The sequence below is a fragment of the Dermacentor variabilis genome, chromosome 7 (assembly GCF_050947875.1).
Source record: "Dermacentor variabilis isolate Ectoservices chromosome 7, ASM5094787v1, whole genome shotgun sequence".
In the NCBI taxonomy this organism is placed as follows: domain Eukaryota; kingdom Metazoa; phylum Arthropoda; class Arachnida; order Ixodida; family Ixodidae; genus Dermacentor; species Dermacentor variabilis.
Window position 1 is genome coordinate 134,309,467 of NC_134574.1, and position 125,363 is coordinate 134,434,829.

The window sequence follows — 125,363 nt, forward strand, 5'->3', positions numbered from 1 at the left end:
ACGTAGACGGCACCCCCGGACTGACCCACCCGGGGGAAATCGGCAGTCGCCTTTTCCTGTCTCTCTCTACCCTCATTTTCTTCTTTCTCTTCTACTTTTTATCTTTCCTGTCCTCTCATCTTTTCCATTCACTCCGACTTTTCCTGGCGGCAAGGATTAACCTGGTGTGGCTGTCCTACCTTGGGTATACCATATTGAGTTATAGTAACGGCATACTGCTGGCGCTGGGCAGACTTGTTTACGTGTTCTGCCACGTCCCCTTGTTGGGCTCCGTGGTAGGTGGCAGACGCCGTTGCCGAACAAATCACTTTTTCTATGGGATCCTCGAACCCGTTTTCACCTGATCATGTGTCGAAAAGGGTATGCACCGATGCAACCTCCCTATTCATTCCAAAAACCAAAGAAACTTTCCCGAAATTCCCCGTCCTTCACTGCGAACAATTATCTACAAAAGCTAGAACAATTTCACCATTTCTTGTGGCCAAGTGCCTAAGAGACACCATTGGAGCTGGCTATAAGGTAACCAAGATGGCAAGTGGGGATTGGCTCCTCGAGCTAAAAGACAATTAACAATACAACCAACTCGCACACCTCGTAGCCTTTGGTAACATCCCTGTTTTTGTGAGCGCACATCGAACCATGAATACAGTAAAAGGCGTAGTATCAGATGAAGACCTAATGACATTGATTGAAGAACTCCTGCATGGATGGAAGGACCAAGGCGTAATCCATGTGCAGCGCATCAAAATCAGACGAAATGACAATGACATCCTAACAAAGCATTTAATACTCACTTTCAGCTCAACTACTCTACCCGAGACTCTTGAAACCGGCTATGTAAAACTTCATGTTCGACCCTACATATCGAACTCGCGACGTTGCTTCAAATGTCAGAGATTTGGTCACGCATCCCAGAACTACCGAGGACAACTTATGTGTGCAAAGTGCGCCACAACCGGTCACTCTGCTGACGACTGCAGTAATGAGGTGCATTTTGCGAACTGCGACGGCAGTCACCCTGCATACTCCAGAGCTTGTCCAGCCTGGAACAATGAAAAGGAAATAATTACTGTAAAATTTAAAGAGAACAGAACTTTCCGTGAAGCACGACAAAGGGTTTCCTCGTTATTTTCACTGAAAACAACTTTCGCTGAAGTGGTGCAACGGGGGGGGGGGGGGGAAGCACCACAACAGTCTCTGGCGGCAGCCCGGACCACGCCTAGCGTGCCGAGGCTAGCGCCACCCGCCCCTACGGTGGGAGCAGCCAGCGCTGCCCTGCCATCTCTCAAACTGTCCGCACCAGTGGCCTCTTCAAGCTCCGGCAGCAGCCAAGGCAACGCAGAGGCCACAGGGGTCTTGTCGATCTCCGCCCCGGTGGGGACGAAAACTTCATCGCTTGAGATGAAGTCTACGCGGCGTACACATCGCTCTCTGGAGCGGGTGTCCAGTGCCTCGCAAGAGGCTATGGGCACCGGTCCAAGCCAAACGGCGCAGGTAGAGTCGAAGAAGCGGCGAGGTTCTCTCGACCGCTCCAAAAAAGACAAAACACCAATTACAGAGCCTAACAAAGGTTCTGTAAGGTAAGGTCACTTTTGAGACACACAGCACAATTCCTTTTTAGACATGGAGCACATCATACAGTGGAATGTTAGAGGACTATTAAAAAAAACCTAGATGACGTCCAAGAAATCATCTGTAAGTTTAAACCTAAAGTGCTGTGTGTTCAAGAAACCCACCTAACTTCTAAGCACACTAACTTCCTCCGGCAATACATGACTTTCAGGAAAGACCGCGAGGATGCTGTCGCATCATCTGGCGGTGTAGCCATCATTGCTGATAGAAGTGTAGCGTGTCAGCATTTAAAGCTCCAAACAACCCTTGAGGCCGTTGCCGTTCGAGCCGTACTTTTATATAAACTCATTACCATCTGCGCTTTGTACATACCACCACATTCTCAGCTTCACAGACGCGAATTAGAATCATTAATAGATGAGCTCCCAGATCCCTATCTGATCCTCCGTGATTTTAATGCACACACTAGTTTGTGGGGCGATTCACGCTGTGATGCGTGAGGTCGCGTCATTGAATAGGTGCTTTTTTCCGCTGGAACATGTCTCTTGAACAAGAAGGAGCCCACATATTTTAACCTGGCCAACAAGTCATACTCTGCCATAGATCTTAGAATTTTATCGCCGACGCTTTTTCTCTATTTTAAATGGAATGTGCTTAAGAACCCGTGTGGGAGTGACCACTTCCCAATAATCCTAACTACGCCGAAACAAGATCAACTTCCCCCGCAGGTCCATCGGTGGAAGGTTGACTCAGCCGATTGGGAACAATACCGAACTCTTACACACATGACTTGGACTGAGATGTCCGGTATAACCATAGATGACACTGTTGCATATTTTACAGCTTTTATACTTGATGCCGCATGTAAATGTATTACTCAAGCGAGCGGCATGGGTTCCAAACGGCGTGTTCCCTGGTGGAACGATGCATGCAGGCAAGCACGGAGGAACCAGAACAAAGCGTGGGCGATATTTCGCGATTCTCCAACAGCTGAAAACCTGGAAAACTTTAAACATGTCAAATCCCAGGCAAGGAGAACGCGCTGACAAGCAAGACGAAGGAGTTGGGCGAAGTTTATATCAAGCATCAACTCGTACACAGATGAGAGAAAAGTATGGAATAGAGTGGAAAAGTTAATAGCCAACAAACGTATTCCCTGCCTTTAGTAAATAGCCACTGAGAAAGCCTGGAAGATCAAGCCAACTTTCTTGGCGCACATTTTGAACACATATCCAGCTCCTCACACTGCACCCAAACATTACTAAAGTACAAAACACGAATAGAGAAGCAAAAGCTAGAAAAGAAATGTGCAAAAAGTGCGCCGTACAATGAACCATTCTGCATAGCAGAACTGTAGGCAGCACTGAACTGCTGTAATACATCCGCCCCAGGTTCAGACAGCGTGATATATGAGATGTTAAAACAACTACTATCCGAAACACAGAACACCCTCTTTCCCCTTTACAACGTTATATGGTCTTCCGGCGAGGTCACTTCTGCTTGGAAGGAGGGTGTTATAATTCCAATACTAAAGCACGGAAATGATCCTCCCTCTGTATCAAGTTACAGACCTATAGCATTAACAAGTTGCCCCTGCAAAGTATTCGAAAAAATGATTAACTGTCGCCTGCTACATTTCCTAGAATCAAACAAATTGCTGGACCCATACAAGTGCGGGTTTCGGGAGGGTCGATCCACCACTAACCTCGTATCGTATCCTATACGTATCGAGGCACGTATCCGTGAGGCTTTTGTACATAAGCAGTTTTTCTTATCAGTATTCTTAGATATGGAGAAAGCCTATGATACAACGTGGTGGTTTGGGATATTGAGAGACCTCTCACAGTTAGGTATACACGGAAATATTTTCAATGTTATCGAAAGTTATCTGTCGAATCGGACATTCCTTGTTTGAGTGGGCAATTTTCTGTCACGCAAATTCGTACAAGAAACTGGAGTGCCGCAGGGCGAGGTGCTCAGCTGCACGCTTTTTATAGTAAAAATGAATTCTCTTCGTCTACACATACCACATAACATCTTGTATTCAACGTATGTTGTCAATGTGCAGATAGGTTTTCAATCAAGTTCTCTTGCAACCTGTGAGCGACAGAACCCGCTTGGTCTTAACAGGGTCTCCAAATGGGCTGATGAGAACGGGTTCAGACTGAACCCACAAAAAAGCACCTGTGTCATTTTCTCTAGAAGTAGAGGCCTGCACCCTGATCCTGAAATTGTGTTGCATGGTGAGCGTCTGCCCGTAAGCAGGGAACACACATTCTTAGGTATAATTTTAGAAGCCAAACTAACCTTTGTACAGCACACAAAATATCTAAAAAACAAGCGCATGAAAACAATGAATATCTTAAAGGTGCTCTGACGCACAACCTGGGGCAGAGATAGAAAATGTCTCATGAACTTGTATAAAAGCCTCATACGCACACGGCTAGACTATGGAGCCATAGTTTACCAGTCGGCTACTCCAACTGCTCTGAAGATGTTAGACCCTGTCCACCACTTAAGAATAAGCCCAGTAAAAAGCATTTACGTTGAATCGGATGAGTGGTCACTTCATCTGCAGAGAACATATTCGTCTTTCATGTATTTTCTGAGAGTGAACGCAAACAGTGAGCAGCCCGCGTTTTCCACCATAAACGATTTGTCCAGTTGTCAACTTTTTCGCAAACGACCCACAGTGGCAAAGCCTTTCTCACTGTGTGTCAGAGACATGGCTGAAGCAACAAGGTTTCCACTGCTTGAATACCACCTTGTGTCCCCTGCTATACAGCCCCCGCCGTGGCAGTGGTAACCAATAGACTGTGATATATCTTTCGTAGCTGTTACAAAGCGCGTGCCTGTCGCGCATTACAGCACAAGTACTCCTCTCCTGAATTCTTTAAAGATGCATCGAAGTGTAATTCTGGCATATCTTACGCAGCGGTCGGTCCATCCTTTTCGGATGCTGGTGTTCTGCACCCTAACACAAGTATTTTCACAGCAGAGGCCTACGCGATATTGGCCGCTGTTAAACACATTAAAGGATTTAATATTCCAAAGACAGTTATATACACAGACTCCCGGACGTCGTAAATGCTTTGAAAACTATAAAGAAATATCAAAACCCTGTAATTATTTCTCTTTACTCAGCATTGCTAAACACCTATGCGTCTAAGCAGCGTATCGTCTTATGCTGGGTGCCGGGGCACCGAGAGATAGAGGGAAACGTGTTAGCTGACCAGCTAGCCACATCAGTCCACGCGAACGCTGCACATGCTTCCACGACTGTCCCTGTAATGGACCTCAAGCCCTCAATAAGAAAAAAGCTAAGAGATTTCTGGTAGCGCTTGTGGGAGAAATAGACAGCAAATAAATTACATGTTATCAAGCCTTATCTTGGCAACTGGCCGCCGGTATCAAAGAACCGCCAAACAGAAGTAACACTTTGCAGACTCAGGATAGGACACACATACAGCACACACGCATGCCTCTTGTCCGGTGCCGATCCGCCCATGTGTGATAAATGTGGTGAGCCACTTACCGTGCTTCACGTCCTGCTTCAATGTACTGAATGAGACGCTAATAGGAAAAAGCATTTTCCATTACCACACCGGCAACAATTTCCACTTCACCCTCTAATGATCATAGGTACAGAACCACTCTTTAAATATCAATCGTTGTTCAAATTTTTAAAAGATGTACGCAGTTTTCATGTCACATCACCAGGAAATCCGTAGCACGGCCTCTTAACTGAGGTTTCTGCTGCGGTAACTGCATTAAAGGAAAGCATCTGCCTCGCAGCCTTTGGGCTCAAAGGCCTCCCGGAGGCATTGGTGCTTATTCCATATTCTTGCATTTTAGCTCCATGATCACTTATCACGCGTACGATATCCACAGAGTATATGTATCACTATCATAATTTTATACTATATATCATTTTAAGCTTCTATGAAACGGATTTATTTTAGGCCACTTTACAGCCATGTAACATCCCACCATCGCAACTCACAAATCAGCGCTTAACACAACATTATCAGTCATGGCGCTCTTTTGCCATACCTGGCCCTTGCGCCACTAAATAATACACATTCATTCATTCCTTCGTTTTGTCTCCCTCCGTGGTCAAGTGCTGTATGTTCTTCTGTTTGCTTGTAATTAAGGAATTTTCGTAATTGAGTAATGATTCTGAATAATGCACAGAACTAGACAACCGTTTGAAGTATTCCCCAAGCACATCAGCTTGGTATTCTACGCTGTTCCCTTCATCATTTACTAGGGGTAACGGATGGCCTTGCTTTGCGTAACCCGTGCCATATTTTGCCACTTGGGTAAACGACTGAATGCCTGAAAGGACTCTCGCCCAGCTTGCCCTTCTAGCTGGCCGTCGCGTTCGCCTTCCTTGTTATTTGATGTGTTTGAACTCCATCAGGTTTTCATATGTGGGAGACCGACGGAGTATGCCCCATGCTTTATTTAGTTTTTGTGTGCCTGCTTATATTCTTCATTCCACCGAGGCACTCGTCTTTTGGACGACCTGCGGCTTATTTGCAGAATGCATTTCTCTGCTGTGTTAATAATACAGGCGTTAAAATAGGATACTGCGTCGTCTATACTAAATTCGGTAATAATATCTCCTGATAAAAAAGCCGATTCTTTTAAAAGTTTCCAATCGGGGGAGGCAAGATTCTACCTAGGGACATGCGCATGGGAGTCATGTTCGGTTACTAAGTGTAGAGTGATGGAAAGTGGTAACTTTCCAATCACTCTTGCAGACACCCATTGACGCCCTTTCCACGCAACAAAGGGTGTTAAATTACATTCCATTCTAAGTTGGAAAAAACAAACCAGACACAATAAGGAAGGGTAATGATGAATATGAATTATGATGGAGATTGTAAAATTGTGATTCTCTTTATTAAAGAGGCACGCATCGAAGTTTACAAGAAAGTTTCCGATGCGTGGACCTCTCCACCTAGTTTGATGGTTCGTGGATATATAAATACAACGTACAGTGACCAATTCATTAAAATGAATGGCCCACACTGGCACTACCTCAAGGAGCGTCAGAAGGGCGACGTGTTCACAAGCTGCAGACTTGTCGGCAACTATTGCTACACCGCCGGAGGCGTTAGCCTCGTCACAATTTTTTTTCGGAAGATGGTGAAATACAACATACAGAACAGCATGTCGAATACTGTCGTGATCAATCGCTCCTAACCTGCTGAGCAATGACTCATACCCCCGTAAGCAAGCAAGAATGCGAAGTTAGTGTTTGTAGGTTTCAGGTGTCTCTTGAAAACTGAGCAAATTTGGATTATGTTTCTGTAGGAGCTCTCAAATATCGTCGAGGTTATGAAGAAGTCCTTTAGCATTCCATTGTAGTAGCCGCGTCTCCATTATGATAAATATGCTTTATGTTGTGGGTTTAAGAGATGAAGATTAGCTCACGAGCATTTTCCAGGGGCCGTGACGTGAGGTTTGTCTTTTTTTGGCGCGATCGCGATAGTCTGCGCCGCTCCTTAGGCGCTGGCGGCGCCCTCTGGATGGTTGTGTTCATCGCCTCTTGCGAGGCGCTCGACACGCACTCTTGCGAGCGCTGTATTTGAAGTGAAGAGCTCGTCTCGGGAGACAAGACTTTTCAGGCAACCAGCCCGGGAGTCGATGGCCCATTCTGCCAGGGTGGCGCAGCATCGGTAGCTGCAGCCGCCAAGGAGGCGGACGGTGTCACCGGTGGCTCACTGCGTGTAGGCGCTCCAGTCGCAGGAAGCCATTGTGTCGCTGTCCCCTGGCACCCCACATCGCGAAAGCTGTTCTTGGGCCGGTATAACACCCGCCTTAATGCCTCTATAAATAAAATATTCTCGTTGACTTTGATAGTTACAAATTTATTTTCTTTCTTCCAGGACTGGCAGGAGCGCGTATAGCTGGTGTGCTCGCTATCGCAATTCGCGCAGTGTGGAGCATTTTCACAGGCTTCTGATGCATGCTCATAAGCACTGCATAAGTCTCAGCTCTGTGAACGGTGACCAAATCACTGGCCTTTAAAGGTCGCAGAGCATTTGAGACGTAAATCTGTCGTGGATTTTCACATACCCTGCCTCGATAGTGTCGCACAGGATCCTTGTGCCAACTGTAAGTATTAGGTGCTTGGCATTGATTTCTTTGCCGCCTCGTCTCATTTTAATTCACTTGACATTGATCAAATCCTGATCATTCCATCATCCTAGAAGTTCAGCTTCAGTCAACTCAATAAAATCATCATCCGGAAGGACACCTCGAATTGTGTTCTTGGTACGGTGTGGGGCCGCTGGCATCGGGTTGCCTTCGAATGGTACTAGCTTAGCGAGATTTGAATGTTGCTTCCTTTCGCGGAGCTCCACAAGGACACCACCGCTCGCCGTGTTTGTTGCTTTGTAGTCTGCACCAAGAACTTCTGCATGTGCTTTGGCAACTACGAAAGGTGAGATCATTCTCACTGTCTTTTCTGGTTTTTCTGAATGTGTTAAGTGGCATGCCGGGAAGTTTTCTTTTTGCCGTTAAAGAAACTGGAACACTTCATCGGTGTGCCCTCTTTGCTGGAGGTGATCAGGTAGTGGGGGGAAGGAACAAGCCATAGGTAAAACGTGAACTTTTCGGCAGCAACGCCAGCCACCCACCGTGGGGAACTTGAAGGGAACGCTGCAGGGCCTGTAAAAATAGGTACTGCAAACGCCATCTGCACGTTACCATTATAACCAAATATGTCATAACCTAGGCTGGCTACTCACACAAAGTTAGCCCTTGCTGCCCGCAAGATCGAAAGTGATAAAGTGAGTAGGAGAAAGGAAAGATGGAAAGTAAGAGATAAAAACGAATATTGTAGAAAAGAACAGGAAAAGGCCACTGGTACCAACGGTGGGAAATTTTATTTTATTGTATTTATGTTTCTTGAGCTTTTTAGTTTATAATTATTTTTATTTATTTAGTTCATGTATAGCTCTAAATCGGTGTTATATGTTAATCGCTAAATGACTCGTTCTGAATGCTCCCCTTTAATCTCTTTGATATTTTGTTGTGTGTACATTTCAATCTATCCAGTGTGGCCAATCCCATTGGGAGCACGAGCGATCTTTTGAAGCAACAACAACAACCACAACAACTGGAGCCAACTAGCGATTTCTCCCGTGTAGGTCAGTCCGGGGGTGCGACACCAATGGCAAAGAGGCGTGTTGCCTCTGCCCAAGGGCCTCAAAACGTTCAGCATCGGCTATAGCACTAGAATCAGCTTTTGCGCGAACACTGCTAAGCCACGCACGGTTAAACACGGCAGGGGCCAGCCATCGTGTGCTCGTATACGTTATGACGAAACACACCAAACACGATGTGATGCAGACGCCCCGCAGGCATTATACCCTAGCAGTTGCGACCTCTGACAAGACCTGACCAAATTGTTGCTGTTTTAACAGACCGTTGACACCACCCTTTCTTCCTTAAGGAAGGACTATAACTGTAGCTGGAGTGTTCATTCAAACAGGAAGTGATAAAAATTATGAAGTGGCAAAGCCACTGCCAAGAATATTTAGTAATATCAATTCGTCTCTTGCAACTTGAAAAATATCACACACTTATTATTATAAACCAAACAAACTCGGAAAAAAAGAGTAGCAGTCCTGCCCGAAAGGCGAAGCATCGATTGCGATAGGTAATGAATATAAGGAGGAGGAGGAGACAAAGGAGAGGAAAGACAGGGAGGCTAGCCAGTGTAAGTACCGGCTGGCTACCCTGTGCTGGGAAAAGGGGTAAAGGGAATAAAAGGAGAAAGAAGAAGAGGGAAAAAAATGGAAAAAAAAGAGAAAATTCACACAGTAACGCGAAACTACGCGCTACAACGTTCAAAGGCGGTCGCACAATTCGCAGTTCCTTAAAAACTTCAACAAAGCCCTTAAGGCCTAGTGCCGAAGCCCGTCTGGACCAATGTCCTAGAGCTTTTTCCTCTGTAAAGGGGCGATTGTCCAGTTTTGCGAGAGCGGTCACGAGCACTTTTCTTCGCACTGCGTAACGGGGACAGTCACATAGGAGGTGTTGAATCGTCTCCTCGCAGCCGCAGGTGTCACAAGTAGGGCTGTCGGCCATGCCAATGCGGAATGAATATGAGTTCGTGAATGCCACGCCGAGCCACAGGCGGCACAGAAGTGTTGCTTCCGCTCGTGGCAACCCTGGTGGTAGGCGGAGTTGCAGACGTGGATACAATTTGTGGAAAGTGCGTTCGTGAAATCACTGGTGTTCCACAGATACTGCGTAAGCTCGCGGGCGAGGGAGCGAAGACTTGTGGCTGCATCTGTTCTTGACAGCGGTACGGGTATAATCAGGGCACCATCATGAGCCGACCGGGCAGCGTCATCCGCACAGTCATTTCCTGAAATTCCACAGTGTCTCGGTATCCACTGGTAGATGATGTTGTGTCCCTTGTTGATTGCGTGATGGTGGAGCAGTCGGATGTCTGCGACTAGTTGCTCATTTGGTCCATGGTTGAAAGGAGACATCAGACACTGAAGAGCTGCCTTTGAGTCACATAAGATGGACCATGAATGTGATTATTTGTGAACTATAAACTCCAGAGCAGCACGGATAGCTGCGAGTTCTGCAGCCGTCGATGACGTAATGTGAGATGTCTTGAACTTGAGGGTGACGCACTCTGCGGGAATCACCACTACTCCAGCTGAACTATTAGAGGATACAGAACCGTCTGTGTAAGCATGGATGCGTCCTCTGTGCTGTTCATGTAGCACAGACAGCACGGTTTGTTTTAGGGCGAAAGTGGACATCTCCGTTTTCCTTTTGATACCGGGAATAGCAAGAAGAGCCTGGAGTGGATGGAGGCACCCTAGCGGTTGAGGTGGTCGTGCTGCAGGCGTGAAGTTTGACGGTAAAGTTCCATGGTTGGCGGCAATAATCTTGCTAAACGCTGAACGAGGTCGAGCGGCAGGAAGGGAGGCGAGATGATGCGATGGAAGGCGGGCGAAGTGCCTGATATGCATCCTTAAAGTGTCGACTTGAAGATACGTGTTGATGGGGTGGCCATGCGCGATGGCTATTGTTGCTGCCGTGGACGCACATCTGCGAAGACCAAGGCAAATTCGCAGAGCTTGTGCTTGTACAGATTGGAGGGCACGGAGGTTGGTCTTGCCGCTCCCACCCAATACAGGTAAGCTATAGCGCAGGAGACCGAGGAACAGTGCGTTATAGAGTTGGAGCATCGCACTCACAGACGCACCCCATGACTTTCCCGCAAGAAATCTGAGCACGTGGGTTATCATGACTAATTTCCTTTTTAGGTAGGATATTTGAGGACTCCAGGAAAGGTCTCGATCTATTATCACCCCTAGAAACCGGTGCGTCTTCTCGTAGGTAATTGGCTGTCCATTAATTCTGATAACGTACGGTTTCATTGCTTTACGCGTGAAAGCGACTATAGAGCGCTTCTCGCAGGACAGCTTCAGACCTCGTGCTCGAAGATAACCTGATGTTAGTGTGGCCGCTTTTTGAAGTCTGGCGCGCACCTGAGGACGCGTCGCTCCTGATGACCAAAGGCATATATATATATATATATATATATATATATATATATATATATATATATATATATATATATAGAAAGTGATACATAGTAAGGTAAGTAGTTCTATCGGCTGGCTAAGCTTAGAAACATTCGCGTACCAACTGAACAAGTAAGGTGTATGCGAACACAGGCCAACATGAAGACATCACACTCGACGACCGCGGATACTCCCTGTTAAAAGGCTGGTAGCAGCAGCGAGTGATGCGACCTTCGTGCTGTCATTCGCTTCAAGGCAAACAGCAGCGAGAAAACAGCATTCACAAAGGTATGAGCCGTCTGAAGATCGCTTTCAACATACGGCACGCGAGACCGCTCGCCACCGAGCAAGGTATTCAGGTGCTGGCAAAGTAGAAGCCCCCCCTCCCCTCCCGTTCCTCCATCTCGCGCTGCCTCTACACTTTCATCCGTTTGGCGCGCAAAACAGAGTCGCGATCGTCAGTTGCACTTGCGCCGGTCGCAATATACGCAGTTGCTGCCGTAGCCGGACGAATCACTCTCCCTCCCTTCCATCTGCCTCGGCCTTTCGTTCGACGGAGGACGGCGTGTTTTCTCTGCCCCTTCCTTTCCCGCGCGCGCCATTTGGAACCGCCATCGTCGGCTACCCTCGCGTCCTTTCACTCGCACATATAGCATAAGGCGCGCCCTGGTACTTTGTACGGAAGGTCATGACGACGGCTGCGGCGACAGCAGATGCGCAAAGGGGGCACCTGGAACCTCCTAAAGCATCTCCTCGACGAGACGAACACTAAAACCAACCAACGCAACATACTGGCGCGCACTCTACACAAAGCGCACTCTACAAAAATATTCGAGCAATGAAATTTTATCCGAACTCGTGAAGAAGTACCTATCAGTCGCGTCGGGTTCTACACCCCCTTCCTCTGACTACGAAGGTTCCGAGAACCCTGAGCTCGACGCAGAACTCGGGATTGAGGAGACCAGGCAGGCTTTCCACGCCCTCAACCGCAGATTGGCTCCGGGTCCGGACAAGATCACAAACAAAGCTCTAGGGAACCTGCACGAGAAGTCCATCGAATACCTAACCGACATCATTAACCAAGCATGGAGCAGTGGTAAAGTCCCGGAAATGTGGAAATCGGCCTACACCATTCTCATCCCCAAGCCAGGCAAGCCGCCCAGCCTCGTTAACCGCCGCCAAATTTCGCTCACATCGTGCGTGGGGAAGGTTGCTGAACACGCAATCCTAAACAGGCTTTCACACTACCTGGAGGACTACGGCATTTACCCCCACAACATGATCGGCTTCAGGGTCGGACTCTCGACGCAGGACGCGATGAAGCTCATCAAGCATCACATTGTTGACTGTAATACGCTGGACACGAGAGCCATACTAGGTCTAGATCTGGAGAAAGCATGTGACAACAATCTTCACTCGGGCGTTTTAAACACAATCTCGAGCCGTAACCTGTGGAAGCTCTTTCATTCCTACACGATATCTTTCCTGTCAGACAGAGAAGCCACCCTTAAGATCGGGGACCTAACTTCAGACATGATCAAGCTGGGGTCTAAGGTGACGCCACAAGGGGCAATCATATCCACAACCCTCATTAACCTCGTCACAATTGGTCTATCCAGGACACTCTCTGCTATCGACGGCATCACTCATACCATATACGCAGACGACGTTACCATCTGGTGTACGGGAGGTAGTGACGGACAGGTAGAGACGGCCCTGCAAGAGGCGACTGATGCTCCCGAGCGATACCTTCAGTCCACGGGCCTTCGGTGCTCACCGCAAAAGTGGGAACTGCTAGTTTATCGACCCAAGCGCAGAGGCCCGAAACCAAACGGATGGAAGCCACTCGCCGAATGCGACATAAAACTGCGCACAAATGACGGAGGCTATATTCCGAGGGTGGACGCGATCCGGATTCTCGGCATGATGGTAGAGTCGAGTGGTTCAAACAACCAAACAGTCGCTGCGACTCACTAAGAAGACGGACAATGCCATCAGACTAATGAGAAGAGTGGCCAACCGGCAGCAAGGCCTTGGAGAAGATAACCTCGTGAAACTTGTACATGCGTTCGTAATGTGTCATTTCACTTACGTCACGGCCATGCACAACTGGCAAAGATCGGAGCGGGATAAGCTCAACGCATTAATCAGGAAGGCAATAAAGAGAGCTCTCGGCCTCCCCATATACCCTCACACGGAACGCTTTCTTCAACTTGGCGTGCATAACAGGCTAGAGAAAATAGCCGAAGCACAGGAGAGGGCACAGTTCGTCAGGCTACCTACCGCACAAGCTGGAAGACGCGCCTTACAGGAGCTGGGCGTTCCCCCCACAGTAATCAATACAAAGTTCTGCAGCATCAATCGAGAGTAGCGGGACCACTTCACTGTCGCCCCGATCCCATGAAACGTCCACCCAGAACACAACGTGGGAAGACGTCGGGCGCGCGCGAAGGCTCTCCTGGAAAAGGCTCGGCAGTTTTGTAGACGCAGCGCCCCACGCCGACGGACAGGCCTTCGCTGCTGTTAGCGTAGATCTTGAAAGGAAAATAACGAACGCAATCTATATTCGGACGACGTCCTCTGAAATCGCAGAGGAGGCTGTAATAGCGATGGCCTTATTGGACGACAAGAGGACATCAATCTACAGTGACTCGATATCAGCTGTTAGGGCATTTGCCAAAGAAACCATATCCGAGCTGGCCCTAGGGATACTAGGAAGCACGGAGATCAAGCCACACACATTGATCTGGTTCGAAGGTGCCCCACCCAACCTCAGTCAGTCGGCACACGGAGCTGCGCGAGGGATCATCAACTGTGCAGCAACCGGGAAACGTGACGCTGGGGATACCGACAATCGGGGCTCTCCTTCCTCCTACACCGAAATTACTAAGCACTTTTACTTGGCTCGGAGGATCTACCCCCTCCCACACTGCAAAGTCAATAGACTTCAGCCTTTGACACTGAGGTTTCTACAAAAGGGGGGATACCCAAACCCCCTACTTCTTCAAAAGATGTACCCCGAAATTCAGACAACAAATGCATGTGCACTATGCAATGACTTAGCGAGTTTACCTCACGTGCTCTGGCGATGTCCCGCATTACGCGGCCATGAAAGCAACACTTATTCATGCTGGGATGCGGTCTTACACAGCCCCAGCCTTCAAGGCCAGTTATGGGCTGTCCAACGGGCCCGCGACGCGGCGGAGCGGCTCGGCGTCTCTGTCCCGACGTGAGAGCGGCCCGCTGCGCGCTAGTGCGCGCCCCAAAGGACCTTAATAAAGTTTTTCATCCATCTTCGGTGACGTACATCATAGCGGCATGGAGAGCAGCAAGTTCTGCCAATGTACATGTCATGTGCGACAACTTGAATTTAACTGTAAACTTCTTGGCTAGTACGACGAATGCGGCAGTTGAGCTGGTACGTGAGGTCGAACCGTCGATATATATATGTATGCGGTCATAATACGTCTGGTGCAGTAATAGGAGCTAAGCTGCTTCAGAGCCAATGACGGATGATTGGAGTTTTTTTGTAATTCCAGGAATAGCAAAATTCACTTGAGGCTGCCGTAGGCACCACAGCGGAGATGAAGGCTTCGCCGCCGGTGTAAAATATGACGGTATGCACCCTTTATAAGCGTTAATTACGCTTGAGAAGGTCGCTTGAGGTCTCTCGGTTGGTAGGGAGGCGAAATGATGGTCGGGGATCCTTGACAGATGGCGAATGTGCGCTCTGAGAGAGTCGACAGCTACGTGTGTTTGGATCATATGGTCCCCAGCGATGGCAATTATTGCTGCTGTTGATGTGCACCGAGGCAGCCCTTAACACCTGCGTAGGCCTTGACCTTGTATACTCTTCAAAGCGCGAAAGCTCGTCTTGCATGCATTTGACAACACTGGTAGACTGTAACGTTGCAGTTCGAGAAACAGTACCCTGTAGATCTGCATCATAGAACAGGCTGGTGTACCCCAGTTTTTCCAACAGAGATATTTTAAGACCTGAGCAATGGTAACTAATGTCTTCTTTAGATAGAAGCAGTGAGGGCTCCACGAGAGGTTGCGGTCAGTGATTACACCCAGAAAGCGATGTGTCTTAGCATAGGATACAGTTTGATCATTGATTGAAACAGGATACGATGACATTTGTTTGCGCGTAAAGCCAACCAATGCGTACTTTTCAGTAGAAACGCTGAGGCCTTGTTTTCGTCGATAAGACGCCGTCATGGTTGCCGCCCGCTGAAGCCTGGCTCGTGTCTGAGGGCGAGTCACCGCAGAATCCCGGATGCAAATGTCGTCGGCGTATATTGAGACGTGAACTGACCGTGGTAGGTGGATGGATGTGTGTTGTTTAGTGGCGCAAGGGCCAGGTATGGCCAAAGAGCGCCATGACTGATAATGTTGTGTTAAGCGCTGATTTGTGAGTGGCGATGGTGGGATGTAACATGGCTGTAAAGTGGCCTAAAATCAATCAGTGTCATGGAAACGTAAAATAGTATATAGCATAAAATTATGACAGTGATACATGTAGTGGTCTGTGGATATAGTACACGTGATAAGTGATCATGGAGCTAAAATGCGAGAATATGTAAATAGCACTAATGCCTCCGGGGGGCCTTTGAGCCCAAAGGCTGGGAGGCAGGTGCTTTCTTTTATTGCACCTACCGAAGCAGAAACCTCTGTTAGAGGCTGTGCTACGGATTTCCTGGGGCTATAATATGAAAACTATCTACATCTTTTAAAAATCGAAACAGGGATTCATGTTTGAAGACAGGTTCTATACCTATAATCATTTGAGGATGGAGTGGAATTAGCTGCCGATGTGGTAATGGAAAATGCTTTTTCCTATTAGCGTCTAATTGAGTGCATTGCCGCAGGATGTGAAGCACGGTAAGTGGCTCACCACATTTATCACACATGGGCGGATCGCCACCGGACAAGAGGTATGCGTGTGTGCTGTATGTGTGTCCTATCCTGAGTCTGCAAAGTGTTACTTCTGTGTGGCGGTTCTTCGATACCGGCGGCCAGTTGCCAAGATAAGGCTTGATAACATGTAATTTATTTGCTGTTTCTTTATCCCACAAGCGCTGCCAGAAATCTCTTAGGTTTTTTCTTATTTAGGGCTTGAGGTCCATTACAGGGATAGTCGTGGAAGTGTCTGCAGCGTTCGCGTTCACGGATGTGGCTAGCTGGTCCGCTAACACGTTTCCCTCTATCTCTCGGTGCCCCGGCACCCAGCACAGGACGATATGCTGCTTAGACGCATAGGTTTTTAGCAATGCTGAGTAGAGAGAAATAATTACAGGGTTTTTATATTTCTTGACGGTTTTCAAAGCATTTACGACGCTCAAGGAGTCTGTGTATATAACTGCCTTTGGGATATTAAATTCTTTAATGTGTTTAACAGCGGCCAATATCGCGTAGGCCTCTGCTGTGAAAATACTTGTGTTAGGGTGCAGAACACCAGCAACCGAAAAGGATGGACCGACCGCTGCGTAAGATACGCCAGAATTACACTTCGATGCGTCTGTAAAGAATTCAGGAGAGGAGTATTTGTGCTGTAATTCGAGGAAATACGTTCGTATATGCGCGACGGGCGCGTGCTTTGTAACAGTTACGAAAGATATATCACAGTCTATTGGTTGCCACTGCCACGGCGGGGGCCGTATAGCAGGGGACATAAGGTGGTATTCAAGCAGTGGAACCCTTGTTTCTTCAGCCATGTCTCTGACACGCAGTGAGAAAGGCTTTGCCACTGTGGGCCGGTTGCGAAAAAGTTGACAACTGGACAAATCGTTTATGGTGGAGAACGCGGGCTGCTCACTGTTTGCGTTCACTCTCAGAAAATACATGAAAGAGGAGTATGTTCTCTGCAGATTAAGTGACCACTCATCCGATTCAACGTAAAGGCTTTCCACTGGGCTTGTTCTAAAGGCGCCTGTGGACAAGCGAATGCCTAAGTGGTGGACAGGGTCTAGCATCTTCAGAGCAGTTGGAGTAGCCGACTGGTAAACTATGGCTCCATAGTCTAGTCGTGTGCCTATGAGGCTTCTATACAAGTTCATGAGACATTTTCTATCACTGCCCCAGGTTGTGCATGAGAGCACCTTTAAGATATTCATTGTTTTCATGCACTTGTCTTTAAGATATTTTATGTGGTGTACAAAGGTTTGTTTCGCGTCTAAAATTATGCCTAAGAATTTATGTTCGCTGCTTACGGGCAGACGCTCACCATGCAACACAATTTCAGGATCAGGGTGCAGGCCTCTTTTTCTGGAGAAAATGACACAGGTGCTTTTTTGTGGGTTCAGTCTGAACCCGTTCTCATCAGCCCATTTGGAGACCCTGTTAAGACCAAGCTGGACCTGTCGCTCACAGATTGCAAGAGAACTTGACTGAAATCCTATCTGCACGTCGTCAACATACGTTGAATAGAAGATGTTATGTGGTATGTGTAGACGAAGAGAATTCATTTTTACTATAAAGAGTGTGCAGCTGAGCACCCCGCCCTGCGGCACTCCAGTTTCCTGTACAAACTTCTGTGACAGAACACTGCCCACTCGAACACGGAATGTCCGATTCGACAGATAACTTTCTATAACATTGAACATATTTCCGTGTATACCTAACTGTGAGAGGTCTTTCAATATCCCGAACCGCCACGTCGTATCATAGGCTTTCTCCATATCTAAGAATACTGATAAGAAAAACTGCTTATGGACAAAAGCTTCACGGATGCGTGCCTCGATACGTATGAGATGGTCAGTGGTGGATCGACCCTCCCGAAACCCGCACTGGTATGGGTCCAGCAATTTGTTTGATTCTAGGAAGTGTAGTAGGCGACAGTTAATCATTTTTTCGAATACTTTGCCGAGGCAGCTTGTTAATGCTATAGGTCTATAACTTGATACAGAGGAAGGATCCTTTCCGTGCTTCAGTATTGGAATTATAATAGCCTCTTTCCAAGCAGAGGGGATCTCGCCGGAAGACCATATAACGTTGTAAAGGGAAAGGAGGGTTTTCTGTGTTTCGGATGGTAGTTGTTTTAACATCTCATATATTATGCGGTCTGAACCTGGGGCGGATGTATTACAGCAGTTCAGTGCTGCCTGCAGTTCTGCTATGCAGAATGGTTCATTGTACGGCGCACTTTTTGCACATTTCCTTTCTAGCTTTTGGTTCTCTATTCGTGTTTTGCACTTTAGGAATGTTTCGGTGTAGTGTGAGGAGCTGGATATGTGCTCAAAGTGTGTGCCAAGAAAGTTGGCTTGATCTTCCAGGCTTTCTCCGTGACTATTTACTAAAGGCAGGGAATACGTTTGGTGTCCATTAACCTTTTTCACTCTATTCCATACTTTGCTCTCATCTGTGTACGAGTTGATGCTTGATATATACTTCGCCCAACTCTCTCGTCTTGCTTGTCGGCGCGTTCTCCTCGCCTGGGATTTGATATGTTTAAAGTTTTCCAGGGTTTCAGCTGTAGGAGAATCGCGAAATATCGCCCACGCTTTGTTCTGGTTCCTCCGTGCTTGCCTGCATGCATCGTTCCACCAGGGAGCACGCCGCTTGGAACCCATGCCGCTCGTTTGTGTAATACATTTACAGGCGGCATCCAGTATAAAAGCTGTAAAATATGCAACAGCATCATCTATGATTATACCAGACATCTCAGTCGACGTCATGTAAGTAAGAGATCGGTACCGTTCCCAATCGGCTGAGTCAATCTTCCACCGAGGGACCAGCGGGGGAAGTTGATCTTGTTTCGGCGTAGTTAGGATTATTGGAAAGTGGTCACTCCCATACGGGTTGTTAAGCACATTCCATTTAAAATAGGGTAAAAGCGTCGGCGATAAAATGCTAAGATCTATGGCAGAGTATGACTTGTTGGACAGGTTAAAATATGTGGGCTCCTTCGTGTTCAAGAGACATGTTCCAGAGGAAAAAAGCACCTCTTCAATGACGCGACCTCGCGCATCACAGCGTGAATCGCCCCACAAAGTACTGTGTGCATTAAAATCACCAAGAATAAAATAGGGGTCCGGGAGCTCATCTATTAATGACTCTAAGTCGCGTCTGTGAAGGTGATGATGTGGTGGTATATACAGAGAGCAGATTGTAATGAGTTTATTTAAAAGTACGGCTCGAACGGCCACGGCCTCAAGGGCCGTTTGGAGCTTTAAATACTGACATGCTATACTTTTGTCAGCAATAATGGCTACACCGCCAGATGCTGCGACAGCATCCTCGCGGTCTTTGCGAAACGTAACATACTTTCGGAGAAAGCTTGTGTGTATAGATTTTAAGTGTGTTTCCTGTAAACACAGCACTTTTGGATTATGTTTGTGGATGAGTTCTTGCACATCATCAAGGTTTCTAAGAAGACCTCTGACGTTCCACTGAATTATTTGTGTATCCATTTTTATAGTAAATTGGTGCTGTGCTTACGGAAAAGGCAGTGATGCCTTAGATTACAGAGCTCTTTCGAGGCCCTGTAACCGGGGTTTTGTTCTTTTTAAAGCGTTCGAGGGAACCTCGCCGCTCCTTAGGCGTTTGGTGCGCCTTGAGGATAGGTGTAGTGTCCATTGCCTCTGGTGAGGCTCCGGACATGTGCTCTTGCGAGCGAGAAGTTTTCAGAGAGAGTCCCGCCTTGGAAGGCAAGACCCCTGCGCCCACCAGCCCGGAGGTCGATGGAGCTCCCTGAGGAATTTGGCTGCGCCGGCTGTTGCCAGCGCCGGAAGGGGCGGGGGAGGGTGGGGCTGCCTCAGTGGCGCCCACCTTCGGGGTCGGTGGCCCCGTCTGCTGGGTAGACGGAGCAGCGCTAGCTGCAACCGCCACGGGGGCTGATGGCGTAACTGCCGACTCACGGATTGTGGGTCGGACAGCCGCCGGAGGCCGTTGTGGCGCTGCCCCCTGACGCGCCACTTCGGCAAAGCTGGCCTTAGGAAGGTATGCAACCCGCCTGCGTGCCTCTTTGAAGGATACGTTTTCTTTGACTTTGATTGTCACAATCTCATTTTCTTTTTTCCATGACGGGCAGGACCGCGAGTATGCGGCATGCTCGCCATCACAGTTGACACAATGTGGAGTGTTCTGGCATGTTTCGGAGGAATGTTCAGTGTCACTACACTTGGCACATGTCAGCCGGCCTCGACAGTTCTGTGAACTGTGGCCAAACCTTTGGCATTTAAAGCATCTGAGAGGATTGGGCACGTATGGCCTAACTCGAAGTTTGATATAACCGGCCTCGATGGACTCGGGGAGGACACTTGAGCCGAAAGTGAGTATCAGGTGTTTTGTTTGGATTTATTTTCCATCTCGCCTTATTTTAATTCTTTTGACATTTATAACATTCTGTTCGCTGAAGCCCTCCAAGAGCTCAGCCTCAGTGAGCTCCAGCAAATCATCGTCGGAGACAACGCCGCGGGAGGTATTCATCGTGCGGTGCGGGGTTACTACTACTTGGGTCTCTCCAAATGATACTAGCTTAGGCAGTTTCTCAAATTGCTTCTGATCGCGGAGCTCCAAGAGGAGGTCACCGCTTGCCATCCTCGAAGCCTTATATCCTGGACCAAACACTTCGGTAAGAGTCTTCGATACAAGGAACGGTGAGATTGTTCGCACTTGTTTAGCTGGTTTTTCTGAGTGGATTATGTGAAAACGAGGAAAATTGTGGACTTGCCGTCCGAAAAACTGAAAGACTTCTTCGGTGCGCCCTCGTTTCTGAGGGCGATCAGGGAGTTTAGGAAACGCGTTTTCCATAGATACAGTTGGGTTTTCGGCCGCGATGCCGACCACCCACCATGGAGCCCAACAGGGGGACGTGACAGAAGTTCCTGTTAGAGAAACCCTGCCAACGCCAGCCGTACATCGCTGCTATAACCAAATACAGCATAACCAAGGCTGGCTAGCTACACAAGGTTAACCCTTGCCGCCGGGAAACTAGGAAGTGAGGAGAAGTGATGAGAAGACAGGAAAGATGAAAAAGGCGAGAGAGAAAGACGAAGATTGGAGAGGAGGACAGGAAAAGGCGACTGCCGATTTCCCCCGGGTGGGTCAGTCCGGGGGTGCCGTCTATGTGAAGCCGAGGCCGAAGAGGTGTGTTGCCTCCGCCGGGGGGCCTTAAAGGTCCAAACACCCAGCTTCGGCTCAACCCCCAGGATCCCCTTTTCCCCAGACACGGCTAAGCCGCGCACGGCTACACGCGGGAGGGTCCAACCCTCGTGTGCTCGGGTACGTGGTGTCGCAACACACCAAACGCCTGCTGACGCAGACGCCCCTGCGGGGACCGTGGTAGGTACTCCGCTAGTCCTTCCAAGACGAGGTTGAACAGTATGGGGCTAAACATTCCACCCTGCGGCACACCACGGCAGATGTAATGTTACGAAGTTGGGCCGTCTTCAGTCTGTAAGAAAACGCACCTCTCAGTGAAATAGTCCCGAATCCATTGATACATCCGGCCACCTACTCCAACAGCCTCAAGTGAGTTCTGTATGGCCTCATGGGCGACGTTGTCGTATGCTCCTTTTATATGTAGAAAAAGTGCCACTTATAGGCCCTTGAGGCTTTTTTGATTTTGGACCCAGGTTACCATGTCAATGCCGCTGTCAATGGACGAGCGACCCCGACGAAAGCCCGTCATGGCGTCCGGATAGATGTTGAATCGCTCTAGGTACCATTCCAAGCGAGCAGAATCATTCTTTCCATCACTTTACCGACGCAGCTTGAAAACGCAGTCGGACGATATGATGAGAACTCAAGCAGAGATTTTCAGGGTTTCAGAATGGGGATCAAGCGTCTCGATTTCCATTGTCTAGGAGTGGCACCGTTCTGCAAAGACTCATTGTAGTAGCTGAGCAGCTGATCACGTGCGTCATGTCCAAGGTGGCATAGGGCAGCATACATGATGCCATTAGGTCCTGGTGACGAAGAATGCCTGCAAGTCGCCAACGCAGCATCGAGCTCTTCGAGTGAAAAGAGCACGTTCCTTTCTGGTACACGTGCCCCAGGGATGTCATTCAATGCTGCATCAGTAATGATGGCCACTCAACCAGCAACCCGTGCACAGAACTCTTCAACCACTTGAAGTTCCGAGTGGAGTTGGTAGAAGGCCAGAGCAGCAAAGGGCTTCCTTTGATGTGGAGATCAGCGAAGGCTCCTAACCGCTCTCCATAAATGCAAGAGCAGTTTTTGGGGATCAAGCGACTGACAGAAAGTTTTCCATCGCTTGTCTTCCAATTTATCCATACGACGCTGGACTTTCTTCTGTATCCGTCGTGAAGCCCTCAGATTCAAGACGCACTTCGTGCGCCGATACCTCCTCTCCGCCTGTCGGCGCGCCGCACGCGGCCTCTCCAGTCCCATATCCAAGTCTGTTCGCCTTCCTGATCTTATGAGCCAGCACATGAATGTTTTCATTGTCTCTGCGATTGCATCTTCGATAGTGTGTGAAAGGACTTCCCGACATGCGTCATCAATAACCTTCTTAAACTTTGTCGAATCAACTGTGCGCAAGACTGTAGAGGAGCGTTGCTCAACTCCTCTAATCTTTATGTATGTTGGAATATGGTCGCTTCTATGTGTTTCAATGTCCGTAAACCAGTGGATGCTCCAGGCAAAGCGCCGTGACATCAAAGTTAAGTCCAAGCAGCTACTATAGGTCGTGCCTCGCAAAAACGTAGAGCTGCCGTCATTCACACAGCACAAATCATGGTCGGCAGCAACGGAGGCGAGACTTCTGCCTTTTGAATCAATTTTAGTGCTTCCCCATAGCTGGTGATGCGCGTTGAAGTCACCTGTGATAACTCAGGCGCCATTGTTCATCAGTAATATTTTCTTGAGTCGTTCGCCGCCAAAATGACCGGCTGGGGATTTGTAGGCTCCAATTAGTGTAAATGACACATCCTTTGTTTGGATAGTCAGGCAGACATATTGGTTGTCGTCATGAAGCTCTACCGCGTTAGCGGCATATGTAAAGTCCGTGTGGATGTAGATGACTACTTCGTGCTCGCACAGCATGTGGACGAGTCCAAAGATTCGGAATCGGACAGTCTGAGTGGAGTTGACGTATTTGGTTCGCAAATTACCAGTATGGGACAGCAATTTGTAAAAATGAATTGGCGAAAGTCTGCTATACGGGTCCTTACGCCTCTAGCATTTCTCTGAAAGATCGACGCACTTTTAAGTTCAGTGCGGAAGGGGACTATTGGTCGAGCCATGATGCTTAAACGATGCTAGCAAGCACTGGATTTAGTGCATCCAGTTTTTGCAGCACTTCCAGCTGCTGGGGTATGCAGCTCGTTCAGTATGATGTGCATTGTATTAATTAGCGATTGCAGCATATCAGCCGCCTGCCTGTCTTGGTCGCACAAATCACTGACAGTAAACGTAGGAGGTTGTCGAGGAAAATTTTGCTGTGATTCTGTTGGTGGATGCTGTCGTTTCAGTAGAGCCGGCCAAGATTCTGCAGATGTGGTCTTCTCAGTGGCCTTGTTCTTCGGGGTCCTTGCGAAAGTGTCTGGCCTGGGCGGCAGAGGAGGTGGTGTTGTTGTAGGAAGTGGCATGCGCATCGCAGAGACAGCACCCTTCCTTCAGGAGCGCCGGCGAGGGGAACGTCGCTTCCTGACTTTATTACCGGCTTCGCGATGAGATGAATCATCTCTCGCCATCTCTTTCAAGATAGCCATTTCCTTCTTAATATGCGAGCATTTCTTCGAGGAAGCTTCGTGTGACCCTCCGCAGTTTGAACACTTCATTACATTCGCACCACATTTATTTGCAGCGTGGGGCTCGGCGCAGCGGGGGCCTGCTGCCTGATTTTCGCAGGGGCTGCTCACGTGTCCCAGTTTCATGCATTTGCGGCACTGAAGAGGTTTCGCAATGAAAGGACGCACTGTATGTCTGAAGTGTTGCACCTAACATGCGAGGGTATATATTTAGCCTTGAATGCAATCTTCACGCAGCGTGAACCGCCTAGTCGCTTAACATCATCAATGACCTCTTCATTGGCTGGCTTGATAAGAATCGGCAAGTCGTTATTAAAGACGGCGACCTGTACGTCGTAGATAACGCCGATGACTACGTCAGATCCCTGAGGGATCTAAGGGCGCACCTGAATGCCATCGCTGTCCGTTACGCTGCGTTGAGGGGTCAGAGCAGCCGCATGCTGGACACCAACGGCTAGTAGATTTTTTCCGGTGTTGACTCGATTGTCTGATATTTCATTTGTCACCAGGGCTTCCAGTACATCGGCACAGATTGCCTGTTGAGTAGCTTGATGTTGACGGTGGGAAGCAAGCGCACAAATATGATGGTATTGGCGTCCGGCCTCTGCGTGTGCCTTACTGTTTGGGTGTTTGACGATGAGGACGTCCTGGTGTTTCTTCTCTTCCCTCTGCGGCTCTGCACCAGCAGGAAGTCGTGATCGGAAGTGTCCTCGCAGCTGAGAGAATAGATATGGATGTCCTCACTGTCGCTGTCCCTCTGCTGACCGATCCGCTTCCTGGAGGCGCCCGCCGCTGACGCCGCCTCGCCGGCAGACGTGCGGGCGACCGAGCAGGGAGCGAGCACCAGCAGATGAACTTAGATTTTCACAGAAATAAAGTGGAGATAGAAAGAACAGCGCTGCATCAAAAAACACTTCGTCGTCGTCTCCGTTGTATTTGAAGTGCTTACAAAGTTAAGGGTGTGCAGGTGAGATAAGGATTTTGCTAAACATTCCTTAAGCAAGCATAAGAGCGAGATTGAACCTACATCGTCTTGTCAAAGTAGATTATAACGTGTGATAAGTAATGACGATCATTGCAGTAAATTCCTCATTCATGTTTGTCAAAGTTTCTTTTAAATGCACCTTAGGAACGATGTAGACATTTGCTTGCTTCAATTGAAGACCTGTAAAAGCCAACATGATCGAACTATGTAAAAATGGAGATGGGGAGGAGAGATGAAATGGTATGTTTAACGTGCACGCAAAGCTAAGGGTGTGTAGGTGAGATGCGGCTTTTGCTAAGCATTTCTTTAGCAAGCACTTAAAAGCAGTATATATTGGTGTCGTTGTAAAACGTTGCCTCTATTTAACTTATATTTATGCTTTCCATTAAACAGAGTCAACTGAAGTTACTGATGTAACTGCTCCAGTGAAACATTTTTTTAATGTAACTGATTTTGCAAAGTCACACAAATATATTTTCTTATTATTTTCTTAAATCTATTTGTAGTCTCGTTTTAAGATTATGCGGCTCGTGCATCACTAACAGCTCTTCTGTTCCGAGTACTTCCTTGACGTAGTTGCTGCGCTAAGATCGATAGGCAGCTATTCAATGCAAGGCGCTATTTTTCACACGTGAGGCAGGCAACATAGCCGAACAAGTTGGCGCAATATTTTTTGTGTCTAAAAAAACAGCCATGTTTGCCTTGCGACGTATCTTTATGGAAGAGTAAAGTCATCGGTTTCTTTAAGTTAATCCGGCCTCTTTAAGGCAATCCGGCCAATACGATCTCTTTGTGAACAACGAGCGATGCAACTAGTGGAATTCAAAACACCTAAGGAGCTGTGCCTAAATTCCGCATTCTGCCGTTTCGTAATTGTTCGTGATTTTAGTTCTGCTTTACTTCAGTTGTGTTTTTATCACCGCGCTATGCCCGTGCGCAATGCTCTAACAAACAGCGTGGCGAGGTTGGCTCCATGGGGGAGCACACAACAGGCACGCCGTCGGCTTCTCCATATTTCACGGTTACCAAATTTACCAGCGTGTAATGCTGATTCCATGCAACCTCTTTTGAAAGCGCTGGTCTCATACGCGCGACCTGTGGGATCACCTGATCCTCTTCGCCTTATGTACCACAAACCGGAAACGGGGAGAAACACCTGGGCTGAAGTAGCGGACAGGAAACCACTGAATATGACGTATTCGAATATCACGGGAAATTTGACATTCCAGCTTGCGCAACACGAAAGTAATCATAAGTTCACGGAAATAATTACCGTCCTGCTTGCTCAGTGGCTAAGTTTGGGCTGATAAGCACGAGGTCGCAGGATCGAATCCCAACCACGGCGACCGCGTTTCGGCGGAGGCGAAATGCAGAAAGACGCGCGTATTTAGATGCACGTTAAAGAGCCCCAGGGAGTCCAAATTATTCCGGAGTCCCCGCTATGACATGCACATAATCAGATCGTGGTTTTCCACGTAAAATCCCCATACCCTAATTAATATTCAGCAAAGTATTTTTATTAATTTAGCCAATCAGTTATACCAGAAAAGTTCACCAGTGTTCGGGAGGCTACTATCAAGAAAACACCGTTGGTCCCATTGTCGTATCCCACCTCCTTGTTTTTTTACCTGCATCACGCGCATTAGCTCCGACACATGGTATGTTCAGAAGTTAAGGGACGCGGGTTTGATTACGCCTGGCACCGGATAATATTTCAACGATTTCGTTTGACCCAAGTTGGCTTGAACGGTCCTTGAAGATTGGCGCACAATCGAGTGGCACACACCCAGGCGCCCAAGCTGGCGTAAACGAGGTTAGATAGAGCCATGATACTGGAATATGCTTTGGGCACCCAAAGAGTGTTGATCGCAATGAAAGATGGCGAAAATCGCACAATGGCGAAAATCTGCAAAAAAAAAGAAAATAGTGCGGCACAATACGCTGTGTTCGACGGCAGAAAATGTTGCGCGTTCCACTAAAACCTCTTTACTGGTTGCGGAAAATTGATGCAAGTATGGTTCAACCTGAAATGAGATTATTTAATATATTAGACGGTACTAGCTCCATTGGTTACTCTGTGAAAAATTTGCTGAAATTTATAAATTTCTATGCGTTTATGCACAACTCCCTTGACGACTATAGATCAGGTCACTCGTCCCACAAATTTTGCAGCCATAGTTTTTTTAGGAATCTTCTCAGTTATTTGCAAAGTCAGTGCCATTTTTCGGGAATACATATTGCCGAGCCCATAGTCTACGAGGAAAGGTTACATGTACGGATATTTTCAAATTTATGCAACATTCACAGCTTTTTCAACAACAAACGCTACTGCGAAGCAGTTCTGCCTCTAGTTCTGTGGTCACTGGTATAACAATGCAGAAGCTTGTATATTGCAGAATAGGTGAAATATATATAACTCTATTTTTGTTCCCAAACGCATGAACACCTATACATTTTATATTGTTTCAATGTTGGATGGCAAAAAGCATGAACACAGCTGCTTCTGAAAGCTACACCAGGTCACCCGGCATTATTTCGTGCTGACAAACACTTTTTTATAAGCAGAAAGGTTCAAACAGTGATGACTCAATGCCAAAATATATATAAAATCTAGCTCAAAGCGTTATATATATACACGAATGTAGGAAGCGTTGATCACCTTGTAAGGGGTTGTTGTAACAAGAAAGACCTGCAATGAAGCTTTCACTGAAATCTTTCCTACTGTGCTTCCTGTTATGCCAGACAATCGCCCATGGTAAGCTTGTTGTGTGCGTATTCGGGCTTCTGAAATTTCTGGATTGAATATTGCGCTGAGCGGAAAAGTTAAAAAAGAAGAGAGGCACGGTAAGCAGAAGAGACGTTCACCAGTCCAACAGTATACACTGTGAGGCAAAGTTACACCCTTTGGCTTGCCCCTTCTGCCACACAACAATAATCGTTATCTGCCATCATGCGTTTCCTTTCTTTAACGCTGCGAGCCCGGAACTTTCCAGTAACGAACGGCACGCGCGTTATCAGAAGGGGCACTCCAAAGGGTGTAAACTGTTCTATGCTGATAACGCGCGTGCCGTTCGTTACTGGAAAGTACCGGGCTCGCAGCGTTAAAGAAAGGAAACGCATCAAGGCAGATAACGATTATTGTTGTGCGGCAGAAGGGGCAAGCCAAAGGGTGTAACTTTGCCTAAGAGTGTAGTGTTGTTAGCTATATGAAAAAGTGTTTAAATGTCACTGCATTACGCATGCATCAAAGAAACTTGACACGTTTATATAGGAGGGAATTGTGAGAGAAGAGCGCTCAGGCGCTAGTGTGGGCTGGTGAGCGAGAAGACTGGGATGGAGAATGCTGTTTAGAGGCGTGAAAGTTATGAGGAATGCTTCTCCTGAAAGGTGACGTCTGAAAATATGACTACTGAGCTCAGTAGTCATATTAGTAGTCATATATGAGTAGTCGTATAAGTAGCTCAAAAGAGCATAGAAAGCCACCACAACAAAATGCACCTTTCAGCGCAATTCCATGCCGTTCCCTGTGAATATAACTGTCGTGTATTTAAACGACCTGCTGCTGCCATATGCAAGATGCATGCTTCAGCAGATTGCTGGGGAGCCACCGGCATTCTACAGGAGTTTCTTAAAAACGCTGCTGCATGGTTCTACAAGTGGCAATGCAATTTTCTTGATGTGTTTATCATATCTAAGACTGCCCTAACATTTAACACAAACGGGACTCCAGCAGCCATGTGGCGCCGATGGCAAGCATTGATAGGTGGATCTCTAATCAGGAAAGACTATTGTCGGCCATGGGTTATCAAGCCTAGTGCATGTCGCTCACTCGGCTGCACTGCCTGTACTAAATGCCACGTGGTCTGTTCGCGTTTGTTTCGGTTCGTGTTGTCATAGCCTCCTGCGGCATGCATATAAAGTTTAGTAGTCTGCCACTTTGAATCTAGGCGTATACTTCTCAGGAAAAATACAAATGAATCTGCCCTAGTGAAACCGTTGTTGTGCTTTATACTAAAAAGCTCTTAGTTCAGTAACTTGCACTTATAAAAATAACTGAATTGGTCGAGAGCTTCGCCCAGCGTTGCAGCTTTGCTGAAATTATTTCAAGCTGTCGGCATTTTTTTTCAGTGCATCGTCAGTGAAAATGCCAAGGTAACTATTGCTGTGTTACACCATGAAATGTAAACAATGCCGAATTTAAATGGAATCCTGAAAGCTCCGACTGCTCGTTATTGTTGCCGCTCGATCAAGGTCATGTGATCATGAACATGAGATTGCTGTTTGTGTTGCATAACCTTGGCAGAAACGGCTATAGTGCCGCGGTAGTGTTTAAATCCTCACGTATGCGGGCTCCAATCATTAACAGAAACAATTCGAAGCAATCCCTAGTCTTTACGCCCTCCGATAACTTTGCCCTAAGGTAAGCTACAAATCCTACATCACTAGAATGTTTGCACAGAAGCCGCTATCATGGATAGTCAACAAGCTGTAAGGTATATATGGCGACAATATTTTTTTTTTTTCAGTTTTACTTTCCAAAGCTATACTATATTTTAATTAGACAAGTGTGTAACACAGCTTTAATATGTAAAAGTGTATGGGACGTCTTAGTATAGATGGGAACAATGTGTTACCCTACTTTCTTTTTGTGCATATACTTTTGCGGAATACTATATGTACAGGCAGTGTAGTCCTGGCAATCCTGGAAATTAGATTGAGTAAACAGTTAGAAGCTGCCGTACTGAATCCATACCGTCCATCAAGTTCTGTATCATTCTGGCCATCGCCGGGATGGCGCTCCAGTCCCGGGGGTTAGGTTATGAAGCATTTGTTAGGTTATCTTTGTTAAGTTATGCGCGCAAGAGGGAGACGAAGAAGACGTGGTAGACTCTCTATTAGAGCTCGGATTTTGTACTAGACTGCACATTTATCACTAACTTTTTCTTTTGCAAGTAGTCGTATATACTTTGAGCTTCGGGCTTCCTTTTCGTAACATTGTATCTCATTCCCATCAATCGGAGAAAGAAAGATTCAGTTCGCGTTCTATGGCTGACTGCTTTCCCACAAAATATTATTTTGTATTTACAGTGGCTTGTCACTACATGGTACTTTATAAGGGTATGCCAGCAAGCGGAAAGCCTAGCTAGAAAAAGACAAAAAAGGCGTGATGCAAGACTCGGAAATGAACCGGAAGGGCGTTGGACTAACAAGTAAAATTTTTTCTTAGAAACAGCGTCCACAAAGGCCAAATTGAGCATGCGAAACAGCACTAGTTGCAAGTCACTTGAAGGCAAACTATCTAACTACACGCGACAATAATTATCGAGAAGCCGAGCTATCTGCTTGACAGGAAGGCAGATATGGCGCGCTCACACAACTGTCCCGGACCAAGTTGCCTCTCTTCGCTTTTACGTCCTAGCTTTCCCAATTGCTGAAACGTTACTGACAAGGTGGACGCAACAACATTGTTTACAATGTGTAGGTAGATTTCAGACCGGGCTTATGGGCAGTGAACTGGCATGCTCACCTGCCTATCCTTGACACACCTACTTGACTGCCCGATGTGCTCCCTGCCACAGGTAATGTGAATACTAAAAAAATACGCACGAGTACATCGGGCAGTCAGGTAAATATTCGTCGAATCTTCGGTTACTACAAAAAGCCGTCCCTGTATTGATGAAAGAGACCCTTGAGCGGCTCTTGCTTATGGCTGGGAAGACATGGATACCAAAAGGGTTTCAGCTACACGCGCCGTCGTTATAGCTTCGGCGGAATCCAAGAGGAGAAGTGCATCGCTGACTGGTGTAACTTCGCGCCCTCGATGAATGTTTATGTTCCTGGCTAAAGTTCGTCGCCATAACTTGTGTTTTTCTTCGGCGCATCTGGACGATTCCTCCTTGCAACGCCGAGCAGCAGCTGTTGGTCGTTCTCGACGATGGCTACGTTGTCTCCCTCTGCCTCGGAGGTGAGGGAAACGATGATGCTGGAGCGAGGCGGGATACTGACATGATGTTCAAGGACACGCGGGGCACGATGACCAAGAGACATCTCTGGCGGTATCGCTTTATCGGTGGACAGAGCTATCGAGTGGCACTTTGAGTCGATCATGGTGCCATGTTGGCTCAGGAAGCCCACGCCGAGATTTACATCCCGTGACCATCGTTGCAGGATAACGAATGTGGCAGGGTGATTTCTCTCATGAACTGCAACTCTTCCTTTGCAGATTCAGGTCAGTCTTATGAGGTGTCCTAAAGCTGTTCACATTTGAGGGCCTTCGCAAGAAGTCTTAATTTCTCTCAACTTGACGGCCATGGTTCTAATGAAGACATACTAGGCTCCTGTGGCGACTAGAATAGTGACATTCTGGACATAAATCGTAACATCGAGGTCTGTGGTTCTTGACCTTGCGCTAAATCTTGGCATCGGATCACGGCTGCGTCGCGTTGATCCGTGTGTCACGTCATCAGGCCTTCTTTTGTCAGCGTATTCTTGGCTCCGAGTCCTCATCGGGATGGTGGCGTGTCCTTGATACATCGTCGAGAATGATCTTTAAGCTCCGTCGTCTTCAGTGGAGGTTCTTCGGCATTTTCACGTACAGAAACTGCACCTAAATCGGTTGCTGCTTTTAGTTTTCACGCCAGGGCCTAAGGAACGGTGCACAAAATGGGGCAGACTATCGTCGGCGCTGCGGCCACAGATAGCGGTCTGGTGGCGGTGAACGGGACAAACGTGGAAGGCTCCACTGAGCGCTGGCGAAATCACGAGGCCGTTCACCTTGCTGTGGGCGTGGCGCGTTCACGGCAAATTCTCGCTGTCCCAAGTAGCAGTATGGGAATCGGCTGCATACATACCCTTCTTCTACGCAGCGATAGCAGAGCGAGGAGTCGCGAGCAGTCGTTACTCGGAGTAGTACAATGCCGTTGGTGCGTAAGAGTACTGGTGACATGACGGCTTTTGGAGAGTGGCAATGGCAACAGGAAGTTAAGGTATGTGCTCCTCTGTATTTCAAACAACAGAATTTTCTGGTGTCACGGAGGCCACGGTGGCTGTTGGAGTGTTAACTTTGAAGACACTGTCAGCCAATGCAGCAAGACGATTGTGAGGCAAATCGTTCGCCGCAGCCCGGACGATGGGGACAGCCTTCAGCATTCACTAGACTAACAAGTCTTCGAACAGGGTGTCTTGGCTGCTGGCGTCTCTGTCGCCCAAATGCCAGCGCATTGTGCTGAGTGGCCGCCGGTCACCGAGCTGCTCCCTGATGAGGAACTAGTGGAACGGCAAGTGCTGCGTTGGCACCGTTCAATACGTAGTCTTTGGCTTGTGGCGATGGCAAGGTAAATCTCGTATTGGCTTCGCAACAATGTTGACCTCTTAAGCCACATCATATGGTAGAAATTAGAAAAGATCTTACGACCATGTCGTCATCGAGTTAATGCGGTGAAATTCTCATTCAGATGAGGGCACCAAACTTGCTTGATGTTTCGGCAAAAAGAAGGCCCACGGAGTTGGATCATCACCTTGTCAGGCAGCTTTCTCTTAAGGTCGATCGTCGGCTGCGGAAAGAGCGGGTCAGCTCGTGTCTGTGTCCGGCGAGACCACTGTGTGAACTGCACACTAGGAAAAAATGTGTCACACGCTTGTTCTCTGGAAGCTATCCGATGTCAGTTCCTGCTCGCGCGTACGCTGCGAAGCATGCATCGTTAATTCTGTTCGTCCTCTTATGCTAGCTTAGTCTGGACGCTTCCTTAACATGGCAGAAGAGGACCCTGCGATGTTATGCTTCACTAACTTCATGCTTACTAAAAGGTCATCCTTCTGTGGGCGATAAGTATTTGGTAGAGCATCTCAAATTCTAAAATGTGGCAGTACTCATTTTTTGAAGAAAGCACTCGTATTTATTGAAATATTTTTGGGCGTTATACTTGCTCACACTCCTGTACTCACTCCCTGCGGAGCAAATCACGTTTCCACTAATGCACAAATATGTCCTCACCCAGAATCGCTTGCGTTCATACTGGATTTCAAGAACAGAGGCCGGCACCAACTACAACTCATACTCGCTTCCAGGCTCACTCACTAGGACTTGCTCGCCTTCTTCGTTTAGGTCCGCTCACACACACCGACAATCGCTCACGCTCCATGTCACCTCTGCTCAAGCTTACGGTCCCACATTTACATTGACACAGAGGGTTTATTTTAACTTATGGGGTTTAACGCGCCAAAACCACTTTCTGATTATGAGGCACGCCGTAGTGGAGGACTCCGGAAATTTGGACCACCGGGGGTTTTTTAACATGCACCTAAATCTAAGTACACGGGTGTTTTCGCATTTCGCCCCCATCGCAATGCGGCCGCCGTTGCCGGGATTCGATCCTGCGACCTCGTGCTCAGCAGCGCAATACCATAGATTGACACAGAGGGTTAACCAGCAGTCACTCACTCACATTACGCGCATTACATTTCCACACCCGTGTCAATGTGGATAGAGCACAATACAGTGTGCTCATGAGTATGTCCACATAATCCTGGCACAATATAGTCTACAACACAGTCTGACCAGTCACTAAGCTGTCCTCTTGAACAGTATTCTTTTGTATACTGCTTGTGTATACAACAGCTTTCTATTTAAGTATGCACATTATTGTTGCGGTGCTGGCCGGCACACAAAAATGTGGTTCCATGGATATTTTCCTGTTAGGATGGTGAAAATGTGTTTTTTGGGGCCCTTCACTTGCGTAGTATGTGCTTCAATAAATTGGAAAGCAAGAACTTGTTATTAGATGGTAGATGAGACAGCACACAATTAAGTTCGTAGCGGCCACCGGGGCTTGTTCTCGGGAGACTCTGATTTCATAACTTTCTGTGAATAATATGAAGCTCTAAGTACTGCCGTACAATGATCCCTTATTACGTACATATTGTTACATGGTAGGGATCGTCAAGAACACAGTAGCTAAACTGTGAATAACTAAACTCGCTTTCAATGGGCAAACTTGTGACCACAAAAGCAAGTGACACTCAACGCACAACGGTAGCGGCGAACACAGTCGGCGATCATCGGAATGCAATCGTCGGAAAGTTATGTAAGCGTGTTGGCATTTATACATGAGTAGTCGAAGTTCTCAGAGTAGTCGATGGTGCCTACACAAAAAAAAAAGTCCTACACAATTCGCGTCAAGCATAGAATAAGATTACAGAAGCTTCGGCGACAACAGACAAGGCAGAGAACCATCGATAACGTTCCAGTAAGTTCCAATCGGGCAGGTGCGTCTTGCGCTGAGTGATAACTGTAAGTTCTGAACGCACAGAATGACATTTAACAAGAGCGTACATTCTCATAGGGCCCAGCGGTCGAACTTACTAAAGGGGGGTAAAATTAGACATCCATGTGGAAATGTTTCTGTTACTCTATGTAAATGCTCGTTCCGGAGATTTTGTGCAATCATCCAGCGTTGTGTTACCAGATAAGCAACAGTAGTTCCCGTAGACAGCTCCACCGGACGGGATCAGCTGAGGAATGTAAATTGCAAGCATCTAAATTTCGGCATGTAGACTTTAAAGGAAGATTGCGTGTAGCGGAGAAACGTGCGAAAGTGGCGAATTGGCGGTACAACAAACAAAATCAATATATACATGCCGTATAAAACGCCCGACTAATCTCAAAGGTTATCATTAAAAAAATGAACGAAACATCAGGTTTGCAAGCATTCCCCTGTTCTCGGGCATTAATTCCTGAACTTTAGAAGCACACACACACGTGTGCCTACGCGTTTCTAAAAAAAAAAAACTTGGCCTCAGCCGACGCGACGCAACGCTACGTAAACACAGCTGGCCACAGCACAGGCTCACAGGCACACCATGCTACACGCTCGCCGAATGCCTTTTACTCGCAATCGAGACAAATACGTGGATTCAAAGCCTGTTTTCAATCGTCCGAAAAATCGAATTTTTTAGTTACACGTTCCTGGATTTTGAACTTCTCGGCGCTATCATTTCTACGGTCTGCTGGCACAAGCAACACACTCAAGCGTTATCACTCCTGGCAATCGCTCGCCACGTTTTCGACAAGCGTGATTGCCGAAAAAGGTATGTGTTTCGAAGCCATAGGAAGCGCCGCAAACTTGTCTAGGATTCGCTACATGTGAAACTAGCTGCGTCACACGGCCGAGCTGCTTTTCCCTAACTGCGTCACAATGCCAGGAGCGGCGAGCTTGCCTCACATATACCCCAAAAAGTAAGGAAATTAATAACAATAATGTTGGGATTCAGAGAAAGCGCCACGGACTTGTCCCAGTAAGATTGAGTACACGTGAACCTAGGGGCGTTACACGGCCGAGCTGTTCTTCACTTACTGCATCAAAACGCCAGACGTGGTGAGCGTGCCTCAAATATATCTTAGAAAGGAATGGAATAATTGCAATAATGTGGCGGGGCAGAGAAAGCGTCACAAATTTGTTCCAGTGACATTTAGTACATGTGAATCGAAATGCGCCACATGGCCGAGCCGCTTTTTGCTAACTGCGTCACTAAGCCGGATGCGGCGAGCATGTGGAAAAACTAACGAAATAGGTTACAATAATGTCGAGGTCTAGAATAAGTGGCGCAAACATCCCACACTACGAGTCATTAACTCAAGTTATCTGCGCCTGGACAGCCGAGCTGTTTTCCGCTAACTGTGTCACAAGTCTCGGTGTCCTACCGTAAGCCTAAGTTTGCTTGAGGTGCATAGCAGACTGTCAAAAAAAAAATTCTCGCCTTGCGCAGTCCAATAGTGCAGCCGTGCCATGCCGAAGTGTAGAAGAAACGCAAGAATACGCCGAGAACCCACCCAACGGGGCTACATCTAAAAGACAACAACAATTGAAGAGATGGGTAGCCTAACTGGTGAACTTGACATACGCAGCCGACTGCGCTCGCTTCAGAGGCTTGTCTCGAGCATGACGCTTCCACCTTGCGCGGGCGGTGAGCCGTTTGCTTGTAGCTAAATTAAGTTATTGGGTTGTACGTACCAAAACCACTTTCTGATGTTGAGGCACGCCGTAGAGGAGGACTCCAGAAATTTTGATCACCTGGTGTTCTTTAACGTGCACCTAATATAAGTACACGGGTGTTTCTGCCTCCATCGAAATAGGGTAGCCGTGGACAGGATTCGATACCGCGACCTCGTGCTCAGCAGCCCAACTACATAGCCACTGAGCAACCATGGCGGGTAGCTCGTAGCTAGGTAACTCAAGGAAAGTAAGTCGCGAAGTATGAGTTCCTTCACACGCAAACATTGTCAGCTTGAGACGGACATAATTAAAACAATAAAACGATGTCTGGTAACTTATTTCACAGAATTTTCCTATGCTCGCGGCAGCTAATGGACAGCGTTATTACTTGCGTGACGTATATCATGCTGCCAGTTTTCGCTGAGTGCCAATTGTTGTTGAATTTCTTTCTCTGTATTGTTAGTGGTTGAAATGTAGTCCCCGAGAAAAGGATAAGTATACGCGTCAATATGAGCTAATTCTGTTTAACTTATTGGTTTTTAACATACCAGAAATGCTTTTTCTTTGTTATATTTTATAGATAATAATTATTTAGGAATACTAAACTGAGATCCCTATCCAGTTTATGTTTTTATTGGATGGTAATATTTTAACAAAACTTATTGATGAAGAATTGCGTTTTTAATTTTCTTTGATATATCACATAGGAGATGATGAAGCTGAAGCTGACCCCGAACAGGGGTCACACCAGCCACACGGGGAAGAGACAGCATCCGGTGGTAAGTGCTTTGGACTACCACTACAGTTAAACTATGTGCGTACACTTCCAATTTATTTCATTTTATGCCTGTTTATGCAGTACTAAAATTTAGTTTGATCATCTATGATTCAGGCAAACATACCTGAAATTGCCCACTTCTAAGGTTATAAGTTAGGAAGTCGCTTTAGAAAACTCGACTTGCTAAAATGAACATTGTCTTTTTATCATGACATACTGTTCCACTATTGATATGCCCAAAGCATAGCCAGTAATAAAGGCGATTGCAGTAAAAATTGATCGTAACATCTTCCGACGCCCGCATATATAATATCCTGCTTTGTACGGCTTTACATTGTATTGAACGAAACCCCAGATAGGTGAATGAACACATGAACGTGGTGGCGTAGCCTTTTGCCTTTATGCCTCGGAGATGCAGCAGTTGCAGATTGCGTAAGGCATCATAGCAATTAAATGTGTGAAGTAAGAACGTTATTATCCATATTTGCTATCTCTTCGCAATGTATGCAAGCAGGTCATTTGTAATTGATTTTTGATACCTATGATAATTTGCTAATTAGCATTTCTCGTAAGACTAAAACAAAGACGCAACAGTCATTGAGAAACATGGGTATCCATTCTTTGAATCAGTATTATGGTGGCCAAGGAGGAGGGACCCAGGACGACCGCTGTCTATGTATTGTCGTTGTGTTGCGCGCTCATTCAAGGAACGCATGAATTCCAAGTCGGCCAGCTTTCCACCTTATTTAGCTTGGCATAGAGCGGTTGTCAGCTACTCCAGATGCCATAACTTCTCTAATGTGCGTAATTTCGTATTTTCTTTAGCAATGCGAAGTCGATGTCATTACAGAACTGAAAACAAAGCACTGCTTTATCCCGCAGTTTTCATAGGGTCAGCAAGGTAGAAATTTCTAGCGCCAGGCATTGAAAGAATGTAAAATTGAATGTATGGTCTTTGTAAGGTCATTACGTGATAGCAAAATACTGATTCTTTATAATTTGAACAGGCCGAATTAGATAAAACCCAGCCACAAGAGACTGTACTAGACAATTAGTGTCATTTTACGGTGCCTTTCTGTGTAGGAGAACCGCAACTTATTGTTAACGTATAATTCCGCTTTGCAGCTGAATTAGCAACATAAATTGTGTGTTGAACAGCCATTTTGGTTGTAGCGCAACGTGGACATCAGGACAAAATTATCAAAACAGGACCAGACAGCACCTTCTTTATTTATTTACTTCTTTATCGATACTATTAGCCTAAAAGTCAGTACAGTGCAAAATAGTCATTAAGTTAATCTGCAAAAATTCCCTACAAACAGGAGCGCACTATACATCAAACAATAAAAACAATCTTTGATTAAACAAACCAATTTACTGTCTCTTTGCATACTTGCCCACTGAGCTATAAAACGAGTGTCAATGAACGTGTCTAACTGTCGCCCTTGTCTGAACCGTGTCCCCTACAGGACTTCTAAGTGAGGTAGAGTTACTGCTCTTACTTGTAACAACGGCGAACTTTCGTTACGGAAGCTATTTGTGATTTTGTATTGTTAGTAGTGTGAAAGTGAATGGCAGACCACGGCAAAATTTCTACGCGAGTGTTTTCAGGGCACCTGATGGAACTTCAGCGTTAAAAATATATATTTCCTTATCACTGCTAGATTTAAACAAATTAAGAGTCAGATGTCTGCCCTGAAAGGTGTATAGGTATTTCTGGAAAATATTCTGCTTGAAGATGCCAACGGCACCAAGCAGTTCAAAGAACAATAAGGCGCTGCAAAGCTCCTAAAGCAATGATTTGAATCTATTTACAAAATATACATCAACACTGGCCATTCCATACGTTCTCAGTACCGCGCTTCAATATTTTAAATTATTTAGCTGTAAAGGGATACGGCTAAAAAAAGCTGATAAGGTTTGCCAATTGCTGTTATGGCGAGTGCACCCCTCATACATCTGCCGCCATATCATATTAAATATTTTGCATTGCCAAATGCAATCTATTGTAAGCGTCTTTGTCATTATTCACATGTATGTTTCAGTGAGGACATACAGGATGCCATATTCTCGTTGATGCCACAATTTCGTGTACTTCGTAGACAGGACGTGACGTCAAGGAAGGGCGCAATGATTGTGGGTTAAAAATATATTGTGCTTTTAACCTTCATACGAAGTTGTGAGTTTTATCAAGAAATAACAAGAACATAGCGAAGGCATTATTTTACTGCAGGTTCAAGTTATACAAGGCCAGGGTCGAGGTCTTCCAAACTTGGAAACGACGCGTGAACATGCCGACCATTCGGGCGCGTCAATCGCGGCGTCGCGGTAGATGTTTTACCATAAAGTTGGCGCCACGGCCAGCGAAATGAGACCTGGCGCCGCGTAATCGCGGACGCCGCAGGTTGGACAGGGTTCTCAAACAAGTCGCGTCTACTTCCACTTATGCCCTGATGCTATGGCAGCATCCCTATGACGTCATGGAAGATTGAAATGTCATAGCTCATTTTTCTTTTATCTTGAAATTTATCTTACTGACAATTTGGGTTTGTGTGCGCTGTTTATCATAAAATTCCTTTTGTTCGTCGTTCTTTCATAAGCTAAGTCCAGATCGAGAGGAAATATGCTACCTTGAAGAAAGCGTTGTAGGGCCAATTTAGAGTGTGGCACTTGTCCACTTTTACAGCGAAGTGTCTAAACCTAAGTCGTAGGTACGCGCGAACAATCCAGTTCGTCATCTGGAAGATACGGCGTATCTGTCACAAGAAAGCTATTCGGGAACCACATTCTGCGTAGCTTCGCGATGTTGTTAAAATGCCTACAAAGCTGCTTCTCCAAGACGCATCCCTGAGGTTACAGGGTACCTGACGATTCCGCGTCTGGGGGCATATTTATGCTAAAGATCTGGGGGCATATTTCTGCTCCGCCTATACCCCACAACATAGACCCCGAGTTCCATCACGGCCGTCGGTAGGCCCGTATCGAAGCCATTTGGCGACGCTACGGCTCTCAAGATGGAGTGGTCTACACAGACGCAGCGAGACGCCCTCGCGGCGACCTCATGACCGTGGTGGTAGCGGATCAAAACGGAGGATTGATAGAACGCACAACAATAACGGCTTGCCGTAGAGTGGAAGCGAAGGAAGCCGCGATCGACATGGCCATGCATGCGGAAGTGAATGCCATTATCAGCGATAGCAAGCAGGCCATCGGCAATTTCGTCCGCGGTAGAAATTCCCAACAGGCGTAACATGTCCTCACGCGGTGCCCCCTAAGCGGCTTGAAAACCCTCGTTTGGACCCCCGCTCACGCGGCTCTGCCCAGCAACGCGTCGGCTCATTGTTTGGCTCAAGATATCGCACGCCGAGCCTCGTCCGCAAATGCGGACGGCGTGATAGAGGAGGAGAGACACGAGGAACCCAGCGAGACTTATCACGAAATTGCCCATAGGCATCGCTTGAGACGTCGCGCGCTCCCACCACCAGCCAAGCAACTCGATCAAACGCAAGCGGTCGGGTTTAGGCAACTCTAGACAAACACAATTCCACACCTAAAGTACATTAACAAACTCACAGGGGGCAAGGAAGGCGACCTATGCAGGCTCTCTTCACAAACAGGGAAACCCACACACATAGTGAGGGAATGCACCTCGCTCCCGTTTGCTGATCCCCCTGTCAGCAGCGAGACTGACTGGACAGCCTGGCTCAGATCTGGGGATGTCGGCCGAAAGCCTGAACTGGTGGACTGGGTGGAGAAGGCCAAGCTGGCCCAGGCCCTTACTTGAGCCCGATCCCTCAGCCACCTCCCCTTTCCCCTTCCCCCTTTCAATAACATTTACCACCGCCACCACAAAAAATGTGGCATAATCTTAAACTTGCAGCCGCGTCGAAGTTGCGAGGTGTACACATGTGAACTCCATGTGGTATGCATATCACTGTCTCCCTATAGACTGGATTAGAGAGTTCTTTTTTGCTAGGTGTATGATGCGTTATAGTGATAGCTCATCAGCTAGGCACTTAGCGCAAGCACGTGGTATGCCGCCAAAATTGCGGCCGTTACAGTCACTAACCCTAATAGCAACCGTAACCGTGATTACGTAGCAATATGTCAGCGCCCATGCACCCAAGGTAGCCCGCTTTGATATTGTTATGTGTGGAAAGACCGAGACAAAAGAGACTATTTACACTCTATTTACAATGGAGCAAAACTGACAGGCATAACCTACACACGCATGAAAAGTAAGAGGGATGAGAAATTAGTCCTGCAGACCTGGACCAGAGATGGGTGTTTGTAGATGGCAGCATGCTTACTTCTGCTACCATGTAAACGAGGAACCTCGTTCCGAAGATTCGGTTTATAACCATGAAGAGGCGGCAGTGTCGAGGAGCGAGATGACAAGCCGCCACCAGGGGTTCCACTGGCCGTTTTCCGACCAGGTGGTAGTGAAAGTACATTTCTTGGCGTGGTCATCGAACATTCTGTGGTACTAACAGATGTGATAGGTACTCGAATTAAACATAATTATGGGGTTTTACGTGCCAAAACCACTTTCTGATTATGAGGCACGCCGTAGGGGAGGGCTCCAGAAATTTCGACCTCCTGGGGTTCTTTAACGTCCACCTAAATCTAAGTACACGGGTGTGTTCGCATTTCACCCCCATCGAAATGTGGCCGCCGTGGCCGGGATTCGATCCCGCGACCTCGGGCTCTGCAGCCTAACACCATAGCCACTGCGCAACCATGGCGGGTTACTCAAATTGCGCGACGAGTCGGTGCACGGAGCAGAACAACGCCTTTGGCGTGCAGAGGGTGGTGACGACGTGATGTCGTTTGGAGAGTGGCTATCACCCTGGGAAGGTAATAAATATGTGCTGCTTTATATTTCAAACAACAGAATTTTCTGGGTTAACGGAAGAAGTGGTGACCTTGGAATGTTAACCTCGTAGATTTTGTCAGCCCACACAGCATAATGATTATTGTTGAGAAAATCTTCTGCCGAATACAGTAAAAGGCGGTCGGTTTTAAGCATTACAAGAGTAACAAGTCCGTGAACAAGGTGTCTTTGTGCTGGCGTCCCTGTCTCCCAAAACTCGCCGCATGCTGCTGAGTTACCACCGGTCCACGAGCTGCTGACCAATGAGGAGCTGGAAACGCATGTGCTCGTTCAAGATTGTTCGATAAGTAGTCTTCCACTCCCGATCTTGGCAAGGTGTGTCTATTCTTGGCTCGGCAATAACACTGACCTCTTCAGCCACATCTAATGGTAGAAATGAGAAGGCGTCGTACAACCATGTCATCACCGAGGTAATGCGCTGAAGATGGAACTCCACTTTCAGCTGAATGCGTGAGACTTGCGTGGGATTTCGGCAAAAAGAAGGCCCACGGATTTCGACCATCACCTTGTCCGTCTGTATTCTGTTAGGGTCGATCATGTGCTGTGGAACAGTAGGGTGAGCTTGTGTCTGTGTCCAGCGTGACCACTGTGCGAAGGGCACAGTAAAAAATATTGTTACCCATTTGGGGCCCTATAACGCAAAACTATTCTAATACGTTTTTATTCCAATCTCCTGACGTAAGATTTGCGTAACCGCCGACGGAAGCATAGGGCGCTGACCCGCAGGGCTATGTGAATAGACTAATCAAACGCTATCCTCGTTCATAGGAAGTCACTTTTCTATTCTTGATAAACGAATAACATTATCTACACTGATCGACTTGTCGTGTCTAATTTGTTGACCAGAGACAAGGAGAACGCTCAAGTGGAAAGGTATTCGATAGGGCCGAGCCTGCGCACTGAAAATCAATAACCGGGTAGAGAGGGTGGTGCCGGCGTCTGCAATTGGTCCGCTTTCCTCTACTAAGCTTCTGGTGGCAGGTCGAAAATCGCGGCGGCATGCAACTAAAAGTTAAGTATGGCGCTAAAAGGCATCCTCAGCAAAGAAGAGTCGGCAGAATGAGGTCGCAAACGTGCTGAAAGTGTCTGAAAGCGCGACATGGCCACGCAAAAAGCTTTATGGTATGCAAATAAACCCATGCTCTCCGGCAGGTGCGACTAGCCAGTGTCTGAGCTGTCGGCGGCAGCCATCTTTTAGTCCTTCCGGAAAGGGGCCGCCTGAGGCTATTCAGAAGAGAATTCAGTTTTGTTCGACATATTAATGAATCTTTAACGCACACACTTCCTTTGAAGTCGTGAGATCTCGCGTTTTTGTGACGCCGCGTGACCGGCAGGTGAAGTGGGGGTCGCGACAAAAGTTTTGACCAATAGCCGAGGACTCATCCCGATGAGGCGTGAAATCACAAATAAACCTTTTTCTTTTGTTCTTTGCAATCATGCATAATCAGTATGTTTACATTATTTCAGATGGGGAACTGTCACGATTTTCGTGACGTCGCGTGACAGGCAGGGGAAGTGGGGGTGGTCAAAAAGTTTTTGAGGAATGGCGGAGGTTTAATTGGAAAATTGGAATGGTAAACTTTGGAACAGCTTTATCTTATGGCGCCCTTTCTGTCTGGAACCTTTCTGCTGGCCAGTTCGCGCTTGTGCGCATACCACGAAGCAGGCACCGTAATTCGATTTATCATCTTACGCTGGCTTAGCGTTGACCCTTCCTTAACGAGGACCCTGCGATAATTGCTTCACTAAATTTATACTTCCTATATGATGATCCTGTTGTGCGCGAGAAGTGTTTGGTAGATCTTCTAAAATTCTAAGATTTGGCAGTACTCTTATCTTGAAAAACACTTACTGAAATTATTTTCTTGGGCGTTATGCTTGCCCACATCCTTTACTCACTCCCATCGGAACAAATCACGTTTCTACTAATGCATAAATACACACTCGACAAGAATCACTTGCGTCCATACTGGATTTCAATAACTGATGCCGGAACCCACTACGACTCATACTTACGTTCAGACTCACTCACCAGGACTTGGTCACCTCCTTTTATTAACGTCGACTCACACACGTTGACAGTCACTAAGTTCAACTTTACGTCCACTTAAATTTACAGTCGTTTATTTACTTGCAAACTCAACATTGATCGGCACTCACATTCTACATACTCATATCAATACAAGCTCATTGCCCGCATTCCATATCCACACATAGATGCAATCGCACCTGTTCTCACTCGCTCTCAATCAATCCTAGGTCTGTGAGGTCAATATGGATATGGCCCGTTCCACCTGCTCATGAGTAGGCCGACATATGCCTGGAACAATATAGTCAACCACTAAGTTCCTTGACCAATTGCCAAGCTGTCCTCCCGGCCAGTATTCATTTGTATACTGATTGCGTATACACCCGCTTTCAAATTTAAACGCATATACTACTTTTGAGGTGGTGGCCCTCATACAAACACTAAAAAATTGTAGTTCCATGGACATTTTTCTGCGATGATGTTGAAGACGTGCTTTTGGCGGAACCTTCATTTCTGTTACATGCATTTAATTAAATTGGAATGTGAAAGACGGCTACCATGTGATACACTAGGCAGCGCTCGACTAAGTTCGCAGCAGCCATCGAGACCCTGATTTCTCAACTTTCTGTGAATAACATTATGCATTAAATCATCACCCATACTATGATAAGTTTGAATCAATTCTGTTTAAATTATTCGTCTTTTTTTACATACAGGGAATGGTTTTTTTTTTCGTATTTCATCGATATATTTTTTTAAATACCAAAATTTGGTCCCTATTCAATGTGTACTTTGAATCAACGGTATTATTTTATGGAACTTAACAATCAAGAAATCGCGTTTTCTATTTTGTATGGTGCATCACCCAGCAGACAAAGAAGCTGCAAGTGGAACATCTACGGCGGGGACTACGACACAAGGGAAAGGGTCACCATCCGATGGTCAGTGCTTTTGCAACGAAGCTGTATACATCTACCGCCCAAGAAAATTTTCGTGTCGTAAGCAAACATCTCCCCATACGTGGGCCGATCCCTGAGGTAGTGCAATGGCAGGCCGACCCACGGCAGAGGTGAAGCAGACGTTAAGCACATCCAATACGTGGTCCGATCCCGAAGATAGTGCTATGCCGGGCCGACCCATGGTGGACGTGAAGCAGGCGTTAAGCACTTCCCATATGCGGGCTGATCCAAAAGGTAGTGCAATGGCGGGCCGACCGGCGGCGGAGCTGAAGCAGGCGTTAAGCACATCCAATACGTGGGCTGATCCCTAAAATAGTGCTATGCCGGGCCAATCTGCGCCGGAGGTGTTGTTCGCCATTAAGGGGTCCACATACGCTGCTTCGGTGGTCATCCTTCTTCAAATAGCGGAAGGGCATTGATATATTTTCTTTTATTTTCACTACAAGTAAACAGTTTGGAAACACTTCCACATTTATTTCCATTTGTTACTTGTTCATGCAGCACTGAAAAGTATTCTGACATCTGTGGTGCTGTCAAACATAAGTGAAATTGAGCATATGTGAGTTTATAAGTTTATTTAGGAAGTCGCTATGTGAAATAAGTCTTCCTACAATGTAACATGCAGCACCGTCGAAGGTGCGAGTTGTACACAAGCGATATCCATGCGGTGCGGAATATATTACCACGCGTAACTCTCTCCCTACGGCTCGGATTTTAGAGTTTTTCTTTTTTTTTTGCTAGGTGTATGTTACGTTACAGCGGCACCTGATCAGCTAGGCACTTAGCGCAAGCTCGTGGCATGCCCACAAGATGGCGCCGGTTGCAGTCCGCAACCCTAATAAAAACCGTGACCACGATTATGTAGCAATATGGCAGCGCCGATACAGCCAAGGCAGCCCGCTTTGACATTGTTACATGTGAAAAGACAGGGGAAAAAGAGAGCATGTACACTCAATTCACAATGGTGCCAGACTGGCAGGCAGAGCCTACACACGCGTGAAAAGTTAGAGGGATGAGAAATTAGTACTGCTGACCTACAAAATTGGAATGTAAAAGCCTGGTATCAGATGGTACATAAAACAGCGCTCAATTAAGTTCGCAGCAGTCATCGAGACCCTGATTTCTTAACTATCTCTGAATAACGTTCTGCATATTATCATCACCATACAATGATATCTTTGAATCAATTCTGTTTAAATTATCACCTTTTTTTACACACTCCAAATGCGTTTTTTTTATTCCGTCGCTAATCATTTTTTTTTATAAATAATACAACCTGGTTCCTATTCAATTCGTGCTTTCAATAAACGGTATGTTTTTATGAAACTTGATGCTCAAGAATCGCGTTCTCTATACTGTATGATGAATCACGCAGGAGAGAAGGGAAGTGAAGGTGGAGCCTCTGCCGCGGGGACTGCGACAACAGTGGGAGGCTCAGCATCCGGTGGTAAGTGGTTTTTACTTTCACTAGAGCTAAAGTGTTTCGATACAGTTCCGCATTTATTTCCGTTTTATTCTTTCTCATGCCGCAGTAAAAATTCTTCTCACATCTGTGATGCTGTCAAACATAAATGAAATTGCACATTTTTATGGTTAAGCTTATTTGGGAAGTCGTTATGGAAAAGAAATAGAGCTACTCCAATGAATATTGTATTTGTTATCTATTATAATATGCAAATGTCAGAATGGGTAAATCAGAAGGGCGATTGCACTGAAACTTCGCTCGTAATATCTTGCGATGTCCGCATACATAATGGCCTATACGGTGTACAGCTGCACATTGTAGCCAACGAACCCCCATTAATGTGAACGAACAAATGAACCTGGTGGCAATATTTTAGGAGGTCTGGCTTAGAGATGCACCCGTTACCGATTGCGTAACGCATCATAGCAATAAAATATTTTTAGTAAGAGCTTGCCTAACTTGCGTGGTATTTCGGCAATAAGGTTTCCCGTGGAGTTGCGCCATCACCCCGCCCGGCTGCCTTTTGTTAAGGTCGACCCTGGGCTGTGGAAAGGTCACGTGAGCTCGTGTCCGTGTCCGGCGTGACCACTGTGTGAATGGCACAGTAGAAAAAAAAGAATGTGTGACCCGCTTAGGGCCCGGTAACGTAAATTTATTCTTGTATGTTTTTATTCGGATCTTGTGACATAAATTTTGCGTAACCGCCGACGCAAGTATACGGCACTGCCCCGCAGGGCTGCGTGAACAGACCAATCGAACGCTCTCCTCGTTCATAGGCGGTGATTTTTCTGTCCTTTAAAAACGAATAACATTGTCTACACTGATTGGCTAGTCGTGTCTAATTTGCTGGCCAGAGACGGGGAGCACGCTTAAGTGGAGAGGCATTCGATGGGGCCGAGCCAGTGCACTGAAAATCAATAGCCGGATGGAGTGGGTGATGCCGGCGTCCGCGATTGGTCCGCTTTCCCTACTTAGCTTGCGGTGGCAGGTCGAAAATCGCGGCGGCAAGCAACTGAAAGCTAGGTATGTGACTAAAACGGATCCTCAGCAAAGAAGATTGGGCAGAATGAGGTCGCAACCGTGCGGAAATGGCTCGAAAGTGCGACATTGCCACGCAAGATGCTTTATTGTATGCAAATAAACCCATGCTCTGCGGCAGGTGCGACTAGCGAGTGCCTGGGCGGTCGGTGGTAGCAACATTTATACCTTTCGGAAAGGGGCAGCGTGAGACTATTCAGAAGAGAATTCAGTTTTGGTCGGCATATTAGTGCATCTTTAACGTATACACTTCCCTTAGACGTGGTGAGTTCTCGCGGCTTTGTGACGCCACGTGACAGGCAGGTGAAGTGGTTGTCGTGACAAAACTTTAGACCAATAGCCGTGGACCAATGGCGATGAGGCGTCAAATCACAAATAACTCTCTTTTTTGGTCTTTCCAATCATGCATACTCACCGTGTTCACATCGTATAACATGGAAAGCTATCGCCCTTTTCGTGGCGTCGCGTAACAGTCAAGTGAAGTGGGGGTGGACCAAAAAAGTGTTTGACCAATGCCGCATGGCTGATTGCAGAAATTGAATAGAAATGTTTCGAATAGGTTTACTTTAGATCGTCATTGTTATCTGGAAAATAGCGGTTAACCAGTTCGTGTTCATGCACATGCCACGAAGTAGGCACCGTAATTCAGTTCGTACTGTTATGCTGGCTCAGTGGGGGACCTTCGTTAACGAGGGCCCTGCGATGTTGTGTTTCACTAACTTCATACTTCCTAATTGTGTTCCTTTTGTGCGCCAAGAATCGCTTGCGTTCATACTCGATTTCAACAACAGATGCCTGTGCCCACTACGACTCATACTCGCGTTGAGGCTCAATCACTCGGACTTGCCCAACTACTTTTGTTTTCGTGCACTCGCACACATCGACAGTCACTCAGATTCAACCTCACCTCCGCTGAAACGTACAGTCGTTTATTTACTTGGATATTCAACGTTCATCGGCAGTCAAGTCTACTAAAACTCATTGCACGCATTCCATTTCCACGTACATCGATGCAATCGCCCCTGTTGTCACTCACTCACAATCGATCCTAGGTCTGGGAAGACAGTGTAGATGGAGCACGTTCCAGCAGCTTGTGAGTAGGCCGACATATGACCGCGACAATATAGTCAACAACAGAGTTCTTTGACTAATCACCAAGATGTCCTCTTGAACAGTATTGAAGTGTATACTGCTTGTGTATAAGCCAGCTTTCACATTCAAGTGTACATATTAGTTTTATGGTGTAGGCCCTCATAAACACACAGAAAAATATTCCAGTTCCGTGGACATTTGTCTGGTACGATGTTGAAAATGGGCTTCTTGCGGAACCTTCACTTCTGTTACATGGATTTAATTAAACAATAATGGAAAACGCTGCTATCAGATGGTACACAAGAGAGACCTCGATTAAGTTCGCAACGGTGATCGAAACCTTGAGTGCTTGATTTTCTGTGAACAACTTTACGAATTCAATCATCACCATACAGTGATATCTTTGAATCAATTCTGTTTAAATTATTCGTCTTTTTTTTACATACGTGAAATGTTTTGTTCTGTTGTATGCCATGGATATTAATTTTTACTGATTCTAAAATCAGGTCCTTATTCAATATATGATTGAAATGGACGGTAATATTTTGTTAACTTAATGATCAAGAACCGTGTTTTCTATCCTGTATTATGCATCACGCAGGAGACAAAGGAAGTGCAGGTGGAGCCACCGGAGCGGAGAGTACAACAGGGGAAAAGCCAGTACCCGGTGGTAAGTGCTTTTTGCTTTCACTACAGCTAAACTGTTTGGACACACTTCCGCATTTATTTCCATTATTGTACTTCATGCAGCACTAAAAATTATTCTGACATCTCTGATGCTGTCAAGCATAAGTAAAATTGCCCATTTGTAAGGTTACAAGTTTATTAAGGAAGTTTCTATGGAAAAGAACTCGAGTCACTCCAATGAATATCGTATTTGTCATCTATTCTACTATGTAAATGCAAGAACATAGTCAATCACAAAGGTGATTGCAATGAAAATTCGATCGTAACAACTTCCGGCGCGCGCATATATAATTTCCGGTGCTGTATAGCTGCACATTCTTTCCAACAAACCCCCATAAAGGTGAACGAACCTCAAGGCGAAGTTTTCTGCGTGTCTGGCTTAGAGATGCAGCAGTTGCAGATTGCGTAACGCATTATAGCCATAAACATTTTTACTGAGTACGTTATTATCCCTATTTGCTGGCTCTTAGCAAAATAAAAAGACACATCTGTTGTAATTTATATTTAATATCTACGATAATTTGCTGCTTACTGATTGATATTTAGTATTTCTCTTAGGGCTGACATTCGGACGCAACAGTCACTGACAAGCACAGATATCCATTCTTTTAATCAGACGGGAAAATGACTGCGTCCATAGACGAAGGGCCCAGGACGAGCGCTGTCTACGTGTTGCAGACGTTTTCCGCGTTGATTTAGGAAATGCATCAGTTCCGTATCGGCCAACTTTCCACCTTACATCAATGAGTATAGAGTGGTTGTGAGCTATTGCAGATGCGAGAATTTGTCTAATATGCGTAATTTTGTATTTTTTTCAAATGCGAAGTCGATTACATTACAGTACTGAAAACAAAGCACCGCTTCTTTCAGCAGTTATCATAGCACCGGGTCAGCAAAGTTGCAATTTCTAACACAGGGAATTCAAAGAATCTAACATGTAATGTTTTGTCTTTGAAACGTGATTATGTGACTGTACAATATTGATTCTCTCAATTTGAATGCGCGGAATTAAATAAAGTCAGCAATGAGAGACTACTTGACAATTAGTGTCATTTTACGATGTCTTTCTGTATAGTAAAACTGCAACTTTGTGGTACCTGTACAAGTCATCTTTGCACCTGAATGAATTAATTTTACGTTGAACAGCTAGTTGGGTTGTAACGCAACGTGGGCCTCACGAAAATATTAAAAGAACGACAGTGCTACCTTCTTTATTTATTTCGGTTCATTCCTTTGTCGATACTATTACCCTAAAGGTCGCTACAGTGTGAAATAGTCATTAGGGTAATCTGCGATAGTTCCCTACAGACAGGACCACACTATAAATAAATGAGAACAATCTTTGATTAAACAAACCAACTTATTGGCTGTACGCTTACTTTCCGATCACCTATAAAGCGATTGGGTATCAAAGTGTCCAACTGTCCACCCTCCCCCCCCCCCCCGCTTGTTTCAACAGTCCCACCTACAGCATCTCTAAGTGAAGTAGAGTTAGTGCTCTCGTTAGTATACAATGGCGAACATTCGTTACGGAAGCCAATTTTGATTTTGATTCACTTGTAGTCTGAATGAGAACCAACTTATTGTCTGTACGCTTACTTTCCGATCACCTATAAAGCGATTGGGTATCAAGGTGTCCAACTGTCCCCCCCCCCCTCTTGTTTCAACATTCCCACCTAGAGCATCTCTAAGTGAAGTAGAGTTACTGCTCTCATTAGTATACAATGGCGAACATTCGTTACGGAAGCCAATTTTGATTTTGATTCGCTTGTAGTCTGAATGAGAATGGCTGACCCCAGCAAAATTTCTAAGGGAGTGCTTTCAGGGCCGCATTGAACTTCAGTGTTCAAAAGAAAATATCTGCTTGTGATGCCGATTTAAAGAAAATAACAGTCAGATTTCTGCCCATATTATTGTATTGGTATTTCTGGGAAGTATTATGCGAACAGATACCGGTACCACAAAGCAGTTTAAATAACGATATGGAGCTGCAATCATAAAGCAGCGATCAGAATCTGCAAAATGTGCACCAACGCTGGCCATTCACTATCTTTTCAGTACAGTGCTTCAATATTTTAAATAATTTACCTATAGAGGCAAATGGCTAAGAAGAAAGCTGACAAGGTTTTCCATACGTTGTCCTGGCGACTACACCCTTCTTACACCTGCCTTTATATCATCTTTAAATAATTTGAAATCCAAATAAAATCTATTGTAAGCGCATTTTTCGTTATTCAAATGCCTATGTAACTTTTGCAATTCACATGCCTTTTTCTCATGATTCCATGCAAATTCTGACATTTGGCGTCAAATAGTAACAAAGGTCTAGATGCTAGTCTTCGTTTTATATATAGAAATCTTATGCTGTCCAGTCCAGCTCTGTAGAATTTGTTTTTTATTAGAGAGGCTGGAGAGAAACAGAAAAAAGTTGACAGTCACTTCACCATGTGCTGAAGAGCATCAAAGCGAAAGAGTAAGCTGTCCCAAGACATTAATTATATCACTTCACATTATTATTCGAGTGAGTTGTTACTTGCTATAACTTCTTTTCTCCCAAAGAAGGTCGTGGCTTTGAGTCTCCAAAATACCTATATCTTAAGTAACGGTGCCGTAACTTCGCCCTACTTAAAACCAAAGGTCGTAGGTTCGCTTCACACCAATGGTTCTGGGTTCGAACTTGAATGGTGGCTCCAATAATTTCGGTGCGATTGAGTTTCGGTCCCACAAAATACCGAGGGTTCGACTGCCACGAAAGGTCGTGGGCACGAGTCCCACCAATGATCGTTGGCCGCACCATCAATTTTGATTAAATTATAATTTTGGTGACATAATGCCGGAAAAATGGTTTTTCAATAACGCCGGACAACGTATTTTTCGATCCATGAGGCCTTAGAAACACACACACACACACACACACACACGCACACACACAAACATACAGCTACCAAAGCTAGTTTATGGATAGCTTCCGAACATGCAGAACATTAAATGACTCAGGAGGCCGCAAAGAATTCCAATGAGCGTCATGAAGATTATTTCATGGAGGAAGGCAGGATGCCATAGTCTCGTCGATGCCACGATTTCCTGTACTTCGTAGACAGGACCTGACATCAAGGAGGTAGTTGGTCAAAAATATATAATGTCCCATTTAGCTTCATGCCATGTTGTGAATTTTACCAAGAAAAAAGAAAAACATTACGAAGGCATCAATTTTCCTACGATTTTAACAAACGCAAGACCAGTGTCGAGGTCTTTTAAGCTTAGGAAGCACGCGTCAATATGCCTACAATTAGGGCGTGCCAACATTGGCGTCGCGGTAGATTTTTATCATAAAATTGACGTCACGGCGTACGATATTATACCTCCCGCCGCGTCATCGCAGACAGCGCAGGTTGAGCAGGGTTCGCAAACAAGTCGCATCTACTTCCGCTAATCGTCAGCGGATAATCATCTGCTGCTATGGCAGCCTCCCTATGACTTCATGAAAGAGTGAAGTGTCGTAGCTCATTTCTTGTATCTTAAAGTTTATCTTAACGATAACCTGGGTTTGTATGCGCGTCTTATCAGAAAATTCAATTTGTCACAGGCTAAGTCTACATGTACACCAAATATGTTGGCATGAAACAAGCGTCGTAGGGTCAATATACAGTATGCCACTTAAACACTTCTCCAAAGACGTGTCTAAACCTGCGTTGTAAGTACGCGAGAACAATCCAATTAGTCGTCTGAAAGATGCGGCTTATATATCACAAAAAAGGTATTCAGCAATCACATTCCGCGTGGCTTCACGATGTTGTTAAAACAGGTCCAACTCCTGTTCTCATACACGCATTTCTTCAAGAAATAAACTGTGATATACCCTTCTTGCAAAGTAACTTTCAGCACTGTCGAAGGTGCGAACAGTACACAGGTGATATCCAGGCGGTGCGGAATATAGTACTGCGCTGTCTCCCTACAGTCTCGATTAGAAAGTTTTCCTTTTCTTGCTAGGTGCATGATAAGTTACAGCGGCACCTTATGAGCTAGGCGCTTAACCCAAGCACGCAAAAATGCCAGCAAAATTGTGACCGTTACAGTCCCTACAGCTAGAATAGAACTGGCAGAACTTTCGAAGATAATCAACAAGCGTAAGACAGCTGACATAAGAATGTATAATATGGATAGAATCGAACATGCTCTCAGGAACGAAGGAAGCATAAAAGCAGTGAAGAAGAAACTAGGAATAGGCAGGAATCAGATGTATGCGTTAAGAGACAAAGCCGGCAATATCATTACTAATATGGATGAGATCGTTCAAGTGGCTGAGGAGTTCTATAGAGATTTATACAGCACCAGTGGCACCCACGACGATAATGGAAGAGAAAATAGTCTAGAGGAATTCGAAATCCCAAAGGTAACGCCGGAAGAAGTAAAGAAAGCCTTGGGAGATATGCAAAGGGGGAAGGTAGCCGGGGAGGATCAGGTAACAGCAGATTTGTTGAAGGATGGTGGACAGATTGTTCTAGAGAAACTGGCCACCCTGCATACGCAATGCCTCATAACCTCGAGCGTACCTGAATCTTGGAAGAACGCTAACATAATCCTAATCCTTAAGGAAGGGGTCGCCAAAGACTTGAAAAATTATAGACCGAACAGCTTAATGTCCGTTGCCTACAAAGTATTTACTAAGGTAATGGCAAACAGAATCAGGAACACGTTATACTTCCGTCAACCAAAGGACCAGGCAGGATTCCGTAAAGGCTACTCAACAATAGACCATATTCACACTATCAATCAGGTGATAGAGAAATGTGCAGAATATAACCAACCCTTATATATAGCTTTCATTGATTACGAAAAAGCGTTTGATTCAGTCGAAACCTCAGCAGTCATGGAGGCATTGCGGAATCAGGGTATAGACGAGCCGTATGTAAAAATACTGAACGATATCTATAGCGGCTCCACAGCCACCATAGTCCTCCATAAAGAAAGCAAGAAAATCCCAATAAAGAAAGGCGTCAGGCAGGGAGATACGATCTCTCCCATGCTATTCAAAGTGTGTTTACAGGAGCTGTTCAGAGACCTGGATTGGGAAGAATTGGGGATAAGAGTTAATGAAGAATACCTTTGTAACTTGCGATTCGTTGATGATATTTCCTTGCTGAGTAACTCAGGGGACCAACTGCAATGCATGCTCACTGACCTGGAGAGGCAAAGCAGAAGAGTGGGTCTAAAAATTAATCTGCAGAAAACTAAAGTAACGTTTAACAGTCTCGGAAGAGAACAGCAGTTTACGATAGGTAGTAAGGCACTGGAAGTGGTAAGGGAATACATCTACTTAGGACAGGTAGTGACTGCGGATCCGCATCACGAGACTGAAATAATCGGAAGAATAAGAATGGGCTGGGGTGCGTTTGGCAGGCATTCTCAGATCATGAACAGCAGGTTGCCATTATCCCTCAAGAGAAAAGTATATAACACCTGTGTCTTACTAGTACTCAGGTACGGGGCAGAAACCTGGAGGCTTACGAAAAGGGTTCTACTTAAATTGAGGACGACGCAACGAGCTATGGAAAGAGTAATGATAGGTGTAACGTTAAGGGATAAGAAAAGAGCAGATTGGGTGAGGGAACAAACGCGAGTTACTGATATCCTAGTTGAAATCAAGAAAACGAAACGTGCATGGGCTGGATATGTAGTGAGGAGGGAAGATAATCGATGGTTATGAAGGGTTACGGCCTGGATTCGAAGGGAAGCGTAGTAGAGGGCGGCAGAAAGTTAGGTGGACGGATGAGAAGAAGTTTGCAGGGACAACATGGCCACAATTAGTATATGAACGGGGTAGTTGAAGAAGTATGGGAGAGGCCTTTGCCCTGCAGTGGGCGTGGTAAGGCTGATGATGATGATGACAGTCCCTAACGCTAATAGCAAACGTAACCGTGATTACGTAGCGATATGGCAGGCGCCCATACAGCCAAAGCAGCCCGATTTCATATTGCTACGTGTGGAAATACACAGACAGAGACTATTCTCACTCTAACCACAATGTTGCCAGACTGGCAGGCATAGCCTACACATGCATGAAAAGTTAGAGGGATGAGAAATTAGTCCTGCAGACCTGGACGAGAGATGCGCTTTGGTAATGTACCATACTTGCTTTTGCTGGCACGTCAATTAGGAATCTCGTTCCGATGATTCGGTTTAAATAATAAAGTGGAAGCAGTGTCGAGGAGCGACGTCACAAACCGCCTCCACGTTTTCCACTGGTCATTTTCCGACCAGCTGCAAGTCAATGTGTAATTCATGGCGCTGTCGTCAAACATATTGTGGCACCAGCAGATCTGAGAGGTACTCGAATTACGAGATGTGTCGTTGTGCGGAGTAGAACAACGGTGTCGGCGCGCAGAGAGTGGTGGCGACGTGACACAGGTTGGAGAGTGGCTTTCACACCAGCATGGTATCATATGTGCTGCTTCATATTTCAAACAACAGAATTTTCCGATATAACAGATCAAGTGGTGACCTTGGAGTGTTCCCATAGTAGACGTTTCCAGCCAACAAAACAAGACGATTGTGGGCGAAATCTTCCGCCCCACCCGGAAGAGACGCGGATGGTTTGAAGCACGTACAAAAGTAACAAGTCCAACAACAAACTTCATGAACATGTTACTCGCAGACGACGTATACGTAGTCTTCACTTGTGCTTTGGCTGCTGGCGTCCCTCTCGCCCAAAACCGACGCATGTTGTTGAATAACCAGCTGTTCCCGAGCTGCTCACCAATGAGGAGCTGGAAGCGCACGTACTTGTTTGGCATTGTTCAATACATAGTCTTCAACTTGTGACTTTGGCAAGGTGTGTATAATATTGGCTTAGCAACAGCCCTTACCTCTTCCGCGACATCGTATGGTAGAAATGAGCAGGCGTCCTACGACCATGTGGTAACTGATGTAATGCTGTGAAGATGGAATGGCACCTTCGGCTGTGTGCGCCAAACTTGTGAAGTGCTTGTGCCTTTTGGGTCGATCATCTGCTGTGGAAAGGTCAGTAGAGCTCGTGTCTGTGTCAGGCGTGACCACGGTGCGAACGGCACACTACGAAAAAAAAATTTTGTCTCCCTTGGGGCCATATAATGCAAAACTACTCCAATATGTTTTTATTGAATGTCCTGACGTCAAATTCGCGTAAGGACCGACAGAAGCCTCGGACGGTGACCCGCAGGGCTGGGTTAACAGACTAATCAAACGCTCTCTTCATTTATACGAGGTCGTTTTTCTGTCCTTTAAGAACGAATAAAGTTACCTACGCCGAGCGGCTTATCGTAAATAATTTCTTGACCAAAGGCGAGGAGCAAGCTCAAGGGAAGGCATTCGATGGGGCCGAGCTATTGCACTGAAAATAAATAACCGGATAGAGAGGGTGGAGCCGGCGTCTGCGACTCGTCCGCTTTCTGTTACTTAACTTGTGGTGGCAGGTCGAAAATCGCGGCGGCATGCAACGGAAAGTTAATAATGCCCCTAAAAAGGATCCTCAGCAAAGAAGAGTCGGCAGAACGAGGTCCTAAACGTGCCGAAAGTGCTCTAAGGCGTTACACGGCTACGCAAAAAGCGTTATTGTATGCAAATAAACCCATGCTCACCAGCAGGTGCGGGCAGCCAGTGCCTGAGCGATCGAAGGCAGCCATCGTTTATTCCTTTCGGAACGGGGCAGCGTGAGGCTATTCAAAACAGAATTCAGTTTTGTTCGGCATGGTATACCAATTTTAACGCATACACTTCCCTTTGACGTGGTGAGTTCTCGCGGTTTTGTGACGCTGTGTGACAGGCAGGTGAAGTGGGTGTCACAACAAAACTTTGACCAATACCCGTGAACTAATGGCGATTGAAGGTCGAAACACATATGACACCTTTTCCTTTGTTCTTTCCAATCATGCATAATCAGCGCGTTCACATCATAACAGATGAGGAGCTATCACGGTTTGCGTGACGCCGAATGACAGAAGGTGAAGAGGGGTGGTCCAAAAAAGTGTTCGATTAATGGCGCAGGACTGATTGAAGAATTGCAATAGAAAAGTTTTGAATAGCTTTACATTAGAGTGCCCTCGTTCTCTGTAAACTATCTGTTAGCCATTTCGTACTCGTGCACATGCCACGAAGCAGCCACCGTAATTCGTTTCGTCCTCTTATGCTGGGTTACTGTGGGTACGTCCTTCCTTAACGAGGGTCCTGCGATGTTATGTTTAACTAACATCATACTTCCTAAAAGGCGATAATTTTGTGCGGGAGAATTGTTTCATCGAGCTTCTAAAATTCTGAAATGTGGCAGTAGTCCTTTTTGGAAAATTATTTACTAAAAGTATTTTTGGGCGTTATGCTAGCTCACATGGTGTATTCACTCCTGTCGGAACAATACACGCGCCTACTCATGCACAAATATAAACTCGCCAAAAATTGTTTGCGTTCATACTGGATTTCAATAACAGATGTCGGTACCCACTATGACTCATACTCGAATTCATACTCACCAGGACTTGTTCACGTTCTGTCGTTTACGTCCACTGACACGCATCGAGAGTCACTCAGGTTCAACCTCCCCTCCACTCAAACTTACTGTGGTTTAATTACATGCATACTCGACCTTGATAGGCAGTCATATTCTACATACTCAGGTCAACTAAACCTCATTGCACGCATCCCATTTCCACACACATCGATGCAATCGCAGCTGTTGTCACCCACTCACAATCGATGCTAGGTATGTTGAGTCCGTGTGGACAGAACACAATACAGCGTGCTCATGAATATGCCGACTTATACCTGGAACAATATAGTCAACAATATAGTCATTTGACCAATCTCTAAGCTGTACTCTTAACAGTATTCATTTGTATACTGCTTGCATTTACACCACCTCACAAATTTTAGTATACATAATATATTGTGGTGCTGGCCCTAACACACACAAAAGAAATTGGATACTTCCATATACATTTTTCTTCTAGGTTGTTGGAAATATGATTTTTCCGCAACCTTCACTTATGTTAAAGTCACTTAATTAAATTGGATGTAAAAGGCTGCTATTAGATCATACACAAAACAGCGCTAAATTAGGTTCGCAGAGACCATCGAGACCCTAGATTTGTTAACTTTCTGTGAACAACATTACGCATTAAATTACCACCATAAAGCAAATCTTTGCATCAATTCTGTTTATATTATTCGTCTTTTTTTACATACGGGAAATGCGTTATTTTGTTTTATTCAAATTATATATTAAATTTCTAGAAATACGAAAATTAGATCCCTATTCAATATATCCTTTTAATGAACAGTATTATGTTATAAAACATAATGGCCAAGGCTAGAGTTTTCTATTATGCATGATGTATCACGCAGGAGAGGGAGGAAGTGCAGTCGAAGCCTCGGGGACGGATACAACAACAACCGGGGAAAAGTCAGCAACCGAAGGTAAGTGCTTCTTGCTATCGCTACAGCTATGTTCGTACACTTCCTCAATAATATCCATTTTGTGTTTGTTCATGCAGCCCTAACAATTATTTTGACATCTATGATGCTGTCAAACATAATTGAAATTGGCCGTTTGTAAGGTTATATAAGGTAATTTAGGAAGTCGCTATGCAAAAGAACTCGCGTTCTTCCAATGAATATCGTATTTGTCATGTATTCTACTATGTAAACATAAAAACCATAGCTAATCACAATGTCGATTGCAGTAAAAATTGGAACAGAAATCTTCGAACATGAAGTGGCTATCACACAAGTATGGTAATGTAAGTGCTGCTTCATATTTCGAACAACATAATTTTTCGAGGTAACGAAGAAAGTGGTTACGTTGGACTGTTCACCTCGTAGATATCTTCAGCCAACACAGCAAGACGATTGGGGGGCAAATTTTCCACCACCTCCAGAAAGAGGCAGACGGTATTCAGCATGTACAAGAGTAACAAGTCCATGAACAAGCTGCCTTGACTCTTAATGTCGCCGCACGTTGCTGGGTAACCATGGTCCCTTAGCTGCTCACTAATGAGGAGCTGGAAGCGTACGTGTTTGTTTGACAATGTTCAATACGTAGTCTTCCACTTGTGGTGTTGGCAAGGCGTGTCTAGTATTGGCTCTGCAATAAGACTGAACTCTCTTCAGCCACATCCTATGGTAGAAATGAAAAGGTGTCGTATGAGCATGTGGTAACCGAAGTTTAGCTGTGAAGATGGAACTGCACCTTCGGCTGAGTGCGTCAAACGTGCGTGATGTTTCGGCAAAACGGCGACCCGTGGAGCTGGACCATCGCCCGGTCCAGCTGCGCTCGGTTAGGGTGATTGTCGGCCGTGGAAAGCTTGCGTGAGCTCGTGTCTGTGTTCGGGGTGACCACTCTGTGAAGGACACAGTGGGAAAAATTGTGTGACTCATTTCTTGGCCCTTTAACGAAAATCTGTTCCAATATGTTTTTATTCCAATCTCCAGATGTCAAAGTTGCGTAACCGCCGACGGCAGCTTCGGGCGGTGATCGGAAGTGCTGTGTGAATTGACCAATCAAACGCTGTCCTCGTTTACAAGAGGTCACTTTTCTTTCCTTTAAAAACGAATAACATTGCCTACACATAACGTGTTGTCTGATCTAATTGGCTGACTAGAAGAAAATCTATAACCGAATGGAGAGGGTGGCGCTAGCGTCTGCGATTGGTCCGCTTTTTATTGCTTATCTTAGGCTAGCAGTTCGAATATCGAGGCGGCATGCAACGGAATGTTAAGAATGGCGCTAAAACGGATCCTCAGAGAAGAATATTTGGCCGGATAAGTTCGTAAACGTACCGAAAGTGCTCTAAAGCATTACACGGGCACGGAAGAGGTTTTATTCTATGCAAATGAACCCACGCGCTCCGGCTGGTGCGACTAGCCAGTGCATGAGCGCTCGGCGGCAGCCATCTTTTATTCCTTTCGGAATGGGGCTGCATGAAGCTATTTAGAAGAGAATTCAGTGTTGTTCGGCGTAATAATGCATTCTTAACACATAGACTTTACTTCACGCCACGTGAAATGCAGGTGAAGTCGGTGTCGCGAAAGAACTTTTGACCAATGGCCGAGGGCAAGTGGCGTTGAGGCGTCGAATCACAAATACCTATTTATTTTTTGTTCTTTCCAATCGTGCATAATCAATGTGTTGACGTGATATCATATGGGGAGCCATCACGGTTTTCGTGATGTCGCGTGACAGACAGGCGAAGAGGGGATGGTCCAAAAAATGTTTGACGAATGGAGGAGGGTTGATTGCAGAATTGAAATAGAGAAGTTTAGAATCGCTTTACGTTATTGGGTCCTTCTTGTCTGCAAACTATCTGCTAGCCAGTTCGTGCTCTAGTGCATGCCGCGAAGCAGGCACTGTAACTCGTTTCGTCCTCTTACACTGGCTTAGCGTTGACCCTTTCTTAACGAAGACCCTGCGATCATTGCTTCACTAACTTCATACTTCCTAAAAGGTTATCCCACTGTGCGCGATAAGGATTTCGTATCTCTTCTAAAATTCCAAATTGTGGCAGTACTACTGTTTGAAAAATACTTACCGAAAATAATTTATCGGCGTTTCACTTGCTCACGTCCTGTACTGACTCCCATCGGAAGAAATCGCGCTTCTATTCATGCACAAATATACACTCGCCAAGAATCGCTTGCGTTCATACTGGATTTCAATAACTGATGCCGGCACCCGCTACGACTCACTCACTCACCATGATGTGCTCATCTTTTATTTACGTCCGCTCACACACATCGACAGTCACTAAGTTCAACTTCACCTCCACTCAGACTTACAGTCGTTTATTGACATACATATTCAAAGTTCATCGGCAGTCACATTCTACATACCCATGTCTATTAAAGCTCTTCACGCGCATTCCATTTCCACACACATTCATGCAACCGCACCTGTTGTCACTCAATCACAAACTATCCTAGCTCTCTGTAGTAAGTGTGCATATAGCATGTTCCAGGTGCTCATGTGCCTGGAACAATATAGTCAACTACACAGTTCTTTCACCAATCACCAAGCTGTCCTTTTGAGCAGTATTCGTGTGTATACTGCTTGCTTATACATCACTTTTGAAATTTATGTGTACATATTACTTTTGTGGTGCTGGCCCTGATACACACACACACACACAAATATTATAGCTCCACAGACATTTTTCTGCAAGGGTGTTGAAAACGGGCTCTTTGCCGAACCTTCACTTGTTTTATATACGTTTAGTTAAATTGGAATGTAAAAGACTGCTATCAGATGGTACACAGAGACAGCGCTCGATTAAGTTTGCAGCGCCCATCGAGACCCTGATTTCCTAGCTTTCTGCGAATAAAATTACACATTAAATCATCAACATACAATGATAACTTTGAATAATTCCTGTTTAATTTATTCGTCTTTTTTATTTACGGGAAATCCGTTTTGTCTTGTAATCCATCGATATTTACAATTAAAGAATAATAAAATCAGGTCCCTATTCAATATATGCTTTTATTATACGGGATTAATTGATAAAACTTGATGATCCAAATTCGCGTTTTCTATTCTCTATGATGAATCACGCAGGAGACGCAGGAAAAGAAGGTGTAGCCTCTGCGGCGGGGACTACGACACCAGGTGAAGAGTCAGTATCCGGTGGTAAGCGCTTTTGCAGTGAAGCTGTATACCTGTGCATTCCAAGGAAATTTCCCTTCCGTTAGGAAAGAACTCCCCATATATTGGTTGATCCCGGAGGTGGTGCAACCCAGGCTCAACCATCGGCGGAGGTGAAGCAGGCGTTATGCACTTCCCATAGGTGGGCCGAGCCTGAAGATAGTGCAATGCCGAGCCGACCCGCGGCGGAGGTGGAACAGGCGTTAAGCACTCCTCATACACGCTCGGATGCGGAAGTAGTGGAATGCCGCGCCAACACGTGACGGAGGTGAAGCAAGCATTTATCGCAACCCCTACGTGGGGCGATCCCGCAGAGAGTGTAATGCCGGGCCGACGCGCGGTGGTGGTGAAGTAGGCGTTGAGAACTCCCCATATGGGGGCGGATCCACAAGATTGTGTGATACCGGCCCAACCCGTGGCTGAGGTGAAGCCGACGTTAAGCACTCCCCATATGCGGGTGGATCCCGAAGTTAGTGCAACGCCGGGCCAGCCCGCAGCGGACGTGCAGTTTCCCATTATGGGGCCCATATACAAATCTTCGTTGGTCCTCCTTCTTTACAGAATGGAAGGCCACTGAGATTTTTTTTCACTAGAGCTAAGCAGTTCAGATACTTCAGCATTTATTTTCATTTTGTATTGCTCATGTAGCACTAAAAATTATTCTGACATCTATGAGCCTGTCAAACATAAGTGAAATTTCCCATTTGTAGGGATATTAATTTTTTTAGGAAGTCGCAATGGAAAAGAACTCGAGCCACTACAATGAATATCGTATTTATCTATCCTAGTATTTAAATGTAAAAAGCATAGCCATTCAGAAAGGCTATTGCAGCGAAAATTTGGCCGTAACATCCTCCGGCGCCCGCGTATATAATGTCCTGCGCTTTACGGCTGCACACTCTAACCAATGAAACCCCAGCAAAGTGAACAAACACATGAACCAGGTGTAGAAGTTTTTTTGCATTTCTGGCCCAGAGATGAGCCAGTTGGAGATTTTGTAAGGCATCATAACAATAACCATTCTTAACAAATAATTTATTATCTCTTTCTTCTGGCTCTTGGCAAAGTACGAAGACGAGTCTATTGTAATTGATTTTAATATATACGATAATTTGCTATTTACTGATTGATATTTAGTGTTTCTCGTAAGGCTGACATAAAAATGCAACAGTCATTGACAAGCATGGGTATCCATTCCTTGAATCTGCGCGGACAATGACGGCGACCAAAGAGGAAGGACCCAGGACGAGCGCTATGTTTTGCTGTCAGGTTCCGCGCTGATTTTTGGTCCTAGGCCTGTTAAGTCCTTGTGAATCGAGCACGTTCCAGCCGCTCATGTGTAGGCCGACATATGCCGGGAACAATAAAGTCAACAACACAGTTCTTGAACCAATCACCAGGCTGTCCTCTTGAACAATATTCATTTGTACACTGCTTGCGCTCACACCAGCTTTCGAAATTATACATATTAGTTTTGTTGTAGTGGGCCTCATGAACGCACACCCAAAATAAAGTGTACTTTCATGGACATTTACCAGCTAGGATGTTGAAAACTTGCTTTTTGCGGAACCTTCACTTCTATTACATGCACTTAATTAAATTGGTATGTAAAAGGCTGCTATCAGATGGTACAGAATACAGCGCTCGATTAAGTTCGCAGCGGCCATCGAGAGCCTGATTTTTTAACGTTCTGTGAGTAACATTACGCATTAAATCATCGCAATACTAGATACGTTTTAACCAATTCTGTCTAATGTAATCTTTCTTCTTACATACGGGAAATGCGTTTTATTGTTGGATTCTATCAATTTATTATTTTACATATACTAAAATCATTTCCCTATTTATTCTATGCATTTATTAAACGGTATAATTTTACAATACTTTATTATCGAAAAGCGCGCTTTCTATTCTCTATGATGCATCACGCATGGGTCACAGGAAGTGAAGGTGGAGGCTCAGCGGTGGTGGCTACGAAACCAGGGAAAGGGTCAGCACCCGATGGCAAGTGTTTTTTACTTTCGCTACACCTAAACTATTTGCATATAGTTCAGCCTTTATTTCTATTTAGTGCTTGCTCATACAGCACTAAAAATTATTCGGACCTCTGTGACGCTGCCAAACATAAGTCAAATTTCCCATTTGTAAGGTGATAAGTTTATTTGGGAAGTCTCTATGGAAAAGAATTCGAGTTACTTCAAAAATATGCTATCTGTTATCTATTCAACTAAATAAATCTAAAAACCTCAGCCAATCAGAAAGGTGATTGCAGTGAAAATTTGATCGTAACCTTTTCCGGCGCCGGCATATTTAATGTCCTGCGCTGTAGGGCTCTACACTGTAGCTAACGAACCCCCATGATTGTGAACGAGCACGGAAACCTGGTGGCGAAGTCTTTTGCATGCGTGGCTGAGAGATACAGCAGTTGCAGATTGCGCAACGCGTCTTGGCAAAGTGAAAAGACGGATCTATTGTAACTGGTTTTAATTTTCTACGATAATTTGCTATTTACTGATTGCTGTTTAGTATTTCTTATGAGGCTGACACAATGACGCAACATTCATTGAAAAGCACGGGTATCTATCCTTTTAAGGAAGTGCGGGAAATGACAACAACCCCCGAGGAAGGACCATGGACGAGCGCTATCTATGTGTTGTCGTCGTGTTCAGCGCTGATTTAGCAAATGCATGAATTCCAAATCGGCCAGCTTTCAACATTACTTCAATAAGTATAGAGTGGTTGTCAGCTATTCCAGATGCAATAACTTTTCTAATATGCGTAATTTGGTATTTTTTGGACAATGCGAAGTCGATTTCTTTATCCTACTGAAAACAAAGCACCGCTTTACCTGGGATTTCTCATAGGGTCAGTAAGGCTGAAATTTCTAGCACCAGGCAATAAAAGAGTGCAAGATATAATGCGTGGTCCTTGAAACTTTATTGTGTGACTGCAAGATATTGATTCTCTATAATTCTAAGGTTGTTAATTAGATGAAGCTGAGCCACCAGAGACTGTACTAGACAATTACTCTCATTTGACCGAGTCTTTCTGTGTGGAAGAACAGCAAATTTGAGGTACCTGGACAATTCGTCTTTGCACCTGACTGAATTATATTGTACGTTGAACTGCTATTTCGGTTCTAGCGCAATGTGAACCTCACCCCAGTAATTAAAAAACCACATGTACACTTTCTTTATTTCTTGAAATACATTCCTTTATTGATATTATTATCTTAAAGGTCCTTCTGTGAGAAATAGTCCTCAGGGCAATCTGCGATCATTTCCAACAGAGAGGAGCACACTACAAAGGAAATGAGAACATTAAACAAACCAATTAATTTTCTGTCTGCTTACTTTCTCGCAGACCTATAAAGTGATTATCAATAAATGTGCCCATCTGCTCCCTTGTTTAAACAGTCTCACCTACAGGATCTCTAAGCGAAGTGGATTTACCGCTGGTATACAACGGCGAACTTTTGTTACGGATGGTCTTGTTGATTTTGTGCCGGTAGTATTGCGAAAGCGTATAATTGGCTTCGGCGAAATTTCTACGGGTTTGTCTGCAGAGCCCCAGATTGAACTTCAGTGTTCAAACAATATTTTCTTGTAATTCTTATTTTTAAACAAAATAATAGTCAGATGTCTGCCCAAAAGAGTGTACTGCTATTTCTTGGAAATATCTTAGAGGATACCAGCGTCACAAAACAGTTTTTTCAATGATAAGGCGCTGCAAAGTTGGCAAAGCCGTGATCTGAATCTATCGGCAAAATATACATCAACAATGGCCATTCACTACGTTTTCAGTGCCGCGCTTCAATGTTTTAAATTATTTACATGCTGAGGGATACGGCTGAAGAAAGCTGATAAGCTTTGCAATTTGTTGTTACGGCGACTACACCGTAACACATTTGCCGCATTATCATATTAAATATTTTGCAATGCCAATCGCAACATATTTTAAGCGCCTTTGTCGTGATTCAAGTGTTATGTTATTTTCACAATTCACACGCCCTCTTCTCATCAATTCATGTAAATTCTGACACTTGGAGTCGAATAATAACAAAGGTCTAGATGCTAGACTTCGCTTTTTATATAGAAATCTCATGTTGGCCAGTCCATCTCTGAAGAATTCCAGGATTTTGTGTACTTCGTAGACAGGACGTCAGGTCAAGGAGCGGCGTAATGATTGTGCGTTAAAAATATAATGTGTCATTAAGCTTCATGCGATGTTGCGAGTTTAAGCTAGCAAAAAGGGAAAAAACGAATCCATGAATTTTGTACAATTTTCAGTAACACACGTCCAGAGTCGAGGTTTTGCAAACTTGGGAAGGACGCCTCAACATGACGACAATTTGGGCGCGCCAACGGCGGCGTCGCTGTACATCTTTTACTATAAAATTTACGTCACGGCATGCGAGATTAGACCTCCCGTCGCGTCATAACGGACGTCGCAGGTTGAGCAAGGTTCGATACCAGGTCGCCTCTACTCAGGCTAATGCCCTGCTGCTATGGCAGCGTCCCTGTGACGTCATGGAAAAGTGAAATGTCGTAGCTGATTTTTCTTCTATCTTAATATTGATCTTACTTATAAAGTGGGGTTTATGTGGGCTATTTATCATAAAATTAATTTTGTTTATTTTTCTTTGATAGGCCAAGTCTAGATCAACTACAAATGTGCTAGCTTGAGAAAAGCGTTGTAGGGCCAATTTACAGTGTGGCACTTGTGCACTTTTACAGTGTAGTGCCAACGCTACCGCGTAAGTATGCGCGAACGATACAGTTAGTCGTCTGAAAGATGCGGCGTATCTATCACAAGGAAGCTATTCGGCAAACGACATTCCGCGTAGCTTCGCAATTTTGATAAAACGCGCACAAACTGCTACTCATACATGCATTTCTTCTAGTAAAAAAATTCCTATACTTTTCTGCAAAGTAACTTGCAGCACTATCGAAAGTTCGAGTTCTACACACGCGATATCCAAGCGGTGCGCTGTATAGTAGCGCGCTGTCTCCTACAGTCTCCATTAAAGAGTTTCCCTTTTCTTGGTCGGTGCATGATACGTTACTGCGGCACCTGATCAGCTAGGCACTTAGCCCAAGCACGTTAAATGCCGAAAAAATATTGGCCGTTATAGTCTCTAACTATAATATCAGCCGTAACCATGATACCAAGCAATATGGCAGCGCCCATACAGCCAAGGCAGCCCGCTTTCATATTGATACGTGCGGAAAGACAGAGACAAAAGAGACCATTTACACTCTAATTCCAATAGTGCCAGACTGGCAGGCACAGCCTAGACACGCATGAAAAGTTAGAGGGATGAGAAATCAGACCTGCGGACCTGGACCAGAGATGGGCGTTGGTAGATGGTAGCATGTTTACTTTCGCTGCCTCGTCAACATGGAACCTCATCCCGATGATTTGTTTTATAATCATGAAGAGGCGGCAGTGTCGAGCAGCCAGCTGCCAAGCCGATACCAGGGACTCCAGTGGTCGTTTTACTTCCAGCTGAAAGTCAAAGTGCCTTTCCGGGCATCGTCGTCGAACATTTTGCGGTTCCAGCAGATCTGATAGGCACTCTAATTACGCGACGAGTCGTTGCACGGTGCAGAACAACGCCGTTGGTGCGCAGAGAGACGTGAAGGCGTTTGGAGAGCGGCTACAGCACCAGAAAGTTAATGTATGTAGTGCTTTATATTTCAAACAGCACAATTTTTCCCCGTAATGGGGGAACTGGTGAACTCGGAATGTTCACGTTGTAGATTTCGCCAGCAGACACAGCAAAAACGATTGTGGGCCAAATGTTCCGCCGCAGCTAGCAAGAGGCGGACGGTTTTAAACAAGAGCAAGAATAACAAGTTCATGAACAGTGTGCTTTGACTGCTGGCGTCCCTGTCGACGCAATGTCGCTCATGCTGCTGAGTAACCACCGGTCACCGAGCTTCTCACCAATGAGGAGCTGGAGGCGCAAGTGCTTTTTGACATGATCAATACGTAGTCTTCCACATGTGACGTTGGCAAGGTGTGTCTATTATTGGCTCGGCCACAACACTGACCTCTTCAGCCACATCCTATGGTAGAAATGAGCAGGCGTCGTACGACCATGTGGTCATCGAGGTAGTGTGGTGAAGATAGAACTCCACCTTGGACTGATTGCGCGAAGCTTGAGTGGTGTTTTGGAAAAATGGCGGCAGTGGAGTTAGAAAATCGACTCGTCCGGCTGCCTTGTGTTAGTGTCGATCGGCTGCTATAGAAAGGTGGAGTGAGTCCATGTCTGTCTTTGGCATGACCACTTTGCGAAGGGCTCACTAAGGAAAAATGTGTGACTCGCATGTTCTCCTGAAACTATCTGTTAGCCAGTTCGTGGTTGCGCACATGCCACGGAGCAGGCACCGTAATTCAATTCGTCCTCTTATGCTGGCTTAGTGTGGACCCTTCCTAAACGAGGACCCCTGCGAGGTTATGTTTCAGTAATTTCATTCTTCCTAAAATGCGATCCTTTTGTGCACGAGAAGTGTTTTCTAGAGCTTATATATTTCTGAAATGTGGCAGTAGTTTTTTTGAAAAAGTGCTCGTGCCTAATGAAAACGTTTTGGGCGTTATACTGGTTCACACTCCTGTACTCAGTACCATCGGTTCAAATCCCCCTTCTACTCGTGCACAAATATACACTCGCTAAGAATCGCTTGCGTTCATAGTGGATTTCAAGACTAGATGCCCGCACCCACTACGTCTACGTCTCATACTCGCGTTGAGACTCACACTCCAGGACTTTCTCAACCTCCTTTGTTTACCTCGGCTCACAGGCATCGACCGTAACTGCTGTTCAATCTCGCCTCCACTCAAACTTACTGTGGTTTATTTACATGGACACTCAACGTTGACGGAAGTAACAGTTCTACATATTCAAGTCTACTAAAGCTCATTGCGTGCGTTCCATTTCCACCCAGAACCTTGCAATCGCACCGGTTGTCACTCACTCACAATCAATCCTAGGTCAGTGAAGTCACTGTGCGTAGAGCACGTTCTAGCTGCTCATGAGTAGGCCGAGATCTGCCTGGGACAATATAGTCAACAACAAAGTTCTTTGACCAATCAGCCAGCTGTTGTCTTCAACAATATTCATTCGTATACTGCTTGCGTATACACCAGCTTTCAATTTTAAGTGGCCATATTACTTTTGTGGTTCTGGCACTCACACAATTGTCGTTCGACAGACATTTTTCTGGTAGGATGTTGAAAATGTTCTTCTTGCATAACCTTCACCTCTGTTACAGGCGTTTGACTAAATTGGAATGAAAAAGTCTGCTATCAGATAGTACTCAAGCTGTATGGTATGGTATGGAGAACTTTATTTAGGTCCTGAGGGATCAGTCTGGGACTGATGCGGGCCGCTCCCACGTCGGTACAGAGAGGGCGAGCCCCTCTGCCATCACACGGGCCCTCTGGACAGCCCTGAGTTGGTCCGCCAGCACTTCACTGTGCAGCATTCGCTGCCACCACTGTTCACCTCGAGAACCATCACCGGCCAACGCCAAGCAGCGCCACAGCATGTGTTGTAAATCGAGCAAACCCCCACACTTACTACAATAGAGTGAAACCCCGCAGTCCGGATTAATTTTATTCATGATGACCGGGTTAGGGTACGTCCGTGTCTGCAGAAGCCTTAATGTAACCGCCTGCGGCCTACTTAATTTAGGATGTGGCAACGGGAATGCCCTGCGCCCTAAGTAATAGTGCTTGGTGATGTCGTTGTAGGTTAACAGTTGGTCCCTGTACTCAGGAGCGGGAGATCCAGCCCCTTCAGGGAGTACACGGCACACTAATCCTCGTGCCTCCCTGTGCGCCACCTGGTTGAGGTTACGCGGGGCTCCCTACACTGTCCCCATGTGCGCCGGGAACCAAGTAACGGTATGCGAAGTGATATCCCTACCCTGCAGCAGTCTGTTAGCCGGTTCCGCAACAAAGCTGTATCTAAATTAATTTTGCAGCGGTCATCGGGACCCTGATTTTTTACCTTCTGTTAATAACTGTGCGCAAGAAATCATCACCATACAATAATACCTTTGAATGAATTCGGTTTACCTCATTCGTCCATATTCCATACAGAAAATACATTTTTTGTTATTTCATAGATGGTAATTTTTTATAAGTAAAAAAATCAGGTCCCTATTTAATATACGCTTTTAATGCACGGTATTATTTTATAAAAACAATCATTAGGAGTGCAGTCTTTTATTGTGTATGATGAATTACACAGGAGTGGGAGCAGGTGCAGCTGGATCATCTGGGGCGAATACTACGGCACATGGGGAAAAATCAGAATCCGCTGGTAAGTTCTTTTTATTATCACTACAGCTCAACTTTGTGCCTACATTTCGCATTTATTTCTATTTGGTGTTTGTTCGTGCAGCACTAAAGTTTGTGTTGGCACCTATGGTACTGTGAAACATAATTGAAATTGCCCATCTGTAAGGGTTTAGTTTTATTTGGGAAGTTGCAATTGACAATAACTCGAGTTACTGTAATAATATGGTATTTGCTATCTATTCTACTATATAAACGAAAAAAAAATAATAGCCAATCAGAAAGGTAATTGCAGTGAAAACTCGATCGTGACATCTTCCTGCGCCCGCCTATATAATGTACTGCGCTGTAAAGCAGTACGTTGTATCGAACGAACCCCATAAAAGTGAAAAAAAATACACATGAACCTGGTGGCGAAAATTTTTGCATGTCTGGCTCATAGATGCAGCATTTACAGATTGCGTAACGCATCATAGAAATAAACGTTTTGATTAAGTACTCTAATATCGATATTTGCTACCTCTCAACGAAGTAAAAATGCGGATATATCGTAATCGATTTTTGATATCTATGATAATTTTCTATTTATTGATGGCTATTTAGTCTTTCTCTAACTCTGACACAAAAGCGCAAGAGTCTTTGATAAGCATGGGTATATATACATTAATTTAGTCAGCGCAGAAAATGGCGGCGGCAAAGAGGAAGGAACCAGAATGAGCGCTGTCTATAAGTTGCACTAGTTTTCCGCGCTGATATATGAAATGGGAGGATACCAACTGGGTTGCCTTTCAACCTCGCTTGAATGGGTGTAAAGTGGTTGTCAGATATTTCTGATGCGATCATTTTTCCAACATGCGTAATTCGGTATTTTTCGAACAATGTGAAGTCGATGTCATGATAGTACGGAGCACAACACACCGATTTATTCTCCAGGTCACCTAGGTTCAACAAAGTTGAAATTGCCAACGCCAGGCAGAAAAATAATGTAAAATTTCATGTGTGGTTCTCGAAACCTGATGTGACTGCAATATATTGATTCTCTATAATTTCAAGGTTCTGAATTAGATGAAACCGAGCCACGAGAAGCAGTACTAAACAATTAGTGCCATTTTACAGTGTCTTTCTGTGTGGAAAAGCTGCAACTTTGTGGTACCTGTACAATTCAACTTTGCACCTGAATGAATTAAATTGTATGCTGAACAGCCATTTTGGCTGTAGCGTAACACAGATTTCAGCACAAAATTATTTTAAAAATAACAATGTACCACATCGTTTACTTATTTTAGGTTCCCTCCTTTATCGCTAATATTAGCCTAAAGGTGTGAAATAGTCATTAGGGTAGTCTGCGAAAATTCTCTAAGGACACGAGTACACTATAAATCAAACAATGAGAACGGTCTTTGATCACACAAAACAATATATTGCAGTCTGCTTACTGGATGGCTGAGCTATGAAGCGTTTGTCAATCATGGTGCCCAACTGTTTCCCCCCCTCCCTTCCTGTGTTTCAACAGTCTCACCTACAGGACCTCTAAGGAAAGGAGAGCTACTGCTCTCATTTGCACACAACGCTGAACTTTCGTTACAGAAGCTATTTTGATTTTGCATCGCTAGTACTGCGAAAGTGAATGTTTGACCGCGGTGAAATTTCTACGGCAGTGTTTACAGAGCACCTGATTGAACTTCAGTTTCAAAAGAGAAATATACATTTTTTCTTGTTATTCCCATTTATAAACAAAAAGTCAGTCAGATGTCTGGCCAAAAGAGGTTATAGATATTTCTGGGAAATATTCTGTAAGAAAATACCAGCATACCCAAGGAGTTTAAAGAATCATAAGGTGCTCAAAAGTTCTTGAAGCACTGAACCGATTCTATTTAGAAAATATGCATCAACACTAGCAATTCAGTATATTTTCAGTTCCACGTTTGAATATTTTAAATAATTTGGCTCAAAAATGACACGGGTAAGAAAAGCTCATAACGTTTGCACTTCATTAATATGGTCTTCATATCGTACATATCGCCTTCAAACCATAATTCCATTAAAGCCTGACGCTTGTCATGGAATAATAACAATGCTATAGATTTTAGTCTTCTTTTCATATATAAGTATCTCATGCTGGCCAGTCCCTGTCTGCAGAGTTTTTGTTTTGTAGGAGAGATAGGACAGAATTGGGAAAAGTTGACAGTCACTCCGGCATATGCTAAAAAGCATCAAGGTGAAAGTCTGTAACCCACAAGACATTAATTACTTGACGTTCTCATTCGACCGAGTCTTTACTTCCTATAAGTTGTTTTCTCCAACCAAAGGTCATGGCTTCGAGTGTTTAGTCGCCTATATTTTATTTAACGGTGCCTTAACTTCGCCCCACTTGACACCAAAGGCCGTAGGTTCGCCTCCACCAATGCTTCTGGGCTCGACCATCAGTGCTGGCTTCATTATATTGTTGCCATTAAGTTACACTGCCGCGAAAGCAGAATATCAATTTTTCGATAACTCCAGACAACGGATTTTTCCGCTCTTGAGGTGCTTAAGGATTTCAGCTGAATAAAAAGACACAGCTACAAAAGCTACAGTTTATAGACAGGCTTCCGAACAGGAACAAAAGACTGACTCTGAAGGCCCCAATCATTCCAAGGAGTGTCACGAAGAATATTTCAATCAGGATATACTGGAAGTCGTGGTCACCGCGAATCCATAATTTTGTTTACTTCGCAGACGAGATGTGACGTCAAGGGCGGGCGCAATGATTATGGGCTATAAATATAATGTGTCCTTCACATTCACACAATGTCGTCAGTGTTATAAAGAAAAAAAAGAACATAACAAAGGCAATAATTTTACTACAATCTTCAGTAACGCACAACCAGAGGCAAGGTCTTCTAGAATTGAGAGCCACGCGTCAACATGCCGATAATTTGGGCATGCCAACAGCGGCGTCTCGTTAGATATCTCTTACCATAAAATTGATGTCACCACCTGCAAGATCAGACATCGCGCCGCGTTACCGCTGACGCCACAGGATGAGCACGGTTCGCAATCAAGTCGCGTCTACTTACCCTAATGCCCTGCTGCTATGACAGCCTACCTATGACGTCAGGAAAGAGCGAAATGTCGCATCGGGTGCTGCGAAAATTTCCAGTTGAGAAGAAGCCACATTCTTCTTGTGCCTTAATACTTATGATACCGATAACTTGGGTTTGAGTTCGGTACGTATTTATCATACAATTCATTTTGTTCTTTGGTCTTTCACAGGCTGAGTCAACATATAGAGTAAATATGCTGGCTTGAAAGAAGTGTTGTCCGGCACCTGTACAGTGTGTTGCATGGCCGCTTTTAATAAACGGAAAATGAGACATCCACCCGAACGTAGCTAAGTGCTTCAAAGGAAATCCATACGGGTTCCTCGAAAGAAAAAACTTCGCAGTGGAAGAAAAATTCCTCCTGCTCCGGGACTCGAACCCGGAACCAACGACTTTCCAGAGCAGCCTCTCAACTATCTGAGCTAACCAGGCGGCTAGCTGACGGCAGGCGAAGTCGAATTCATCAACAACTTAAAAGCAAAGGCAAGAGATTGGCGTAATAGCTCTGCGGGTTTCCGCAAGGTAGAGGGAAGTAATTAAGCAATAAAACGACGGACACCGACCAAAAGAAGTACTAAAAATCATCAAATCAAAAAGACGTTTCGGCTTCCCTACTGAAGTCTTGTTCACAATGGGATGAAGGAAAGTTCACGAAAGCTTACGTATACTTCAGAACGTGACGTAAGCAGCATGTGTATGACGGGGGGAGGTTTCCCTCATTTCGATTGAGCGTGTGACGTGTTTTTTGTTTCTCCAGCGATTCCAGATACAACAGCTATGTTATATTGCTTTGTTGGCCGATAACTCTCGAGCGATCCCAGTCAATGTTGTGGCCCGCTGCATCCGTGTGCTCGGCAAGAGCATTCGAACCTGTGCGTTTCTTTTCGACATCTTTCTGACGCTACCTCAGTCACTGTTTGAAGTTGCCCCATTCACCGATGTATGTGTAGTCGCAGTCTGCGCAGGGTATCTTATAGACTACGCCGAGAAACGATTCTCTCCGAAGCCTGTCCTTACCGCCAACGAGTGCTTGCTCAGCTTACACATGGGCACGTGCGCCACCTCAACGTCATAATTGCGCAGAATGCGAGACAAGGTTTCACTTATTCCTAGAACGTAGGGTATGGAAGCATGCTTGTACAGGCAAGTCCACGGTACGGCAATGGGTGCATCCGTCTCTGTTACTGCTGCCATTCTTGCGGTGGAGTGTTTGGAAAGCTGTGCTCTCGCGTCCTTCAGTCCTAGGCCAAAAGTTTTGGGCGCTATGTGGACGACGGTTTTTCTGTGATTCGGCGCAGCGCTTGGGCTTCGTTCACTGCGCACTTAAGCAGTCAGGAAAAGGCCATCCAATTTACAGTTGAGACAGAGGTCGACAGCAGACTCCCTTCTTTAGGCGCACTTGTCACCAGACGCGATATACGGCTCTCATTCAGCGTATACCGTAAGGACACTCACCCTGGCCGCTACCTGAACTTTCAATCCGCTCATCCTGACGCTCACAAAAGGTCGGTTGCTGCCTCCCTACTCAACTGTGCGATCCGCATTTGTACCGCAGCAGAAAGTCATTCCACAGACTTGGTCCACGAGCGAGGAGATCTCTCGGCAAGCGCCTATCCCATGTCCTTTTTGAGTGCTGTGGAACGCCGCCTGTCCAATTCAGTACATCCGGCTAATCCCCTTCCAAGAAAGTGTGCTGCCATACCCTACGTTCCGAGGATAAGCGAAACCTTGTCTCGCATTCTGCGCAGTTATGACGTTGAGGTGGCGCACGTGGCCATGTGTAAGCTGAGGCAAGCACGCGTTGGCGGTAAGGACAGGCTTCCGAGAGAATCGTTTCCCGGCGTAGTCTATAAGATACCCTGCGCAGATTTCGACTACGCATACATCGGTGAATCAGGCAACTTGAAACCGAGACTGAGGCAGCATTAGAGAGATGTCCAAAAGAAACGTACAGTTTCTAATGCCCTTGCCGAGCACACGGATGCAACGGGCTACAAGATTGACTGGGATCGCTCGAGAGTTATCGGCCAAGAAAGAAACCTGAAATCGCGGTTGTATCTGGAATCGCTGGAGATACAAAAAACACGTCACACGCTCAATAGAAATGAAGGAAACCTCCCCCCGTCATACACGCGCTGCTTACGTCACGATCTGGTGTATACATAAGCTTCCGTGAACTTTCCTTCATCCCACTGTGAACAAGGCTTCCGTAGGGATGCCGAAACATCTTTTACATTGAATCATTTTTAGTACTTCTTTTGGTCGGTCTCCGTCGTTTTATTGCTTCATGTTTCATCGTAACCAGACGGGCTTCTGTTGAACCCTCGATTTCATTTCAGTGAAGTAATTAATAAAGGGAAAATGAGGCATCCACCCGAACGTAGGTAAGTGCTATAACGTAGCTAAGTGTTGATAAATTTGACTACGCCTGCAATCTGCTAGCCGCCTGGTTAGCTCAGATTGTAGAGCGGCTGCCCGGAAAGGTGGTGGTCATAGGTTCGAGTCCCGGGCGATGACGAATTTTTATTCAACTGCAAACCTTTCTTTCGAGGAATTCATATGGATTTCTTTTGCATCACCTAGATACGTACGGGTGGATGTCTCAATTTCCTTTTAATAATCGCCTCCCTCCACCTTGCGGGTTTCGACAGAACTATTACGTCAAACTCTTGCCTTTGCTTCTGAGTTGTTGATAAATTCGACTTGGCCTGCCATCTGCTAGCCGCCTGGTTGGCTCAGATGGTAGAGCGGGTGCCCCGGAAAGGCGGTAGTTCCGGGTTTCGGTCCTGCACCACGACAATTTTTTCTTCAACTGCGAACCCTTTTTTCGAGGAACCCGTATCGGTTCCCTTTGCAGCAGTTAGCTACGTTAGGGTAAATGTCTCATTTTCCATTTATTAATTTCTTGTCTCCACCTTGCGCGTTTCCGTAGAACTATTACGTCAAACTATGACCACTTTTCCAGCAAACCGTCGCAACCTACGTCGTAGATACGCAAGAACAATCCCGTTTCTCGTCTGATAGGTACGGCTTATCTATCACAAGAAAGCCATTCTGTGACCACATTCCGCGTAGCTTTTCCATGTTGTTAAAACGCGTACAAGGCTTCTTCACATACAGGCATTCCTCATAGTAAAAAAAGGCTATTATCATTCTACAAAGTAACTTGCACCACTGCCGAAGGTGGGAGTTGACCACAGGCGATGTTTATACGGTTCGGAACATAGTAACGCGCGTAACCGTCTGCCTATAATCTGGGTTAGAGAGTTTTCTTTTTCTTGGTAGGTGTATAATACGTTACAGAGGCATCTGATGATCCAGGCACTTATTGCAAGAAGGTGGTATGCCGACAAAATTGCGGCGGTTGCAGTCGCTAACCATAATACCCACCGTAACTGTGATTGCGTAGCAATATGGCAGCGCCTATACAGCCAAAACCGCCCGCTTTGAAATTGTTACGCGTGAAAAGGCAGAGGCAAAAGATACAATTTACGCTCTATTAACAATAGAGCCAGAGTGGCAGGCATAGCCTATACACGCCTGAAGGCTTAGAGGGATAAGAAATTAGTCTTGAAGACTTGAGACAGGGCTGTGCGTTGGTAAATGATAGCATACGTACTTTTGCCGCCACGGCAACTAGGAACCTCATCCCGATGATTCGGTATATAATCATGTAGAGACGGCAGTGTTGAGGAGCGAGGTGAGAGGCCGCCACCAGCGATTCCACTGGTCGTTTTCCTTCCAGCAGCAAGTCAAAGTACATTTCCGGGCATTGTCGTCGAACTTTTTGTGGTTCCAGCAGATCTGATAGGCCCTCGAATTGCGCGACGAGTCGTTGCACGGAGTGGAACAACGCCATTGGCGCGCAGAGAGACGTGACGACGTGACGGCGTTTGGAGAGTGGCTATGACACCAGGAAGTTAATGTATGTGGTGTTTTATATTTCAAACAACAGAATTTTCCTGCGTAACGAAGGAACATGTGACGTTGGAGTGTTCACGTGGCAGATTTGGTCAGCCAACACAGCAAAACGATTGAGAGGCAAATCTGCCGCCGTAGCCAGGAAGAGGCGGCGGCTTATAAGTATGAACAAAAATAAAAATTCCATGAACAAGGTGCTTTGCGGGCTGGCGTCCCTCTCGACCAAAAGCGGCACATGTTGCTGCGCAACAACTGGTCACCGAGCTCCTCACCAATGAGGAGCGGAGGCCCACGGGCTTGTTTGACATTGATTGATGCGTAGTCTTCCACTTGTGACGTTGACAAGGTGCATATATTCTTGGCTTGGCAACAACACTGACTTCTTCAGCCACCACCTATGGTAGAAATGAGAAGGCGTCGGCAAAACAGCGGCTCGCGTAGTTGGACCAGTCCGGTTGCCTTCTGTTAGGGTCGATTGTCTGCTGTGGAAAGGTCGGGTGAGCTCCTGTCTCTGCCCGGCGGGACCACTGTGCGAACGGCGCACTAGTAAAATATGCGTGACTCACTTGTTCTCTGGAAACTATGTGTTAACCAGTTCGCGATCGTGCAGATACCACGAAGCCAGCACTGTAATTCAGTTCGTCCTCTGATTCTGACTAAGTGCTAGCGCTTCCTCATCGACGACCCTGCGATATTATGTTTCACTAATTTGATACTTCCTAAAAGGGGATCCTTTTGTGTGCAAGAAGTGTTTTGTAGGGCTTATAAATTTCTAACATGTGGCAGTAGTATTCTTTGAAAAAGTACTCGTACTTACCGAAAATTTTTGAGGCGTTATACTGGCTCACACTCCTTTACACCCTCCCATCGGGACAAATCACACTTCTACTTGTGCAGAAATATACACTCGCCAAAAATCGCTTGAGTTCATACTGGATTTCAATAACAGATTCCGGCTCCCACTACGAATCCTACTCGCGTTGAGATATGCCCAGCAGGACTTGCTCGCATTCTTTTCTCTACCTCCACTCACACATATCGACAGTCACTCATGTTCAATCTCACCTCTACTCAAACACACTGTCGTTTATTTGCATGAACCCTCTATGTTGACCGGCAGTCACACTTCTACACATTCTTGTTTATTAAAGCTCATTGCGCTCACTTCATTTCTACACACATCGATGCAATCGCACCTCTTGTCAATCACTCATAATTGGTCCTAAATCATTGAAGTCGGTGGGGAGAGGGCACGTTCCAGTATACCGAGATATGCATGGAGCAATATAGTCAATAACACAGACTTTTTACCGATCACCAAGCTCTCCTCTTGAACACTATTGATTTGTATGCTGCTTGCGTATACCCCAGCTTTTAAAGTTAAGTTCCATGGACATATTTCAGCTAGGATGTGAAAATGTGCTTCTTGCAGTACCGTAACTTCTGTTCAATGCATTTAATTAAAGTGGGATGTAAAAACCTGTGTCACATGGTACACAGGACAGCACTCGACTAGCCTCGCACCGGACATGGAGACCCTGATAAGAAAGTTCTTAACTTTATGTGAGTAACATTAGGCATTAAATCATCACGATACAACGATACCTTTGAATCAAATTTGTTTAAATTATTCTTCTATACTACGTTTGGAAAATGTGTTTTTGTTGTCGTCCATCAATATTAATTTTCTACAAATATGAAAACTAGGTCCCTAAAGAATAAATGATTTTAATTGATGGTATTACTTTATAAACTTTAATGATCAAGAATCGCGTTTTGTATTCTGTACGATGCATCACGCAGGAGGAGCAGTAAGTACAGCTGGAACCTCTGGGGCGACTATTACGGGAAAAAAGGAAAAGTCAGGATCCGGTGGTAAGTTCTTTTTACTATCACTACAGCTAAACTTAGTGCCTACACTTCCACATTTATTTCTATTTTAGGCTTGTTCAAGGAGCGCTAAAAATTGTTTCGGGTGCTATGATGATGTCAAACATAATGTAAATTGTCCATTTGTAACGATTTAAGCTTATTTAGAAAGTCTCTGGAAAAGAACTCGAGTTGCTCAAAAAAATATTGCTATTTGTTATGTATTCTAGTATTTAAATGGTAAAAGCACGGCCAATTAGAAAGGTTATTGCAATGAAAATTCGATTGTAAGATCTTCCGGCGCCCGCATGTATATTGTCCTGCGCTGTACGGCTGTGCGTAGTATCCCCCATCAACGTGACGGACGCATGAACCCGGTGGCGAAGCTTTTGCATGACTGGCTCAGAGATGCAGCAGTTAGAGTTTGCATAAAGCATTATAGCGACAAACATCTTTATTAGGTACTCTAATATGCCTAGTTGCTTCTTCTTGACAAAATAAAAATGCGGAACTATTGTAGTTGATTTTATTATCTATTCTAATCTGCTATTTATTGTTTGCTATTAGGTATTTCTCTAAGGCTGACACAATAACGCAAAAGTCATTAACAAGTATTGATATCCATTTTAATCAGTGCTTAAAATGGCATTGGCCCAACAGGAAGGGCACAACTGTAGCGCTGTATGTGTTACCGTCTTGTTCAGCACTGATTTAGGAAACGCATGAATTCCAACTCGGCCATCTTTCAACCTTACTTCAATGGGTATAGATTGATTGTCAGCTATTCGAGATGAGATTATTCTTTTAGTATGCGTAATTTCGCATTTTTGGAATAATGCAAAGTCGACGGCATTAGAGCACTGAAAACAAAGTACTGCTTAATTCCACAGTTTTCGTAGGGTCAACAAGGTTGAAATTTCCAGCCCCAGGCAAAAGAATAATGTAAGCTTTACTGTGTAGTGTTTGAAACCTGATTATGTGACTGCAAATATTTATTCTCTACAAGTTCAAGGTACCGAGCTAGATGAACCGCAGTCACGAGAGACATTACTAAACAATCAGTGTCATTTTCTATGGAAAAACGGCAACTTAGTGGCAACATATAATTTGTGTCTGCAGCTGAATTAACAAAAGAAATTGTATGTTGAACAGGCATTTTGGTTCTAGCACAACGTGGACCTCAGCAAAAAATTTATAAAAAAACCCCAGGCACCACCTTTTTTATTTATTTTAACCTTATTCCTTTCTTTACAGTATTAGCCTCAAGGTCGGTGAAGTGTGAAATAGTCATTAGGTTAATCTGCAAAGACACCCTACAAACAGGATCACATTACAAATCAAACAATAAGAACAATCTTTGATTAAACAAATGAATTATTTCTGGGCTTACTTTCCCGCTGATATATCAAATGAGTGTCAGTAAGCGTGTCCAACTGTCCGCCTTGTTTGAACCGTCTTCCCTACACGATCTCTAAGGGCGGAAGATTTATGGTTCTTATTTTCATACAACAGCGAACTTTCGTTCGAGCAGCTTTTGTTAATTTTGTACCGCTAGTAGTGTGAAAGCGAATGATTGACCCTGGCTAAATTTGTACGGGAGTATTTTCAGATCACCAGATTGAACTTAAGTGATCAGAAAAATATTTCCTTGCCATTCCCATTTGTAAAGAAAATAAAAGTCAGATGTCTGCCCAAAAGGGTGAGCGGTTGTCTTCAGCCAAAAAGATCACGTTCTCATGACCCCTGCGCCAGAAAGAATGTTCTGCGTCTGCTGCCAAGGTCTGTGAGTGGTGTCGCTAGCTAACACTCCCAGGGTCCTACTAGGAAACATATTTACCCAATAAAGTGGATTGGCAAACGGTGCCGTTGTAGCTCAATTGGTAGAGCATCGCAAGCGAAATTCGAAGGTTGTGGGGTCGTTCCTCACCTGCGGCAAGTTACTTTTTCATCCACTTTCATTTCCAATAATTTATCGTTTCTTTACTTCATTCATGACATACAAGCGACGTTATCCTATGTTGACTTTGGTGTTAGTGCAAGTTGGCTTCTGATGATATGACTAGTAAAAGTCGTGTCCCTCGGTTAATCCTCTTTCTTCTCGTTTATCAAAAGGGTGTATTAGTATTTCTGGAAAATTTACTGCTAGAAGATACCAGTGTCACAAAACAGTTTTATGAATCATAAGGCGCTGCAAAGATGCTAAAGCAGTGATCTGAATCTACCTACAAAGTAAACATCAACACTGGCCATTCAGTATGTTTTCAGCAGCGCGCTTCAATCTTTTAAAATATTTACCTGTAGACGGATACGATATAAACAAAAAGATGAAAAGGTTTGCCATTTGTTGTCATGCCGACTCCACCGCTCATACGTCTGCCATCGTATCAGCTTAAGTATTTTACTATCCCAACTCCACGGTATTGTAAGCGCCTTTGTCGTTATTCAAATGTCAATGTAATTTTTACAATTCACACACATTCTTCTCATAATTCCTTATAAATTCTAACGCTTGGTGTCAAGTAATAACAAATCTATACATGCCAGTCTTCGTTTTATCAGCAGAAATCTCATGCTGGCCAGTCCATCTCTGTGGAAATTGTTCTTGTTTTAGAGGCTGTACCGAAATGGAAAAAAGTTGACAGCCACTTCAGAATATGCTAAAGAGCATCAAGGCGAAAGCCTGCCTGCTCACAAGACATAAATAAATCACTAGACATTCTTATTCGAGTGGGTTGTTGCTTCCTATGAATTGTTTTCTTCCTCCAAAGGTCTTGTTTACAAGTGTCCTAATTCCGTATGTCTTAGGTAACGGTGCCTTAACTTCCCACTACTTAACACCAAAGGCCGCAGGTTCGCTTCACACCAATGGTTCTCAGCTCTACCTTCAATGGTGGCTCCAATAATTTCGCTGCCATTGAGTCTCGGTCCCACGAAAGGCCGAGGGTTGGACTCCCACGAGAGGTCTTGTGCTCGAGTCCCACCAATGATCGTGGGTGGTACGATCAATTTTGATGCAATTGAATTTTTGTGCCATAACGCCGCATGTTGAATTTTCGAATAACGCCGGACACCGTATTTTTCGACACACGAGGCCTTAAAAACACACCCAGACACACAAACACTCACACATGCGCACACACAAGCACAAACACTCACCTACCAAAGCTCCAGTTGATAGATATGTTTCCGAACATGCAGTGAAACAAATGACTCGGTAGGCCGCGATAATTCGAATGATTGTCACGAAGAATATTTCAGTGAGGTTACACAGGATACCGTAGGCTCGTCGACGCCACAATTTCGTGTACTTCGTAGATGGGACGTGACGTCAAGGAGGGGCGCAATGATAGTGGGTTAAAAATAAAGTGTGCTATTAAGCTTCATAAGATGTTGTCAGTTTTATCATGAAGAAAGAAAAAAAATATAACGAATGCATCAATTTTACTACAACTTGATGTAACACAAGGCCAGAGCCGAGGTCTTCCAAACTTGGGAAGTATGCGTCAACATGCGGACCATTTGGGCGCGCCAATAGCGGCGCCACGGTAGTTTTTTTACCATAATATTAACCTCACGGCCTGTGAGATTAGACCTCCTGCCGCGTCATTGCGGACGCCGCAGGTTGAGCAGGGTTCGCAACCAAGTCACGTCTAATTTAGGTAATGCCCTGCGGCTATGGCTGCATCTCTATGACGTCATGGAAGAGTAAAATGTCGTAGCTCATTTTCTTCGCATCTGCGACACGCGCATTCCATTTTCATCAATGCAAAGGAAAAAACTGTAGATGAGCTTTGGAATGAATTTAAGGATATAGTAGAGCATTGTGTGGACCGATTTGTGCCAACTCGAAAAAAAAAAGACTAAACAACGCCGACCTTGCATTAACCGCGGCATCATTCACATGAAAAGAAAATTAAAGCGACTGCGTAAAAAGAAAAAAGGTTCGGAAATTGAGGCATACTCTGACACTATCCAAAAAGCAATTCTTTGAACAAACACTGACAGGGTTCCTAAAAAGTTCCGCACAAAAATTCTGGAGATATCTTAGCAGTAGGAAGGATAAAATTGAAGAAATTGTAAAGGACAACATAAAGTTAACAAAGTCTGCGGACATTGCCGAACATTTTAATTACTTCTTTCAATCTGTGTTTACTAATAATAAAAACATGAATACAGACGAGCATTTACCATATATAACACGTTACCTAATGGGAAATCTAGAAATCAAACAAGAAGGGGTGTTCCAATTGCTGCTGAGTTTAGATGGAAAAAAATCTAGTGGACCTGACAGAATTTGTCCTGAATTTCTGAAACGCTATGCTGAATGGATGTCATACTACTTAACGATAATTTTCGCGAAATCATTACATACGCATTCTCTACCCACAGACTGGCGCAGGGCCGTAGTTATACCAGTGCACAAAGGCGGTGATCGCACACTTGTAAATAATTACCGTCCAATTTCACTCACATGTATCAGTTGTAAAATTCTGGAGCACATCGTCGCAAAACATATTTTACGATTTCTAGAAGTGAATAGTTTACTTTACTCAAACCAGCATGGCTTCCGTACTGGACTATCTACCATTACACAATTAATTGAAGTAGTTCATGATCTCGCTGCCGCCTTAGATGAGAAGCATCAGATTGACGTCATTTGTATAGATTTTGCAAAAGCCTTCGATAAGGTTCCGCATAATAAGCTGATCTTTAAACTGAGAGAAATAGGTATCGATGAAAGATTAGTGCTATGGATAAAAGAATATTTAAGTGATCGTAAAGAGACTGTAAGTTTAGATGGCAGCCTCTCGAGTCCACTCCAAGTGCTTTCAGGTGTTCCTCAGGGGTCAGTCTTGGGCCCACTGTTATTTCTTATATATATAAACGATATCTCTTCTGTTATTGCAGAACCGGTAAAAATGAAGCTTTTTGCAGATGATTGCCTAATTTATTCTACCGTAACCAATGTTCAGGATCAACTCAGAATTAGTCGTTGTTTAGAAAATTTCAGCCGATGGTGTAAATTATGGGGTATGAATATACACTACAATAAATCAACATACACACATATGACTAAGAAAGTAAACGTTCTGCCTTTTAACTATTACATCGATGGTAATTTGTTAGTTCGTGCTAACCAGTTTAAGTATCTAGGTGTTACAGTTACGCATAATCTGACATGGCATACGCACATAGAAAATGTGTGCTCGAAGGCGAATCAGAGATTAGGTTTCTTAAGGCAAAAACTAGGTCAAGCTTTGCGAGATGTAAAGCTGATGGCTTATAAAACTTTTGTTAGACCTTTACTTGAATACGCCTCAGTCATCTGGAGCCCTCATCAGAAAGAAATGACTACAAAGTTAGAAAAAGTTCAACGTCGTGCCGCGCGCTTCATATGCTCAAAGTACCGCCGTTTAGAATCCGTTACACTGATGTTGCAGTCTTCTGAACTGGAAACACTAGAAGTACGAAGGCTAAAAAATCGTCTGAAAGTGTTTTACAGAATACTACATGGACATTTAAAAATCAACAAAGATAAGTATGTGCAGCTTCCAGGAAAACGAAGCAGTCGTGTTAACCATCAATATGTTTTACGTCCATACTTTGCTCATAGGGATGTGTTCCGCTTTTCTTTTTTCCCTGCCGTGATTGAACTCTGGAACGCAATACCAAGCTTTGTGGCAGAAGCCAGTGATGTTTGTGAATTTGAAAAATGGTTAAACATGTATTTTTGTGATTCCGCTGCCACTTGATGCACCTGTATATATGGTCTGCCTGTATTTAAACCCTCCCTGTAAGAACCCTCAGCAGAGGGTTGACAGTATGAAGAAATAAAATAAATAAAAATAAAATCCATGCAATTGCACCTGTTGTCACTCACTCACATTCAATCCTAGGTCAGTGAAGTAAGTGTGGATAGAGCACGCTCTAGCAGTGCATGAGTAGGCCGACAAACACCTGGAACAATATAGTCAACAGCACAGTTCTTTGACGAATCAACAAGCTGTCCTCTTGAACAGTATTCATTAGTATACTGTTTGCCTATAGACCCGCTTCCAAGTTTAATTATACATATTGCTTTCGTGGTGCTGGCCCTCACACAAACGCAGAAGACAGTTGTGGTTCCATGGACATTTTTATGCTAGAATGTTGAAAATGTGCTTTTTCGGCGAACGTTCACTTCTGTTACATTCGCTTAATTAAATTGGAATGTAAAAGGCCCCTATCAGATGTTACACTAAGCAGCGCTTAATTAAGTTCGCAGCAGCCATAGAAACCCTGGTTTACCCTGATTTTTTTTAACTTCTGTGAATATCATGACGCATTAAATCGCCACCATACAGTGATACCTTTCTATCAATTCGGTTTAAATTATTCGTCTTTATTACATACGAGAAATGCGTTTCCTGTTGTATTCCGTCTATATTAATTTTCTAGAAATAATAAAATCAGGTCCCTCATGAATATATGCATTTCATCGACTATATTTTTTTTACAAAACCTAATGATCAAAAATCCCGTTTACTATTTTGTATGACGCATCCCGCAGAAGAAGGAGGAAGTGCAGCTGGAGCCCCTGGAGCGAATACTACGGCAACAGGGGGAAAGCAGACATCGGGTGGTAAGTGCTTTTTACTATCAGTACAGCTAAGCTTTGTGCCTACATTTCCGCATTTATTTCTATTTTGTGTATGTTCATGCAGCACTAAAAATTATTTTGACATCTACTTTTTGTTCTTTGTTCTATCATGGTCTAAGTCAAAATCCAAAGCCAATATGCTGGCTTGAAAGAAGTGGTGTAGGGTCCCTTTAGAGTATGGCACATGACCACTTTTCCAGCAAAGTGTCTCCACCTACGTCGTACATACGCGTGAACAATCCAGTCTGTCATCTGAAAGATACGGCGTATCTATCACAAGAAAACCGTTCTGTGGCCACATTCTACTTGGCACCGCGATGTTGTTAAAACATGTACAAAACTGCTTCTCATATACGGATTTTCTAAAGTAAAAAAAGTGTGCTTTACTCTTCCTGCAAAGGAACTTGCAGCACTGCCGAAGGTGCGAGCTGTACAAATGCGATATCCGAGCGGTGCGGAACATAGTGCCATGCGTAAATCCGGATTGGAGACATTTCTTTCTTTTTTTGCTAGGTGTATGATATGTTACAGCGGCCCGTCACCAGCAAGGCACTTGGCGCAAGCACGTGGTATACCGGCGAAATTGCGGCCTTTAGAGCCGCTAAGCAGTATAGCCCGCCTATCCATGACTACATAATGCTATGACAACGCCCATATAGCCAAGGCTGCCCGCTTTGAAATTGTTAGCTGTGGAACGACAAAGAAGAAAGAGACTATTTAAACTTCGTGTACAATGGAACCCACACCGCTGGGGAGACACAGGCTCGCGTCGGCGTCCAGATACTTCATCGTCTTTTTCACGGCCGCTCGTCTCTTGTCTTAAAATATGAATTCTCGTTTGTTGTGGCCTCTACGCAGAGACAGCAAAAAATAAATGACAAAATGCGTCGTCGCTTAGACTTATCTCCCGATAAAGGCAAAGCCTTAAGCGCACTTTGCTGTTATTATTAGAAGAAGCTGTTCGTTTCGACGCTATGAGGACAACCGAAGTGGAGCCGCGGCGCAAAAGTGTATTGATTTACGATTAGCTGAATGCGCCATATTTTTTTGCACAGGCGATGCGCATAGTGGACGTGGAACGCTATAATGCCCTAGTCATTCACTGCGTCGGAACTTTACTACTGCGCTCTAACATATAACGAGATGACGGTGCCGAACAAACACAGAAATGACCAACTCTTCACCTACCGGAAAATGGGGGTAAGCGAAGCTCCTTCTGCGTGCACCTGACCTTCGTAACGGCTATGTAAGCAACAGGTAACAGTGCCAGATTGCTTTGACCTCCCTCTCCCTCAGCTCGAGGTATTTTCGTCGTTGCTGCCGGATTGCTTCGGCTCGGGCTTGATCTAACGGCTGGATCGGCACACCAATGGTGAGCCTTTTCATGGACTAGCCCTGGCGGCCGCTCGTCGAAAGCTGCCTGTTCCTCGCGGCAACGTACTTCCGACGAACGCATTTTCCGATAAAGAAATGAAAGATAACGAAGACGGCGCAGTGCGCGTGAAACGGCCTACAGCGAAATACTTTCCTATTTCCCGAAGACAACCGATTTCTCACGTATGACATCCTCAATTATTCACATAGGTGTGCACAAGACCACCCTTGTGCGCCGTCTTCCATTTTTCATCATCGCATCAAGGCTTCCCGTGTGCACACGAGAACGATTTCATTGTGGAAGGTGAAAGAATAATTTCAAATGTTGCAAAAATTTCATAGCTCCTGTGCACAGCGGGTAATGAGTGAATATAATATAAGAATACCCTACATGTCTCACAAATTGACTGAATTCACAAAACTGCAGGTGGGACCGAAGAAAACACGCCAGTGTCCACGCCCGGACAAGCGGCACCATCATCTACCGCGACTTCACAAGCACCTAGTAGTAAGTGATCCTAACTATCTTCATTGGTAACATTTATCACTGGACTACAATACTTACTTTCCGGCTTACTGTCTCGCCGTACATAGATAATTAGATGCAATTTTTTTTCTTACTACTAAGATCTGGCGAATGAGACATTGCTGTTACCACGGATTTTGTAGTTAAAGACAAGTGGCCTTGAAGAAAATACGATAAAGATGGCACAACGTGGCTCCCAAGATGTGTATGTGTATGGCAGTGTGGCTCTTCTCAACAAATAACAATGATTTGGGCGAATAGAAAGGTTGCTATCAGAATGCGACGGGTGCAATATATCCAAGAACTCGCAGTCTACGCATGTAACAGGCACCCTTAGCAGACAATGGGCCACTTCGTCTATTTCTGCGACTAAGTGCTAAGTGCTTTTTGGGCGCATTGGAACATAAATTGGAGTTAACGTTAAAGAGATTCTCTCTAGTATCTGAAGACACACCACTGTTTAGAAGCCTAATATTGAGCAAAGTAAAAAGTAATAGTTGAATTGTCGCGCTTGAGACGGAATAAATAGGCGCAATCTGTTTCGGGCTTGAATATGAAGGAAATTCTGCTGCCGCTATGACGCAAAGCTCTTCAAGGAAGTGTTCAAAAAGAAAATTTACAATATTGACACGTGTACTTACCTTTATCAGGCGACCACGTTTCGCCGCTTAAATGTAATCGCACAGCGCGGGACGCGCCTGCGTTTCTGGACAGCTATCGGAAGTTTCTGGAAAGTTTCTGGAAAGCTATCGATGCTTCTACCCGGCTGTTTGTTGTCGCCGAACCTTGTGTTATCTGATTTCATCGCGTGACGCGAATGGTGTAGAACTTTGTGTAAGGCACGCAGGCCCGAACGATTAGTCTGGAACATTCGACGACTGCTGTATAAAAGCCGACGCGCTTGACCCGCTGATTAGATTTTCGACGATCGCCCACCGTGTTCGCCGCTATCGTTGTGCTATAAGCGTAGCCTGATTTTGTGGGCACAGGTTCGCCCAATAAAAGTTCGTTTTGTCTTTCACAGTATTTGCTACTGTGTTCTTCAACGTCACCACCGCGTGACAATATGATTGACGACATAGTAGTAAGCTTTACTAATTTTTTTAAATTATCAGAAGGACTGAAGACACGTCAGTAAACCACGGGTAAAATGAAGACGTCTCAGACCTATAACCCTTACAGTCGAATTTATTCAAAGGCTTAAAGTTGCGGCGTGTAGTTCGACAAGATTTTGTGCAATCAGAAACGAAAAATTTAGCTCGACCAAGTCGCTGCAGTTAGGTTTCAGTATATATATATATATATATATATATATATATATATATATTTACATATATACTATAAATATATATATTATAAATATACTGGGCCATCAGTCCACCAACAAATGTCTGTGCATAGTATATAACAAAAATTGCATATTGACAAAAACAATAAAACAATTTTGACAGATTAAAATAGCGCTACCAGAGAGACATCCAACAAACTTCAAAAGAAAAGCGAATTATTGTCCACCGAAGAATTCGTTGTTGTGAAACCTCACTCGTATACATATAGGTTAGCACCTTGCAGCTTGTTTTTTTATTCAAAACTCATCTTCAAGTCACATATTCACTGGCCCTTCAGAGTCAAAATGCATAGCTTACAACGGGTTCGTGCATAACAATTAGAATTACTTCTTCTATATTAAACTATAGAGAAAACGCAAAGAAATAATATTTTGCAAGAAAAATGAGTAAACTAATATTTATTTGTTACTTTCTGCTGCCATTATCAAAACATCGAGGGATGGGGGATTATCGCTCCATGGCTGCTTAGGATATTCATTAGATTTGTTGCGCCGATATCTGTTGAATGAGTAGCAAAAACGATTTAATTGAGCCTTGCGGTGTTAAACACGGAGTCAAATTACTGCAGACAGAAAAAAACACCCTTTTTTAGGCATTAAATGTGCGCGTAGTCAATTTCACTCGTATATATTGCACTAAAGGCAATAACATGAAGGCATGTCCAAGGCCATATAACTTGAAACAAATGCCCGCTACCATGCGGTGGGAAATAGTTCAGTAATGCGAATGTCCCGAAGACTAGAACTGCCGACTTCAATTAACTGCTCGAAGAAGGGCTGCACTGCTGAGATTCCGTTGGTTAACGTTTCTTAAATTGTTGACCACAGTTTCGACTTCGACATCGTTGTGATTGCGATTTCCAGAAGTCGCTTAACTGGATCGGTGCGTCACTGATTTATTGCAAAGATTTATTGCGTCACTGATGCATTTGCGGCAAGCACACATCCTGATACTCTAGCGTGGAGGGGCACAACATTTGAAGCGTTTTTTTGTTAATCTGCGAAAGTGCATCAACGCCAGTCCAGCAGGCACGGCACTTTCTTGCAGCAGCTGTGATCGGGCCGTTCTGTTCAAGGTACGCCAACTAAGGCGCGCTGAGTCGCGACACAAACAGAATGAGCGCTGACGGCAGGTAAGCATGTACTAAGGCGTTCAGTGTGCTTATCCACGAGATATTTTCACATGTATGGAACGTGCGAAAACAAAAGAAAAAAAAATGCATTGCACGTACTTCCTGAACCACTGTCGGAACTGTCTTGCCTACATTTGAGAAAAGATGAAGGAAGACGTCCGACATACCTTTAACAACAGACACTTGCGAATCCTCACCTAATCGATCCATTTTCCGCATACACGCCCAGGATCCGGCGATTGAATCCATGAACTCGTTCTCGGTAACAGAACTCTATAGTTACTGAGCTATGGTTAAACATCCTCATTCAGTGTGAACATTAAGCATATGGAGAACGTGAACCTTCATTTAGGAGCAGATGGCTTTCCCTAAACATGGCATGATGCCTGTAATCATCAAGTGGCGCTGAAAACTGGTGACCCAATTTGTATAAAACCTCTAGACTTCATTTGAAAGGTGTTCTCCGGTGTGACGGAAACCATTTATTGTGCAGTCCTAGTGGCGCTGTGCCTTTTGCCACAAACTCCGTATAGTGTTTTAATTATACAATTAAAGTTATGTGGTTGTACATCGACGGCACGAAGCTGTGGCACCAAATGTCTCACGTTTGTTTATACCAGTGAGATTTACGGCTTTATTATAAATTATCGCGTTATAGTTTTCACGCTTGTATTGCTGGTGAAATAGTTATTTGTTGGAAATATCGAATAAAGGAGATGAACCACTATGGTTTGAGCTTAAAATTTAAATATTTTCGCCCCACCAGGCATAATGACGCCAATAACAGCGTGTAGACCTTTTTATCATGGAATGGCTTTACAAATTCCAAAGTGATGACCTTTTGCTGTAAATATGAGCGAATCACATATTGCGGGAAGCTATATGAAGAAAGCGTACTGTAGCTGATATTTCTTCTCCACCCTCCAGGACGAAATTGTAATTGAATGCATGCCTAATTTAACGCATGACTCGAAGCTTATGTCTCAGTCGTCAAAGCGTGCTGTGTCCCAAATATTCGAGACGAGATGCATGATAATGAGCGTTGACGATGATTGAGGTAATGCAGCAAAAGTGGGGCACACCTCAATAGCAAACGCAGATTTCCTTGTTCTTTGCATACATACCAGAGCTACTAAGGTATATAATTTATAGACTATCGGCGTACTAGCTACGTTTGCTACTCGCTGCAGATAATAGATACTATAGCCACCCTCGCAAAATGTTACTGAGTTGGTTAGACGATATTCATGTATTCATGGCTCCTAGAGCTCAACAGTTTCCTATTTGCATAGGACAACCATTTTCCCATGCATGGCATCTTGAATTATTCGCATAGGTGTGCACAAGACTACCCTGGTGGGCCGTCTCCCATGTTTTATCGTCGCACCAAGGCGGCCCCTGTGCACACCAGCACGGTTGCATTGAAGAAGGTGTAAGAATAATTTCAAAAGTGGCAAAAATTTGACAGCATATTTGATAGCTGCTGTGTACACCTGATGGTGAGTGAATATATAATAAATGATTGAAAATCTCCTACATCTGGGAAAAATTGGCTGAATTCACGAAACTGCAGGTGGGACGGAACAAAACAAGCCAGCGTCCGCACACGGAGCAGCGCCACCTGTACCTATCCCAGCTGCACAAGCACCTGGGGGTAAGTGATCCTAACTATCATCACCCGTAACATTTATGTCTGGACTGGCATACTTACATCCCGCCATCTGCCTTGCACTACATAGAGGATTACATGCAAATTTTTTGCTCACTACAAAGATCTGGCAAAGGAGACGCTGCTATCACCATGAAATTTTGTTGCTACACAAAAGTGTCCGTGAATAATTTAGAGAAAAGGATGGCACAGCGTGGCCCCCAAGGTTCACATATTTATTACTGTATGGCTCTTTACTTCTGAACAAATAACAATGATTTGTGCTAATAGAAAGGTTGCGATGAGAATGCAATGGGCGCAAGATATCCAGGGACTTTCAGTCCAAGTATGACAAAAACAAATAGCAGGAAATATGCCCCAACGTCTATATCTGCTGCTAAGCGCAAAGTGCCCTTTGGGGGCACGGAAACAAAATTGGAATTAACGTTAAAGAGATTCTCTCGAGTGTCTGCGTATCCACCCCTATCTACAAGTCTAATATTGCGCAAAGTACAAAGTAATAGTTGAGTGGGCGCAATCTGTTCAGAGTTCGAAAATTAAGCAAATTCTGCTAGCACTATGGCGCAAAACTGTCCCACGAAATATTCGGAAAAAATAATTCTTACAATGTGAATGAATGAATGAATGAATGAATGTTTATTTTGACAGAAATAAAATACAAAGAATCTCTGTCAAAGAGGCTGACAAAAAGGCACGAATGCCTGACTAAGTGTCAGTCCCCTTCCCCGACCCATTCCGCAGTAGTAAGCTTCACTCTATTTAAAAAAAAAAAATAAGCATCTTGTGAGTAGGACGGTAGGCATGTAAGTAAACCACTGGTGTGATTAGGATGTGTGTGACTTAAAACCCTAGCATTACAGTATAAAGGGCCCGCATTTTTTGTAGTCGTAGTTAGTGAAAGACAACGTTGGGACGTGTAGTTTGTCAATTAGTGGTGCAAGGAGAAACTCGAAATTCAGTTTGCTCTTGTCCCTTTAGTTTTGACTACATACATACATACATACATACATGCATACATACATACATACATACATACACACATAGATACATACATGCATACGTACGTACGTACATACATACATACATACATACGTACATACATACATACATACATACATGCATACATACATACATACATACATACATACATACATACATACATACATACATACATACATACATTTCAAATTACAAGTGAAATATGATTCAAGCCCATAGATAAACATAAATGTTAGCACCATGCCGTTAGTTCCTTATTCAAAGCTCATCTTTAAGTCACATATTGACTGGGGCTTCAAAGTCAAAATGCATAGCTTGAAACATGCTCGTGGAAGAAAAATTAGAGCTACTTAATCTATATCATACTATAGACACTATATATATAAACGAAAAAGCAAAGAAGTATTATTGTCCAAGCAATAATTGCTCAACTAATCTTCATTTGTTATCTGTTACTGCACTTTTGTTATTTTTTACTGCAAGCGATGGGAGACTCACTCCAGCTCTACTTAGGATAGTTATTGTATTTCTTGTGCCTATATGTGATGACCGAGTTAGCAAAAACGATTTAATTGGGCATTTCAATGCTAAACACATAGCTACATTTCTGCAGACCGAGAAAAAATCACCCTTTTTTGGGCAACAAATGTGTGCGTAGTCAATTTCACTCTTATATTGTACACTAAAGGCAATAACATGAATGTATGTCCAAGGCCATATAACTTGAAACAAACGCCTGCTAACATGCGGTGGGAAATAGTTCAGTATTGCGATTGACACGAAGATCGTCAACTGGGTGTTTCCATTGAAAGTAACATATGTTTTTCATCTAGGCTATGATCGTTGACATTCGTATGGACTGCAATGCTTTAATTTATCGCTACCTAAGCGCCTAGTGGGTAATGCTTGCTTACGCTTCTCAGCTGCATTCAGATATTCGCCTCAAGTAGGCAATAAAAGTATTGATAAGCAGCATCGCTATGACGTCATGCAAGAGCGAAATGTCGCGGGTTGAACTGCGAAAATTTTGTGCTAAGGACAACGTTCATTTTTCTTGTATGTTAGAACTTATCTTACCGATACGTTTGGTTCGTGTGCGGTATCTTTAATAAAATCTCTTTTGTTCTTTGTACTTTCACAAGCTAAGTAGAGATCTAGAGCAAATGTGGTGGCTTGAAGAAAGCGTCATAGGGTCCCTTTTCGTAGTACAGCATATGACCGCTTATACTGGAAATTGTGTAAAGCTACATCGTTTGTCGTCTGAAAGATACGGCCTACCGACCACAAGTAAGTTATTCCGCAACCACATTCCGCGTAGCTTCGCGATGTTTTAAAAACGCGTACAGAGCTGCATGTTTATCATACACGCATTCCTTCTAGCCCAAATATGTGCTATAATCTACCTGTAAAGTAACCTGCAGCACTGTTGAAAGTGCGAGGTGTACGTAGCCGAGATTCATGCGGAGCTTAATATACTCCGGCGCGTACCTATCTCCTCATAGTCTGGATTAGAGACCTTTCTGTTTTTGCCTGATACATGATACATTACAGCGATACCTGTCCAGCTAGGCACTTAGGGCAAACTATAAAGGTCATAAGCTCAAATCCTCCTTCAGTACACCATATCTGCAGGCTTGGAGTGGCACCTGACACTGTCAAAAATGCCGATAGTTGGTGGTGCTATGTTAGTCCAGGTGCAAAAATATTGAGAAGGTCCACTAAGCTTCAACAAAAGACACTCCCTCATCAGAACAGAAATTGGGCTCCCTGGTGCAGTATTCGGCCACTGCCTCCCTAATGACTCCTACACTTAGCCCCTGGCCCTTAGTGCCCAGCCCCTGCGGAGCACCTGACCAAAGTGGCCATGAGATCTGCAACGCAGCAAAGGTTCCTAAGAACATCTGGACCGGGAAGGTCACCACTAGAAAGCAAACCCGACAACGTTCAACACACCAACCCTGTCGAGTGAATCTAGCTTAACAGGAGTTTTTGAGGAACTGTCAGAATTTAATTACTTTTGTTAGCTTTGAAGAACTAGTGAGGCTTTTACAGTCCTGGCTAAAGGCCACGTCATCTGCTACAGACAACTCCCAGATAAGAAGCAATATTGCGTAGAATTCCTAGTCCATAATGACATAGCGGGCAACATTGAAGAAATCAACATGATTATTGAGACAGTTGCGGTAGCCATTTAAAGTTAAATAGGACGCATAGAATGATGGTTGTAGAGGTCTATGGTCCTACATGCAACCATGGGGATGAATTGAAACAGTTTTATGAAGATGTTGAATTAGCGATGAGAAAAGTTCAAACTCAGTATAGTGTAGTTGTGGGCGACTTCAGTGCAAAAGTAGGGAAAGACAGGCTGGTGAACAAGAAATTGGAACTACCGCACCGACTCTCGCAACACTCGAGTATATATGCTGACAAAATTCGAGGAAAGGAATCAGCTCCGATAGTGGACACTTTCTTCAGACAGCTTAGCGAGAGAAAGTGGACCTCGAAAAGCCCTAGCGGTGAAGCAAGAAAAGAAATAGATTTTATACTCTGTGCCCATCCCAGCATAGTGAGGGTTGTTGAAGTGTTAGGTAGAGCAGAGTGCAGCGATCATAGGTTGGTGAGGTCTAAGATTCACCTGAACTTGAAGAGAGAAAGAGCAATATTGGTCTGGAAAAATCAGGTGACCATAGATACAGTAAGGGTAAAAGCAGACCAATCCTGGCTTGTGATTGCAACCAAATATACAGCCATAGAACAGAGAGATGAAGATGACATAGAGGCAATGAATGAAACCGCAACTAGGCCGCTTTCCGAAGCAGCGATTCAAGCGGGAGGTAAGACACGAAGGCTACCAGTTGGTGAGCTGTGCCAAGTAACAAAACGCCTAATAAATAAACGACAAAAAAGAAAGTGTCCAACTCAAGAGATCTGATAGAATTAGCGGAACTGTCAAAACTAATCAACAAGGAGAAAGTAACGGATATTCGAAATTATAACGTGAGCAAGACAGAGGAAGCAGAAAAATATGGCCGTAGCGTGAAATCGACCGTAGCTGGAAAGCCAGCCGGGGGAACCGCTTCTGTCACCTCCAACGCTTCGGCTGGAATATCTGCATTTTCACGTCTTTACTTGCACATTGACTGTCCTCTCGCGTAGCACGCAGCGCTCGAATTATAAGGCCTAATACTTCTCTTGAAATAATGTTTGAAGTGTCAGCAATAGGAGTTGAAAAATTATTTACTCTTTAATGTATATTCTTATGTAATGCAAGCCGTAGCGGCCAAGCATACAGTCTAGCGACTCAATTCCAATACAAGCTGCCGAGTGATTAAACTAGCATCTAGGCAGCTTCGGAAACCAAGCATGACCAGGACTTTTACAAAACTACGCGTCGATTAGGTGGCAGGGAAGTGGAGTGCATCGCTTACGTTTTGCTCACTCATATTTCTCATCGTTTAGCATATAAATATACATTTATAAATAAATATACGCTGGTCACTGATGGAAATGCCGAAGACACATTGTTATGCGTTTCAACACGGCTTTTTCGAATAATTTCACAGTCGCCAGGAACTCTGATTTCTCACTATATCTATATTATTATTCGAATCCTAAGATATTATAAATTTATTAGCAAGCGCATTAGGTTGAACAAAGGTCGCATTACGCTGTATCATGTTTCGTAATCCTCAAGCATACTTTACACAATTTCATAGCAAATAAACCTTACGAACACTTTTCAAATCAAGAACATTACGGGTATTTAGGTAAACACGATTAGGCTATCTTCCACTGAATTTTGGACAGCCGGTAACAATTCCTAAAACATCACTTTAGTGGTGCAAGAATAAAAGAAAATATTCTCTTAAAATTAAAACACTAAATATGGGGTAAAACCTGTTTTTATATATGTCGGTGCGGAGAAGATCTTGTTGCGTCTTTGTGGCGTGCTTTTGTTGACCTCGCCTGTGTAGCGCTCAAGCTACTTATACAATCGAGTAACAGCACACCCAAACTTCTGAACTTCCTTGCCTTAATTCAAGTGGCGCGTTACCCGCTCATGGCACAAAATGTTTCTAAACACTGTGCTAAGTTTGTTTCCCAATGCTTGTCTGCTGTTCTTCTTGCGCGATACCGCTGATTTGCATCGCTCGGCGAATTTCGCCCATGAACTAAGATCCCTAGTCAAGGCAGGAGCAGGGAAAAAAGGTTGGGTGACGCCAAACGCATTAAGGTGCAGAAGCCTGTAGCTGGGCCATTGTGAACTTAAAGAAGTTAAATCATCTGGCGCGCATCAGCACTGCAACACTAGTCTACGTTAGTTTGTCTTTTGTCTTATTTTCACAGGAACTCTCTTCACCCCACTGTCAGGTTTTCCGAACATTGCGTAACCCCCGCTAAGTTGTATAAATATATATATATATATATATATATATATATATATATATATATATATATATATATATATATATATATATATATACGGTCAGTGGTACGCATTCGAATGCAGACAACAGTTCTTCGATGAAGATTTCTCCGATTTTTTGTTGTGAAACGAATCCTCTAAGTTTATCGACGTGATAATATTCTGGTACACCACCTTTTTTTTCTAAAGCGGAGAGTCTTGCTATTGTTTCTAGAACGACTGACGAAATGTCAGGGAAATCTGCGGACTGATGCGCAGCCACAAAACTATTTTTACATTTTTAGTGCTTTTTGAACAGGTTTGGCTTCCATTGCATAAGACCACATAATGTAGCTCGTTTATCATTTATTTATATAATGCAACATTTGGCACAATGCAGCACTGTAGCAAAAGACTGCATTCACGGATTTGTTTAAGCATTTATGTCTCGGAAGAGGTAAGAGTACTCTTATGGCGCCAACAGTGCTGGCTCCTGTTAAATACTTGTAGGTTAGCAGATATTAAATATAAATAGATGCCATGTTCCTTTGCCCTGCCCTGTTCCTCTAAAGGGCAAAGAATAGTTCCGAAAACGCCGCCACGCGCTAAAACTTGCTAATGGTGCACTGCTATAGCCAAGCTCAGCATTTGCTAACTTCGAAGAAAGTAAATGCAATACCAACGCTGCAGGACAAACCCCTTCATCGGGGATCAAGGGGAGTGCGCCAGTGGTTGCGCCGCAGCAGCCAACGAAACCAAGCGGTGAGTGTATTTTACGATCAACACTCTTTAACTTAACCTCTTGCATTAAGAAACATTTGCCTCTGTCAAGCTTGTCGCATTAATTTAAAAAAATAGACCATATCATCTTTAGTTCACTAATGACACCGGTATCATACATATAGCTGTAACTATAGATAGATCGCGTTGAAGATTATCGGTTTGAAGATCGACTCTTGCAGCTAAATTAATTCTAAGCAATCAGCTGGATTACTCAAAGGGGTGGAAATTACTTTCAGTTGACGTCAAAAGCCATAGACGAACAATTAAGAATAATTCACTAGTGCAAATTTTATTTGTTATATTCCAGCACATATTGCTGGTTACGGGTCATAGCCGGTGAGTTCGCAAGGTCCAACCAATTACCACAAACGGTCTGGTCGGCACCTGTTTCGAGATAATAATTTCCAACGCATGCGATAAAATACATGTGCGTTCGAGTCACTTTTGTGCTTAAGTGCATCCGACTATGAATTTTTGAAAAAGTAAGGGGAACAATGGTGCACTTTTGCCACAATTCTCGTGGCGCATTTATTGAAACACTTGCGATCCTCAGAAGCTTATTCTAATGCGTAAGTCGTGCAAACTCATTTGTTGCAGTACGTAAATTTCGTTAAGTTTCGCAATGTACTTTCAGTAAAGAATTAAATCGGGATATCTTTTTGTCAGATGGTCAGGTATGAATTTCAATTTCTCAAGCGAACAACGCCCGCCGCTTCGAGTAATCTAGCACCCACACTTTAGCTACTTTATCTCTCACAGGCGCTTTTTAAGAAAAGTTTGCATGATATGAAAAACACCCCGTAAATCGGCACAGGAAAGTACTGAAGTATTTGTTTTCCTACACTGTTTCCCGCAAAAGACGATAAGAAAAAGAACCATAAGAACAGCTGTTCGTCCTTGTCCCTGATGTCTTCCGAAGGAAAGAATAAATGGCACTAAACCAAAAGAGGTTTTAAATACTAGCTTCATTTGAAGTCATATAGGAGTGCCACAAAAGAACGTGGCGGGAAACACTCCAAGGATAATATATTTGTTCGTCAGATTACTTGGGAGTAAACGTCACATTTCTACGCCAATACAACGTGAATTCAGACCTCAAGTCACTGTCATGTATTGTTGGACTAAACAATCTGGAACAGGCGAACGCAAGATGCAAAAGGTTCACCGCACGATACCGGATGTAGAGACGAGTGAGCCAATATACAGCCACTAACATTTCCTTTTTATAATAATTATCTGTGCTCAAAAAAACATAATGCCATATAATCACGTTGCTAAGGTTCTATTTAAACCATCATCTGAATTTAGTATGAATTTAGTTAGGAATGAGTAGGCGTTTATGAAACTCCTATTCGGAAGCGGTACAGCGGCATTTCTTCCCGTCGGTTGTAACCAGAAAGTCGCAATGTTATATGCGTGTCCACGGCATATAGGCACCGGTTGGTGAACTCCGGTATGTTCCATTTTCTTCGAGTAAAAGTATGGGCAAGACCGCTGAGCTGCCAGCTGCATCCATTCTAGACAATGTAATTAAGGTGCTTTCACATACATAATGTGCCTCCGGGGCAGTTTAGTCGGCACTTTCATTGCCAGTAACATTGCAGTGCCCGCGTAGCCATTTTATTGAAATGTTGGGGCCTCCGTCCACCGCTTCATGGTAGCAAAGCTAGTGCAATGCCGGGCCGACCCGCGGCGGATGTGAAGCCTGCGTTAAGCACTCTCCATTCGTGGGCCGATACTGAATATTGACACGTGTACTTGTCTTTATCGGGCGACACGTTTTTGTGGGCCACGGAGCTCGACCCTTCCTCCCCCCGAGAATTGGTCGACGTTGTGCTCGCGAGTGTTTCGACGGGCCTTCAAGGCGCGGGCTCCTTTCCCAAGCTCATTTCACCCCTGAGGAAGCCAAGTGCCAGGCCGGGGGACGCTTGTTCCCATTGCGGCGAACCGGTGGGTCACCGGCGCTACGGGGCCCTGGCGCGGTCGTGGAAAGGGACCTTGACGGCGGGCGACGGCGGCGTAGCTCATCGCTTGCGGCTGAGGCTGCGGTGGTTCTGGTTGCACCTCAGGAACTCCAAGCGATCGGTGCACCTCTTCTTTTACGATGTCGGCGATCGAAGCCACTTGAGGCTGCGACGAAGCCAAGACCTTGAGCATTTCTTCGCGCACAATGGCCCTGATGGTCTAGCGCAGATCGTCCGTGGCTAGTGATTGAATTCCTGCGTAGGGGGTAGAGCTTGTACGGCGGTTGAATTGCCGGTTCCGCATTTCGAGTGTCTTCTCAATGTTCGTCGCCTCACGAAGAAACTCTTCGATGGTCTTCGGTGGGCTTCTTACCATCCCGGCGAAAAGTTCTTCCTTCACACCGCGCATGAGTAGGCGACCTTTCTTTTCCTCGGCCATATCCGGGTCGGCGTGGCGGAACAGACGGATCATTTCTTCCGTAAAGATGGCAACGTTCTCGTTTGGTAGCTGCACTCGGGCGTCCAGCATAGCTTCGGCCCTTTCCTTGCGCACGACGCTTGTAAAGGTGCACAGGAAGCCGCTGCGGAACAGGTCCCACGTAGTCAAGGTCGACTCCCTGTTCTCAAACCACGTTCTGGCGGCGTCTTCTAAGGCGAAGTAGACATGCCGCAGCTTGTCGTCGGAGTCCCAGTTGTTGAATGTCGCGATTCGCTCGTAGGTCTCCAGCCAGGATTCCGGGTCTTCAGTCGCTGCTCCATGGAAGGTCGGTGGGTCCCGGGGTTGTTGTAGGATAACGGGGGACGCTGGGGCAGCCATTGAGGTTGTCTTGACCACGATCTTCTTTGTCGCCTCAGGTAGAAGTCCGTGCTCTGGGGGCAGTCCTTGCAGTCTGCGGCTAGCACGCTGGTCTTGGGCGGTGTCGGTTTTGTCCTCGGGCTTCGGGCTTGGATCGCGGCTTTGCGGGGGCGTTCGGTACATGAACGCACTAGCACCTCCACCAGATGTCACGTGGTAGTGACGGTGAAGAAAGAACACAGTAGCAGTACTGTGAAAGAGAAAAGTAGCTTTTATTGGGCGAACCTGTGTCCACAAAACAGGCTACACTTAAAGCACAACGATAGCGGCGAACACAGTCGGCGATCGTCGAAAATCTGATCAGCGGGTCAAGCGCGTCGGCTTTTATAGATCAGTCATCGAATGTTCCAGATTAACCGTTGGGACCCGCATGCCTTCTACAAAGTTCTACATCATTCGTGTCAAGCGATGAAAGCAGATAACACAAGGTTCGGCGACAACAGACAGCGGATAGAAACATCGATAACTTTCCAGAAACTTCGGATACATGCACGCTCGTCCCGCGCTGTGCGATAACATTTGTTAGGCGGCAAAACGTGTCGCCCGATAAAGACAAGTACACGTGTCAATATAGTGCAATACCGGGCCCACCCGCGGCGAAGGTGAAGCAGGCGTTAAGCACTCCATATACGGGGTGTGATCCTGAAGATAGTACAATAACTGACCGACCTGTCGTGGAGGTGCAGTTCGTCATTATGGGGCCCACATACATAGCTTCGCTGGTCATCCTTCTTCACAGAGTGGAAGTGCATCGAGTTCTTTTCTGTGTGGTGCATATTGAGTTAGGTAATAATGCGCTAGCATTATGAGGGTACTTCACGCGTCTTCAGGGAGCCGTGTATCTATGTATCTACGCATGTTTATTTCCATGTTTTTCGTATTTTGTACGGAACCTACTTCCCGTCTGCGTGGGTCACTGGGTAGCCCGTGACCGAATGGATAGCCCATTGGACTGCCGTACTGAGGGTACAGGGTTATTAACATATAGTCGGACCAACTTGCATGACTGAGTATCTGGCAATATGGACTTATGTGCCGATTTTCAGCGGATCTCGTTCATGCTGACATAGGTAACTGCACATTCGGGACTGGACAGGTACCGCTATTCCAAGAAACCCTTTGAAAATGGCCTTGATTACTGGGTGTGTGGCACACTGTCAGCGTTGGCCTTCAATGAGCCGCGTTGATGCCAACTTGGGTCACGGGGTAAGTGCCACTAGGTGTGTGCCACCGCACTTCAATAAACATGGTTGACACCAATTTCTGGGGATATGTATGTGCCATGCGAAGTGTTGATCAATAACCAAGAAAAATAACCCTTACATTTCTCCAATACTGAGCGAAATCGAACTCACACCGCAAGAGTTCCTCAAGGACAGCAACCCACCGCTTTCACATGCTGGGTGTGGGTGAAGCACTGGATGTGTGGTGCTTTTCTATGAGCGTGATTCACGCCAACGCTTTAGCAAGCTGCTCCTTTAATGCACTAGGTATTTGCTGCTTTTTAATCAACCTCTTGCCAACTTCGGCCACTGACTATTTGCCACTAAATGTGTGGCAAGGGGGGGGGGAGAATGTTCAGCGTTCTTCAGGCACTGGTGCTTCCCATTTCCCATCTCGTACGCCATGCGCGGACTTCTTGGCAGGGCCACTACATGGCGCAGCATCTCCAGAAAGAAGCGCGAAAAGGGAAACCAGTTGATGCATTTCCCGTGTCTTAGCGGGCGTACACAATGGTGTGCTATGAATTTCAGGCGCCATGCGCAGGCTTCGCGGCGGCGGCTACGCAAAATGACACCAAGTGTTGTTAAGGAAGGGCGAAGAGGAGTCTCACTGCAGCGCACGTCCTACACATATCCTTTCCACGGTTGCAACACGTTTTGTTGCTATATGGATGCAGTGCTAACGCATTACGGCCGTCATTTATCGTGGGATGGGTTCTGCCACATGTTTTAACTATACCTTTTATTTTTCAATATTGAAAATATTCTTCGCTGTAGGAAGCAGTGTAACGTTTCAGAGAAATTTAGTACCTGCCGCTATAAAAATGTGAAGCAGAAGAATGAATCCGATTGCAACCACGTAAATATTTTTTTGTTTTGATTACTTTACTTTTGTGGGTTCTTAAATGGACTGCAAAGCAAAATAATTCTGAGTTGTACAAGTAAAAAGCATTCCGCGATACCAAAAATGACACCCTTATGTAAAAAAAGAAATCTATGGAAACTTTCCACGCCAGCTCCCAGTGACGTCACAGTCTTTGGCGGCATCCCGTCGGGCAAAGTTATCTATACACGGCTAGCATGAACTGATTTCATTCTAACAGAGACGAACACAGATCGTAAGAAGTTTCAAGGAAAATTGCCCTCAAAGGCCCAAATACCAAAAACTGCATTGAAATCTGCGTCGTAAAACAGACGTATGCGTGCGGTGGAGACACCTTAAATTTCTAAACGTGGGAAGTTGGGGTTATTTTGTCTTCTACTAACATTGCCATTAGAGCGAAATTAAGGGGAAAATGGATTTTAAATAATTACGTAATAGCTTAAATTGATTAAATGCTTCTCTTGTGGTCGCTTTAACGAAAAGATTCCAAAGTGTTCGTCATGCTACACCTTGCGCACTGGACATCAGCAGAGAACGTGGTTTCTTTATTTTGCAGGTGGCGGTAAACTGAAACCACAATGCCTAGTAGAACTGCCGCCAAATGCCTGCAAAAGAGGCGTGAAGAAGTGGTTCTATGATGCCAATAACGGCACGTGCATTCGTCACAACGTTGGAGGTTGCAAAGTGACAGGTGGCTTTTTCATATGTAACATTTGTGTGCAGACGTGCATGGGTAAGGAAAGCTTTTCTTCATATGACTTACAATTGTGCACGTCAGTCTCGATATCGTGGAAAAGTAGAGCTGTGGCATAAATTTTTTTGGAACGAGTCTAAATGTAATTTGACCTTTGTTTGAATGATTTTTTTAGGGGAAATGTGATGTGAAGCATCATTTTATTGCTATGCTTACCTTCAGATCCAGTCTAACTTGGGCAACTATCACTCTGAAGTTATTGTTCATAACAGGCATTATGTATTTTCACAATCTTGTTTTATTTGTCCACAATAGTGCATCGAGGTGTCGCACATGATCACTTCTATCTCTCCTTTACTGAGATGAAGCTTTCACTTTGTACCTTCACATAATATTTATATGTAGCCCAAAAGATTATTCTCATTTGCCGTATGTCTTACAATACCTCCACTCTGAATACTACAGCGGTTTCACTGTATATCTATCTTATAACAGCAATAACCACAGGCTAGTTGGCCGCAACTAGTCTTCGAATTTCCCAGAAGAACGCTGTTGCATTTGTGTTCACATTCCAGGCTAACAAAAAGTCATCCTGGTCAGCCTGCAGGCTGTTTTTTTTACAAACGAAGGCATGCAACAATGTTCTGTACCCTGCAAAGGAAGGTGCTGTGCTAGCTGTGATACTACTGGTACTCCAATACACTTAATAAGGCGAAAGGTAGAGCACACCCAACATCACAGTGCGGACATACAACATACAATGGCTGCATTCTCTGTCGCTCTCTATTCCTGTCCTTGCTTTGTGTACCAAAAGTGTGTGCCATTGTGTATCTGCTAGTCTGACCTGAAGCAGTAAGGGTGACGAGTTGCGATAGTTGGTTTGGGCTCAAAGGTTTTGGTCTGCACCATCTTTTTTGGTTGTTCTCACGCATCTTGCCTTTTTTTTTTATGTAAACCAGTTGTTGGTAGCTTAGCGGTTGTTTTGTTGTTTCTATCTTTGTCTACGTCACAAATCGTTCCGCTGAAAACACACATCCTTTGACCAGACACCTCCACTTATACATATCTTTTCACATCCGCCGCTACTCGACCATAGAGTATAACCATTCTAATAGTGGTAATATAAATGATCTGGACAGCGTAGCATTATTCCACTGTATTGCACATGCTGTGCTTGCAAAAAGCGCGAGTGGAATTGTTCTCAGATATGGCATTTTTGAGTTCCGTGCGGCCGTCGCCTCATTAATCTCACCTAACGGATTCAAACTAGAGCTTATGAGCCCCGTATTTGTCATTGCGGTTTGACATACATAATATGCACACTACTGCTTGCGCAGATGCTAAACTGATGCTGCTGTGACTTTACAAGTTGTAAAAGTAACACTTTACACAGCCATTGCTATCTTGCGTATACAATGAAAACTTCAAGCCTATGTCTTATATCAAATCTTGACACACAGGGACATGCTCTCTTTTACGGATACCACAGGTTTTTTAAACATCTTCTTGCTTTTTTTTGTAGAGAAGTGTTACCGTAAGTGGCTGTCGTTCCAGAGGTTTCCATCAATACTAAGACTGTATTGGCTTTAAAACGTGGGCAAGAAAATAATCCTCAACCTTTAGACAATGTTCCGTGAAAGCGATGGGTGTTGGTCAGGTCAAAGCGATGGGTGTTGATCAGGTCAATGCGAGGGGTGTTGGTCAGGGCAAAACAGTTTATATTTCGACGCGTTAATGTGGCTCACTGTTAGGCGCGTTGTCCAAAAACGGGTAGGAAAGAGTAAGCTGAATCTCTGTAACGGCACTGGCAAACTATAAACCCAGAACACCCTAGCGATTGTGAAAACGGGGATGTTGGTAATATTTGGTGCATCTTAGGAGTTCTCACAGACAAAAGAAAAGAAAGAATAAAACATTAAACAGCGCGTGTAAAAAATTGTTGTCATTTCTGTGGGCTTCGTTTCTCCGCAAAACAGGGTACGCTGATTCCCCTAGGGATAATAATATGTCAAGTTAGCTCATAAAAATAAATATAAAGACATCTGAAAACATTTCGGATCACCACCACTTTATACTTTTTTACCTATAATTCAGATTCGAGCAGGTGGCTCTAGAATCTACAACATATATCTTCTTACCTCTATTTTTTCTGGTCAAACAAAGCCGACCGAATTTGCAATACTAAAATACAAGGTGCTTTTTTGTGTCCTTTTATGTGGCTGTCCTCCATACTAAAAAAGCATCTGTAGAACAACTGCAGCTCTCTAAAAGAACTGATACTTTCTTTCAGACATTTCTAATTTCCTTACCCGGCTTTCGCCTTATTCTGTCAGACTGGCTCATATTTCAAGATCTTGAAGTGACACATAGCTATAAAAATGCTCAAGAAAAGCAGAGGTTTTTCTGACGAACGCAAGTTCCGTGTTAAAATGTTGGCTATAGGCTGAGGCTTCCATTCTTCATTTCTTTGTCATTCACACCTTCATCTTCCTGTAACATATTTGTGTTGTCTAGCAGCGTAATAGCACTAAATGCTCACAAATACAACCGAGTTTGCATGAGAAATTTCATTATACTCCACAATTATGTTTAGATACGCGTCCATTCACAAAAGTACTGCTCGAGTGGTACTACAGCTTAACAGTACAAGCAGCAACTTTATGCTTAGTTGAAAGTGCTGCGATAGTGAATGGCGGAGTAGGTGTGTCGACCGAGAGTAGTGAACCGCTTCTGCGTGTCATTACGTAACATTGGTGCAGCGGTCAATACACAATGCTCCTGCATTGCTCCGTGATGCTTCCGTAGCGCTGCTCTTGCGCATGTCCTCGTCCGTACGCAGTGTAGACTGGGACGCAATTGGGGATATCGCTGGCGCAGTTTTCAGCTACAATGTGCGCTGCCAATACACAGAAATCTGAATGGGAAATTCTGCCGTCTGAAAACATCAAATGCTGGAATTATTTTGTTGAGCTTAGGTATGGAAGCACCCGGCAGCACAGTTTTGGTGGTTTTTAATAGGAACACAGTTATGTTGGAATCATGGGCTGCCCATCTAGCATGCATTCTTTCTCGTGGCCTTTGAGCTGCGAAGTATAATCCAACCTAATAAATTATGTGGTTCAACGTCCAGAAGGAATCAACACTTGGGACTTCAGAGGCCACAGAAGGACACGATCCTGATTGCTTTCTGAACACCTGTTGTTGTTTAACGTCAACCTAAGTTTAAGTGTGCGAGTGTTTTTCATTTCAACCACATGAGAATGCGGCTGCCACAGCAGGTTATTGCTGACGCAACCTCATCTTTAGCAGCGCAATGCTAAGCACTTAGCGATGCTGGCTGTTAAGAAACGTATCCAGCTCCAAGTGCACAAAAGCGGCTACACTTGGAGCTGCATCTATTGCTCCCATATACTTAAATATTCATGTTTGCCCTTCTTAAAGCTTCTTGAAAATCTCTGCTGCCTTAGACGCCGTAGCTAACATCATTTTGTCTATTTCAAACACGCAAACTTACCATTCCGGCTAATCAGTTATGATGCAGCAATCGATTCCTTCCATACAAACACACACGCTTCCAATCAAAGTTTATTGTGGCTGATGTTAGTCTAATTTTACACAAACAGGAAACGCAGTAGCTGCAAAACATTTCACTGTCATATTCATTGAGCATAAGGCAAGACGCGTGCTCGGACGAGCTCCACAAGCGATAACACAGTACATATCATCACCGCAGTTTGCGCCGGCGCGGCCATTCGCACATTGTTGTGATCTCTCCGAGTATAATTTGGCGGTACTAATGATGCAGCGTGATCACAGACATAGAAAATGTATCGCTCTTTTTTCTTCGGACTCCATTATAAATCGAAGAACGGAAGCACCATATAATTGCATTTTTGGTAGACCTACAAATCTAAAACAAAATTATTCGCATATGAAAAACTTTTCATAAAGGCGTCCTTAGCGTATTATGCGGTGAGCGCCACGGCTCTTGTAGGGGCTGAGAATGATGATATTTTAAGCTCCCTGACTAACAGTTACGGTCGAAAAAGTAAGTGGACATGTTGATCTTCAATGAGCCAGAAAGGGCACTGCTAATTGGTGCGCCTCCATTTATTCGGCCTCGGAGATGACGTTCCTGCAACCATGCCACTAACGGTTTTGTCTTAGAAGCTTGCTGATATATTCGCCACTTCTTAACATGCAGTAACGAAGGCCCGTACCTCTTCACTGGAGAAAGTAACACCTGCAGCTAAGAATTACACATTTGGGGGCTTTATTTGTTGTGCTCCGTCTGCCACAAGTACCTGAGAGCACGCGCCGCTCAGTACTGTTCTACTTAACGCAGTGCCATTTTCGCGTTATGATGCGGAGAAGTTAGAAATTATGCTCCGGATGGGCCAGTAGGAACACCTACTTCTCTAAACACACTGCTGCTCTGCTAGTTCATCAGAATTTCTATGTGTAATGACTCGTGGCGGGGTTTTTTGCCCGGAAAATATTTTATTTTAGAGATAGAATTGTCAAACACGAAGCCAGAGTTTCTGTTTTTCATTTCTCTCTGCTTTACCATCGTCTGACATCCCTATGGAACCTCTGATATTTCGTTGGAAGTGCTTCGGTGCAGTTCCGCACTGTAATGTATTAACCCAGTAGCTGGTCGTTGATCCACCTTCTTCAGTTGTGGTTTATAAAGTTGAAACATGAAATAAAGCTCTCGCAGAGAGAGCCGATCAACATCTCACAGGAAAAAAGTGAGCACAGCTACTCTATAAATTCTGTGCTTATATATTCTGAAGAGCAGGGTTTTCTAGCTCAGCTAGTGTTGGATGTTGAATTCGAAAGTTGGGATGATGGCTTACAGATGAAGACACAATGTGGATGGAAATCAAGCGAAAGTAAATTGTTCCAGATACGCTGCGAAATTATTCGATAAGGTCAGTTATTTTTGTCAAAGGTATCCTTGTATCCTTGTCATGTTAGTTTTAGGTGGCTTTCGAAGTGAATTAGGAGGTTTCGCTTGAGGCTCCGCCTATTTGCACCCCAGTAAAGTGCAAGAGAAATTAGCCTGACATTTTACATTACTAGGTGCGCTGGTAGCGAGGAAAAAGATAAATTAGTTCGCTAGAAAGTATATTATAATAAATTACGGTACGCAAGGTTTCGTAGGCTCCATGGCTGTGGCCAGACACAAGCAGGGAACGTTGAAAAAGGCTGCGGGTATAAACGATACGAAATCTACCCCTATATGTAGGGACAAAAGGAAAGCGACTCATTTTTAAGGTGGTCATGGAGAATGGTACTGTAGGTAGATTAAGCCCAAGTGGCGTAAAAAACTCACAGAAAATATTAGGCGGATGAAGGGCACGAGGAAAAAAGGCTGACGTAATGGTAGCGTGAAAGAACCAAACAGCTATGCGACCGGTCTTCAATATTTTTTTTTTCATTTATATGGACGGCATTAAGCAAAATAAGCAAGAATAAACTGGGAACACTTTATTCGTCAAACTTGTGTGTCCAAAAAAATGAGATGCATCGATAATTCGGCTTTAAGAATAGCAGCAAACAATATTGGTGACTCTCGAGTCACACGCTGGTGCCTGCGTCTGGAGGATTTTATACGGGCTTAATGAAATCCTCCGTATACCCTGCTGTTACGGGACAAATGGAAACCGTACCACACTGACCCATTAGCCCGCCTACAAACTTATCAAAGGGTCTGAGTTTTGGGAAACAATGAGGCTCAAGAATTATGTGAAGCTCGCATTGCAAGCGCGCTCCCATATTACAGCAGTAACATGATGACAAATCAGCGTAGCGAAAGTGAGTCATCGTGACCGAATGAAACCGCCATCAGAGCATGGTGAGCGACTGAGCGAGTAATAAAAATGGCGATGCATTGGCGTCGTATAATGTTATGGGCACATGTATACCTGCGAAAATTTGGACATAACTTGATAGTTGGCAAGTCGCCATGTGCCCATGTTCTCTAACTTGCAATAAAGGGATGGAGACAAAGAACCATGCGCAGCGACAGCCGAAGAGGAACTTTAGGTTGACGTATGCTTTGGCCCATTTAATACATTCCGAGAACGGCTTGAGTAAATATAGCTCTAAACGATCACAATTATTTAGTGTGGCTTAGTACTGATTCGTGTGCGTAATTAGTGCACTTCGACCTCCATTTAGCGCGCTTTAATTCTTGCGCGTACGGCTGATGTCAAACTGTAAACTTCGTCGGCACAAGTGCATATAGAGCTATTGCACTAGTGGTGAATGCCAGAAATGGAATATCTTTGAGGCTGGAGCAATAAAATATGCGTCCTGATAATCTTCTGGTGCATATTTCCTGTTTATTGATTGGGACCCTATTTTTATTTCTTCCATAGCACATGGCACCAAGGCAAGGGATGTATGCAAACGCAAAAAGGGAATGTGAACTGCAGGACAGCATTGTTGGAAGAAAGGCTGCTCAGTGCACTGTATTACAAGTATTCGAAGCAGAAATTAGCTATAGGAGTATTAAAGAACTTAGGTTATCTCACTGTAGTTTTATATTACAAATAAAACACTTTTGACTATTCTAGTTTTCAGATCTCAATTTTACGTGTTGCAATTTCTTTTTCCGAATTTATGAGATACGCTTAGTAGACGCAAAACTGGTACCGTTCGTGGCAGTTTCACTGGAAGAACAAGACGGCTCAAAACTTTTTACATTCTTCATAGACATAACATATATACTAATAACCGACGTCTGTTCTTACGTTTTCTTGAAGCGTTGTTTAAAATGGTCTAACGTTGTGTCTTGAATGTCTAATCTAGAAATATCTTGTTGTAGGAGATGTTTATTTTCGTACGACCCCTATTGCACACACCTAATATTATCTTGATATACTAAGCAAAACGCAAGAAAGCGCTTTGCACCATTCTTGTATAACTGTTTACTATTATGCAGTTTTCTATCGGTGAGACACAGAAAGAAAGCACAGTGGCCGAATTTTTTGTCTGTAAGATTTCATTATGTTAGTGACATCAATTATCTCATATCTGATACCAATATCAATATCTGATATAAATATCAATATATGATATCAATATCAATATCAATATCTCATATCTTACTACAAGACTGACGTGTAGGCCAACAGGACCGCTACTGGAACAGCCGAAGGTGAAAGGTCTCCCCAATCTCATAATCCAACCGTTGACACGTACGCGAGGTTGAAGTTGTATTCTTATATTTTGAATATATAATGCGGGACTCGTAGCTTTTCTTCAAGATATGTACGCGTACCGAATATTGACTTTATTGTAGTTAGGGAGAAAGTGTCTGAGATGAAGTTCGGGGCGCCAAGAATGAGTCTTGGAACGTACGCCTGCAGGGTATACACGTCATATTTCTTTGGCAGGGGCTTTAGTACCATGATGTCGGCTAACATAAGTAAACAGAGCCATCTGCTTCAATCACATCTGACAGTGACCCGTGTTGACATTTGCCACTAATACCCCTAGATCTGGCGGTAAATCAACAAAAATGCCTACTATGCATTTGAGACATCAGAATTCCCCGGTAGATGGCGATGCCAATTTTTATCTATCGACATAGATAATAGGTAAGTATTTCATACATACGCCCGAGGTATATCTTGCGACTATGCTAGCCCACTTATTTCCCTACCTAGTTCACTGCAGTCACTGCCGGAATGCACCCAATACAATAAAATATCCCCGTTGTTGTTGGTTGTTGTTGAAACATATGCATTGCCAGCGTAATTAAAAACACACCAGTGCATCTGTACTCTTTTTTATTCCTTCTTAGAATATCTATTTACTGTGGAAATATTGATTTTTGAGAACATTATTGCAAGGATGCTTATAAAGAACACGTCGCTAGCTCCCTAATTGTTGCGACTATAGTCAAGTACCTCGAAAGAGAGAAGAGAAGCCACACTGAAAAAAATAGCGCATTCATTCATCAGAGCCTTTTATTTCTTAGCAAATTGGAAAAAAATGTTTAGGGGAAATAGAAGTGTTACTATAAAATTACACCGAAGTTATATTTCCCTAAGTTCAATATCCACGCATTGACTCGTGTGGATATGGGCTGTACTTTGTATGCTACTGCACGAGATTATCGAGTAGCGACGCATAGTCTATGTATCGCCCTTTCGTAGCCGAGTATTCATAGTCTTGCGAACAGCGAAAACTTCTGTAAACTACAGAACATGTTCAGTGGCTTTTAAATTTATTAAAATCACGTTAACTTGCAGATCAAGAAAACAGGGGGATATTTTGAAATGAGTGGAGTTTCCAAAGATGAGCAAATTTATAAAATATACAGGCCCCGAGGCCGTCTATATATACGGTAGAGGTTTTCTACATACGTCCCAGTAGCGATTAAATTTACGGGAAAGCTCCATATAGCACGAGCGGTATTTTCGGTCACTTTTGTGAGATTTTGTGCACATGTCGCACATGTCGCGCGTATACGTGTAAGGTCGGTCCTTAAACATAGCCACCCGCCGTGGTTGCTCAGTGGCTATGGTGTTGGGCTGCTGAGCACGAGGTCGCGGGATTGAATCCCGGCCACGGCGGCCGCATTTCGATGGGGGCGAAATGCGAAAACACCCGTGTGCTTAGATTTAGGTGCACGTTAAAAACCCCCAGGTGGTCAATATTTCCGGAGTCCTCCACTACGGCGTGCCTCATAATCAGAAAGTGGTTTTGGCACGTAAAACCCCAATTATTATTATTATTATTAAACATAGCCAAGCAAATGATTTTACACGTCCACTCTACACCCTACACCCTTGGGGTCATATCTTGCCACACAAGGATAATCATCATCCGCCTTGCTTGCGTTTCCTTTCTTGAAAACGCTGCGCTCGTTACTTTCATGTCGAGAATGCTCTGTCACGCTGATAACGCGCATGCCATTCGTGACTTCGAAGTACCGGGCGCGCAGTTATACGAAATGAAATGCGGGCAAGACAGATGACGATTATTGTTGTGTGGCTAATATACACCCCAAAGTGTGCAACTGTTTATAAAGTGTACTCGCTGACGTGAAGCTATAGTTACTCATTATTTCGCAAGTGGGCCCGTACCTTAAAAAATCTATAAGTGGGCAATACCGCCTCTTGGTCGCGATTTTGTATGTACGCCTCCCACTCGAATATATATCTAACTTTCATCCACCGTTCTCGGCTGGCTCATTCCGTTGATAACTCAAGCGGAGCGTCGCCTTGACCACTGATGAAGCGTGATCAGAAATGGCATGGGAAAAGGTGTCACTAGAATATCGCGGCCCAAAAGTTCTTGCAATTCGGAAACCGTCAAAACAAACAAAATTCCACGAATCTGCCGTAGCCTGCATATCGCACGGCTTCCGTTCGCCGATAGAGTAGCACGCAGATCCGAAACCATTGAAACACGGAGAATGCCAAAACAGCAAACTGACGAAGCTCCACGCACGCGTGAGCATGCATGTTGTGGAGGTCACGTGTACCTTCTCGCGCTTATCGCACTTCGTCACTGGTCGACAGAGTGACATTCCGACACCATTATCAATGGGACCACAGCTTACCTTGAATGGTGGACCATTAGTGTGCCGTAGAAAGAAGAATGAATGTGCACATATGTGTGGCTCTTCAATGAGCCTTTTTTTTTACACCGCTATGAGTTACTGTAGATGCCGGAGTGGCTATACACCGCTATTCAATGAATGGTACGTGCTGGTCTTTAATGAACCACTCTCATGCCAGCCTATGTCTCGAGGTATGCGCGAGTAGATGTGGGCCGCTTCACAGTGACAAAACAAATCGCTTAAATTTCACCGACATTGTGCAGAATCGAATGCATGTGACGTGATTTTTTCAAATACAGCTGTCCGAGGCTTTTGCCGGCTGTGCAACAAGTGCGCTGCGTATGTGTCGCTTTTCAATGAATTTCTTTCACACCAATGCTTTACCGACCGGCGCCATAAATGCGCCGAATATGTGCCACCCTTCAGCGAACCTCTCGCGGACCCGGGCAACACTACCTATATATAGACAAGAGAAAGGCTTGAGCGTCGCGCAGAGGGGTCTGGCGGTGTGACGTCCTCGATTGCGCATTTATGTACAACGTTAACCGGAGCGCAATTATTATTTTTTAGGCATAATCCAATAGATGGCAAGATGAGCACGGAGGCTGTTTAATACATTTTTCTTTTACCCAAAGCGATTAACGCGCCGAATGATAAAAACTTGCCAATAAAAACATAAAGTGGTTCAACCTTAGGATTGAGAACGGATTTCGCATACGTGATGACAGGGATCATGGCTTATATTTAAAAGTCACAGTGCTGCGCTCTTCAGAGTTGCCCCTTTGCCTTGATTTATTCTCGGCGTCAAAGAGTTTGTCGTCCAAGCAACCACAAAAGTTCTTAAACAAAACTTTAGCACTGCACCATAACACATATCTCATGGCAACTTCAGTGGTGTGTTCTTTTTCACATTCGGGACATCTGTATATATTTGAGTCTACATTAGCCGTTAAACTAATAAGTTCATTTCGAGGCACTATGACATACAGTACCGCAGTCCCCTTGTTTACAGCATCTCAAATCAGTTTAGCAATGGAGACATAAAACACTCGCGCAACTATATACAAAGAAACAGCTGCATTATTCCGCAGAATTCCAGGTTTTCTCTACTTTACGTTACCATTGCCATCCAATATATTGTCATCGTCTTTTAACAATAGTGCAGCAAAATGTTGATGCTAAAAAATAACAGGCGCCTTAAGACAAGTTCACGCTTGTGTCCATCATCACAGGCATTCAACCCAGGCTCTCTGGGCTTCATAATCTTGCTTAAACCTGAACACATAATTTCTCACCCCCGATTTGTATTTGTTCCGACTATTGAGCACTCAGCACTTATTAGGCATATCCTGGCATGAGCGTAATACACATTCCGCGGCAATGAAGGCTAGCCGGACACACACCAGCCGACATAGCACAAGCGCAGAGAATATTTGCACGGTTCACCTACAGAAAAATGTGCGCTCGGAAGCGTTGCCGCAGAATGCCAGGACTTTCGTAACCCCGAAGCCATCCAAGGAGCGGCACGGTTCCCGGAATCAATCCCATTGTTGTCGCGGGCGTTTTCCACTCGGTCTTCTCCGAATAGGTGGGGTTAGCCATTGTGCATCGTTCGCACCTCATTTTCAACACAGGTGCGCCGCTAGTAGCTGTGCAGCGCACTGCGCGGAGCAACTATGTGGGCCTCTCTTGCACGACGAGGCACAGGGGGGGGGAGGGGGGACGTACAGCCAAATTGCTTTAAAGGGCCTCTCACCAGGTCCCGTAGCAAATTTTGGTGATGCGCTGCAAATTGCTACGTGTCCTCTAGGAAGCGTTCTGCCGAAAAACTTTTTGAAATCGGCTCAATAATAACCGAGATAAAAACATTTCAGTGCCGCGGACCCATGATTTTAGGATGCGAGCTCTTGTGCCAAGCGATGTGCTCTCTCCACTTGCCCCGCATAGCCTCCGCACACGAAATTGCTTCCCTGCGTTCTCCCATACAAGACCTTGAGGGTCACGTGACACATACGTCACGGGCGCCGCCTTCATTCCGTTTTGTCCTCGTTTTCTTTTTGCGGCGCTATGCACTTCAGCTGACGGCGTTGCGCGCTAGCTCTTGTGATGTCTCCTTTCGCGCAGCGCACTATTTTGCGTGCTCTGCAAGATGACACATGACTAGCGGTATGATTCAGTGCGACATGAATACTGAGGCAGACACATGCGGATCACAGAGCATAATCGGGCGCGGGAACACTTTCGAAAATGACATAGTTTTGGTGTCTGAGCGCGCCATTGCGCGACGTGGGAACAAGCACACGAAATGGCAGTACATCTCTCTTGCTGCAATGCGAAGTAAAACATAAGCATGGTGACATAGGGTTCGTGTGTTTTGTTATTTTACTAAGCTTTATTTTGTATATTCAAGAAACATATGACAAAAATAACAGACGTTTCCTTGAATAATCTTCGGAGTCACGTGTCACCACGGGCAACGTCACAGTGCCAAGACGCGTACGTAGGCGCACTAGCACGCGTACGTCAATACACGGACAAAACAGACTATTTAGACTGTATTTAAATTATCAGCTCAGCCAGAGGTCAAGATGATAACCGGCTAGTGCGGAGCCCAGATGCCCGTATTCGTCTTCCTTTGCGCCACGTCTCATAGCGGCTGCTGTATCGCAAAAATATATTCTTCTTGTCAAGGCTAAAGGTTATTTCTCGAGCTACTTGCCATATTTAGATAGATACTAAACATCTTGGTCCGGTATTTTTACCTTCCTTCAATTACCTGTTTGAAGAAAGAAATCAAGTATGAACGTTAAGGTATTGCAGAGATGTGACCATGCAAATATTATTGTCATGCCAAAATAAACCATTATTATGCATTCCGCCAATTTCCACTGGTAACCATTTATTATCACCAAGTGAAGAATGAACATACTTAGGTGTTGTTATTGACTGTATCCTAAAATTTCAACGCCATGTAATTGACGTTAAAAAGAAGTTATCGCATGGTATACGCATTCTCATTAGACCACGTCAATTCTTTTCACCACCTGTGTTGCTCTCCCTTTATTTCGCGTTCGTAGCCTCTCACATTAATTACTGCAAGATCTCCTTGGGTAACACGTACAATACTCACCAAAAACACTACAAACTATTCAGAACCAGGCAATTAGAATAATCACAGCGAGAGCACGCACCGCCAATGCTATGAAATTATACTAGAAGCAAATAACATTCTGGGCGTTACTTGCCGCACTTGCCAAGTACAACCTTGTAATTTTCTTTTCAAACAAACAAATGAGAAAATCTCATTCTCGCTATTTACTACGTCATCTCTGACGAAGACTAGCTGAACACGTTTCGCACTGTATAATGGCTTAATTCAGCCGAAAGTACACACTAATTATGACAAACAGACCGCTCACTTTGCAGCCATGTGATCATGGAATACGTTTCCATTTTTCATAGCACTGCAGAACGCCGATAGGTTTTGCCATGAACTCATTTTTTCTTATGCGACGTGTATGTGACACAATTTACTGTATAAACTCGATTTTCGTTTAAGACTTGCCTGCCTTATGCACTTCAACATGTTGCTTAAGTTCTTTTTAATGTATTTATTCTTTATTTTTTTCCTCCCCTTCTATCTCAATAATATTTATAGTATTGTAATTCTACTGATTCAGCTGCTGTTCTTGACATTGTAAATTTTATGTTAACCATGAAGAGGAGGTCCAATTCAATGTTTACTTTGGGACCTCCTTCTCTATATCTCTATATGTACATCATTTTGTGAAATAATCAAAATTGAGTGAATTATTAATTGATTGATTGATTGATTGATTGATTGATTGATTGATTGATATGTGGAATATCCCGCGCTTGCAACGAGCCTTTAAAAACGTCGCGCTTATAATCATTGATATCCATGAGGGATTGTAAAAAACGCTGAGTACTTCTAACAAAGCCAAAATATTTGCTATTATTTGTGTGTACTTACCATTCTTTATATTGCTGACAATGCAAAAGCTAGATACTGCTTTCGGTACTCAATCTTGAAGATGGGGGCTCGATGTATGCGAATTGCAAACCTACTGACACATTTGACTAGCCTTCAGTTCATTCAAATGCCTTGTTTTCTTGTGACTTGAAGACATGTCTTATTCTTCATTGCAGGCTCAAGACCAATTTATTCCTGGTATTACTGCTATTTCACCGACTTTTGTGTTGGTTGCTGACGGTCGCACTTTTACCGTCAATACAATGTCGCCAAAGCGAAGGGCCCGCGCGCCAAGTATGTCGCGGTGTGTGTTCGTCGCCGAAAGCATACGGTAAACTTGTACCATAAAAAAAACATGAATCTGAACCTAAATGTAAGGAAATTTTTTGATATAGGTGTACCAATTTGCAATCGTAAGGTAAACGTTTCACGCTTTCACGCGGCTAATAAACACCGAACGACAATAGACAATGGACGACGTTGCGAAAGTAGACGTCGGCCTTGTTGTAAATATTCCTTCGTAATAAAGTGCGGATATAATGGAGACATGCCTACGTTGAACAGAATTCGCACAGGAAGCATTGAATATAGTTATGTAATTGAGGGAAGCGCATGTATACAGTTATTCGAGAGCATTGTGGCGTCTGAAGGTTAGGATTCGGTAGTTGAAGCTCTCGAGAATGATAGACCTCTTCTTTCTTATTATCCAGTCCAACGATGGCTGATGCACGAGAAGGTTTAGGAAATGGGAGAGGACCATGTCAGACGCCTTACATGCCAGCGTGCGGAGACCGCAAACACGCGAAAATTTGGCTGATAAACATCGCGAACTATACAACCGCTACAGATGTGGTCTTTCTCAGCAAATTTCCTCAGTGAAAGAAACGTTGCTCAGATATCCTTGCCGCAAATATACAAAAACGAAAAATTGAATTGACGAATCGCATCTCACCTTAACTGAGCGAATACCGTTGTAGAAGCATTCGGCTATTTGTTGCGAGGGCAATCATAGCCGATGGTTGTGGCACAAATTTTTTATTGAACGTTTATTTTTACGTAATAATGAACTAATCAACCCTTGTCTTCCGACTGGGAGAACAGGCATGCCGGTAGTGGGCCTTGTACAACATCTCCTGTCGGACTCGATTGAACTATACACCGACATCAGCTGTCACGATACCACCTGGGGTTCTTTAACGTGCACTGAAATCTAAGTACACGGGTGTTTTCGCATTTCGCTCCCATATAAATGCAGTCGCCGTGGCCGGGATTTGATCCCGCGACCTCGTGCTCAGCAGCCCAACACCAGAGCCACTGAGGAGGAGGAGGAGAAACTTTATTATCGCAGAAACCGTTGCGCGGTTTATTCCTGGGTGGTTCCCTCTGACAGCGCTCCACTGGCGATCGCGGCTCGCCGGGCCTGGTCGAGGGTCGCCAGTTGGCTTCCCAGGTCCAGTTCGGAGAGCCTCGCCTCCCAAGACCACGTAGTGAGTGTGTGTGTTGTGACTCGTGGCGAAATTGCGTCGCCCGGACGGTCAGTGCATTCATGTGTTATGTGCGCGAGTGTCGCTGTGTGGTTGCTACACCAGGGACATGTTCGGGACGTATAACTGTCTGGGTAGATTGCGTGTAGGCGAGACAAGTGTGGGTATGTGTTAGTTTGCAGGCGGCGCCAGTCCCTTGCCTGGAGTTTATTGAGAGCTTTGTGTGGGGGAGCGTATTGCGTTCTTCCGAGCCGTTGGTCCTGTAGTATTTGTTGACCTGTCGTTAATAACTCGTGGGTCGCTCGTCGGTCTGTCGGGGGCTGAAGAACGGTGTGGTCTGCCGCTCGGCTAGTGAGACCTCGAGCTGCGCAGTCCGCCTCTTCGTTGCCCCGCAGGCCTTCGTGCCCGGGGCACCAGACGATACAATGGGTCCATTGTAGTGTGCGACCAAGGATTCGAATGGCTTGTATAGGGAGTGTTCCATTCAGGTATAAACGACAAGCCGCTTGTGAGTCAGTAAGGACACGGGCGGATCTTCCCTTGCTCTCAGCGTCGCGAAGTGCGAGAGCGATTGCTGCTGCTTCTGCTGCTGCGCTGCATGTGGCGCGGATGTAGGCTGAGGCTACCAGGTTCCCCTGATTGACAACCGCGATTGTGTATTTGAGCCCGCAACGTGGCGACGAGGGATACGGGCTAGCGTCCGTGTAGTACGTATCCGGGTCTCTGAAACAACGTCTGTGCAACATGCGGGCACGCGCTGCTCTTCTTTCCTGATTGTGGGTGGGGTGCATGTGCTTGGGGATAGGGTCTACTACAATGTTCTCTCTAATGTGGTTAGGCAAGAGTTGTGTTTCTTCTTTGCAGTACTGAGGTGTCAGCGGGTACCCTAGCCGTTGAAGAAGGTGTCTTCCCTGTTGAGTCTTGTTGAGGCGCTCCCTCTGCGCTATGAGCGTGGCACTTGCTAGCTCCTCAAAAGTGTTGTATATGCCTAGCGCTAGTAATTTCTTTGTGCTTGTGCTTGACGGTAGCTGTAAGGCCGTTTTGTACGCGGTTCTTATAAGAGTGTCCATGCGTTCTGTCTCGCTTTTGCGCTTGACTTGATACGGTAGCGCGTACGTGACACGGCTGATGACGAGGGCTTGTACCAGTCTTAAGGTTTCGTCCTCTGTGAAACCATCTTTGCTGCGCGCTACTCTGGCGATGAGTGATGAGGTGCTTCTTATAACGTGATTTAATTTCTCTGAGGCTAGCTTTATGCCGTTGTTCTCATGGATGTGCATACCTAGTATGCGTGCGGTCGGGACGCGCTTTATAGGTTGCCCGGCAATCTCGAGATGTATTGGCGGGGCTCGATGTTCCTTAGTTTGCTTAGGCCGGACTTGAAGGTACTTCGACTTGTGTGGGGCACACCTCATTCCTGCTGTGGTTAGGTATGACTCGATGTATCCGATAGCTGTGAGTAACGTGTTTTCTCTGTCGCCGTATGAACCCTTGGTTGCCCATAGAGTGATATCGTCGGCATAGAAGGCACATCCGAGTTTTGGGATGTTTTCCAGTTGTAAAGCAAGTTTTCTAAGTCCGATGTTGAAGAGGAAAGGAGACAATATTGACCCTTGCGGAGTACCCTTCTGCGGTAGGTCATATATGCCCGATTGTACGCCTGCTATGCCGATGCGAGCTTTGCAGTGGCTGAGAAAAGCCACGACATAATGGTATACTCGCTCTCCGCATCCTATGGCGGCGAGGCCATCTAGGATGGTTTCGTGTGCTATATTATCAAATGCTTTTTCAACGTCGAGGGCTAGGAGTATGTTGTTGTTGCTGCCCGGTTGTGGGTTGAGGACCTCTTCCTTGAGGAGGAGGAAGACATCCTGTGATGACATGCCTTTCCGAAATCCGTACATGCAATTGGGGTGTAGTCCATGTTCTTCTATGTGTTGTTCCATTCGAGTGAGTACAATTCGTTCAAGAAGCTTGCCTAGGCAAGACGTAAGCGAGATCGGTCGTAATTGATCGAGCCTTCGCGGTTTTCCTGGTTTGGGTATAAGGACTATGTGAGCTGTAGTCCATTCCTCGGGTAATGTTCCGCCCGGTGCCCATATTTCTTCGTTCAGCTGCTTTGTAAAGGCTCGCAGGGTTTCATCGCTTAGGTTTGTCAAGATGGCGTTGGTGATCCCGTCGGGGCCCGGTGCCGTGTTTTTCTTGAAGCTCTGTGCTGCCGCGTATACCTCCGCATACGTGATGGGTGCATCAAGTATTTCGTTCGGAGCTCCCGGATATTGAGGGTATGGTTTCGGATGCCCGGTCCAGATTCCCGTGTACGTTTGCTGGAGTTCCTGTATGAGTTCATCCTCGGTTCCCGGATATTCGCCAACGAGTTTTTGTAGGGTTGTGTTTGTTTCTGTTTTGGTGTTTGAAGGATCGATGATGCTGCGGAGTATGTTCCATGTCTTTTTGGTGCTTAGCGTGCCTTTAAGCGAATGGCAGAACGTGCGCCAATTGTCCCTGTGAACCTTCAGGGCATAATCGTTGGCCTGTTTAGTGACGTTTGAAATCCTAAGTCTAAGTTTGCGATTTAGCTTCTGTTTGCGCCATCTTCTTGTGAGGCCTCTGCATGCTTCCCATAAGTGTATTAGATGGTTGTCGATTGCCGGCGTGTCGGTATCGGTTTGGTACACTTTAATGTTGGCGTCATATAGTTCTTTGATGCGTTTGGCCCACTCCTTGATCGTGGTTAAGCGGCCTTGATGTTCCGGGAAGGGCAGACTTGTATCTAAATCGAGCTGTTGCCTCTCCCTAAACTTAGGCCGATTTGTAATTTTGGCCTTCCCTAGGGGTCGGCGTAGTTTGGCCGAGGCGCTGGTGATTTCGATATGTAGTGATCACTACCCAGTGAGTCGTCTAGGACCCTCCAGCTTGTTCCCACGGTATCGTTGGTGATGGTGAGATCAGGAGTCGTGTCCCTGCTGGCACTGTTTACTATTCGAGTAGGCGTACCTGGTACTGTAATTAGTGTGTATTCGTGGCGCTCTATGGCTTCTAAGAGCTTGGCGCCCTTGGTGTCTGCTGTCGAGTAGCCCCACGTGTTGTGCTTTGCATTGAAATCTCCGGTTATAATTAGGCGATCGCGGTGCTCCAGCATTCCCTGTAGGTGCCGGAACAATGACGCGAAGTCAGCCTTTCTGTCGTGGGGGGGGGGGACTGTATACGTTGCATACGACTTGTTTAGGTCTTCCCTTCTTGACAGGCCATATCGTGGTGATGAGATGTGGGATTTCCTCACCGGGGAGCACTGTGAGGGTTGTTGCCAAATCTTTGCGGACGAGCGTGGCCACCCTACGGTAGCTGGCGTCGTACTGTATTTTATACCCCATAATTGGCTTCGGTTGCTCTCCCGCCTCTTGCAAGCAGATAATATCCGGGGGTACTAGCGCCGCCTGTACGTATAGCGAGAGGGATGCGTGCTTGCTTTTAAACCACGTCGGGTGCAGCTGCGAGAGGGAGCACGAAGGTGAATTAGATTGCTGCTGTGACCGCGCTTTCTGACTCTGGTGATTTGAGATCAAGTTTCCGCGGTTATGGAGTGAGATGTTTCCATGTTCGTTTATGCACGCATGATACAATGCTTGTTCATTTTTTAGTTAGCATGCCCATGTTTATAAGTTTAAACGGCCAATAAAACTATTATTCTTACTTTGTATAGCTGTCCACTAATATGCTATCGCAATCGACGCTTCGACTTTCAGGCGAATTAGCGATTTTTTAGTAGCATTTCCATAAAGTGTTGCGTGATGTAGATTGCTACAATAATGTTGGTTCTACCGTCAGTTTTGTTATTTAAGTGCATGTTTTATAACCACATGTCGTCAGTTATCTGTGAGTGTGTCACCACGGATTCGGGAATACGTAGCAAGTTGTTATAGAATATGAAAAATGTGTGGTATTGTAAAAATGTGTGGTTCATGTTCTGTGAATCTATTCTACGATTGCAACAATGATCTGTGAACTGAACGTTTTGTTTCCTTTGGAAGCGACGTAATGCAGAAACTTAAAATGGGAAGCTGGGCGTGCCCCAGGAATTGATGTCGTAATGTTTCTGTGGTCATGTATTGAGTATTGCATGGTGGGCGTCCACTCGGTGCGGCACTTTGAACAAGCAAATCAATTCGAGGTTTCCGTCATCGTTGTTCTAACTGCCGGCATTTGAAGCGTAGTTGACAATGGGCCTTCTGTCGTCCTCGGGGTGAGCGTGGCGTTGGGACTAACAATAGCTAAAATTCTTGCTGATTAAGAATGCGAGTACCTAATATACACTGTAATTTGACGAAGCCTAGCTGCAGGTGCGCCTTAGAACGGAATATTTCGAGGCTCTCTGTGGGATCCACATTTCGTTGAGATGTATATTATAACGAATCTGTATGTGCGCTTTCATTAGTACCTATTTCATAAGATGCAATGTTTCATTAAAATGTTATTTAATTTACTGATTCTTTGCACAATAGAGAAACCCATTTACAATTAATAAAATCACGCGAGCAAGATTCCAGCCTTATTTTGCCATTATTTTGCATACTAGATTGAGTAGAGGATTTCGGAAATGCGGTAAGGCTTACGCAGCATATAAGCATTGGTTTCTCTTTAAGGACCCTGTTAAAAATAAAATTCAATTCTGCGATTTTACCTGGGTTCCCCTATCACGATTTGATTATGAAGTACGTCATACGGGAGTCTCTGAAATATGTTTAAGCATTTAGGGTTCTTTAGCATACAGCTAAACCTAAGTTAGCAAGTGTCCTTGCATTCAGCCATCATCGGGATGCAGACACCACGGCCGCGATCGAGCCCCCGAAACCGAAGATATCCCTCCAATGCCAAAGCCACAGAAATAATACTGTAGGTTTCCAAATATACTGTTCGTTTGTTGTCCACCTTATCTGAAAGTGCGGGCGAGCAAGCGTGAAAAATGCCATAAATTACTATCGTTGTCGCACCGTCTATTTCAAACGAGTCCCAGTGTCAGCTACAAGCTCACGTTTATTGCGCCACCGCTTTCGAAGAAAGAAAAAGGGAATATAAGCGGAGACCATTAATGTTCGTTTGAGGTTTAACCCCACGCGATCGTTTCTGCTTACATTTGCTGGGGGCAATGCCAGGGGCGCAAGTTCAACTGACGGGACCGTATCTCCTTCATGCAGCGACGCGAAACGTCTGGATCCCCTAAGCAAGAATGCTTATCATGAGGACCTTCGGCAAAAGACACTGGTAGACGCAAAATATTTATGGGGTAATGAAGTACAAAGCTAATGCTATGTCTACGTGGTTTATTGATAGTTATTGGGAAGCCGTAAGAACAGTGACGTGAGATCGAGTGCGGAGCAGCCAAGCAGATGCAGCCAAACACAAGCGCGATCCGCAGCGCCAAGGCATCCGTCTTCTTCTCCAGCAGACAAGCGGCAAGAGCGATGATGCTCGAGCTTTCTTCTTCACTACAATGGTCGCATATTTAGTCACGTCAAATTTTGTTTTGAAGCCTGTCTGTAGCGTTACGTCGAAAACAGTGCTGACAAAGAAGTAGTGTTGCCTATTGTAGGCTGTTGTTCTGTGCCTACCTTCTGGCCCTATTTTCATCGGACGCGACCAGACAATGGCAGGGTTTGCAAACTTTGGCCTTATATATATATATATATATATATATATATATATATATATATATATATATATATATATATATATATATATATATATATATATATATATATATATATATATATATATATATTTGCCGTATGCACTACAACGATTTGGAAGTATACATGGCCCTTCTTACTTTCGCGGGGAATAGCGGTTTCCGTAGATTAACCTGCGGATGCATTGTTCATTGTTATAGCCTATAAAAATATCGCACCAGTTATAGGATACAAATAAATTTTGTCCAGGAGTGATGGGAAACGTCCACGCGCGACTGCTTTCAAAGTGTGCTTATCGTGGAGCTTCTGCAAAAATATGTTCTGCACTGAAAAACAATTGCGAAAACAAGCAAAAGAAAGTAGCTTTTAATCAGCTTGTGTGTTTTCGGCCATATATTATTTACTATTTTCTTTTTTTTTTGCATTCCACTCACATTACCAATATATGTGGTCATTGATTTCGAGAAGACATTGGAATTGATCGTAGTTATTATGCTGAGGGACTCATTTTATTCTAATGACCTTGAAAAGTACGTGTCTTTAGTTATCTTCTAAACTGTAGTTACAGAAGTGCGTTATCTCGTAGAAATTAAACTGTAGGCTTCTGCTCAAACACACCTCAGACAAACCTGATAGACAATGACAAATTTCACCTTAACATTATTCTTTCCTGTATTAGACACATCTGACATCAGCTTCATGTCCTGTCTCAAGCTAAAATGGGCTTGTAGAAGTACGGTTAAGGAAACCGGATAATTTCCTAGCGTAACATTTTTCGTTATATTGTACAGACAACAAAATGTCACTCATAAAAACAATAAATCAGAAAGGTATTAAAACTAGTCTCTGTGTCGGTCTGATGATGATGATGATTTATTGGCATCCGCATTGAAACGTGTTGGTGACAAAGAATCATCTGGCCTGCTTGAGGCAATCTGGTGGGCAATACGTGCTTTTCATTCTGGCATTTTTGCATGCACTTCCTTAATTTTTTTGTTCTTCCTCATAACTCCTCTATATGCCTTGTACCGCAACCTATGCCTGTAACGGATCCCGCCGTATCAATCTCTTTCAAGATGTTTATTCGCCAGTACTATAAACGTCTCATTATGTCGACTGTTGAGGGGTTGATGCTTCCGTCCAGTTTAAATCAAAGCGCTTTTGGATGGTGTATGTTAGCTACGCTTCTGACTGGGTGAATCACTCTGCATTCCCTTAGGATGTGCTGAGTGGTCTTGGGATTTTAACATACGCATGCCTCATCTTGTTGCTAGTATTTACAGCAATGTGTTTTTGTGCTTAGGCTACCAGTTCGAGCATAAAATAGGAAGGCCCAGCATTTTTTGGAAAATCGTGATAATGTTTAAGGGTAGGATTCTGGTGTTTGCGCTACCAGTGCATCGTGTTTTGACACTTACCCTGCCAGAGAAGGGGGCTGGGTGGAGGGGATGCAATGGTACCATTGGCAAGGGAGATAAAAAAAACAGTAAACACTCGCT

General features: G+C 44.7%; 1 protein-coding gene across 1 annotated transcript; it reads left to right on the plus strand.

Moving 5' to 3' along the window:
- Positions 1–35,710: 35,710 nt before the first annotated feature.
- LOC142588858 (uncharacterized) lies at positions 35,711–109,624 on the plus strand. Its single transcript, XM_075700678.1, has 9 exons — positions 35,711–35,804; positions 36,541–36,612; positions 78,567–78,625; positions 85,170–85,241; positions 87,061–87,141; positions 91,214–91,294; positions 97,349–97,475; positions 102,979–103,155; positions 109,503–109,624. The coding sequence occupies exons 1-9, from the start codon at positions 35,711–35,713 to the stop codon at positions 109,550–109,552; spliced, it is 813 nt and encodes a 270-aa protein (XP_075556793.1). The 3' UTR covers positions 109,553–109,624.
- The last annotated feature ends 15,739 nt before the right edge of the window (positions 109,625–125,363 follow it).

What these genes read in the sequence shown, in the direction of transcription:
- LOC142588858 (XM_075700678.1), top strand. Translation starts at nt 35,711, where the DNA reads ATGGGTAGCCTAACTGGTGAACTTGACATACGCAGCCGACTGCGCTCG. An exon ending in GGAAAAGTCAGGATCCGGTG is followed by an intron (nt 78,626 to 85,169) that starts GTAAGTTCTTTT and finishes CGCATCCCGCAG; the next exon opens with AAGAAGGAGGAAGTGCAGCT. An exon ending in GACTTCACAAGCACCTAGTA is followed by an intron (nt 87,142 to 91,213) that starts GTAAGTGATCCT and finishes ACGAAACTGCAG; the next exon opens with GTGGGACGGAACAAAACAAG.